This window comes from Culicoides brevitarsis, chromosome 3, assembly GCF_036172545.1.
Source record: "Culicoides brevitarsis isolate CSIRO-B50_1 chromosome 3, AGI_CSIRO_Cbre_v1, whole genome shotgun sequence".
In the NCBI taxonomy this organism is placed as follows: domain Eukaryota; kingdom Metazoa; phylum Arthropoda; class Insecta; order Diptera; family Ceratopogonidae; genus Culicoides; species Culicoides brevitarsis.
Window position 1 is genome coordinate 5,635,947 of NC_087087.1, and position 144,179 is coordinate 5,780,125.

The following is a 144,179-nucleotide window of genomic DNA, read 5'->3' on the forward strand; positions in this document are numbered from 1 at the left end:
ATTGTCGGGCGGAGGAGCTTTTACTGTTGTTCCTGTTTTTGTGAGCGAAATTGCTGATGATGAGTAATTTTTTTAATTTTTATTTTTTTAAATTTTATTTGAAAAATTTTTTTTTTAGTCGACGAGGAAATTTAGGAACAATTTTTTCCGTTTCTTGTAATTTTGGGATATTTCTCGGATTTGTCATCACAACGTTTTTTGAATATCATTTTGTGCCAAAAATTGTACTTGCGATGGCTTTGATGTACTCTGTGAATATAATGTTCGTGAAAGAATCTCCAAATTTTCATAAGTTAAGAGGAAATTATGCTCAAGCAGAAGAAAGTAACAAATATTATACGGGAAATAAAGTTCAAGAATTCGTAAAGGAGTCAAATAACAATTTTGTGAAGGAGAAATTACGACTTTCGGATTTCAGTAAGAAATTTTTTAAGATAAAAATTCATTAAAAAATTTTTTATAGCGTTTTAAAGCTTAACAATTGAAAAAAAAATTAAAAAATGTGCATTGGGTCTAAAATTTAACTTTTTTATGAAAACTAAAATAAAAAAAAACAGAAATTTTGAAATATGTATTGGGCAAAATTCAAATAATTTAAATTACGATAAATTAAAATGTGCTTTGGGAAAAAATGTCAAAATGTGCTTTGGGCAAATAATTAAAAATGTGTATTGGGGCAAAATGTGAAATCAAAAAATTTTGATATAAAAAAAAATTTTATACAAAAGCTACCTATTTAAAAAAAATAAAATGTGCATTGGGATATTAACTTTGAATGCATATTGGGATGAAAATTAAAAAATTCAGTATAAAATATTTAAAAATGTGCATCGGGATGAAAAATTGTGACATTTTTTGGGCAAATTTTTAAGAATTTTTTCTTAGTTGCAATTTTAAAATACCATTTGGGCCAAAAGTTCTATATTTTGTTAAATTCATTTTTTTTGACCCAATGTACATTTCAAAAGTTTTTTAATAAACTTTTCAAATTTTTTCCCATTGTGCATTTAAATTTTGTCTACCCAAAACATATTAAACAGTTTCTTTCGAAGATTGAAAAAAAAATTTCAAAATTTTTTCAAAATAAATAAATACAAATTTTAATTTTCAGAGCATATTAAAATTTGCATTGGGCCAAAAATTCAAAAAATGCATTGGGAAATTTTGGAATGTTTCATGGGATATTTTTAATCGGCTAAATATTTAAAAATGCCATTAGACAGTGAAATTTGAATGCAAAATATGCCGAAAATTTAATTTAAATTAATTCAAAATGTGCATTGGGGTAAATTCAAATTTTAAAAATTTCAATTTAATTTTTAATTTTATAGAAATTTTTAATTGGATAAAAATTCAAAATTTTTAATTGAATAAAAATTTAAAATTTGTCTTTGTAAAAAATTTTTAAAATGTGCATTGGGCTAAATTTAAAATATTTAAAATTTTAAAAATTTGCATTGGGATTTTTTTACAAGATTTTAATTCGTTTTTCGTTCTTTATCGAATAATTTAAATTTTTTTTAACCTTTTAGAAAACCCCGCATATTGGAAACCAACCATAATGAGTTTAATTGTAACAACATTTTGCACTGTAAGCGGCTCCTTTGTCATAATTTGCTTCACAAAACAAATTCTAGACGAAGCCGGATCCCCCTTTTCCTCTGAAATGGGTTCCATCATCATTGCTTTTATCCAATTTCTCGGCTCGTACGTGGCTTCTTTGGTAATCGAGCGTCTCGGCAGAAAACTTCTCCTTCTCACGTCGGCAATCGTTGCGACAATTTCCCTCTCCATTGCGGGCAGTTATTACTACCTCAAGTCATTGGAGCAAATTTCGCCGAGCTACAGTGCGACACCACTCGTTTGTGTCTCCGTGTTATTTTTTATCGTTGCCGCTGGACTTGCTACCGTCCCAATTGTGGTTGTCACTGAAATATTGCCGCACAAAATTCGTGGCTTGATTTTTACGCTGTGCATGGCGGAGTTGTGGACAATAATTATTTTGGGTGTCAGAGTGAGTTTTTTTTTCGCATCAAGGCTGATTTTTTTTTTATTTATTGTTTGTGATTTTTTTTTTCGTTTTATGTAGTATTTTATGGCGATGTCCGATGCGATGGGCATGCACGGATTTTTATGGTTCTTTGCAGGCACGTCGTTCGTAGCAGCAGCTTTTATTGGCTTGTGTCTGCCTGAGACGAAAGGCAAGAGTATCGACACGATTGCAGGATTTTTTAATAAATAAAACTTTTGACGAGAGGAAGGAAGAAGGGTTTAAAAGCTTTTTGTTTGCTCATGTAACAAACACATAAACACACTTCTTCTTATTTTTTTTCGTACGAAGAACAACTGAGACGTTCAAAATTACATTTCCTCCTCTTCTCTGCATTTTTATTAAATTTCCGCATAAATTTTTATTTATCCACTCACATTTCTCATACACTTCCCTCATGTGTTGTGTGTGATCCTTCCGTTTATTTATTTCAATTGCGGAGGATGAGATTGGATCAACTGGCATTTAAATAAGTAACTTACTACAATTTACACTTTTTTAAAGGAGAATTTCTCCTACTTCTATGAATTCCTGGATTTTTATCGTCCTATAAAAGGAAGATTTATGGAGCAATTGTTCCTGAAAAAAAAACTCGACATTTTATGTTAAGGGAGGAATCTTCAAAAAAAAAAAAGTATTCATAAAAAAAATTATTTTAATTTTTTATTCGTTGCATAAATAATATTTTGTACAAAGAGCAGCGTAATAAGCACTTTTTTCGTTCTTTAGTCGTTTCTTTGCTTTGTTGTTGTTCTTTGAATGCCATTTGAATGAACAAACACAAAATTGCACTTAAAACGAGGAATTTTCTTATTTAGCGCGTATAGCAAAATTAAATCAGGAAAATAAGCATTCAACGCAAACAAACGTAATAAAGTTCAAAGGAAAGGTTTTTTTTTTGTGTGAAATAAATTTTTATTTTAGCGCATTTTTTACTCAATTGTAATTTTTCTAAAAGATTTCTGTTGCTTTGTAGGTTTTTTGTAATTTTTATTTTATTTTTTTTTTTTTTAATTTTATTTAATTTTTTTTTTATTTTAATTAATTTATATTCATAAAAAATTTTAATTAAAATTCAAACTAAATTAAATTTTAGATAATTATATTTTTTTTTTAATTTTTAAATAAAATATTTTTTTTAAATTGATTTAAAAAATAATAAATAAAAAAATTTTAGTAATAATAATTTTTACTTTAAAAAAAAATAAGTTTTTTTTTCCAGAGTCTCAATAAATAAAATTTTAAATAATTTAAAAGTAATTATAAAAAAATTAAATTTTAATTTAATTAAATTTATTATTTTGAATTATTTTTTTAAAAATTTATTTGATTTTAAAAAGTTAATTTAATTAAAATTAAATTATTAAAAATTGAAATGATTAATATTTTTTTTATTAAAAATATTTTTTAAATTTTAAATTATTTGAAAATATTCAAAAATTTTAGATTTTTTTATTTTTACTATTATTAATTTTTTTTTGTTTTTTTTTTAATTAATTTTTTTTTTTATAAATTTAATTTATTTTTATTAAAAAAAATAATTTTTTTAAATTTTACTTTAAGTTTTTATTTAAATATTGATTTTAAAAAATAATTTATTTTTTTTTTTTAAATTTTTACGTTTTTTTAAATTAAAATTTAATAGAATTTAATAAAATTTTATTTACTTTTTTTTATATTTTCTTTTATTTTAAAAAATTATTTTTATTAATTTTTATTTAAAAAATAATTTATTTTAAATCGTTTTTATAAAAAAAATTTTTAAATAATTTATTTTTTAAATATTTATTTTTTATTTTTAATAATTATTTTTAATTAAATAAATAATAGAAATTTAATAATTATCTAAACTTTTAATTTAATTTTTTTTATATTTTCTTTTATTTTAAATTTTTTATATTTTTTTATATTTTAAAAAAATTATAATTTTTAAGTTTAATTTTTAAAAATGAAAAAAGGACATCAAAACGAAAATTTTTGCCAAAAATTTGATGAAATACGATAAAAAAAAAGAGTAATTCGAGTTAGTACGAGAATAAGAATAAATATGATAATTTTTATTATTGATTCAAAAAATCTACATAAATATGACGACGACGATGCTGATGTTGATGAGAAGGCAAACGAACAAGACGTAAACAACCTCGAGAAAGAAAGAAATAATTTATTCCATTTTTTTTCTCTTCATATTATTTTATATTCTGTTATAATAATAATAATTACCTGCCGTGTGCTGTTTGTTCTTGTGATATTGCCTCGCAACTTAGCTGTCGTCCTTTCACTCGCCGCCTTATGTAACTTAATTAATTTAATGGGTACGCTTTTTCACACGTGAACATACTTTTGATTAACCTTTGCTGCGCATTGAATTATAAATTATCATCTGAGGGAGTTTACTTTTGTGCGCGCAAAAAAAAAAGAAAACATGAATGAACAAGAACGTTGCCCTTGCAGAACGAAAAATTCTCATTTTTATAATTGTTTCCATCGATTTTCTGGTTTTGAGGATTTTTGTGAGCAAATTAAGAGATTTCCTCGAGTGAAAATCCAACTGTGTCTGTTTTCCTTTGATACTTGTGGCTTACCATTCATCGTTCGTTATGGTTCATTAACTTTACATATTCCAAAAGGAACTTTACGTTTCGTCTCCCTCGTTGCCAGATTTTCGTTTTTGTATACTCGACAAACAGGGCTTGCGGCGAGATTTTGTAACAAGTATCCTTTCTTGTAAGTTTTTGGATGCGTGTGTGAGACGAGACGTTACTTCCTTCGCAATGTTTGCTCTGCGAATGATGATGATGATGTTTTAAGAAGATTAACAATTATGATGCATGAAGAAGATGTTTTGTAATGAGACTTGTTTTCACATTTGGGGCGTTTACTCAACCTTTTAAAGAGTTTAAGCAGACAAACATTCATGCAAAAAGTTTCAATTACATGGAAAGTTTTTTTTTTGGGAGGAAATTGACATGTTAAACGTTAATTGAAAGGCATTCTTTATGGAAATTTGGATCTTGGAGGATTTTAATGGACTGTCCGTTAAAGAGTGAAATTTTGAAATTTTTATTTTAAGGTAATTTTTTATTTTTTGAAGATTTTTTTTTATTATTTTTTTAATTTTTATATTTTAGGTAAAGGTCGTGCTGGCGATAATTTGGGATAATTTTGGAAGAATAAAGCGATTGTTTAATTAATTGATTGAGTTTTCATAGTCATTGGGGTTACATTTGGTTTCAGTAGAGTTTCTGAAAAACTGAGATGAACTTAACAGGCAATGAAAGACAATTAAAAGGACAAAGGCATTAATTCATCATTTTTGTATAAAAATGCAAACAGATTTATAAAAAGCAAACCTTTCATTTGCGAATACTATTTCATACGTAGGTCTCTTTTGAATACTGCATCATATATCAAAAAGCAGCAAGCTTCATACATTTAATTGAACCTTAAGGCAAACAACTTATACCAAAAACGCTGGAATAATTATAACAATGAAGTTAACTTAAGAGAATATGAAAATCTGCTCAAAATGGTCAAAGAAGTATTAACAATGGATACATTTTGAAAAGGATCTGATACAAAGAAAAGTACAAGATCTAATAAAACAATAAGGGATTTCATGAGGAGGTTCGATATGAACTGCCATGTCGACAGAATGAAAGCTTATTCACCTTGCAATCAAACAAAGAACCGTACCAAGTATAAACCATGGGCCATTGAATAGTTAAAGTATGAAACAACTCCAACCGGTTTTTAAAAATTTTTATAAGTATTTACCATTTTGATGATCAACAAAGATCTTAATAGATGAAAAAAGTTTATAATTTATTTTTTCATAAGATCCGTCAAATTATCTTTATAAATTAATTTCATATTTTTTTTCGAAGAGTTAATTTTAAAATTTTAATTAATTTAAAATTTGATTAAAAAATAAAATTAATTATTTTTTTTAAATTTATTTAATAATAATTAATTTTTTTTTATAAAAATTAAAAAAATTAAAATTAAATAAAAAAATTAAATAAAATTTAAATTAAAAAAAATTTTTTTAATACCTAATTTTTAATTAATTTATTAAATTAAATTTAAAATAAACTAAATTAATTAAAATATAATTTTAATTCAATAATTTTTTTATTTATTTTTTTAAGCTTCTTAAATTATCAAGCCTTTAATAGTAAGGAACATTTTAAAAATTATAATTACAAAAAGCGCTCAAGTAATTTTTTTTTTTTGACAAATCCTTTCCAACTTTACAATCCGCAATAGAAAAATTATCACATAAATTACAATTTTTGCAGTTCACATTTTCCAATTCAATTAAAGTGTCGGCTCGTTTTCGACAAAAATAAATTTGTAGCATATGCTCTTGTTCTCTCTCTCTTCTGCCTGCCTGCCAACTAAAAGTACACAAAACACACGCCGTAATAAGGTCATAAAACGAAGAAACAAATAATTTTGTACCTACAACAACAGAAAAACAAACGAAAAAAAAAATAGCAGGTGTATTTTCCTATCGTTCTTTCATTTCATTGTTGTTCGTTCGTTGAATATATATTTTTATCTTTCCATCATAAATTTTCAATAAGATAGAAACGTAACGCGCGTTTTGTCCTGAAAATACTCGAGTTCAGTTGTAGTAATAACAACATCATAGAAGAAGAAAAATGTTTACAAAATATTTTGGCGCTAGAAAACAATTCGCCATTAACTACATTTCTCCGAGGCATTCATCGAAACAACAACAACAAGAAAAATCATCGTGATAAACAATGGACGACGATGAAGAAGCTTGAAGCTAAACAAATCGTAATAATGTATCAACAAAGCAATAAATTTTATTCATTCTCTTATCACATACTCAGGAAAAAAATTTTCCCGCGCGATCTTGATTTTGGTCGAAAATTATCCGTGGAGTGACACGAGACCCGAAAAACACGCAACAAATATTGTCCTTCATTAAGCTGGACAATTTTCGCGACGTTTTATTTTTGTACAACGAATTTTTTTTTTACATTTATGACACATTTTTATTATTTATCATGATAATTTTATTGTTGTTGATGCCTTAATTTAGCTCAGAATGTCGTAAAAAAATGTACTTGACAGTCACGTGCTCGCGACATACAACGTCATTTATAATTATATCGCAACATTTATATACATAATAATCATAAAAATTATTAATATAATGGCTTTTCTGGTTGTAATTTAATTTAAAGGGAGTGTACTTGTGAAACTTTTTTTTTTTTTTTGATTAAATGAAATGATCTCTTGTTGCGCTTTTGGATGATGGAAATTGTTGCGTGCGAATGAATCAATCGTAAACACGTACGTCAATAGTTTGATGATGTGACGATGGACAACTGTTGGTTCGAATTTTTTCACAAGGAAATAATTTTCAAGGTTTATAGGTCATGGAAAATTTTGTTAGATATTATAGAAATTAAAAAAAAAATTAAACAGAATTTTTTATGAAAATTTAACGAGTTAAAAAAAGTTATTAAATTAATCCTTTTAAGATTTTTTTTATTTAAAAATATCAATTTTGAATAAAAAATTTATAAATCTTTTTTAAGAAATTTCAAAAAAGATTTAAAATGCAAAATTATTTTTATAAAAACTCGTAAAAATCAAAAAAAAAAAAACTAAATAAAATTTGAGGTTAGATCTCGATAGAGATGTGAAAACTGAATACTCAAAAATTTCGAGATCAAGACGAGTATTTATAAATACATTTAAATAGTAATTAAAAAATATTAAAAATTATTTAAAAATATTTTTTTAAATTTATTTAAATTAATTTAATGAATTTAATTTTAATTATTTTAATTTAATTTAATTTTATTTATTTATTTATTTTTTTAAATTCTAATCTAATGAGGTAAATTTAAAATAAATTAATAAATTTAATTTAAAAATATATTTTTTAAAAATATAAAAAGAATCTTTTAAAAAAATTAAATTAAATTTAAAAAAATATTTTATATTATTTAAAAATATTATTTAAATTTAAAAAAAATAAATTTAATAATTTAACAATTTAATTAAAATTAATTGAAAAATATTTTTTTTTTTAATAAATAAAATAAGTTTTTTCTGTTTCGAAGAAAAAAAAAAAAAAATAAAAAAAAAAAAATTTTTTTAAAATAATAAAATAAATAATTAAATTAAAAATTAAAAAATTGAATTAAATTAATATAATTTAATAAAAAAAAAAATTAAAATTTTATCAAAATTTGTATCTTGCTCCTTCAAATATAAATTTCATCACATAAAATAATTTTATCTTTCCTTTTACAACTTCAAACTACTTGTCAAAGTTGCCATTCTCATAAAACGTGCTGAAAACTGAAACCAGGAAATTACCGATTAAAGCGATACTTTTCATGACATTCATCCTTTTTTTATATTTCAACAAGCGACAAGTGCCTTAATTTCTCGAAACTCGAACATTTTTATAGAGAGAGACTTTCGGAAATAAGAGACATACGGAAACAACTCCATTCACGAATAAATATTACTTTCCATTCAAAAAAATAGAAGAAAAACGTTTCCGTATTGCCTTTTCATTGATTGGGCTGATTGTATGAGCCATCTGGGAGTATAAATGACACACATGCAATAAAATTCGATTACGTGATCTTTCATTGAAATTTGATTTTTATTTTATTGTTCGTTCTATTTTTTTGATTTTCCCTCGTAAATCGATAAAAAGCTACCTGCCGTCTCCACGTGGCATGCAAATAACGGGAAAACATGCAATTTGAGCATTAAAATCCCCTTTTGGAGCTCGAACGGGTCAATCTAAATCACATTTTCACACCCACTGAACAAAACCTCATAAATACTTTCGCAAACACTCGATCGACAAATATTCCGTCAACGGCACGAAACGACACAAAAATAAAATAATTATTATTATATTTCAACTGTTTGTGCCAAAGCAATATTTTTGCGGATTGCAAACGGACGAACAAACCGAACAAACAATATAATTATTATTTTATTTTTTTTTATTATTGTCGCGTATTTTATTATTATATTATCGTATAGTTTGCTCGAACCAAATAATTTTCGCCCGCAACTCATTAAATTTTTATATACGCGCGTTGTGCAAAAATGACGCGACGGGCGAATTTTCGCCACATTCTAAAACATGCTCGAGTGAATGCATGCAACAATCCAGTAGTGACGCAATTAATATTGTTTATTTGCTGGAGATTTCATTTTGTTACGTGGCGGCAGCAGAAAAACAGAGAAATATGCTCGGAAATAAATATTGAATTGTTTAAACAGGATTTTGCGAGTATTTGCTTTTAATAACGGCGCAATAATGAGCTCGTTTCAAGTGCGAAGCGGTAATAAATTGAAAATGTTTGCGGGAAATTTGTAGAGATTTTTAGTGTAGGCAAGGGAAAAATTTTAGAGTTTGTTTGAATTGTGCAGGGTTTGAGTTGAAAATTATTTGTGATTTATTTTTTGCAGTAGATTTGTTTTTATTTTTTAGATCTTTGAATGAAAAATTGCACTAAAAAGTAAATTTTCATTAAAAATTATTTATTTTTTTGTATTTGCATTATTTTCATTAAAATTTATATTTTTTATAAAAAAAATAATTAAATTTATTTTAATTTTAAAAATTTATTATTCAAATACACTTTTACATCTCTAATGAAATATTATTAAAGATGTTAAAAACGAATATTCGATTATCTTAAGATCTCAAAATGGCGAATTTAAAAAAAAATATTAATAATTTATTTAAATGATTTTAAATGATTTATAATGATTTATTTTTTTTATATTTGTCATGTTTTATTTATTTTTTTTTAAATTTAAATTACCTAATTAATTAATTTTAATTTAAGTTTTATTAAGTATAATTTTTATATAAATTTGTAAAAAAAAAACAAAAATAATTAAACAAAATTCGAGGTTAGATTTCAATAGAGATGTAAAAACTGAATACTCAAATAATTCGAGATCAAAACGAGTATTTACTGTTAATAATTTACTGTTTAATAATTAAAAAATATTAAAACTTATTTAAAAATATTTTTTAAGTTTAAATTTAAAAAATTAAATTAATGTACCTAATTTTATTTTTTTTTTTATTTCTTAATTTTTTTAATTTTATATTTTTTTTCTTTTTTTTAATAAATTAAATAAATAAATATTGTAACTTAATTTTAATTTTTTTATTTAAATTAATTTAATGAATTGAATTTTAATTAAATTTTAATTAATTAATTTAATTTAATTTTTATTTTTTTTTTATATTTATTTAAAAATTAAAATCAAATAAAATTTATTAATCAAATATTCAAATACTCATTTTTTATGAAATTTTATTAGGGATGTAAAAATGAATATTTGAATACCTTAAGATCACAAAATGGCGATTTTTAAAAAAAATGTTTCAAAAATTAATTTAATTCATTATTTTTATGAAAATTTCTACAAAAAATAATAAAAATCCGAAATAAAAAGAATTCCCACGAATTTTAATAAATTAACATTAAACATTTATTGCAATTTCTACTTCATTAAATTCGCCCTAAAATATTTACCATCTGCACACATGTGTCTGACTAACTAATGACATCTACCTAAAATTACTAACTAACAAAATTATCACTCTTGGTTATTATAATTTCACACTTAATTAATATGCAACCTCCATACAATTACCAAAAAATACGAACAGAAAAAAAGTAAAATAAAGTCTACAGCACACAAAAAAGCCCATTTACGAGAACAAAAATAATTAATATGGAGGTTTTTTCTTTTTCACACACGTCGTTTTACTGTCGTTTCATGTCGCTCGAATGTCATTTCGACCTTAATTGAATAAATGAGAATGTCATTAAACGTAATTTTTCTGTATTTTTTGTCCTTTTTTTTCGTCTCTGTCTGAGCCACAATTCTCAATTCTCGAAGGTGTCTCGAAAAATTTTTTTTCTCATGTTTCAATTAATAAATTATTAATTAATTGTTGTGGTAATTTTGGGTTTTATTTTGTTGTCTGTGTTTGCCTTCGTCTTCAGACACGAGCGAGAAAAGGGCGTTTGGCGAAGGCGTTAATTAAACGCGTGTGTGTGAGCGGTTAAACGAGATATATTGAACAGTTAATGGCGGGCAAGGCAGATAATTTTCTCGGGGAGAAAAAAAAACGGAAAAACACATTCATTAAGTAATTAAAAGGTGAATTGAGGGTAATGACAAGCTAACAAAAACTAAATACTAACAACAATCGTTTATTTATGAGATTTGATTGCGAAATTGCGATACGTGTTGGTGTTAAATTACTTTTGGAGTTTCAGGCGCGATGCGAAAAGTCGAATTGAATAGATCTATCCTTCTTGGAAAAACAGAAGAAAAAAAGTTGGGAGATGCGTGCGCGTCTATTTTATTTTGTGTTATTTTTTATTTTATTTTATTTATGAGAGATGGAATGGAGTGATAGACGAGAAAAAAAGAACAAAAGACAAAGTTTGTATAAAACGCAAAATACCTGGCAAAATCTCTTTGATCTTTCGAGCTTTTGTTCGAGTAACGACCAATTACAACTTTTTCATCGTTTTTTTAAGGATTTTATAGAAAAAAATGTTTTTTTAGAAGTTTTAAAGTCTTTTTGTTCAGTGAATGAATTTATTTAAGTTTTCATGAATTTCGACAAGTAATTTTTTTTTCAAGTTTTAAATTTGAAAAAAAAAAATATATTTTGAAGAAAAAATATTGAGTGATAAATAAAAAATTCTTAAATATTGAATAAATTATTTATTTGAATATTGATTAAATATTTATTTTTATTAAAAATAAAAATTAAAAAAAAAATAAAAAAATAAATAAAAAAAAAATAAAAATAAATTAAAAATAAAATTTTTATGATATAAATATTGAACAGAAAAAATAGAAAAAAAAATTTAAAATTTTAGTAAATTTTGAAAATAAAATTAAAATGAAAATAAAAAAAAATCTCATAATTTTTTGACTAAAATTTTTTTTTATAATTTTATATTTTTTTATGAAAATTATTAAATTTTTTTTTAATTATAATTTTGTATTTACAAAAATATCTTTCAAAAAATATATATTTCATCGTCAAATTTGTCGAAATTTTCATTCAAAATAATTTATTCAATTTTTTAAATTTTCTTAATAATTTTTTTTAAATATTTAATTTTGTTTTTTTTAATTGATTTAATTTAATTTTAATAATTTTTTTATTTAATTTGAAAATAAATTTTATGTAATTTAAAAAAATTATTTAATTAAAATAATTAATTTTATATAATTAAACGTTTAAAATTAAAAAAATTAATTAAAAAATAATATCTAAAAAAATATTTATTTTTTAAGAGAGTTTTAATGGAAAATAATATACAAAATGTAGATTATTTTATTTATTTATTTTTTTTTTGTTTAAATTATTTGAATTTTTTTCTTGAAATTATTATTTTATTTTAATTTAATAAAAAAATAAAAATTAATAAGAAAAAGTATTTAAAAAAAAAATAAATTTTTAAAAAATTTAATTAAATTTTAAAATTATTTTTTTTAATTATTATTATATTATTTTTAAATTATATTTAAAAAAAATTGTTAAGATTATTATTTAATTTTTACAAAAAATTAAGAAATTAATAAAAATAAAAAAAATAAAATAAAAATACGCTTTAATATCAACTCAACCTCCCAATAAGAATCTTCAACTTTTTTTTCGCTATTTTTCCCTCTATTTTTTTTCACGCGTTGAATAATTTGGTCTAACAGGCAACATTAGTCGTAAAAGGACGATTTTATGTCTCTTTAGTCCTAACAAAAAATATTTCTTTTTTTTACCTTTTTTGTTGTTGTTGTTGGTTGTTTGCGTATATGAGAAACAAGCAACAGCAAACATAACGCACTGATCCACGATAATCCATTAGTGCTGTTTTTGCCTCGACATTTTTCTCTCTCTGCTCCCATCAGAATGCCAGATGTAAGCAATCTACCGAAAGAAGTAGGTTGGAACTATCTTTCGATCCATCTATCGTTTCGCCAAAGTGGATTGACAGATTAGCATTAATGTCCAAGAGAAAATCTCCAAAGACAGAGGAAATCTGTCGAACCCGAATAAACAATCAATATTGAACAAATATTTCATTTCAACTAAAAAAAAAGGTTTTTACAAAAAAAAATGACATAATCGAGGAATTTCATTGAACTCAGTTTGGTCTCAAATGTAAAAAAAAATTGTTACGTTGCTCGAGCATAAATTCAGAAGCACGTTCTTCTTTTAAAAATGAAACATTCACGAGTTACAAATTTTATTGCCGGCGTGGCATGCAGATGAATGAGAAACACACAGAGAGATGCCTTTTGAAAAATGTATGAATTTATTGTGTGAGTGTTGTTCAAAGGAAAAAAAAAGTCAAAGAACGACGAAAAAAAAATAAATGAAAGGGTTGGGTAACATTCATTCAACATCGAGGACATCGACTCAACACCACACGAAAAAAGATACGATTTATATAGATTTGACCCCCTTAACATATTACGAATTTAGTGTTATTGATTATTTTTGGCAGCAGCTCAACTCGAATCGAAACAAAAAAAAAATTTAACTTTTGATGTTTCTTCCTCGACGTTCAAGGTTCCCAAATTTGAAAAAAGGGTGAAATATGGGGCTATAAAAATGTTATTTAATGAGAAAAAGGCAGTTATGACGGTTTCAGCGGAATCCAGTGAAAGTGATTTAAAGGCAAAGTTATGGAGGTTAACCCAAAAGATTTATGAAATTTGGTACAAGACGTCTCCATTTTTATTAAGGATATCATCAATAAAAATGTTGCGCCATCGTTTTTCGGGGATGGTCGGTAATTTTGTCATGATTTATGAGGTTTTTTGTTGGATCATGGTCAATTATGGGAGATTAACGGAAAAGATGCGGAGAAAAGTTGATAAGAGATGATGAGGATGGAAGTATTGATTAAAAATGACGGTAGATGGCGCTGAGTTTTTTATAGTTTTTATGACAAAGTTTTGTGATTGTTTAAATTTTTTATGGGCATAAAATTAAAATCAAAACCAATAAAAAAAAATTAAGAAATTTTTGTAAAAAAAACTTACTTTAGTTTAATTAAATTAAAAAAATAATTTTTTTTTCAAATAAAATGAAAATAATATAAAATATTATTTTTTAAAAAATATAAAAATAAAATTAATTTAAAAAATAAAATAATTATAAAATTTAATATTCATAAATAATATTAATTTATTTTTTTAAATTTTTTTCTTATTGGTTATTTATTATGCATTAAATTAATATGAAAAAAAAACTAAATTAATTTTTTAAAAATTACAATAAATAAAAAAATATTAAATTAAAATTATTAAAAAAATAAAATAAATAAAAAATATCATCATTAAAAATAATAAAAAAAAAATTAATTAAAATTGAAAATAAACTATTTGTTAATTTATTAAAATGAATATTTTTATTTATTTAAATAAAAAAATAATATTAATTATTAAATTAATTAAAATTGTGACAATTTAATGAGCTTTGGTTTATTTGTTTCTAAAAATAAATATAAAAAAATCACAAACTCCTCCTCAGGTCAAGAAATCAATTAAAACTTTGGTTTTCCGAATGACACCGGATATTTTATCCATCATACGTCAAAAACTATCCTCTTCCACGAAATCCTTCTTTGGTCAACTTTAACCTTTTGTTAAAAACGAAAATTCCTCTGACATCATCTGATCTCATTTCATTTGAATTTTGTTCATTTTCTTGCTTGACAACAATTCGAACGCACAAAATAAACTTGATCTTACGATGGAAATTCGACAGAAATTCGAATCCCTTAATTGACTGTCCAAGTATTTTTTTTTCTTTTATTTTTATTGATTTGTGACGATAAATAAATAAAAAGAGCATTAATACGAGGAAAAAAAAGTACAAAAGACAAACAAAATAATAACAAGTTTGTCAATCATTCCTTTTCTTGGCAGTTTTTTCGGGCCGGTAGAAATGGGAATTATTGAGTCAATCGTAATAAAAATAAAAGAAAATCAAAATATTACCGAGTCTAGACTTATTTTGGGTCAAATCCGAAATTTTCCCGACTTTATTTTTATTTATTTGTTATTTTTGTCGGTGAGTTACACAAACAAACGCACGACAAGCACTCAGAGAAAATTATTATTCTGATTTATTTTGATTGCTTAACACATCAATGTTATATTTTCCCATTTATTGACGTATCTCCGACGAGTGAATTTCGGTTTTTGGAAATATAATGTGATTGCAAATGATATTATTATTATTATATTGTGTTATATTTCTTTTTTTTTCGTTCTTTTGTGCTACCTTTCTTTGCCTCTTTCGAGCTGCGAGTGTGTCTGAATAAATTTGATACTCAATCCAATTCGAATTATTATGTTATTTATTCATTTCTTTTCCGTTTTTTTTTCCTTCTTTCGTTCTTTCGGCACGCACCGTCGTCGTCGTCGCCGCCTCATTGTGTGTTGGTTAGGAGCTTCGCTATTTTGTAATTTATTTATAGCACGTCATTAATGACCAAAACAATAAATTTAATCTAAAAACGGTTTTCTTCATCAATATTGCGCGCCGCCGGCAAACCAAAAAGGAAATGAGTTTATTGTATTTATCATGATTTACCACCTCGTGACATTATAATTGAATTACATTTTAATTCCATCACGAGAGAGTGTGTGATTTTTCTCTTTTTTTGTGCTTTGACATGTAATTTTTTAATGAATTAATTTTTAAATTGCTTTTTAATGAATTTTGATTAATTAATTATTTATTAAAAAATTAAGAAATTTTTTTATATTTTTATTTATTAATTTTATTCAAAATTTTATTTTTTCTTTTAAATTTAAATATTAATATTATTTTTTATTTAATAAAAAAATTATAAATAAATATTTATAAAATTATTTTAAAATATATATTAATATTTTTTTTTAATTTTTTAAAAGTATAAAAAAATAAAATAAATTTGATTTTAAAAAAACCTAATTAAAAAATATTAAAAACTTAATTTTATATTATTTATTATTTTTTTGTTTATTAAAAATTAAATAACCTTAAAGAAAAATATGTTAAAAATTTAATTTTTTTAAAAAAATAATTAATTAAATATTTTCCAAATTTTAAAATGAATTTCGGTAAACAAGATAAAAATTGTATTCAAGAAATTCGAAAAATTACAATTTTTTAAACTCCTCATTAATTAACAAAAAAAAAAAATTATTAATAATAATTTGTAATAAATTTTGTTAAAAAAAATGTGAATAATAAAATAAATAAATAAAAATTTAAAAGAAATTAAAATTAAATATTTTTTTTAATTAAAATTTTTAAATAGTATAAATCCAAAAAATTAATATAAAATTAATTAAAAAAAAATAAATTATTTATTAAAAATAATTTTTCGAATTTAAAAAAAAAATTAAAAAAAATAAATTTTTTTCAATAAAAAGCAAATTGTTTAATTAATTATTTTTGACATATTGCACCGCTAAATAAATCACACCTTTGACACTTTTTTTCATGTGGCTTAACAATTGACACAGTAAACATCAAAAAATTTCAATTAAATTCACAAACATCAGCAGTAGGTATAAAATTTAAAATCTGCAAAGTTTAAAACTTTTTCCTGATCCTCTGTTTAAATTTTTCAACTACTCTGCTGTGTGATAACGTCGCGCGTTCTCGTTAAATTAAATGAAAAATTTAATAATAATTTTTGTGAGAAAATAAATACAAACAAAAAAAAATAAAGTTTCTCGTCCTTTTGCAGTTTTCTCGCATTATCATGATGATTTTTCGAGAGAAACTTTATCTGGATTTATTTTTCATATTTTATTCATTTCATGAGAATTGATGCACATTTTAATGTTGTGTAAAGTAAACGGAATGATAAAAGTCAACCTTAATCACTCTTGGTGTCACGTCGAGTCGTGACCGACATAAATACGGCGCGTCGAGCAAAAAAGTCAAAGCACATGTTTAAAATTTATTTTCAAACAAATTAATGAGCAATTATCTCTTATTGCTCCGTCTGTCGGTCCTACTTCACTTTTCTCGCCCTTCACGTTATTTTTTAATTATTTAAAAAAGCGGAAAAAAAATACTCCAAGAATTTTTATGTTAATCTCTTTAAAAATATGAAAAAGAGGAAAAACAGCAAATAAATAAATAAACTGAAAGCTTTTAAGACAATTGCTTCCGTGAAAGATTTATGCTGTGTAAATACTTTGTTTTCAATTTTATTGTTTAACGTGATTGGATTACGTCAATGAATTTCAAATTTTCCCTCGAAAAATTTCTCGTGAACTTTTCCGTTTGTTAATTAAACACAATGGAGAGGAGGAAGTGACCTTTGAATGGATTTTCTATTAAGGTGAAATTTATTTATGTTTCTTCTTCGAATGATTTTTGTTATTTTTATTTGAGAAAATTAGTTCAAGGTTGAATTTATTTATTTTAGGGGAGAGAATTTTTTTTTTTATTTTGAATGAAACAAATTTTTATGATATTAAAGCTTTTAAAAATTTTTATATTTATTTATTTTTTATAATTTAATTTTTTATAATTTAAAATATATATTTTTTTTTATTTTATAAAGAATAAATTAAAATAAAAATTTTATAATTAATTAAATTTTAATTTATTTATTTTTTTATTTTTTTTTTTTTATTTTTTTTAATTTAAAAATTTTATTAATTAATTATTTTTATTAATTTTTTTTATTATTATTTGTAATTTAAAAATTTCGATAATTTTTTTTTTCTTTTTTGAGCGAAAAATTAATATTTCGCAAATTACTGAAGTATTGTTATTTAATTTTTTTTTTCAACAAAAATCATCAATGCTAAATATTTGTTTAAAATTCAATGAATTTTTCATTATTCTTTTTATTTTATTTTTAATCCTTTATAAAAATCAAGAACTCATAAAAATATTCAACAATCCCATAAAAAGCTAAAAAAAATTATATAAAGCCACTAATCTCATTAAAATCCTTTGACAAATGTCAACCGAAGCAATTACCTCAGCATTTTACATTCGAAAAACGACTCAACATGTCATTACTTGCCATAAAATTCTCTCATAAAACCGCATTGACGACAAAAAAGAAATGAACAAGTCTTGTTTGTGTTGTTTTTAATTTTACCTGCGATAATTCGTAACTAGAGAAAACAAACAAAGAATTACGTTTCACCGCTTTTAATGTTATTGTCGTTCGACTCCTTGTAAAAAAATCCTCATTATAGCTGCCAAGTTTATTTGTAAATCATTATCATACGAAAATATGAAAAAAGTATTTACACGAAGGCACTCTATTTTAATTTTCATCGAGCAACAAAAAAAACAACAACTGACGTGATGTTAAACATTAAAAAAAAAGTTTTTTTTTGTTTGTTTGGTGAATGATACATACATTTATTTGCCATGTCTAGTTACTTTAGTTCAGTTTAGTTTACTTTACGCAGAATAATTTTGAAAAGTTTTGTGCGAACGAGTCGAGTCAACAATCCGCAATGACTTGACTTGACTCGGTAACGAAGAGCAGATAGTGAATGTGAATGATGCCACATTAACATTTGTTATTTTATTGAAAGGTTGAACTATTTTTTTTTATTTCAAGAAAAGTAGAACGAAATTATTTTAATGTTTCTTTCTTGAATAATTTTAAAATCAATTTCTTTAAAATTTGATTTTTTTTTCGAAAACAAATTTTCGAAAAATTTGTAAAGCTTCAAAAATTATTTACGAAAAATTTGTAAAGCTTCAAGAATCATTTTCGAAAAATTTATAAGGCTTCGAAAAAAAATTTCGAAAAATTTGTAAAGCTTCAAAAATTAATTTCGAAAAATTTGTAAAGCTTCAAGAAATAATTTCGAAAAATTTGTAAAGCTTCAAAAATAATTTTCGAAAAATTTGTAAAGCTCCAAGAATTAATTTCGAAAAATTTGTAAAGCTTCAAGAATTAATTTCGAAAAATTTGTAAAGCTTCAAGAATTAATTTCGAAAAATTTGTAAAGCTTCAAGAATCATTTTCGAAAAATTTGTAAAGCTTCAAGAATTAATTTCGAAAAATTTGTAAAGCTTCAAGAATTAATTTCGAAAAATTTGTAAAGCTTCAAAAACAATTTTCGAAAAATTTGTAAAGCTTCAAGAATTAATTTCGAAAAATTTGTAAAGATTCAAGAATCATTTTCGAAAAATTTGTAAAGCTTCAAGAATAATTTTCGAAAAAGATACAAACTGAAATTCAATAAAAAGCATTTGAAAAACTAACAAAAATATCAAACGTACGAAAAAGGAAATGGATCTACCACAAAAATATTTTCATTGCCTTTCACATACTTTTATTTTACGTGAATATTTACTTCTGCAAAACAGGCATGAATCAAGCATCGGAATGTCTCTCAACCTGATTAACATTCAGTGTTAATATTCCCAACACATGCAGTCTTCTGTCCTTTTTCTCTCTTCCTCCTTTGTCATGCGCAATGGAAATGCGGGGAAATTTCTCTCTCAAAAAAATTCTCCTGAAAATTTGAATTCTCTCGAGGGGCTGCGGAAACTTCTAAACTGATCTTACTTTTGCATCGCATAAATTTGTGGCAGTCTGATATCCTGTAGGAGGAAATCCCGAAAAGACGACGAAAGACAACACGTCGAACACTTTTCTCAAGATAGTTCGTAATTTATGACTGCCATCGGAGGAAAAGTAATTCACGAGTAAACAAGTCGATATGCGAAAAAAATTCCTGCTTTTTCCCTGCACACAAAAATTGAAAGGATTGCAATAATATTAAATGTTGTTGTTAGTGATACAACATTTATTTGCTGCCTACCTTCGTTCGTTGCTCGTTCATGTAAGTGAGAAAATTTGATGGCAAGCAAATTGATAAAATGTGTTTATGTTTACCGTGTGGGTAAATGCAATCTATATATGTGAAATGTCAGAGGTTGAAAAATAATGTGGGAGTACGAATTTGTCAAATGTGGAAGAAGAAAAATTATTTCAGGAAATTCGGCTTAGACTAATGATTCTGTGTGGGAAAAAGCGTTTTTAATGGCATTTGATCAAAAGACGTTACACAGTTGTTATTTATTGTAGACAAGTTCATTGCAATGATGGCAAGCTAAATTTATTTGAGTTTGGATTAAGAAGACATTTTCTAAATCCAATAAAGAAGAAAATTGGATTTGAAGATTATTTGCGATGAAATTTAAACGTTTTAATGATTTTTAACAAATTTTGACTTTTATTGAGATTTTAGGATTTTTTTAAATTTTAATATTTTCAAAATGATTGAAATTTAAAAAAAAATATATATTTAATAAATTAAATTAAAAAAAAAAATTAAATTATTCAATTTTAGAATATTTTATTTATTTTAATATTTTTTTTAAATTTTATTTTATTTTTTTTTTTAAATATTTATTTATCAAAAATTTATAATTTTATATAAAATAAAAAAATAAATTTATTAAAAATAAATTTTTTTACTTATAATTACTTAAAGGCAGTTCTTCATTTTAAAATTTTTTTTATGTAAATTAATTTTTAAATTAATATTTTTTTTTTTAAATTTAATTCATTATTTATTTAAATTTTAATTTTAATAAATTTTGATCTTCAATATTAATATTTTTTTTAAAAAAATTTTAAATTTATTTTTTCATTAAAAAATATTTAAAATTTTTAGAAAATTTTTTTTGAATAAATTTTATAATTTTTTTTAATAAATTATTTTAAATTAATTATTTTTTTATTTTAAAATTAATTTTTAACAATTTAATTAATTTTTAAAATTCAATTTTTTTATTAAATTAAATTTAATTTAATTTAATTTTTTTATCATTAAAATTAATTATTCTCAACTTTAAAATTTTTTATTTTTTTAAATAAATTAGGAAATTTTAATATATTTAAAATTCATAGGAAAATTATTCTGAATAAATTTTTTACATTTTTTTTAATAAATAAATTTTAAATTTATTATTTTGAAATTTATATTTTTTATTTAATAAACAATTTTTTATTTACAAAATTTAATATTTTTTTTATTTATTATTTTATTTTTTTTTCAATTTTTAATTTAATTTATTTAATTAATTTTTTCAAAATTTTAAGAATATTTAGATTTTTAGTTAATGATCTCGCCATCAGAGGGCGCTTTAGTAACTTTTATCATTTTGAGGTTAGTTTTTGTGATCTCAATTTAAAAAAGCTTATTTTGAGATATAAAAATTAAAGAAAATTACGAAATTAACTCCATATTTCAGAAGTAAAATTTTCTGAACTAAATTCAAATTAAAATTCATTTTCATTTAAAAATAATTTGTTTAACCAAAATTTTACCTTTTTTCCCAAAATTTTCGTATAAAAATAGAAACTCATTTAATTTTTCCACAAATTTCTCTAACCTCCTGACATTTCGCTTAACCATATCATCATTAAAACAAATTTTTAAAATGCACATTTCCTATCTACTAAACCTTTTATCTCATATTTGTTCAAAAAAAAAATCTACGTTTTTTCCACTTAAAAAAAATTCGCAGTATCAATTCATAACCATTTTTTCCTCTATTCTATGTACTCGTTTTTTTTTGTTGTAATTGCATCATATTCCTCGCATGTATTTTTTAAATGCAAAAAAATAAACACAACTTCGCAATTTTCGTCGACATACCTTCATGGGGTTTCGACACGAGAGAAATAGGGCAACGAGCGAGCAGCAGCGGAAACATTCCTCGCACACAGCAAAAAAAAATTATATCATACCTACCGTAAATTAAAAATTCCATTACTTGAACCTTGCTGAACGTTTATGTCCATAACTGTGTGCATTCCTTTTTTGACCATGAATGCCAGAAATGTTTCCATCTGCGTCTATTTAGAATTTTTTTCCTTTACTTTTTAGCTTAAAGTGCCCTCGTTTCCATGCATTTTAAAACATTCTTTGAAATTACTTTGTTACGAAACGTGCGCCCGGCTGCATTTTATAAAATAATAAATAAATGCATAGATATAGTTTTATTAGCTCATTTTACATCTTTTTGTGTGGCGCACATTCCAACCCCGATTTTAAGTAGATTCTCTTATAAAATGTCATCCTGTTTCATGTTACAAGAGTCCTTCGTCGTAGCTCCGAACGAACGACGAGGAACACGTATATCAGATATTTATGAGGCATGCATTTACTCGGAGCTGCGTGCTGCATCGTATGAGAGGAAATATCAGGACATAAAAGCGTTTATGTAGTTAGTTAAGCATAAAATAGAAGCATTTACATGTCGCTTTCTCTCGTGCTTCCCTTTAATGTTTAATACATTAAAATGTATTCATTTTCTGCTATAAATATCAAGTGCAGTAAGATGAACGTGGCACAGGAGGAAGATGATACTCTCTCCGGTGCGGTAGGCAAGAAGGTGTCTGAAAGTGATACGAAAGCTACAATGTATACACGAAGTTTGGAAGAATTTTTGTGTGTCAAAGGGAAATTTGTATTCATAACGAACGAGTTTTTGTCAAAAAATTGGGTTAGTGAGTCCATCAAGAGTTTAAAGTTTTTGTTTTGTTTCATTTTTGATGAAATTTTTGACAGCTGTCAAATTTTAAAAATTTAAAATTTATAAAAAGTCGACTTTTGACATTTAAAATAATTGTTTTTAAATAATTTTCAAGCTTCAATGGGATAAAATTGCTATAAAAATGATCAAAAATTAAGATTTTAACAAAATTTTGACATCTGTCAAATTTGACATTTATTCAACTGTCAAATAAATGTCAAATTATTGAAAAATTTCAATGAAATCTTAATTTTTGATTAATTTTTGTACATTTTATCCCATAATGTCTTAAAAATTTACGAAAGATTGACATTTAAATGAAGAAAATTTGACATCTGCCATATTGTTTACTGTCAAAATTTTGACAGATGTCAAATTTTTTGCTAAAATGTCAATATTTTGAAATTTAAAGCGTAAAATATTATTGAAATTTGAATTAAAAACGAATAATTTAAATATTTTTTATATTTTCAAGTTTATTTTATTAATTTTTTAAATAAATTAAAAAATTAATTAAGAAATTAATTTTAAAAATTAATTAAAAATTATTTAATTAATAAAATAAAAAAAATAATTAAAAAAATTTAAATTAATAAAATTAAAAAATTAAAAAAATATTTTTTAATTTTTAAAATAATGACAAATATTTTTTTAAAAAAATAATCACTAAAAATTTATAAAAAAAATTTGAAAAAAATAATAAAAATTGAATAAAAAAAATAATTTAAATAATTAAATTGATAATTTAATTAATTATTTTAAATTAAAATTAATTAATTAAATTTTTAATTTAAAATTTAATTTTAAATTAATTTTTTTAATTTTTTATAATATAATTAATTTAAATTAAATTAATTAAATTTAGTTTAACTAATTAATTACAAAAATTAAATATTAATAAATTAATTTTAAAAATTTTAATTTTTGATAAAAAAAAATTTAAATAACAAAAAAATTCTTAAAAATTTAAATTGCATCAAAAAATCTCATGTCATTCTCCAAACCACACTTCAAACAGATTTCTTTCTATTTCAACCTGCAATAAAAATGGGTCAAATTTCACCTCTTTTATCGACGCTAAAAAATTTTATCTTCCAGAAAAATGTCACATATGCACATCAATATTGCTTAACCATGCAACGTTTTATATGAAAATCCTTTGAACATTCGCGTTTCATTTTTTTATATTTTTTTCCTCACATATCAAAGAACGATTACGCTAAAAATACTTTTGCAGCACAACATTCACATCAATGGCAACGCGAGTAAGGGAGAGAAAATGTCAAGCATGCATTCGAATCGTACTTCAGGCAAATAAAAGCACACGGCGTCAATAATCGTCATGAACATCTTCTTTAACAAATACCACATTAGAAATCAACGTGACACGAAAAAATCTGCTTTAAGGCATAATACTTTAAAAACCGAAATACGTGAAAACGCGTGGTTTCGTTTCGCAATTAGAGAAATACGAGTCATAAATCATTAGTTCTAATGACGGAAATACTCAAATGCCAAATAACGTTAAATTACTGCGCGAGCCATGGTTATGTGTTGAATGCTTCAAAACAATCAGTTAAGTGAAAGACTGACGATAATTATAATTAATTAAGCAAACCTTGACACGCGGAATGTTCAAATTTCATTTCCGATCATTTCTTTCCAACTAATTTGACTAATTTAAAAATTTATTTGATTCTTTGCAGACTTAATACAGTGGAAAATTTTTAAAATGTTGAAGATACATATCATTATCGCCTTCTTTTTTGGTGAGTATTTTATCAATGAATTTATTTAAATTTATATTGCGAAATTTTTCTTGTTCAAAAAGAAATTTAGAGGTTCAGGTAAAAATTGGTAGAGGGCGCTTCAGTCAAAATTTAATATCCTGAAAGCTTTTAAAGCTTTTAGAGAAAGGAAAATGAAGTAAAGCGAAGCTTTGAAAATTTTAATTTAAGGAAAATAATTTCCGTTGAACTTTTTATGAAAATGAATTAAGGGAAAATGATAAAAGTGAAAGCTTGAAAATGAGTGAAGTTCAAAGTATGAACACAGAGGGCGCTGCAATTTTTTTTTGTATTTAAAATGTGGTTAGTCGATAAATTTTAATCTTTGTCAGTTTTTGATGAGTTTAAATGCTTGGTTTGAATTAATTGAAATAGATTTTGGCAAATTTATGAGAGAAAAAACTTACATGAATCTATTTAATTAAATAAACTTATCTGAAAAACTAAAATTAAATTAAATTTAAAAGTAAAACATTTTATCTTCCAGAAAAATGTCACATATGCACATCAATATTGCTTAACCATGCAACGTTTTATATGAAAATCCTTTGAACATTCGCGTTTCATTTTTTTCATATTTTTTTTTCCTCACATATCAAAGAACGATTACGCTAAAAATACTTTTGCAGCACAACATTCACATCGATGGCAACGCGAGTTAGGGAGAGAAAATGTCAAGCATGCATTCGAATCGTACTTCAGGCAAATAAAAGCACATGGCGTCAATAATCGTCATGAACATCTTCTTTAATAAATACCACATTAGAAATCAACGTGACACGAAAAAAACTGCTTTAAGGCATTTTTCCTACTTTAAAAACCGAAATACGTGAAAACGCGTGCTTTCATTTCGCAATTAGAGAAATACGAGTCATAAATCATTAGTTCTAATGACGGAAATACTCAAATGCCAAATAACGTTAAATTACTGCGCGAGCCATGGTTATGTGTTGAATGCTTCAAAACAATCAGTTAAGTGAAAGACTGACGATAATTATAATTAATTAAGCAAACCTTGACGCGCGTATTGGAATGTTCAAATTTCATTTCCGATCATTTCTTTCCAATTAATTTGACTAATTTAAAATTTATTTGTTTCTTTGCAGACTTAATACAGTGGAAAATTTTTAAAATGTTGAAGATACATATCATTATCGCCTTCTTTTTTGGTGAGTATTTTATCAATGAACTTATTTAAATTTATATTGCGGAAATTTTCTTGTTTAAAAAGAAATTTAAAAGTTCAGGAAAAAATTTGTAGAGGGCGCTTCAGTCAATATTCATTATCCTAAAAGCTATCAAAGCTTTTTAAGAAAGGAAAATGAAGTAAAGCGAAGCTTTGAAAAAGTTTAATTTAAGAAAAATAATTTCCGTTGAACTTTTCATGAAAATGAATTAGAGGAAAATGATAAAAGTGAAACGAGTCAAGTTCAAAGTATGAACACAGAGGGCGCTGCAAAGTTTTTTTTGTGTTTAAAATGTGATTCGTCGTTAAATTTTAGTTGTCGTCAGTATCATCAAGAATATTAATGCTTGGTTTGAATTAATTGAAATAAATTTTAGCAAACTTGAGAGAGCAAAAACTTACCTGAATTTATTTAATTAAATTAAATAAACTTATCTAAAAAAATAAATAAATTAAAAATAAAATTAAATAAAAATTAAATAAATTTAAAAAAATACCTGAATTCAGTTATTCTACTATTATTTTTTTTATTAAGTTTTTAATCTTTTTTTTTTTGAAAGAAAAAATTATTTAGTTAATAAAAAAAATAATTTTAAAATAATATAAAAAAATTATTTAGGTATAAAATATTTTAAAATTTAATTAAATTAAATTAAAATAAATAAATATTAAAAATAAAATAAAATAACAAACTTTAAATTTCAACAAAAAATAAATTTTTTAAATAAAAAAAAATATTTTAAAATTAATTAAAATTTAATTAAATTAAAAATATAATTGAATTAAATTGAAATAAAAAAATATAAAAAAAAATCGAAAAAAAATACCTAAGCTTTAATTCGTTTGTAAATTAATTTTTCAAAAACTTTTTTAATTTTTTTTAAAGAAAATTTAATTAATAAATAAAAAAAAATTTTTTAATTTAAAAAAAAATTTAATTTAAAAAATAAAATTTTTTTTAATAATTAATAATAACTTACCATCTAAAAATAAATTTTATAAATCAACAAAGACATCAAACGAACTCAAAACAAAAAAAAAGATTAAAATATTTTTCCTGTTAACTCTCTTTGACTCCATTGTCTGTCATTTCTTCAACAATTTTTCATAATCTTCCTTTAGTCTCCTTCTTACTTTGAGTATAATTGGCACCTTCTTTGCTCATGTTGCTTGTCATTAATTGGCTTTTCTGTGATTAAAGAAAAAAAAAATTAAAAAGATTACTACAATTTAGTTAGCATTTAATGACTGAAGAAAAAATTTTTCATGAAAGAAAGAAAAAAAAGATGGATAGATAATTTTTACCGTGAAATTATTATGATAATAAATATCATAAGAGGATAAAAATTTCCGCCAACCGGACATATTGGATTATTATTTTTTGCTGCATTTTTTTCTATTTTTATAAAAAAAAAGCAGAAAATGTGAAAAAATATAATTGCATTAACCATCAAGCAACAACCGCTATTGGGTCAGCGGGTGAATGCGATTCAATTTGCTCGTCAAAACTTTTCTGACAAGCGGAAGTGATAATTATTTGTGTTGTTTTGCTTTTTTTTTTATCTGATCCTTGTTTTACTTTTTAGGTTCATAAAATCGACGAAAAATAGGTCATCAAAAAAAAATCTTCAAAGTAATAAAAATCGATTCGAATTTAAAGACATTTTACGGATTTTAATCAAAAAATCACGAGTTCTGTCAGCAATAATTTATTAATGTTCGACACGGAGCACGAGACAATAAAAAATCTCCAATTGAAACGTCCTCAGTGATTTTTTGCTCGGACCAAATTTCGGAATGTGACACGATTTTATTGTGCGAAAATCGTATAAATACGAAGTCTTGCTCTCTCAGTAAAATGGTAATAAAGACATCTTTATGGTTATTGCTACTTATTTATAGGTCGTTGTTGTCTTACGACGTTTGATTTCGACGACTTCTCGCACAGCTAATAAAATGGAAGGAGACACGTAACAAATAAGGGACTCGTTTAATCAATTATAGGTGCTGTAAATCGATGTGATATGATGACAAAATGTTGCTTTTTTCTCGTAAATTGTGTCACATGTTGATGACAAGTGTGCGGCGAAGAAGTATATTTTTCAATTATATTCGGAGGAAAATGTGTTGTCGTTAAAATGCGGAATGCGAGATAAGATTTTTTTTTTGTCGACAAATATTCAATTAGAAACGGGTTTTAAATGGAAAAGTGTTGCCCACAATTTAATGGATGGGAAAGAATTTTTAAATGGGAGAATTTGACAAAAGTGGTTTTTGGTAAAAAACAAATTTAATTTTAATAAATTTTTAAAATCGAAGATATTTTTTAAAAAATTAATACATCAAAAAATAATAATTATTTTTTAGATTTTTCAATAATTTTTTTATTAAAAAAATAATAATTTAAAAAAATAATTTTTTTTTTATTTTATTTTTTAACTATAATTTTTTTCAATTTTTTAAAATTATTAAATTTATCATTTTTATCACTCAAACATTTTGTTAAAAATCTAAAAAAATAATTATTATTTTTTGATTTATTAATTTTTAAAAATTATCTTTGATATATAAATTTTATTAAAATTAAATTATTTATTTTATTTTTAAAAAAATTATAATAAATTATTTCCAATTAAAAAAATTAAATAAAAATTAAAAATATATTTCACAAAAAATAATTAAAAAATATTTTAAAAGTTAAAGATGAATTTTAGAATAAAATTTAAAATTTTTAGATTTTTTGTTCAACTTTTACAATTTTTATCGAAATAAATTTAATTTTTTATTTTTAAAACGAATAATTATTTTTTTTATTAAAAAATTATTTTAATTAATTTAATTATAATTAATTTAAATATATTTTTAATTAAAAAAAAAAATATTTATTTTTTTTATTTTTTTCAAACAAAAACCATTATTTAAAATTAAATTAAAAATTAAGTTTTATATATTTTTTTATAATTAGAAAATCTACTGTAGAATAAAAAAATGATTAAATTATTAATTTTATTTTTAATAAAATTTAGTAATTTATTTTATTAAAATTTTAATTATTTTTAAATATTTAATTTTTTTGATTTAAAAATTTAATTAAAAAAAATTAAAAATATTTTATTTTTTTATTTTTATTAACCTTCATAATCTGGTATTTTAATAAATTAAAAAAAAAAAAATTTTAAATTAAATTGTTTAAAAAATTAATTTTTAATTTAATTAAATTATATATTTTAAATTAATTTTTTAAATTTATTAAATTAATTTTTTTTTATTTGTGGAAAAAAAAAGTAAAACGATTTTTTTTTTAAATCACAGACAGACAAAAATTCCATTTAAAATAATTTCTCCTTCCAAATAAATTAAAAAAATGCCATTTAAAAACGCGACCCGTCTTTTTTTTCCAAAAAGTGTCTTCATTCATGCATACCACAATATTGTCGCAATAATGATAATGAGGTTAATAAATGCTCCGAAACATTTTCTCTTCTTTTGACTTTTTCTTCCCTAACTTAACCTTATACTAAACTTCTGACAATACCGAGAACGAACAATAGCGAACATTCCTTCCTTCTTTTCGGACAACAAATTGAAAATATTAAAATTTTTGACATTGTAAGAATGTTTTTTTTGCTTCGCAGAGGGCCTTTATTGCCGCGTGTCTTTATGAGGCAAAAATTTTTTGTCCCATTTAGTCGGTGGCATCTTTTATGGAATTTGATAATAATACAAAATATATAATTACCCTCAGTCAAAGACTATTTAATACTGCCGCTGGGGTTGGAATGTAAATTAGAAGAAAAGTAATAAAGGCCAATGTGTAAAATTTTTCCCTTAATTTTTTTTTCGCTTTTTTTTTAAAGAAAGTCGAATTTTCCCCCGAAAATCATTACATTGAACGTAAAGTAATAATAAAGCAGTTGAAATAGTTGCGCGCGGGAGGAAAAATGTTGTTTTCGTGCTTAATGATGGGAAAGAATAATTGAAACAAATTTTCCATGCTTTTAATTCGTTCAACATTTTTCTTTTTCTGTTTTGTGGTAAATTTTATTTTTTTTTCCTTTTGTTGAAATAATTTGACTGTAAATGAATTTATCATTATGCGAGTTAATTTTTACTCTTTGGAATGCAAATTAGTGTTTAATTACTGTCAAAAAATTTTTTGTTCATGAATTTTATTTTAATTTTTTTTATTACTAAATATTTAGATTAGAATTAATTTACAAAAAAAAAAAAATATTTAAATTAATGACTTGTAAATTTTTTTTATTCATAAAAATACGAAAAATAATTAAAAAACCAACAAAAATATTTTTTATAATTTTTTTCTCTTTAATGATGAAAATGTAAAAAAAAGTGTTAAAAACAATACAAAAAAGCGGTAATGAACGTCCGGTTCAATGTTACGCCAAACAAAACAAGCAAAAAAATACAAATAAAAACCTTTCATAATCAGAATTTTTTTAATGCAATTTTTATTTTATTTTTTTTTTTGTTCCGAGGCGTTGAAATTCAGGATTAAAGAGAAACATGCAAATAAATGACGCAGTATGTCGACACAGAAAAAGCGAGAGAGAGAAAAAACAATAGAAGTGAGTTTGAATGTGCTCAAGTGGCTGTTTTTTTCTCGTTTCCATTATTATTACTATTTTTTTTTGCACTATTACTTTTTTTTTTGTCAGACGAGAGAATTTGAATGTTGAAACTTGGTGTGACAATGATGCGAGTGAATTCGCGTAAAAAAAAGTCAAAGGTGTGTGTAGGTGTTAAATTTATAAAAAATAAAAAAAAAGGAATGCACAATGACGAACAACTTGTTTTTTTGTGTGTGTGTGATGAAAAAAACCGAACAATGTGAAAAAGTCGTGAACTCTCAAGAGGTCGAGAGCGATGTATTGTATATTTATGAATGATTGTTATTTTTATGGAGATGGAGAAATTTTGAGGGTTTATTTGTGGGAATTTTTTTATTGAATTTTGGAAGTTTAGGACAGAATTTTGTGAATTGAAATTAAAAGTTAAATTAAAAAAATAATTTAAAAAAATATTATTTTTTTTTTGATAAATAAATTAAAATATTACAAAATAAAGAAGAAAAAAATATTTAAAAATTATAGATCTGTATTTTAATCAAAAAAATTATTTAAATTAATTTTAAATTAAAAAAATTAATTTTATTTATTTAAATTAAAATTTTTATTTAAAAAAAATTTTGAATTTTTTAAATTTTAGTTTTATTATTTTTAAAAAAAATGTTAATATTATTTTAAAATTAAAAAAATTTTAATAATTTTAAAATTAACATTTTTTAAATTGATTAAATTATATCTTAATAAAAAAATATTTTTATTGAATAATTTAATTTATATTTTTTTTAAAAATTTAAAAAAAAATAATTTTTTTTATAATTTTGCATTATTTTTTATTTTTAAATAATTTAAATTTATATTTTAATATTATTCAATTAATTTTTAATAAATAAAAAATAATTAATTTTGAATAAAAAATTAATTTATTTCGAGGTTTTACAATTTTAATTTAATTTTTTTAATACATGAAAAAAAATATTAATTTAAAAATATTAAATTAAATTTTTTAGAATAAATTTATTAATTTTTAATTATAAAAAATATCAATAATTAATTAAAATTAATAAGAATTTATTTTTTTATTATTAGTTAATTATTATTTTTATTAATTTTTTTTTATCATTTAGATCTCCGAACAATATTTTTCATATTAATACGATATTTTTTTTAATTAAAATAAAAATTTTAATAAAAATTTATTAAAAAATAAAATTAAAAATATTTTAATTTAAAATTTTTTTATTTAAATTAAATTGAAAATAATTTAATTTATTATTTTTAAATTAATTTTTATTTTAATAATTGAATTTTTATAACATTTTTATTTTTTTGTAAATTAAAAATAATTTTATTTTTAAAAAATTAAATTTTAATTAATTAAAAATATTTTTAAATTTTAAAAAATTAAATTTTTTAATTAAATTATTTTTTTTTTAATTTTTATTAATTTTCTAATTTTCAAAAAAAAATAATAATTCATAAATTTTTAATAAAATATTAATTATTAAAATATTCACAATAAAAACAAAAAAAATCGCGCCTTTTTTGTTTTCATCCCTTTAATTCTTTCAAAACAAAAAATAAACAAACGTTCATTCCCTCCGTCATAATTTCCATCAGAGTTCAATGTAATTCTCGCCGGTTCGAAAAATTTCCCCTCACTTTTCCTCACACATAAATTTTCCGTATACGACGCACAAGTACCATATAGTAAAAACCCAAACGTAAAAGCTCTTCTTCGTTCGTTAGCACCGAATGAACATTCCTCGTTGAATGACACAATTTTTGCTACAGCGGCGACACAACTTTTACTACACTTACTTGAACCGACACGAAGTTACTCTCGTCGTTATCGTCCTCGGTTCGTGTTCTGTACGTCGAAATTAGAGAAACATTATTTGAGGTTTGTGAGGTTTAGTACTACTTTACCGTTTATTAGTTGCTCGTTGAACCTGGACGCGATGTGTTGGATGGATTAGAACCAGCATCTAAGCCAATCGAGTTTTTATTACAAAAAAATAAAATAAAAATTTAAAAAAATGAAGAGAACTATTTTAAAAAATAGAAAAAAAAATTTTTAGTTAATTTCTGAAAAATTAAAAAAAAATAAAAAAAATTAAAAAATTATTAAAAGGTGAAAAATCGTGACAATGAAAAAAAATTAAAAAATAATTTAAAAAAAATAAAGAAGCCTTAAAAATTTAATTGTGCTTAAAAAATAAATCAATTCATTTCACACACATGGAAACCTAAATACCGACACATGAAATAAAAAAGATAATTTTTTCTTCGTTGTTTTTTTTTGTCGTCATCATTCTACAGACAAAATTAGCCTGTTTGTGTCTCTGGCACCTCGCAAGCAAAAAAACAAACAAACAAGTGAAGCAATGACGATACATTTTGCATTGTGAACTACTGGACATGAGCGACGAACGAAGAAGAGTAAAACGACACGAAAATAAAACACATGCCAAGTCTTTTTTTTTATTTCTCGTACTTTGTTGCTCATATGTTCGGTTATTCGTTCGTTCGTGGCTTGTCTTTTTTTCTATTTATTTATTCAACATTTTTTCCTTGCACGAAAAGCCGTAGATTGAAATAAGAGTCTTACGAGGAATTTATTTGTATTTATTATGTAATGTAATAAAAACAATAAAAATGATGTAATTTTTGGTTGTCGGGATTCGGGAAAAAAAAACGAAAAGACGATGAATAAATGAGACAAAAATGCCATAAAAGAATATGTTTATTTTCACGAGAATTGAGAGCGATTTGTTACCATGGTGTGCGGTTGGTTGAAATTGGATTTTATTTAATTTGTGGCAAATTCCGTGAAAATTCCTGATTATTTATTGTTTGACAATGGTTTAAGTTTTTTCGTGGAAATTAAAAAAAAATGTGAAAAAATTAAATTATTAAAAAAAATACTTTTTAAAATTATATTATTTTTATTAACAAAAGTTATGAAAATTAAATTTTTATTAAATTAAATTTAAATTAAAATTTAGTTTTTTAAAAAAAATTACATAAATTATAAAAATTAAATTTTATTTTTTTTAAAATCAATAGTATATTTTTATTGGAAAAAAATAATTATTTAAAATTTATTTAAAAAAAATAAAAAAAATATTTTTTTAAAATAAAAAAAATAAAAAAATTAATTTTTATATTTTTTATTTTAAATTTAAAAATAAAATATTTTTTATTTAAAAAAAAAAAAATTAAAATTAAAAAAATTAAATTTGAAAAATTTTTTAATTTTTTTTAATTAAATTTATTTAAATAAAGCTTATTTATTTCCAACAATTTTTTTAAATTTATTTTTTTAAAAAAAAAAATTTTTTTTAATTAAAAAAAAATTAAATTTTCTAATTAAAATTGAAAAAAATTTAAAAAATTTTTTTTATTAAAAAATATTTTTTTTAATTAAAAAAAATTAATATAAAAATAATTTTCAAATAAAAAAAAATTAAATTAAATTTTTAAAAATATATAAAAATAATTTCTAATGTAAAACAAAACCCCCATTTATTATTTAATAATCACAAACAAGCGTATTTATTTTTCCCTTTAATTTTTTTTTTGTTTTCTACAAACAACCAAATAAACCGAAAAACCTTTTCTTTCATGTGCTTTCCGTGTAAATAAGAAGCAGCATCATTATTATTATTTAAAACCCGTGTTTTCGTAGAAAAAAAATGAATTATTAAATGATGTAAGAATTTTCACACACACACACATTCTCGCTTTTTTATGCCATGTAACGTGAGCATTTTAATGGCATGTATTTTATTCAACACTTCTTTTGTGCTACTTTTCCATACGTTTTTCGGTGATGAGGAAAAACAAACAACGACGACGACGAAATTATTAAAAGGTTACATTTGTGCATAAATAAATGAAAAGCCAAGTGAAATGAATTGATGATTTTATGTTTACGCCTGTTTTTTGGTGAAAATCCTCTTAAATAATAGAGAAAATGGGAGCGCGGTAGTTAAAAAATGGATTAAATTTACTCAGTTTTTTTAAAAGAAAATTTTTATTATTTTTTTTTAAAAAAATTAACATTTTAAAAGTTTTATTAAACGTTAAAAGATTAAATTTTAAAAATAATAATTTAATAAAAATTTTATATTAAAAAATATTAAAATTTTTTTTTTCGATTTATTTCAAAAAGATCTAAAAATTAAAAATTTTATATGAAAAAAAAAATAAAAATATTTTAAAAATTTAATTAAAATTTTAAAAAATAATTTTACGTTCATCAAAAGTAAAATAATTTCCAAAAGAATTATTTTTATTCCCAAAAATTAAAATTGACAAAAAATCAAATTGAATCATTAAAAGATATTAATTAATTAAAAAATAAATTTAAATTTATAAGATCTTTGAAATTTGAAAAAAAATAGATTAAATATTTAATTTAAAATTTTATTAATTAAAAATTATTACTAAATTTATTTTATTTTTAAAATAAAACTTTTAAAAGTAAATGAAATATCTTAAAAAAATAATTTTTTAAAGGTTAAAATTAAAAAAAAAATAAATTAATTTATTAATTTAAAAAAAAATTAATTTTAAATTATTAAATAATTAAATAAATTAATTTTAAATTTTTTTTTAATTTTTGAAAATTAAAATTTCAATCCAAATATTTAATTTTAAAAATATTAATTTAAAAATAGAAGTGAAAAAATTAAATTATATCAAAAAATAAAAAAATTTAATTCTAAAAATATTAATTAAATACATAAAAATTAAAAAAAAATTAAAATTACCAAAATAATTTTTTAAAAATAATTTTATGAGTAAAATTAATCCATTTTCAACTCCTTGAGCTAAAAATAACGAGAAACAAGGGATGATAATTTTCATGCTAATTATGATTTTTATTACAGATCATAGATCTTTATTACATTATATTTTGTACTTCCTCCCTCCTTTTCTATTTTTTCCTTTAAAATTTTCAAAGATTAATTTTACTTTAATTTTTCAACTCAGAACTGTGTCAAAAGTTAATTAACATTTTTTTTTTGTTCGAAAATTAACAATGAACTTTTTTTCCGTGAATTTTTTGTATTGTTAATTATTTATTATTTTATGAAAAAAAAACTGATTCTCATGAAAAAGCAAATTTTGAATTAAAAAGCGACAAATTACGCGTAATGATGATTAAAACATTATTATGAGGAAAACAGGCGTAAACACGACGACGACGACAAATGAGATGAAAAAGTATTTAGTAGAATTACAACAACAACAACAACGCATCGTCACATAACACATAATAATTAAAATAATATGGTAATAAAAGGCTTAAAATTTGTGTGTTTTTGAAATTTTTCAAAAGGAGAAGAAAAGGCGGGATGATAAAATATGTGTAATAAAATGTTTGGCAGTAAAATAAAGACACATCATCGTCATCTGTTGTTAAGAAATTACCCAAAAGTGAGAGAAATGTGAAGATAATTGTTGTATAAAAATCACATAAAAATAAATAAATAAAATTTATGTCTCGGAAACTCGAGAAAAAAAATAATTAAATCGAAACAAAAATTTACAAAAAAAAAATGAAACACAAAAAATACATAAAATTTATCGGAGGCGATGCCACGCGTCAAACGAACGCGCGAAACACCAATTACGCGACATCAAACACAATAATTAGCTCAATTTGGCTCTTTATCCTGCTAATTATTCTCGTGGCAACGCAGTACGGCAATGTTCGTGGCAGCGAATTTCCGGATCGTGAGTGTTGCGATCCGCCGCCCAACATGAATGGCAACGGCATCAACGAGAACAACAACATTAACATTCACAACTCGGATGACGATGTCATTTTTAACAACAACATCAATCCCGAACTGATTGACGAGATTCCGACGATTACGACGTCGTTGCAGGGCGGCATTGGATCTACCAATATTCCGCAGATTGGGCGCTCAGGTAAGCCTGGAAATTAAATTTTTTCAAGTGTGATAATTGAAAAATTAAAAAAAAAAAAATTGGGTGTTAATAAAAAGTAAATTTATTTGAGAGAGACAGAAAAAATAAAATTAAATAACTCGAAAAAAAAAGTGAAGGGAAGTTTGTCACGCAATCGTATTTTTCAAATAATGATACTTTTTTTTAAGGATTTACTATTAATATTATTATGATGACTATAATAATAAACTTTATTGTCGTAGTACAAAAGTGCTGTTAATGTTGTAAACACAAAAGCAGAAAAAATAAAATAAAAGTGGAAAAGAGAGAAAAATAATAATTTGGAACGAAAATCAATAGTGTGGTTGTGTGTTTTTTATTGCTGTAGTTGTTGTTGAATTGGATGTTTGTTTAAGTTTAAGTGAACTCAAAAATTATGGTTTTTAAAGAATTTATTTAAAAATTTATAAGAGATTTTATAAATAATTTTATTGAAAAACTTATAAAAAAATTAAATTTAAATTTTAAGAAAAACTTTTAATTATTTATTTGAAGTTTAAACAGTTTTTTTTATTTAAAAACATAAAAGAAAAATAAAAAAAATTCAAAAATAAAATAAAAAATTTTTAAAAGTTTATTTAATTTTTATTTATTTATTTATTATGAAAAAAAGATTAATTTAACCAAATAATATTTTAATTATTTATTTAAAATTTAAATTGGTTTTTTATTTAAAATTATTTTATTTAATTTTATTTTAAAAAAATTTAAATTAATTTAAAAAAAAAAAATTTTATTTTAAAATTTTTTTTTTTATTATTTTATTTAAATTTTAAAATTATTTAATTTTATTTATTTTTAATTTTTTTTTAATTTTCGACTAAGATAACTTTAAAGTTTTTTCAAAAATTAGGAAATTAAATTAAAAAAAAATTGAAAAAATAAAAAAAAATTAGAAATACATTAATTTAATCGAAATAAATTTTCATAAAAATATAAGTTTTAAATTATAATTTTTTACTATGGCTTGAAAAAAATCTTTTAAAAATTTATTTTTCCAATTTTAAAATATATTTACAAAAGTTTCTTTTAATATTTTTATTTTTTTTTTTATTATTATTTATTTTTTTAATATTCATTAGAATTAAAATATTAAAATTTTTGAAACTTTAATGGAATAAAATTAAATAAATTTAAATAATTAATTTTTTTTGCGATAAATACCTATAAAAAAAAATAAAAAAAAAATAAAAAATAAACTATTTGATTAAATTTTTTATAAAAATTAAAATTAAATTAAATTAAAATAAATTAAAATTAAATAAAAATTTTAATTAAAAAAATATTTTTTTTACATTTAATGTCGTATAAAAAAAATTAAGAATTTTATAAATTCTAATTTTGTAATTAATTTTTTTAAAGATATCATAAAATGAGTTTTTTTAGTAAATTTTAAAGATATCAAAAAAAATTAAAATAATTTTAAATTTAAAATTATTTTGATTTGATATTCAAAAAAATTTTAAAAAATTGAAATTATTTTAATTTGATATTAAGAATAATTATTATTATATCAAATTTTCTATTTTAATACATTTTCCTCTGAAATAATTTAAATATTATTAAAACCTTCAAATTAAATTTCAATTAAATCCTAAAAAATAAAATTTTCAAGGCAGTCTACAAAAATTACCATTTTTTGACACTTTTTACACGAAACTCGTCTGGCAATTAATTCATGACCTCGAACTTTTACGTCAATAATAATAATAATTAAACATTTCTATTAAAAAATTACTTGAAATAAAAATAAAACTATTTTTTCTCAGAATTAAGTTAACAATAACTTTTCTTAACTTTTTAATTATACCTTCGATTTTTATCGGATCATAAAAAATGCAGATAACGAAAAAAATATTTAAATTTTTACCCCATTTTGGTTCATCTACCTTTTCTCTCTTGATGACCTACCTTCACTTTCGCCCATATATGGGGACGATAATAATCAAGCAGTGAATAATAAATAAAAAAAACACTCAAAATCCCTTGTTTGTATTTCTATTTTAAGCCTCTTTTGTCGGAAATATTGTTACCTTTTTCACAACACAAAAAAAAGTTCTTCTATGAAAAAAAAATCTCTGAAAGCAACAAAAAATTAGAATTATGAATATTCAAATTATATGCCTTCCATTCATTTCATTTCGAGTTTTCGTTTCATGCTTTTATATATTTTTTTTGAATTTATTCGTCGTTTCGTCATTTCGTCGTGTGCGAATGAAAATTTTGTACAGAAAACGAAAAAAGGAGAATACGAGAGTTTTTGATGGTTGATGCGAGTGGTGATGACGGGCGATGGAACGACGACGACGACGACGATGATGACTGAAATTGAATAAAATTAAATTAGCATAAACATTTGTTTCATTACCTTCTTGTTCTCTGATGATATTATTCCGGTGTATCATTTTAAAGAGCTTCAAGACGACGCGAAAAAATAAAATCTTTAAATTTTTTTTCCTCTTGAAAAATTTTTACGGGTCAAGGGCATTTTTCGTGCCCGAAGAAAGGACCAAGTTCATTCAAATTAAGCAAAACGTCAAAATTCATTTATTTTTCATTCGTTTTTTCCGACAGAGTCACAATTAACGAACTAACATGACACTGCAAACTACATTTTTGAGGTCGCTCATATTTGAACAGCCAAATGTTGTTTAAACAAGCACGTCACATTTCGTTTTTTCACGCGGGAGCTTATTAAGTACCTATCGTGTGTCCGCGATATGAATTAATTTTCGGTCTACACACGATCAAATACACGCCAAAAATTTATAAAAACGATTGTCGCGTCTCGTAAAAACGCATAACGCCGAAATAAAATCAAAGCCATGAAATTTTCCGTGGCAAGGCAGCTCATAATAAAATTATGAGCGGACTTTTTGTCAATTTAGCGTGTGTACAATGGGAAAAAGGTACTAACACGTAATATTTTTGTTTTGTGTGCGAAAATATGACGTGAAATAAAACAACAATAAGGAGGAAGGAGAATTTTGTTGGTAAAGTCAAATGTGAGGAGTTTGTGTTTCGCGAAGTTAAGAAAAATTGCGAGAAATTTTGTGAATTGCAAATTTTATGAAATTAGGTATAATTAAATATTTTTAGAGGTATGTATTATTTTTTTTTAAATTTATTTTTAATTTTTTAAAAATTTTATTTATTAAAATTTATTAACTAATTAATTTAATTTAATTAAAAAAATTAAATTAAATACATAAATTAATAAATAAAAAAAGTAATTAAATAAAATAAATTAAATTAAATTAATTTATTTATTTAGTTTAATTTAATATTAATTTAATTTTTATTTAATTTTTTTTTTTTTTTTTTATTAATTAAATTATTTATTTAATTTTTATAATTTTTTTTTTCAATTTAATTTTTTTATTTATTTTTAGGTAAATTTTAATTTTTAGAAGTTTCTGATCAATAAGTAATGGCAGAAAATGTTATAAAAACCATTGGAACTACGTTGAACTATTAAAAATGACATTGCCTTTCAAAAGTCTAAACTTAATAACCAAAGGTTGCGGATTTATAAATTGTTCGGACTATGACTTCAATGTTAACAAAATATTCTATAATACTCAAGAAATCTGAATTATCACGTTTTTGACCAAAAGGTTCTGAACTTAAAAGTTATTTCTTTAAGACCAACTTACAAAATCAAAAGATTGGACGAAAACATATACAAGTCTTGTATGAATCTTTCAAATGTTTGGCCATATGAGCCAAGTCAGCTAATTAAAATATAGAACACAAAGCGCTGTTCTCTATCGGAATGGCTCTTTTTCTTCTTTCACTAATGAGACAATGAGCAAATTGCGTTTTTACTCCTTCTGAAGTGAGAGTTATTTATTTTTTCATGATATATTTGCATATTTTGTTTGGCGAATATAAAAAAAAATAATTTTTGTAAAATCTTAAAAAAAATAATTTCGTAAAATTTTACTAATTTTAAAAAATTTAACTTTCATAAAATTTTATTTTTCAAAATGTAGTTTAATTTTTGAATCTAAACTAAATTTTATAAATTTTTAAATATTACTGATTTATATATTTTACATCATATTATTTTTTTCTAAAAAAAATATTATTAAATATTTTTTTTATTTTCTGATATTTAACCATTTAAAAATTTTAAATATTTTTTAAAAAATATACAAAACTTGATAATTTTATTATGAACAAAATTCTATATCTCGCAATTTTTTACCAAATGCGAAACCTAATTTTTTCACAATGCAATAATAACGCAATGATGAAGTAACTCAAAAACAAAAAAAAGAAAAGAAAAAATGAACAACATACGCTTTTTTCACGCATTTTTATCACACGTAAACGTAAAAAAGCGATTTGTTTGGATGATATGCCACATTTTATTGCGTGTGCTTTCTTCCTATTCTTTTCCAACTGTGTCGTTTTCGTTGTTTCCCGAAACTAAAACTGCCTTATGGGGTGTTACTACACTTGATTTTATTCAAAAAAAGAGAAAAAAAAGTATGTCTCAAGTATGCCTGCTGTGCGCTTTATTGCCCGCCGTAGCAGTTAAGTAGGAGTTGATGGAAAAAATTAAAAGTCATGAGTAGAGTTGCTATTTCTGGTTGAGTTGTCGTGATGGGCGAGAAAACGTTTTTACCTTTAACAAGATCTGACACGCAAACAGAGCGAAAAATTCCTTCTCATGAGGAAACCTTTAACTTCAAAAAAAACCCTTTTTGGCACCCAATTTTCTCCCGATGTTGAACGCCAATAATAATTGACCTAACAAAACCTAACACAAAAAAGTTTTTCTTCTACTTCTTTGTCGGTCTCATGATCATTAATAATAACGCCAGTTTGCCTTTGCCTGCTTGCCAATAAACTTTTGCAAACTACATACACACAAAAGAAGACATGACTGTCATTTTCTTGCCTCCCTTTTTCTTCGTGTTTATACACCTGATTTGACTTGTATCGTCTATAGGAAATCGATTGTGTCGGGTCTAATCGACAAAGAAAGAAAAAAAAAGATGTGAAAAGCACGTAGAAGAAAAAAATGTAACATAAAGACGATTTTTATGGGGCTTCGTACGATAAAGGAACATAAACATGCGGAAAATTGAGTGAGACGAACATGGGGAAGGTAAAAAATAGTACAAAAAATATTTTTAAGTGGTTTGATTTGCTTGAGGCTGTTGCCCTGTTTTCAGGTTTAAATTTACATTCGAAGGAGTTAAATTTGTCTACGAAGATATTGAAAGAGGATTTCAACTTTAAGAGTTTCAATTTCAACTTAAAGAGCTTCAAAGTTTTAATTGAAACTTTTTAAGTTGAAATTGAGACTTGAAATTGAGACTCTTTAATTGATTTTTTACCCTAAAAAGTCTCGATTTCCATTCTAAGAGTTTCAATTTCAACTTAAAGAGCTTCAAAGCTTAGATTGAAACTTTTTAAGTTGAAATTGAGACTCCTGAAGTTAAAATTGAGACTCTTTAATTGATTTTTTACCCTAAAAAGTCTCGATTTCCATTCTAAGAGTTTCAATTTCAATTTAAAGAGCTTCAAAGTTTTAATTGAAACTTTTTAAGTTGAAATTGAGACTCCTGAAGTTAAAACTGAGACTCTGAAGTTGAAATCGAGACTCTTTAATTGATTTTTTACCCTAAAAAGTCTCGAGATCCATTCTAAGAGTTTCAATTTCAACTTAAAGAGCTTCAAAGTTTTAATTGAAACTTTTTAAGTTGAAATTGAGACTCCTGAAGTTAAAATTGAGACTCTTTAATTGATTTTTTACCCTAAAAAGTCTCGATTTCCATTCTAAGAGTTTCAATTTCAACTTAAAGAGCTTCAAAGCTTAGATTGAAACTTTTTAAGTTGAAATTGAGACTCTTTAATTGATTTTTTACCCTAAAAAGTCTCGAGACTTCTGAAGTTAAAATTGAGACTTCTGAAGTTAAAATTGAGACTCTTTAATTGATTTTTTACCCTAAAAAGTCTCGATTTCCATTCTAAGAGTTTCAATTTCAACTTAAAGAGCTTCAAAGTTTTAATTGAAACTTTTTAAGTTGAAATTGAGACTCTTAAAGTTAAGAATGAAAATGAATCAAATTGAAACTCCTTCAAGGTAAAATTAAACTTATTTCTAATGATAGGGCTTTCTTCCTCTTGTCACAAGAAAATTTGAAGTCCTAATTACTACTTTTCTTTAACATTTTTTTTTCACATTTTACCAACAAAATAAAAAAGGAAGATCAATTAGAAGCAAAAATTGTTTCCGGCCTTAATGAAGTGAATGTACTTTTCATGTCAATTACATGACAAGCATTTACTTCATATCCAAGCCATACGCAAAAGAAGGTTGGTTCGACACATCCTGCCAATGTCATGTAAAGACATAACCAACACCAAAATTATTATCGATTACTTTTTTTTTTGTATTTTTCGTTGTTACCTTTTCTTACTCACCTTTCTCTCGGTCATGAGTCGAGTCGCTCGTTGTTCATTCATTTTATCGATACACGTCATCATCATCATGGCAAGAAGCGTGTGAATTTTGTTGAATGGGAAAATTAAATATTGTTTGACAAATTAGCGTGTCCCTCTTTATTTTTTGTTCGTTCGTTTCTTTCAGTGAGTCAGCTTCAGGATTCTGTTATTGTTGTTGACGTGCGTGTTGCTATTTTCGGTTGCGTTTTTATGACTTGCTCGCCATTTTAACCGATGTTAACGTAATAATAATGAGAATGGCGCGATCATCATGAGCATTAATAATACCAACAACAATAAAATAATAATAAAAAAAAAATAATTTTGTGGAATGGGCGCCGAAAAAAAAACGGACAAGTAAACAAAATTACAAATGTAAATCGAATCAACTGCTGAAAAAAAATTGTTACGAATGCGCGTCATTAAACTCAATATAATTGCTTATTTTTACGACTTTTGGATTGTAGCTATGGGCGGAATGTGAAAAAACAGAAAGTTTGTTACTTTTTAAATGAAAGTTAGTTTATGGAAGGTCATTGATTTTATCTATCGATGGAGACAGAAAATAAGGGAGAAGGGTGATAAACTGGAAATTTTATGGCATTTTTATCGTTTAACATTGAAAAGTACTTTATATTAATGGGTTTGAATGTCAAATTTCAGACCACGTGACCAAAGGTCATTCGTATCTTGATAAAAGTCGAATTTTTTTCGAGGGTAAAAGAAAAATTTTGTGATGTTTAGTCTTGAATTTATCAAATTTTCATATATTGTAAACTTTTATAACGCAAAAGAATGAATCCTAACATTTTTTGAAATTTTTTAACCACGTGACCTAAAATTTCGAAAAAAAATATTTTTTTTGAGGTCTTATAACTTATACTTTTAAAAAAAATAATTTAAGATACAATTTATTCAAAATCTGAAAAAGAAAATAATTTTTTTTTCGAAAAAAAATATTTTAGGTATAGATAAATTTGTTAAATAATAACCACGTGGGTTGATATTTTCAAAGAATTAATAAAAATCATTTTTTAAAATTTAAAAATAATTTAAAATATTTTTTTTATTAATGAATAAAGGTTATAAAACATAAATCTGAAGTAAAAATGATTTTGAGATAAAAAAAATATATAATTTTTTCTCTTAGAAAAAATTTTGAACCACGTGACCAAAAATTTAAAAACTTATTAAAATATGATTTAAATATTTTTTATTAATTTTTTTTAAATTTTTCTTGTCCTTAAATGTAAAAAATCTTTCTTGTCTCAATTTTTTAGCTTTCTAAAAAAACAAATTTAATGTTTTATGCATTTTTTATTACATTTACCTCTTTCATCGTTCTATTGACATTAAATCCATGTTTAAATCAATTGAAACGTGAATTAACATCAAATGGAGACGCCTGGCTCGACATTTCAACCAAACAAATCACGAACAAACAACCGTCATAGAAAACTTTTCCATGTTTCCAATTAAAAATTTATCCATTTAAATTCAATAAATGAAAAAAAACATCGAGCGAGAGATAACACGGAAAACGTACAACGATTTTTTTTTAGAATTTTCCTCGAAAGCCAAACAGGTCGTCCGTCTCTCTTTGTGTTCTCCGAGTGAATAGAAACTTGTAACGCATTCATTCGGAGAACATGTTCGTTACTTTATTAGAGAGAATAGTTTTAAAATTTAATCTGGAACGTGATAGTATCTCCTGATTTTACGGGACATTTTCCCTCCGACAAACAGGAAGATCAATAAAACACACGTTTTTACAGAGGAATTAATGGAAAAAAGTTCGGAAATTTTGTAGTTTGTTTAACTTTATAACTGAGCCTTGTTACAGCAACATTTTGTATTTATTTTCGAAAAAGCTCAAACCACACGCGCAACAAAATTCCTCACATTATCCAATAATGGTCGCTCGTTTGCTTGGAAATCAATCAAACTTGCTATTTTATTTAATATAATTTGCAAAATATTCGATCAAAAGTTTGAAAATGTATTTTTTTTCTGCTGCCGATACTTTGCGAAAAATTTAACTTTTCAATCGCCGGATAATGTTGTTGTTAATATTATCCGTGCAAGTACATGTATTAAAATGTTGTGAGTCGTCTTTCCTTTTTTTTACTCTTGACAGAGACTGAGTTCAAAAATGAGCAAATTCTCTTTTGAAATAAAATATAAATTTATATAAAAAAAATTAAATATTTTATAAAATATTTAAAAAAAAATAAAAAAATTAATTTTTTCAATTAAAAATTTTTTTTTCTCAATTTCTTATTTTTTATTTATTTTATATTTATATTATTAAAATTAATTTAAAAAATTAATTATTTTAAAATATTTTTATTTTTTTTTTAACTTCAAAAATTTTGGAATTTTCATATATTTTTAGTTGACAAAAATATTAGTTTAAAATTTAAAATATTTTAATTAATTTAAAAGTTTGTAATTTTATTTAAAAATTTAAAATTTTTTTATATTTATTAAAAATAATTAAATATAATTTATTGAATTAATTAAATAAAAAAAATAATTAATTTATTTTTTTATATTAAAAAAAAAATTATTTATAAATACCTAATTAAATTTAATTTATTGTATTTATTAAATTGAAAAATTAATTAATTAGATAAAAAAATATTTAATTTATTTTTTAATATTTAAAAAAATATTTTTAAACAAATTAAAGTAAAATAAATTAAATTTTATTAAATTTTAATTAAATAAAAAAATTAATTAAATTTTAAAAATTAAATAATTGGTAAAATTTAATATAATTTTTTAATTTTTAAAGTTTTTAAAATTTTTAAATAAAATTATTTTTATAATTTTAAAAAATTTAAAAAATTCATAAAATTATTTTTTTTTTAATTAGGTACTTAAATTTTTTTAATACTTAAATTTTTAATTCCATCCCTGACTTTAATTTTCTTGTACGCAACGCAATATAAATCAATAAACGACTCTATTTATAACTTTTTCCCTTTTTTAAACTTTTGTAAATTAATTTTCATTCGTGAGCGTTCGACAAAAAAAAAACATGTTGGTTAAAAACTTCATTCATTGATTAATTTTCTAATTTCCGGAAAAATTATAGTTGAAAGTGATCCGACGACTTTGCCATTTATTTCACACAAAAAGAAGCATTCATACAAAGCGACACGGGGAGAAAACGAGAGAAAAGACGTAATTTATTGCAAAGAATTTTATTTGCATATAAATTGAGCTTGTTCTCGCGTGTGTGTACGATTACCATCATCATCAACAACAGCAGTCAAAAAGGAAGCTAAAAAGTGAAGAATCACTTAAAAGCATAATAATAGTGCTTGGCTTGTTGTTGCTTGCAAGTTGATTTTTTTGCCGCCGCCGCTTTCTTGAGAACGGTCTACGACTCGACGATGCATGATGTACTTGAAGAAACATGAAGACGAGCGACTGGCGGTTGTGTGCTTTATCATAATATTTGGTGTTTAAGTGTTTTCCTTAGGATGTGCATTTAATGTTGGATGTTATTTTTCATTTATTTTTTTTTCTTTTTCTCTCCCTCTGTGAGTTCCGCAAAGTAACCATTCAAAGGGTGAAAAGGTAAAGAAGAGGAAGAAAATGCATAATTAAGTGGATGGAAGTAAATGTTTTTGCAAGGTGTTATGCTATTCCGTTTTAGAAATTCGAGTAGCAAACACGAGTGCAAAAGGGGTCTTTTGATGTTAAAGCAAAGGGAATTTCTTGATTTAAATTTTAAAATTTTCGTTGAATCAGAATATTGAGCAATAAAATTCTTATGGAATGAAAAATTTTATAGATTTTAATTCAGAATTATTTTAAAATAATTTTTTTAAAAATTATTTCTGTTTTTAAAAACTAAAAAAAAATATATATAAAAAATTAAAAGTTATAAATTTTTATAAATTAAAGATAAAAATAAATTTTATATTAAAAAAAATTTAAAAAAAAATTTTTTTTTGTTAATTTTGAAAAAAAACTTTTAAAATAATTATTTTTATTTATTTTGAAATTTATAGAATTGAAATAAGTTTAAAAATATTTTTTAAATTTATTTTTAATTATTTTTTAAAAAATATTTTTTTTCATAAAACTCATAAATTTATTAAAAAAAATAATTAAAGAAATTTTAATTAATTAACAATAAAAAAAATAATTTTAGAAAAAAAAACTAAAAAATACTTTTAAATAAATTTATTTATGAATTTTAAATTTAATAAACTTTTTTAAAAATATTTTTAGATATTTTTTAATAATTATTTTTGTTGTTTATTTAATTATTTTTTTTATTTTATGAAAAAAAATAATTAAAAATAAATTTAAAAAATATTTTTAAACTTATTTCAATTATTTAAATTTAAAAAAAATAAATACCTAGTTATATTTTTTTTTTCAATTTACAAAAAAAAATATTTTTTTTGCAATTTTTTTTTTATATTTTTTTAAATAAAAAATTTACTTTTATCGATTTTTATCTTTAATTTAGCTTTAAATTTTTTTTATATTTTTTTTATATTTTTTTTAATTTTAAAAAAAGAAAAATAATTTTTATTATCTTTTCTTTAAAAAAAAATTTCACAAAAAAATCAAATATCATCGTTTAATAAATTTCTCTTTGCCATTTACTACCAACATGTGCTTGACATAAGTTTTTTTTATTCACTACATTCAAATTCAAGAGTAATTTCCTTTCATTTCATCGCAGCGGCAACAGCAACGCCAACAAAGCAAAATAATAATAAAATATTTCTGTGCATGATTTATTGATTCACATTTCCATTCGTCACACATATATTTTATTTCATGTTATTGTTGTTTGTCATCATTTTATTATTTATTTTATTCTTCCTTGTCCCGTCTCTTGTTCTTCTTGATGTCAACAATGTTTTGCCGTTTTTTTTTTCGATTGTCAATCAATTTCCATGTCGCTTTCGTCGTTAAGTAATGCTTAATGCAAATACACGACAACAAAAAAAAACGAGTGACGACACGAGGAAGTAATTTTTATTTATTTAGAGAGAGAAAGAGAAAATTTCCGTTCTTGGAAGGAGAGAAAAGGAGACACGTACACGAAATTTATCGAATCCAATTTGGATAAACTCGCATATCGATTGTAAATAAAATAAAATTATGCAAGTTTTTTGCTTGTTACGAACTTTTTTTTTTGGCTTGAATGTGCATCGAAAGTAGTTCAGCACAAGGCGAGAACCGAACGCAGCAAAACCGATGATTTTGTGGATTTCAGTAGTAATTAAACAAATTTTTGGCAAAAAATGTTTTGTTTTCATCGTTTGGGGAGTTTTAGGATGAGAAAAGGAGTTAATTTAACAGTTTTGGGGCTTAAAATAATTTCTTGAAAAATGAAATTGACCTTTAAAGAATTATTTTAAAATTTTCAAAGTAATTATTTAATTTTGAAAAATTAAAAAAAATTATTTAAAGGAAATTTTCTTCAGTAGGAGTTAAATTAACATCTTTGGGTGTTATTTTAAGCTCTTAGTTGTTAAATAAAACAAATTTTCATGTAAAAATAATTTTATAAGCACTTAAATACAATCCTTAAGAAGCAAAATTAATCTCTAAAATGCTAAATTTCAACATCGAAGTTTTGAATTTTATCATTTAGATGTTAAATTAACACCCTTGGAGTAATTTTTACCTCTTTAGAATCTGAGTTTTGTCTTTTCAAAATTATTTCTAAGCTTTAAATTATAGTTTTGAGAATTAAAATCAAACTTTGAAGAAATAAATTTAAATTTTAAGGTATTAAATTCTTATCTTAAGGTGTTAAATTAATACCTTCGATGTAAACTTTACATCTTTATTTAATTTTTTTATTTCATAAAATATATTTAATTAAAAAATATTTAAAAATTAAAAAAAAATAAAATGCAAATAAATAAAAATAAATTAAATTAATTAATTAAAAAAATAAATTTTTAATAAAATTTAATTAATTAATTATTTAATTAAAAAATGTAAAAAAAATAAAATGATATAAATTTAATCAGTTTGGAGAAAAAAATTTTGTTTCAATAAATATATATTGAGATTTTAAATTTTACTCAATGAAATGGCAAAAAAAAATATTTAAATTTATTTTTTTTTATTTTATTTTTTCTTATTCCAATTTTTTAAATTTTTTTTCTCCAAAAGGATTAAATTTATATCAATTTAAATTTTTTAACATTTTTTAATTAAATAATTAAATTCTATTTAATTTATTTTTTAATTAATTAATTTTATTTATTTGTTTTTTTTTTTATTTTTTTTAAATTAATTTTTGTCATAAATTTCTATAAAAAAAAATAATAAAATAAATAAATAAAAATTCACCCAAAAAGTTGTTAATTTAACTCCATTTGATGTTAAAATACCCCTTTATTTTTAATTCAAAACCAAAACTAAAACCATTGCACGTTTCCGTACTTTTGTTTCGTATTCAATACCATTATACGTCCCGCCATATAAATATCCAACCAACTGCAATTCAATTCAATGTTTTTCCCATCGTAGCAAAAAAAAATAATTTTTGTTCGTTTTCAATTTTGCACAAAGGCAAAAGTAATGCGCGTTGCATACTTCGAGCTTAGGGAAAAATGAAACATATTGCAATTATATTGGATTTAGTTAAATTGCACCACATAATATTTACATTCTGTACGTGCGAGGAAAAAGTTCTTTCTTTTTCCGTACGACGAAACATGAATTGAAAAAAAATTTAAGAAAAATAACGGATGATCACGTCCCACATATAATTTGTTGTTTTCCGACAGAATTGTGCAATCAAAGCGACAATGTGATAAATATTAAATGAAAAATAAATACGAGGCGGAGAAATTAATTACAAGCAATTGATTCGATCAATGGAGAGCTTCATGAATTAATTTCGGGGCAGAAACAAATTGTTTTATGTTAATTTTGCCAATTTGTTAAAGTGATGCCCAGTCGACATAAATTTGTTATGGCATTCGGTGTCAGATTATTCCCCGAACTGGGACGACGAAACAATTCAAAAATTGAACTTTTGCCATACATCAAAAAATTTGTCGATTCTCCTCTTTAACTCGAACGACGAAACAGACACAGATGGATCAAATAATTTATCGCTGAACTTTCCTTCACGCGCGCCGCTCCTCCAAACCGATCGTGTGTATGTTCGAGATAGCTGTCAGCATGAATGAAATATACCTCTGGGTTGAAATGTGTGCTCAACGAGGAAGATGCGGAGGAAAGACAAGAAACATGCTTGTAAATATGTGTTAATGGTGTCGTATCGCATGGAAAAGTGGAAAATCAATATTACCTACTTTACATTCGTCGTCGTCGCTGCTTGAAACAAAAGGCATTCATTCGTGCTATTGAAAGGCGGAAGTTGATCGATTTTTGAATAACAGGCGTTCCGTTGTTGTTGAATTGACAGACAGACAAAAGCAAGTAAAGAGAGAATTGCGGGATTTCGGATGGATTTGATTTGAAGAGATTATCGGAAATTTGCATAAATTTTGTTCTATTGGTTTGGCTACAAGTGAATTTTATGCTGAAAATTGTATTTATTGAAGAGAAATTGTTTGTGGGAGTTGAATTTTCATGAAAAAAAAAATTTTTGGTTTAAAATCTATTAAATTTTGTATTAAAGTTATTTTGTGGAAATTATTTGGAACAAGATTTTTTGTTAAAAATGACAGAAATGAACTTTTTTTCCTTAAAATGTGTTTTTAGAGATAAATTTGATCAAATTTTATTGAAAAAATTAATCTTTTAAACAAAAAGAATTTGTAGAACTTATTGTGCAAAGAAATTTTGTTTCCAAATGGATCTTTTTTCCCCGAATTTAGTTAATATTTTAAGGCTATTACAAAATTTTATTGAACCTTAAGGTTATTAAATTAAAATAATGATCTTTATCAAGTATTCAGAGAGAAAAATGAGTTCCACAAATCAAAAATTAATTTTTTTTCTTCAAGTTTAGTATTCGAGTTCAGTCATTTCTTCGAATTTTTTGTAAAATTATTAAAAATTCTTTATATGGCATTAAACGTTTTTATTTTGAGTCAATTTAATTCAAAATTTATTAATTTTTGTATCAAAAATTACGTTCCACAAATCAATAATTAATAATTTTATTTAAATTTTAAATTCTAAAATAATTTTTTTTACATTTTTTTTTAAACAGCTTTAAAATTTTCTTAAAAAATATAAAAAGTTGGTTTTTAATTCTTTTTAAGGAAAAATTTATTAATTTATACAACAAAAAATAAGTTCCACAAATTAAAAAGTTAACATTTTATTGCAAATTTAATATCCAAAATTATCTATTTCTTTAAAGATTTATAAAATACTTCAAAGTAATTTTTAAAAGCATTAAAAATTCTTATTTTAACTCACACTAATTCAAAATTTATTCATTTTTTATACAGAAAAATACGTTCCACAAATAAAAATTATAATTAAGTGAAAATTTTTTATCCAAATTAATTTACATCTTAAAAATTTTTGTAAAATTATTAAAAATTCTTCTAAAAACCATTACAAAAATTTATTTTGATTTAAATTAATACAATTTATTAAAATTTTCAACTAAAAATGAGTTCCACAAATAAAAAATTCTCATTTTAACAAAAAAAAAAAAAATATTACCGTCAAAACAACATTTTAACTTTATTTCTCACTTCACAAATCTCTCTCCGCCTAAATGTTGTTTATCTACCCCGAAAATGAAAAGTTATCTCAACAAAAATCCATCTTTGCAAACTTTTCAAGCAGAAACACTCTCAACAGCTCTCCAAAATAAAACGACGCGTGAAAAATCTCAAAATCACGAGAGAACTTGTAACTTTTAACACTTTTTTTTGTAAATCTTTTCCGTACACAAACACGCCTTTTTATAATTTTCATTGAAGCTGCAAGGGGAGGCTGGCACAACATTTGAATATTTGTTGATTCAATAAATTTGCAGAAAGGATGTTCTCGTTAGCGCAACGAGACACCTTCTTGTACATATTTTTGCAGAGTCTCTTTGTGTCATGAAGAGATGACAAAAATTTTCATTTCAAAAAGTTCAGAAGAAAATTCTGCGAAACGAGAATGTGTGTCAATTGCGCAATGATAATAATAATAATAAGTACTTTGCTACATACAATTTTTTATCATATTATTATTTAAGCAAGCAAACAATATTAAAAAGCTTTTCAAATTTGTCATGTTGACATTTATTGCAAAATTTTAAACAAATAAAAATCTATCAAGTACCCATTTTTTTATCGCACGAAGCGAGCTCGTGTGTGTGAAAAAGCAATTCGTGTGCCAAGCAAACAAACAAGGCGTATAACAAATAAATGTAGAAGTTGCTCGAGACAGGAACAAAAAATTTGTACAAAAATTGAGTGTTTTTTTGTCTTCTTGTTATTTTATTATTATTGCTGTTCCTGCTGCTGCTGCTGTTTTTTCATAGTTGTTGTTGTTGTTGACACTGAATTTTGTCTCTTTTATGCTATTTTTTGCCTTTGTAGAAAACGTGATAATGCGAATTTTAATGATAAAAAGAAAATGCTTGCAGCTAAAAGATAAAAAAAATATTTAAAAAAAAATTTGATCAAAAATTGTTTAAAAAAAAATAAATAAAATTTATTTATCAAGAAAATATTTTAAAAAAAAAATTTAAATATTTATGCAAAACAAATAATTAAAATTAAATAAAAAAAAAAAAATAATAATTTAAAAATTTAAAAAATTTAAAAAAAAAATTAATAAAAAATTTTCAAATTAAAAAATTTTTTTTTATTTTTTTAAAATATTAAAAAAAATATTTATTTAAAAAAATTAAAAATTTTATCAAAATTTTTAAAAATTATAAAATTGATGTTTTATTTTAAAAATTTTAAAATTTAAAAAATTAATTAAATTTTTATAAAATTAATAAATTTAAAAAATTATTAAAAATTAATAAAATTAAAAAAAAATATTAAAATTTAAAAAAATATATTTGAAAAATATCTCAAAAATAAAAGAAATAAATTTCAAAAATTAACTTTTATTATTTATTTTTTTTTTTTGAAAAAAATTTTTTTCTTAAATATTTTTAAGCTTTTTTAAATTTTGAGAAAAAAATTTTTGAAAAAATATTTTCAAAAAAATTTTTTTTTATTTTTAAGAAATTTTTTAATTTAAATTTATTTTTAATTTATTAAAATTTAAAAATTTTTTAAACCTATTTTTTAAGATTTTCAATTATTTTTGTTTTTATTTCAAAATTTGATAGAAAATCAAAAACCATATTAAACAAAAATATTATTTAATTAAGCTAATTATTAAAAATTTCTTAGCTTAATTTGAATAAGCCACGTGCCATTCAACTCAAACCAAAAAACGCATGAATCTTTCAAATAAAAACTCATGAAAAAGAAAAAATAGAAAAGTTACTCAATCAAATTCATTTTCCATTCAAAAAAATTTCCTAAGGTCATGGATAAAAGGATGCACACAACACCGCACTGTTACGCACATAAATATCAAAATTTATGTTGTAAAACTCCAACGTTCGGAGATTAATATACTTCCATGCGTTCTTGGTCCTTTTACGATTCGGTTACTTTTTTAAAGGAGCACTAAATTTGATACGCTTGAACTAGTTTTGTGCACGTAGAAAATTTATATAATTCCGAGTTAGATAAACTCCGTGTGTACCTACGTTCCTCAATCATTCACTCACATGCCGAGTGTTCGTCTTATCTCCGCAATTCACCTGCCTTGGATATTGTTATTAGATTCGATTTTCAATGAATACGTAAACGTTCGTCTTCTTCTCCTCCTGCTGCTCCGACTTCGATGTCTCGTCGTCCTCGTTCAATTCTGGGGCAATAGAATAACAATATCGTTCTGGCTTAATAATAACATAAGAAGGTTATGTGAAATAACATCGTTCGTATCTCGTATCTGTCCCCCAGAGTTATTTGTGTGAAATGGGAAAATGTGTACAAAGTGAGTTTCTTTCCTTTATTCTTCCTATCTTTCAGCTTGAGCTTGTTATTGTTTGTCTGGTATGTACACTTTTTTTTAAACAGGTAGCAGTTACTCAAACAAACAAGAGAATTGCTCTACTTTGGGGAAAAAATGTGATAAAAAAAATAAGAAAAAAAAAGTTTCCATTGATACTCATTCGATTTTTCAATGCAGCTAAAAAAAGTATTGCGAAAAATCTTAAGAATTTACAAATTTTTAAAAATGGCGGGAAAAAAATTTAAGGTTATGTTTTCGGCGGAAAACGGTAGTTAGATCAGATTTTTTGAAAATTTGTCATTTTATGCCTCGTTTTTGATGATTTTGTCATTTTATTACTTCGACAGTTGGTAATTCTCGATAAGCATAAGTTCTTTCCCATAAAAACTAACAATTGTTGAACAATTGTCGAGTATATGATGATGACATTTGTTTTGTTTCGAAATCTGATGATTTGTATTCCAATCGATAAATAATGTAAATAATACTTCATGAGACGACTTATTTACTGACAATCAAGCAAAGTTTTGATGACGAAGTAGGTTTTGTTGATGGATTCCCCAATTACGGGTCTTAACTGATTAGGATCTACTATTACCATAAGGGTTATTTGCATCAAAGAATTTATTTGGGAAGAATATTTTTATCCTGATTTTTTTTTTAGTCTGGATTTCGAGATTTTTGCTTCCATCAACGTTTTTTGGATAATTTTTTCTGATGGATGGCACCCAAGTTAATTTAATGTGTTTTTTATTTCACGACAATAGTACATTTTTTTTACATTTCATCCAAAATGGTTTCAGTTCAGGTTGCTACATTGGCAAATGGATTTGACAAAGTTACTTCAGTATTTAATTTTATTTATTTAAAAAAAATATATTAAAAAATTAAAATAAAAAATAAAATATAAATTTAATTTGATTTTGAAAAATTGAAAAAAAAAATAAAAATTTAAATTAAATTATTAAAAATAAATTATTTTTCAAAAATACTTTTAAATTATTTAAATTTTATTTGAAAAAAAAAAATATTTAAAAAATTTAAAATAATAAATAATTTTAATTACACTTTTAATTTTTAAAAATTTTGAAGAAAAAAAATAGTTCAAAATAATTTTTATTTAAAAATTAACATTTTTAAGAAAAAATTAATTTAAAATTAAAAAAATAAAATAAATTAATTTTAATAATAGATTAAAATTATTTTTAAAAATTTAAAAAAAATATATTTTAAAAATTAAAATAAAAAAAATAAATAAATTAAAAATTTATTTTTAAATTAAAATTTTTGAAAATAAGTAAATTTAAAAATATTTTTAAAATATTAAAAATAAATTATTTTTTATTTAAATTATTTTTTTAATTAAAAAATGATTATTTAAATTAAAATTATTTTTTCAAAAAAAAAAATTAAAAATTTTGTAAATTCTTTCAAAAAATCGCATAAAATTATTCAACTTCATACGACACAAAAAAGTAACAATACATAGTTGAGTTCAGTTGAGAGAAATATTGATTAACTTACCATCACAAAAGTAAAGAGTATTCCATAAGGACACAAAAATATCCTGTTTCTCCTTCAGTTGCTGTCTTTTTCACAACCGGATGTGATTTGCCCTCGTTTCCCTTTTTACACATAAAAGTACAATTAAAATCTTTTTATTTTCACCTAAAAACATTAAAAGGAGGAAACTTTAGGTTCAAAGGCTCGAATCAGATTAAAATCATTACTTACTTAACGCAAGATGGAATCCAGAGTGAAGCAAAGGGAGAATATTCTTAACACTCTTGTCACTTATGACGACGTCATCTTAATAAAAAAAACTCGAGAAAGTCTTACCTAAAAAAGTAAAGAACAAGTAAAATAACAAGTATAAAAGCAAAGAAAAAGATAAAAGCAAACAAAAATTGTCATTAAATATTCATCAGATTCTTAACTACACTCCGGAAATGTTTTTTCTTCCTCTTTTTTTTTCTCGTTCCATGTGAAAATATCGGACAATGTACGAACGAAAAAGTTTTGACTATATGTACTTTTTATGCCATTATCTTCCTCTCAGTACGACGACGAGCATTTATGAGAATATAATGAAAAATAAATGAAGTTATACAGCTCGGCATGACGACGTATCAATTAGCATATCATCACCAACCAGGCTGATGTTTGCGTTTGTCGTTAAAACTACAGGAAAAAATAACAAAAATATTAAATGAGGATCTTGTATGTTTTTAAACCAATTAAATGTGATTATTATTTCATTTTCGTACCATTTTCCTCTCGTGCAAACACACAAAACTTTAATAATAATTGTTTGTTGTTTATCTATTAAAATCTATTTTAGTCGACGTGATGAAATTCTCGGGAACATGTACGTTATGTGCAACGATTTATTACTGAGAAAGACACAGACGCGTGTTTGGATAGTCGTACAATACTCATAATTAATGTAAATAAATGCATTTCTAATGCTAATCTTCATTTGAATAATTTCTCCGTAATAAATTTTCATGCCGAGTGAAAAGTGTGCGGAGTAACTTTTCTCATATTATTGTTGTGCCTATCTACGGCAATTCATTTTAAAATATGTAAAAGTTAAACTGAATTTGCTTAATCTATGTTTTGTTTTGTTCTCTGCTGTGTTTTTGTTACATTTTATGGCTGTTTGTTGTTTGTGAACATTTTAACAGTTTCTCAGATTTGCAATTATGAAAATAAAAATATTTATTTTTGCTGTGATTTTTTTTTTAATTTTTAATAAATATGAATGTACTAAAAAATTTCATAAATGGTTCAAAAAAAATTTTTTTTTGTTTTAAAGTTCATTTTTAATATTTTTTTTAAAATTAAATATTAATTTTTAAATTTTTTTCAATATAAATTAAAATTTTTAATTTAACTTGTTTTAATTTATTTTTAACAATAAATTTTAATTTTATTTTTTTAAATTTAATTTTAATTCATTAATTAATTAAATATAATTTTGAAATTTAAACTAAACTTCAATTTTTATTATTGCTTAAAATTATTTTTTTAATTTTCAAAAAAATAATATAAAAATAATCTAAAATTTTTTATATTTTAATTTGTTGATAATTAATTTATAAATTTTTTTTTCGTTTGAATTTATTATAGCTTAACTTTAAAAATTAATTTAAATTTTTTAAATTAGTTTTAATATTTTTAGTTTTATTTTAATTAATTTTATTTAATTAAATTAAAAAATTTATTTTTTTAATTAATTCTAAAAAAAACTTTTAATTTTCAAAAAATTCTTTAAAATTCATAATTTTTTATTTTATTCATAATTTTTTTTAATATTTTAATTTGTTGATTAATTATACTAATTTTTAAAATTTTTAGTTTAGTTTAATTTTAATTTTTTAATTTAGTTTTAAATTTTTCGTTTAATTTTTACTCATTTTTATTCAATTTTTAATTAAAATAATTAATTAAAAAAAAATAATTAAATTTTAAAATTCATAATTTTTTATTTAGTATTTTGCTATTTTTTTTAAATATTTTAATTTGTTAATAAATTATACTAAATTTTTAAATTTAACTATTAAAACTGAAAATATATTAAAAATTTTTTAAATTAAAAAAATCATTTGAATAAAAATTAAAATAAACATTTATATCTTATTATAAAAATTTCAATAATTGTACTAAAAAATAAAATTTAACTCAAACTCGTAAGATTACCTTTCAAAAACAAATAAAAAGTAAAAACAACAAACTTTTTAATAAAACCCCATAATAAAAATTAACCCGCATCTCTTCGTGATACAAAAATTTATGCCTTTGCACTTAAATTCGCACTAAAAAATTAACGCCCAGCGGATTTATTTGACATTTGTAGGACACTTTAATACGCTTTCTCTCTTCTCATTTGTAGCTTCGGTCAATTTTTATATCCCTTTTTTATATTATTACATTTACCAATATAGCGAAATTATTTTTACTTTTATTATTAATTTTCCCCAAATTGTATTTATTTTATGCGCAAAATAAAAAATACAAGCAAAAAAGGGATAAAAATCGTAATTCCTCTTGTAAAAAGGAGATTATCGTTTTTTGTATTATATATTAATAAAAATAATATTAACTTAATAAGAGCCGCATAACAAAGAAAAAAGAATTTGCAAGACAAAGGGCTTGAACCCTAATAATCATGAAAATTGATTCTCTATATCTACTTAAAATCTGTCGGGGATTTATTTAATAATAAAGTAATAAATATAATAAAAAAATGAAAAAAGGCGCGTAATAAATAAAAAAAAATAAAAAAAAGTTTTTTATGTTAAATAATGAAACCGCTAATTATTTGACGTTTGTCTTGTTTACTTTTTAGAAAATTGACCCATTTTTCCTTTTTTTTATCTGAATTTTAATAAAATGAAGAAAATTTAACGGTCTATTAGTAATAAAATAAATAAAAGGGAATTTTAAGGACTCTCGAAAAGAATGAAGTTAATTACCGAACACTCGAGGGATGAAGAAGAATGAGATTTTTGATAATTTTAATCTTTTTTGTTAATCCACGTTTTTTATTGTTTCAAATATCCAGGTATCCAGAATAAATTTGTAAGTTCTTCGTTCTATAAAACTTTTTTTTTACGTTAATTGTGAATACAAAATTAATGAGACTTTTAAAAAAAAGTGCGCTTATCATAATAATTTATATTGTCTGAGGCAAACTTTGTCTTCGCGTGTTGGAAGGTGTTTGGACCGTTCAAGTTACGGACAAAAGAGAAAATTTTTTTTTCTCAAACAACTAACAAAGAAAAACATCTTCAGACAAATTTCCATGAAATGCTTTCGTCGCACTTTTGTTCGTCGTCAACACCTCGTAATTGAATACAGCTTGATTTGAATTCAATTCCCACGAGTTGCACGAGTCTTCAAACGAAACTTCATTTTTGTACAATTTTTTCACACACACACACGAGCATTCAACTTTTTAAAGTATGCCTTGACCTTTGCTTCCAGAGAGGTAAATTTTTTTGGTCCATAATTTATGTATGAACTCAAAAATGAACCAAAACCCACATTGTTGTCAGACGCACTTTCATCTGACGCAAAGGTACAAAAAATTTGATACACGTGATGGAAGGAGATACGTTAAATTATTGATTAAAAGCCAGGATGAAAAAAAAAGTTTTTTTTTCGTGAATGGATTCAAACAAAAATTTAAATAAAATAATCTTTTTCTCTGAATACGCATGAAATACACGCAAAAAGCTTTAAAAATTGATTTTCGTACATTTGTGGGAGGTTTTTTTTTCTGTGGAATTTTGTAGAGATGATAGACCATAAAGATGTTCGGGAGCAATATCATGAATATAAAGTGCGATATTACCGTAAATGATATTCAATACAAGATTCAACAGAGCGTTGGCATCATTTTTTCAAATCATTTTCAACTGGTATTCATGACAAGCAAAAAAAATAACAGAAGTTTTTCGATGTAATTATCAGAAAAATAAACGACAATGAAGAGTATTAAGAGGGATTCTAAATTTAATTTATTCTCGATTGAAGCTCGAGCATTTTCAATTTTTTAAAAATAGAATTAAAATCGAATAGAAATTGAATTAAATTTGATCAGAAGATTGAACTTTTAACCATGTTCAACAATTTTTTTGAAATTGTTCATTAAAGCCGATAAATTTTTAAAACGATTGAAAAGTTAAGATGACAACTTGATAAGTGAGAAAAAAATCTTTTTTTCTCTTATAATAGTTTGGTTTCATGTCATATTTTCTCTCATGTCATAATTTCTATTTCGTATCAGATTTTTGATTCGGAAAGCGGAAAATCCGTCAATTTTTTTGCCCTTCGGATTTTCTATACTCTTGATTCTTTAAAAAGGTTCAGGAGCTTTTTAAAAGGTTTTCTGCTTCGGCATTTGAAAATAATTACAACTGCATTTAATTTGATTGCATTACTAAAAGGTATGATGAGCCTTAAGCTTATTTGTTGATCTGACAGCCTCAGCCTATCTTTTTTGTAAAATCGTCATTGCATAATTGAAAGACTCCATAAAGCAGTTCTTCATAATTGGATGAAGTTCATAAAAGGCAATGATTTCATTTTTCGGTAAAATAGTTAACAGTGATAAATTGGAATATAAGACTTATGCTTTCGACTTTCTTAGAATTCTTCGTCATTCTTTAACAAAGTCGTCTTCTGTAATAAAATAAAAAAAAAAACAAATTAAAAATTAAAAGTGATACAAAAATTAATAAGTGATACAAAATTTAAAAAAAAGCTTGAAATAATAAGTGAGATTTCTCAGAAAATTACCATTTCCTTAAAATTTCTCGGAAACTTTGAATTTTTGAAACAAAAAGCTTTAAATTACACTTTTTGAGGTTATGTACTCAATTTCATCCATCAGAACGAATCTCGAGATTCAAACTTCCCGTCATTTGCAATCCCCATGTACAATTCATATGAAACAGCTTTAGCAATATTTCCCCACGGAGGCACAAAATATTTTAAAATGATTGATAAAATTTGGGTTACCGGTAATTTAATTCATATCTATTCATCCGATTATGTGTTCAACGTCCTCTTTACTCTCAATTACATTTATGAGCTGCTGCAATTTCGCCGTGTGTGCGAACATTAAAATTTATACCGTGTGCTACGTTGCATTGGCATCATTAATATTTTGGATATTTATTTCGGCTTGCATCCTGCTGCATGTTTGTCTCTGCACTTGTATAATCTAAAATTTATCTGTTTAATAAACAAATCGTTTTATGTGCAATTTACACTTAAATGTTCGCATAACAAGGTTAATTAATTAAATCACTGAGAGCTTTGTTTAGTTTAATTTCGTTTTTGGAAATTTTAGGGAAATTTGTATGAAATTTAGTTTTTCACATGAGCAACCTTTCAAAATTTAATCTCATCAGTTATCCCAGAAGGCTCTTGTTTTATTGCTTCCTGCAAAACATAAAATGCATACACAAAAGAAACAAAACCTAAATATTGACGTAAGAAGACAAAAGAAATGCACTTTTCTTACCAACCGAACCGAATTGCTTTCCATCTCCGTTTACGGAGCTTTGCGTTTCCATTGTTCCTTTCACATTTTTGCAAAAATGTTTTTTAATGGAAGAAGAAATAATAACAACAATACTCAAGACAAATGAACTTTTATAGCCTATAGCACTCCAAATATTGCATTTGTCCTCCGTTTGAACTCCGGCTTTTAAATTTATGTAAAGATGCTTAACGAAGGATTAGAGGTTGAACATTTCTTCGACGACTTTTTTTTCTGCTTCCATTTTTCTCCTTTTCACAAAACTTTTTTTTTGTACCTTTTGCTTCTTTCTTTATCATTATTATTAAATTCAGTGCCTGCGAAAAACATGAAATTATATTTAAAAGCCGTGCAAAAGTGCAGCAAATAAGGAATTTACTTGAAAAATAAATGTAAGAAAAAATTTTACCTTTTTCGATGTCATTTTTGGTGTTTTTGTCGTTTTTCAGGAAGATTTTCTTGTAAAAGATAGAAAACATGGATTACAAGAAAAGAAGTTGTTATTCTGTAAAATTTTTAAATTTTGTATGGAACAAGGCGTCTCCATTCAATTTCTATAAATTTTTCTGTTTCAAGTAATTAATTAAAAATTTTTAAATCTTTTTAATAAAAAAAATTTATTAAAAAAAATTATTAAAGAAAAATAATTAAAAAAGTTATCCTAAAAAAAGTTTAAAATAATTTTTTTTTTAAATTAAAAATTTAATTTTTTTTTATTTACAAAAAAATATTTAAAAAAAATTCTTTATTAAAAAAAACATTAAATTTTTTAAACTTTAAAAAAAAATTATTTAAAAAAATTATAAAAAAAAATAATTAAAAAATTTTTCTTAATAAAAAAAAGTTTAAAATAATTTAAAAAAAAATAAAAACTTAATTTAAAAAAAAAAAATAAATAAATTTTTAAAAAATTCTTTATTACAAAAAACATTAAATTTAAATTCAGCCATTTAAGAAAAAGTTTCAAATTATATCCAAAAAATTTTAAATCCAATTCCTTGAAAGTTCGCAAAGTGATTTCTTCAATGAAAACAATCCAAACAAAAAAAAGAAGAAAAACGAACGAGAAAAATATTGAATATTTAAAATCAAATCGTTATGAATATTTGAGCGACTTTGCACAATAAAATATACGACGTCTTCCATTTTTCAAAAGGAAATAAAGTTTATCTGAACGATAAAAATATCTACGACGAATATTTTTTCCATTTTTTTTATAAATGTTTTTCTTCGAGAAAAGTAGATAAATAATATTTTTTCTCTCTCGTGCATTCTCTTGTTTATTGATTTATTCATTGATTTTTATTATTATTATTATTCGAGAAAGTATCATCATCACAATTGTGTTTAAATTTATCTTGTTTGTTTACGTTACATTTTTCCTTCTTATCTTGTTGACATTTTTTTTCTTCCTTTTTTATATCGGAATTTATCAGATGATGATGATGATGATTTTCCTCTGTACTTTTTTTCTTTAACGACTAACTTTATTTCTTGTTGAAAGAAAATGATAAGAAAACATTCGTTTGATAAAGGGAGAAAAATATTATGATGAAATATAGATTCTTATCAAGAACTGTCCAACGAGAACATTCATCATCATCGCAGTCCATGAAAAACAATAAAACTCAGTAGTAATCAATATTCATAATCTCGGGTATTCACCGATAAATTTTTTTTTTCTCACATTCATAAAAATCACACGACAACATTTTATTTGTTTTATTTTTTGACTTACTGACAGCAGCAGGAGCAGCGTTGTAGAGGAAAAAAACCATCAATAATAAAATAAAATCATAATAAATCTCAACTTGAACAAATGTTGACTTATTCTCGCTGACACAAACACGCACACACGACACACATGATGAACATTCATTCGAACGGCATGTCCGGAAAAGTTTGAGCAAATATTGTGGGAGAGTGTTTGTGTGTTTTCGTCAGTTCATCACAGCAACAGCAGGAGGATGAAATATACAAAAAAAAAATGCAAAAAAGTATTCGATCTTTTTTTTTTGGCTAGACACGATGTTGATGCTTTTGCATTTTGTGTGTTTTCATGGTTGATGATGAATGTTTGTGACGAGTACAAGGCTTTCCATCTGTCAATCAATCGTTCTGTTCAAATATTGGATTTTGATGCAAACTGGAGTGTCTTTGAAGGTTTGGAATGCATTTGAGGTTAACAAGTCAAAAGTATGTTGAAGGGTAAGTTTTGAACTATTGACTTTGAATCAACTGAACTGTTGGATGGATATGGGTCAAATACAGATTTGTGTACAAGCTACTAAAACGGTTAAAGGACAAAGCACATCTATAAAAAATCTCTGATCTAGCAAACTCATTTTCGCAATGCTTCAGCTCAAAGAAGCGCTCGTGTCTCAAGTTTCTTGTCGGTTGATGGCATATCATTTTGGCTCGGAGCTCCGGATACTTAATGTTGTCACGTAACAAGTTAAAAGCGAACATTACTTCAGCAAGTGTCCTACGATCTCCCAAAGAAGGCAAGTTTAGAAGAACCAATTTTGAATGGTTGTTGGACAAGCAGTATGAAGACCATCATAGTCCTCGAAGAGCGAATAGCAGAAATTGCTTTTGAATTGATTCGATCTTTTGTGCGTCTCGTTTTGTAGATGGGTTCCAGATAATGCTCGCATATTAGATAATCGGCTTTGTAACATATGAGTCGTTAAAAATTAATCTGGAAATAACTCCCAATGAGAAATTTGGTCCTTATTTAAGACCCTCAGGTTCTAAAAAAAAGTTTTAAACAGTTTTCCGAATTTTTGTGGTTTTTTCGAAAAATTTTTTTAAAAGAATGAAAATTTGAGTAAATTCAATATTTTCTTGCTTAAAAGTTCGATTTTACAATTCTTATAATTGAGAAAATTCTATTTTTGAGCTCAAATTCTAATTCAAATTGTTCATCAAAAATACAGAAATTTTTGACTGCAAATAATAAAATTTACTCAAATTTTCATTCTTCTAAAAAAAAAAATTTCGAAAAAATTACAAAAAGTTTAAAAACTGATAAGAAAACTTTAAAACGTTTGAACCTGAGGGTCTAAAATAGGAACTAAATTTTTCACTGGGCTTTAAAGCTTCATTAAAGTTCATTAAAATAAGAAAAATCTAAAATAAAATTAAAACTATAACTTTCTTACCTCAAAAAATCTCTCCAACAGCAAAATTTTTCACAACGCAAAACTTTTTTGTGCCTTGTTTGGACATTAACAACAGATATCTCATTACAAATCTCCGGAAAAACTTATCGAACAATCTTGTTTGTTGTTTACTCCGGGCAAATGCTGCGTTGTCCTACATTGTCATCAAGCCTATTTGTTCTGATATTAACTACCAATCCATCGTATACATTTAATCCGGAGAAGGAGGTACATTAAATGCCTTAAGTAAACACACACTTGGACAACATAAATTACTATTTCAACACCGTAATTTGTCTTTTGTACTCGAATTAGTACTCAACATAATAAGATACGGAAAATGTTCAAGAATAGAAATGTTTTTGACACTTACCCCAAGAATTCATTGACCTTCTTTGACAAATACTCAAAACCTGTGAAAAAAGAAGAAGAAGACATTATTAAATCAAAACAAAATTTATTCAATATTACCTCCGAGAATTGTCCTCCGAGGTAGTGTCAACAATCAATGTCTTCATCACTGTCATTACGTTAGAATTCAATTGACAAAAAATTACCTTTTTTTTTGTTCATTTTTTTCCACGTCATTGATTTTCGTTTATCGATTTTCGAGTCTGCCTTTTTCCAATTCACACAATGAAAATAATAACATAACATTAAATTAGACAAACAAAAGTTGTGCAGGCAGGCAAAGCAAGCGGGAGGTGTCTCTCGCTGTCAACAGCATCGTCATAAAAGCAGAAACGCGTCGCGCACGTACGAATGGAATTTATCAAATGTGAGATGTGTTTGTTGTGAAAAGTTATTTTTAGGATCAGAAAATTTTGTGTTGAGGATTTTTTTTAGTGAAATTTATTTTTTTTTATCAAAAAAAAAAAATATTTTTAAAAATAGAAGTAAATTAAAATAAAAATTTATTAATTTAAATTGATTTAAATATTTTTTTTCATTTATAAATTATTTTTAAAACTTTTAAAAAAAAATTTAAAAAAATGAATTTTATTTTTTCAATTCAAAAAATAACTTGAGGATTTTTTAAAGTAAAATTTAATTTTTTTATTAAAAATTTTTTGTTTTATTTTTAAAAATTGAAAAAAAAATATTTTATTTTTTTAATTTAAAAAATAATTTAAAAAAAATAACAATTATTAAATTTAAAAAAAATATTTAATATAATTTTTTAAAATTTTTATTTTAGATAAAATTAATAAAAATCTAAAACTAAAATATTTTTTTACTAAATTTATTTTTTTATATTAATTTAAAAAAATAATTTTAATATATTACTTTTTCACATAAACATAAATTTATATATAGATATCATTAATCCAATTAAAAAATTTATTCCCTTAAAAAACTAAAAATAATTTCTTTTAATAAGGAAACTTCACAACCTCATTTCATTCCGACCCAAAAATCGCTCGAAAGCAACTCAATTTTTTTTCATAAACTTACTCATGGTAACCAGTGTCACACAACATATTATTAATGTTCTCTTTGCTGCTCAACCACATGCAATGAATTACCATTCTACTCGTTCTCGCAGTTTTTTTTTATTTTTTTAATGAATAGCAAAAGTGCACACTTCTAATTTACATAATTTTTTTTTGCGTTTCTTTTGAAAAAAATACTTGATCATGCAATTATAAAGTGGTGCTCCTACTTTTTTTTATGAATTTTCATGCTTCAATGTAATATCGCGCGAACATTGAATAAAAAATGAAGTTAGTATTTTATGATTCATCACCAAGAATTTTTCCGAGAATTATTTTCTGCATGCAGCAAAGAGAAAAAAAGAAAGAAGAAAAAATGTAAACTGCATTATTTTATGAATGAATGGAGACGACCAACGACTAGACAAGTAAAAGTTTACTAAATATTTGTTGGTTGTTGAGGAGAAATTGTTTAAAAATGTTTCAAAAAGTTATGCAAACAATTAGTGTTGAGTTAACTACAGACTATGTACTTGTCAAAGTACTTGAGACACCAACAAGGAGTAGAAGGAACGAAGAATTGAAAGAGAAAATCCGTTCCGATTGAGTAAACCATGACATTTGGACATGGCACGTGCGTTAAATTGATTTCAAAACTGACAAATGGTTGTCAACTTTGGTTTTCTTTCGATTACTTTTGAATTGTTTCTTTGTAGGAGAGAAGTAAAGTTATTGTAGAGTAAATTTGAAATGAATAATAATTTGTTAAATTATATCAATAGAGTTTTCAAACTAGCTTTTAAATTTTTTTTTTGGAGTCAAAAGGTTTTAAAACCAAAACAATTTTTAGAAAAAAATTCTTTTAAAACTAACATTTAGAGCAGCTTTTAAAACTGATTTTTAGCTTCCAAAAAAATTTTTTAGCTTTTAAAACTAACTTTTAGCTTTCAAGAAATTTTTTTAGCTTTTAAAACTAACTTTTAGCTCTCAAGAAAAATTTTCAGGTTTTAAAACTAACTTTTAGCTCTCAAAAAAATTTTTCAGGTTTTAAAACTAACTTTTAGCTCTTAAAAAAAATTTCAGGTTTTAAAGCTAACTCTTAACTCTCAAAAAAAAAATTTCAGGTTTTAAAACAAATTTTAGCTCTCAAGAAAATTTTTTAGCTTTTAAAACAAACTTTTAGCTCTCAAAAAAAATTTTCAGGTTTTAAAACTAACTTTTAGCTCTCAAAAAAAAATTCAGGTTTTAAAACTAACTTTTAGCTTTCAAGAAAATTTTTTAGATTTTAAAACTAATTTTCAGCTCTCGATTAAAAACTAAAAAAAATTTCTCAATCGCTTCAATTCCATAACTTCATATAATCAATAATCTCATTCTTCCTTTTTTTAACGCCAACTAACATTTCCGTTCGTCATTTGTACACTTTTTGTCGTTTAATGAGTGAATGACAGGAAGGACGGCGAGATAAAAAGATCAAGGACAGAATAAAAGGTTTTATCTCGCTACCTCCCTTTCATTCAAAACATTTCAAGAAAAACACAAAAGAACGAAAAATGAGAGCCCAAATAGTATGGCAATAATAATAAGACGATAAACATTTATTATATCTCTTCGTCTTTTGTACCTTTTTTTTTGAGTTAGTAGACATCTAAAATGACTTTGGTTGTTCCTTGTACGTGTGGATTTCGTTCTTTGCTACAAAAATACCGGATTATTTATCTCTTTCTGTTATTTTTGTGAAATGAAGTCGGACTAATGGTACCTTTCTCCGAAAATTAAACGATGTTCCGTTCTTATCATGAGCATCACGTGGTTGTTTTCTTCTTCTTCATTAAAGCTTAAAGGACTTTCCTTTTCTCACGAAAAGCTACTTAATGGAAGATTTGGTGAAAATTTTAATCGATTCGTGAGCAATAAACACCTTTTTTGGGGAACAATAATTAAAGTTTACTCGCCATTAACTTTCGTTGGCGATCAATATCGCGCGCGCGGGAATCTCAGTTGCAGACACAAAAAAAAAACACGAAACAAAAAATGAAATACAGAAAAAAACGATAAATCACAACATTATGGCCTCAAATAAATTACCTTCATTAACCTATAAATATTGTTATTACACCTCCTACTATCTCGTCCCTTTTATTGATGCTTGTACGTGTGGGTACAAACACCTCCCCGAGATAGATAAAAGTAGAAAAATTAATAGACAGGAAAAAAAGGAAAACAATGAGACTTGTTTTTGATGCATGAGGAAACTTGAGAGTTATTTTATGGAAAAATTATAAGTTTTTTTGACAGTTTATTTTTTTTTTATTGACAAAAATTATTTTTTTTTTATTTTTTTTAAATTAAATAAAAAGATATTAAATAAAAAAAATATTTAATCATTAAAAACATTAAACTAAAAAAAAATTATTTTTAATTTAAAAAATAAAATAAAAAATTAAAATAATAAATAATAATTAATAATTTTTTTCCATTAATTTTTAATAATTATTATTTTTTTTTTTTTGAAAGTTTTATTTTTCCTTTATTTTTTAAATATTTTATTTTAAATGTTTCTTGAAACTTTTAGGTACTTTTAAAAAACCTTTAGTTTATTTAAAATAAAAAAAAATTGAATTAAACAGTTAATAAAAATAATAAAATTAAATAAATTTATTATTATTATTTTTTTTCCAATAAAAGACAAAAAAATAATGTTCTAAAAATTTAAAAAATATTTAATTTTTTATTTTTGTTTTATAAAAATATTAAAATTTATTTTGTTTTTAAATTTAATGAAATTTAAATTTTAAATTTTTTTATTATATTTTTTATTTTATTAACAATTGAAATTATTATTTAAATTTTATTTCAACTAAAATTTATTTAAAGTTTTTAAAATAAAAAATTTAAAAAAAAACCAATTTTTACTCAAAAATTTATAACCAAAAAATATCTTGTATTTTTTTTTACCTTCAAACAAAGAAAAATTACAATCCAGACGAATTTCATTACTTACTTGTACTTCAATTGGACTTGTTCACATTATCACTGTTCCACATCTTGATTGGTCATTTTCATTACTTTTACGTCTCCTAACCTGTCTTGCGGCACAATTGTGCTGTATCTGCCTTTTTCATGTTCTTTACTTCTAAAAAAATGAAAAAAATCTTGTTAAGTAAGTTGTAAGAAAATTTAACTGTTGTAATTTTTTTAAAAGAATTTTTTTACTTTTTTTTCGTAATTTCTTGAAAATAAATTTTAGTCGATAAAATTTTATAGAGCATGTCGAGTGAACTTTTGAACTTGAATGTGAATCAATAAATTTCTCACATGAAACGAAAAACTAAAAAAATAAAAAAAACAAAAAAAAAGTGTGAAAATGATAACAAAGATCTAATCCGTGTCCCATATTAATAAAGACATTATCGCAGCAGATTTATCTCTGAACAAAAACACAAAATATGTACAAATTAGGTTCGAGATAGGATGAAGAGATAAATGAACCGAAAATATGACGACAATGTGCTTCTATGGAATTCCAATCTATTCTCGCTTGTTGCTTTGTCTGTGCCAATCTGAGATTCAAGCCGCATGGAGAAGGTGAAAAATGCTAATGATTTTTTTTTTCGTTTTTTTTTTCGACGATGGGACGTCTGGCAATTTGTGCTGTTATTATCTGCACTCCTCCTCCCTTCGTCGTCGAAAACGAAAAAAAAATCTAAATGAATTGCCACTTTTTTCTCTCTTCTTCGCCGCTTAGACAGACAACGACGACAATATTTTAGTGTGATTATGATGATGGCATTAGCATAAAAAAAGCGAGGAAAAAATGAACAATCCTCCATTTGCCATCTTTTTGTCGTCGCTCCCGTGATCCAAAAGTGGATGTTAACATCGCTAAACGACAGTAGCTGACTATAAATATTCATGAGTTTGTTATGTGGATAAATATTATGGTTATTAAATTGTAATTGGAGTTAAAATATATGGGATGTTATTACAAGAAGAGCTTTCCGTCGCAATTATTAACTGTCAGGAAAAAAAAACACGGAAAACAGCCCGGAACACGATTTAAATGGAGTTAATCGTTTCTTTTGTTCTCGGCGTGAATTATTTTTTTTTTATTTTTCGCACCGAGGAGAAAGAAACAAAACAACCCTCATAAATGTTGCCGACCCTTATCAAAAAACAAGCAAGCGACAATCTAATTAACAGCGATTATACACTAATTTCCAACAAGGCAACGACGAGGCAGCAGATGTGTTGTCGACTCTCGACTCATGATGATGGTGCGATGATAATCTATTAGATCAACAATGTTGTGATGTTGTGTTGCGGTTGGTCTGTGACTTTGCTTTACGACGAGGATTTGTCGCTCCATTAATGATCAAGTTATTCAGTCGTTGTCGGTGTCAAGTTGAAAGGAGATTAATTTATTATTTTGTAAAATCAATATAAGGGGTAGGGAAGGTTTTTAAAATTGAGTTTTGATTGAAAAAATATTTTTTTTTAAAAATATGAAATTCTTAAAAATTTACTTGAAAATTTCAATTGGAAAAAAATTAATTTAGAAAGAAATTTTTTATTTTCATAATTTGTTTATTTTTTATTTAAAAAATTATTTCTTAATATAAATATTAAAAATTTCTCAAAAATAAATAAATTGATTTTTTTAAAAAAATTATTAAAAAAATTTGTGTATTATTTTTTACTAAAAATTATTTGAAAATTGCATTAATTTATTTATTTATTTTATTTATTTTTTTATTTTATTTTTATTTTTATTTTTATTTTTTTTTTTTTTTTTTGAATAAAATAAAATTCATAAAATATTTTTTTTTAATTAATTTTTTTATTAATTTTTTTTCTTTTAATGTAAGTTTTATTTTTTGATATTTTATAAAGAACTTAAAATTATTTTTAAAAAAATAATATTCATGAAAAAGAATTTTAAAAAATTAGAAAATTATTAAAATTTATTAAGTAAATATTTCAATCATTTTTTTTTTTAATTTATTTATTTAAATTTAAATATTTAAATATTCATTAAAATTAAAAATTATTTAATTCATTAAATTCGTATTTTAAAATTAAAATTTTTTGAAATAATTTTTATTTTTTATAATTTTAATTGAGAATTTTTTTTATAATTTTTAATTTTTTTATAATTTTTTTTATTATTTTAATTCTCTTATATTTAAAAAATTTTAAAATAATTCCTTGACTAATTTTTGCTTTAAATTGCATTTTTATATATTTTTTCTATTAATTTATTATTTTTTTAGTTAAATGAAATAAATTATGAATTTTTAATATCATTGTTTTGAATTTTCAATGTTTTGAATTATTAATTTTTTAAAATTAATTTTTTATATATTTTAATGATTTTTTTTAAATTTATTAAACACGTTTCTACAATAAAAAACTTCAAAATTGAACTTTAATTTTAATTCATTAAAATTTTTTAAATATTTTTTTTTAATTTATTTTTTTTTAAATTATTTTTTTTATTATTTTAATTTTTTTATTTAATGATTTAAGCAAATATTTTTCACAAAAATGTTTTTAATTTAAATTTTTAATAAATATTTCACTAAAAAAATTAATTTTTTTTTAAAAAAAAATAATTTTTTCTAAAATTCAAAAATAAATGAGCTACCCTTCCATTAAAATTTTTTCACTTAAAAGCGGCAAATCAAATATTTTTTTTTGCTTCATGAAAGGACGATGAATTGCAATCATTTACCTTGCCGTCACTTAAATCCATACCATTTATCAATTGATCGTCATTCACTGTGAAAAAAAGTACAAATTGACGAGGGAAAATTGAAAAGACCGCAAAAACGAACAAAAAATCGTCACCTCTTACTGCGGTCTGTCTTTTTTTCTTATAATTATATCGCATTAAAAATCAATTATTTCTGTATTAATAAAATTCTTCGATGTCACTCGAGACGACTTAACGACAGAAAAGGCAGAAATTTTTAATTACATCAATTCAAGTGCTCCATTGAATTATTGATCAGTGAAATATTCGATGAAATTTCATCGCTTCGGGGACTTTTCTAACAATAAACTTTCCATTCTGCCAACAATAGCAAAGCCAATGGCAAAATTCTCTGTCTAAACTTGTGACAATGTTGAATTTTTCCCAGCATTTACGACTCACTTCGTCTTCTGTTTACCATAATTTCTCTGTCGTTTTCCGTATCTTTCGTTTTTTGTTGTTACAAGCACGAGTAACAGGATATTATTAACTTACTTCTGTTGCAACGTTGTTCGGGAGCAAAACTTGTTAGAGAACTTGCAATCGAAGACAAACGCCAGGCAGAGAATTGAAAACAATCGACAAACAATTTATAAAGTCGATAAGTCTGCATATATTTTACGTGAGCGGCAAATGACATGGAATAAACTTTTTTTTTGAAAACAAGCTCAAATGTAAAAACAATAAAAGTTGAATTTCTTTTGCTTCTGTTTTGAGTTTTCTTCGGTTTGAGTAAATTTTTAACGCATTTTTCATAAAAAAATTGGAAATTCTTGGAAAATTTAAAAAAATTTGAGAAAATTTAGAAAATTTAAAATTAAATAAAAATTAAAAAAATTAGAAACAAAATTCGAAAAAATTTAGAAAATTTGGAAAAAATTTTAAAAAGTAAAAAAATATAAAAAAAAAATTAAGGAAAATTTAAAAAAATTTGAGGAAAATTTAAAAAAAATAAAAATTATAAAAAAAAAAAAAAAAAAAAAAAAAAAAAATTAGAAAATAAATTTTAAAAATTAAAAGAAAATTTAAGAAAATATGAGAAAAACTTAAAAAAATTCGAAAAAATTCGAAAAAATTTAAAAAAATAAAAATTTTATAAAATAAAAAAAATAAGGAAAATTTGAGAAAAATTTAAAAAAAAAATGATAAAAATTTAAGAAAGACTAAAGAAAAGTTAAAAAATTGTGAAAAATAAGTTTTAAAAGAACTTGTGGGAAATTCGAAAAATATTAAGAAAATTTAGGAAAATTATAAATAATTTAAAATTTAAGAAAATATGAGAAAATTTAAAAGAAGTTCGAAAAAATTTCAAAAATTTGATAAAATAAAAATTAATTGAGAATTAAAAAAAAATTTATAAAATAAAAAAATAAGGAAAATTTGAGAAAAATTTTTAAGGAAAATTAATAAAATTAAAATTTTAAAAAATTCGAGAAAAATAAAAAAATAGAAAAAATAAAATATTGAAATTGTAAAAAAAAATAAAATTAATTAAAATTAAAAAAAAAATAAAAATGCGCTAAATTTTTTTTAAATTTTTTTTCTTAACTTTTTAAATTCAATTTTTTTCTCTTCTCAACATCGCCACTATTTATACGTTTTCGTTTCGTTACCCAACAATTGTTATTCTATGACGACTTCGACAACATCGCCAGCCAGCAAGAAGGCACAGACTTGTAAAGCCTCTTTAAATATTATTATTTTCTTTTTTTCTGTTTTTTGTCTTTTTTTCATTTATTCTTCTCCTTCCAAGCAGAATTTTTGATTCCATTCAATTATTTGATGTCTCTCGATGCCAAGCCAGCTAAATGATGAAGTTGACAACAACAACAACAACAAACGAAGATATTTACATGCGGTTTTTTCAATTCAAATATTTTATTGTTGTTTGGTTTTATGTTTTGTCATAAAAGTGCACAAGAGTCGTTGGAAGTGATTCGTTCTCTCTTTGTGTGTGCGATATAAATAATAAATAAACAAGAAGATGTTTTTCAATTTGTGAGTTTCTCCGTGTTTTGGTTATTTTTATCTTTTGTAGCAATTTGTTTGTTATTTTTGGGGTTTGCTGCCTTGTTTGAATATTGCAGTGGAAATTTGAAAGTGAAATTTCGAGAGAAAATCGATACGTTCGACATGTTTGCCTATATGAAAGTGTGAAAAGCAATCCGATTTGAGGTCAATTTTGGGGCAATGTGAGTCAAGGAATTTAAATAAAAGTTTTATTTAATTAAAGTTTTGTAAGAATTTTTTCTAGAAAATGAGAAAATTTTTAATTAAATATAAAATTTATTATTAAAAAATTAAATAAAAAAATTCTGTAAAAAAAATTATTGTTTAATTCTTTGACAGAATTTTCACTAATTTTTAATATAAAATTAAATTTAAATTTTTTTTATTAAAAAAAATATTTATTCTAATTCTTGAAGTTAAAATTTTAATGCAATTTCAAAAAGATTTTTTCAAATTAAACTCAATTAATAAATAATTTTTTTAAAATTTTAATAAATTTTTTAATTTTTAGAATTTTTTTATTTCTTTTGAAATTAATTTAATTTTTATTAATTAATTAATTTAATAATTATAAAATTATTATTGATTTATTTTAATTATTATTATTTTTTATTAATTAATTTTTAATAAATTTAATAATATTTTTTTTTATTTTTCGTATTAATTCAATTTTATTTTTTTTTTTTATTTTATTTTATTTATTTATTTATTTTATTTTATTTTATTTTTTTGAAAAATTAACTAACCTGTATGGTCAAATATTTATGAATAAAATTAAAAAAATTTTTAATGAAATTTTTCATAAATTATTTGAAATTAATTTTTATTTAGTAGAAATTTTAAAAAAATTACAATTTAAAATTTCCACAATTTAAAAAAAATTAATAAATTATTTTAAAATTAATTAAATTTTGATTAAATTTAAATAAATTAATTAAATTTAAATTTTTAAATTTTAATTAATTTTATTCAATTAAAATTTAAAATAAATTTAACTAATTAATTAAAAATAAAAATAAATTCAAAAAAAAGGAAAATAAGTTAAAATTGAACATAAAAAAAATTTAAAATAAAAAAATTACCTTTTTTGTTAAAAAAAATAATTTTTTCCTGTTGATTTTTTTTCTTTAATTTCTCTTTTTAAAAAGCCAGTACGTCAAGTTGCCTCTTTTTTCCTGTTCCAAATAACTCCTCTCAACATTTTAATCCCAAATGAAACACATTACATAACTCAATTTGTAAGCTTACTCTGCTTTTGCCTCTTTACTTTCCTCATTACTTGCACGTTGCTGCTTTGCTTTTCAGCAAACAAACAAACAACACAGGAAAAAAATTGTAATTCTTACTTTTGTTCCTTAATTACATAACATCATCATATAAGTGCCTGCCTGCTTCGTGGCCTCATTTTCACTTTTAACATGAAAAGTTCCTCTTCTTCGTCTTCTTCTGAATTTCCACGCAAACGATACATGTGTCATAAATAATGTTTCTTGTGTATGAAATTATTATTATTATGAAAAGAAGTTCTTACCCTTTCGTCTGTCATGTGAAAGTAAATGCTTTTATCCGAATGTTCCTCGTTTTTTTTTTTTTTTGTGAAACGGAAACTTTTTAAGCTTAAAATATCTTTTGATCCCATTTAGAAAGCGACAAGAATTGTAGATAAAAGATGTCACACTCTCATAAAAGTGAATTATTACTCTGCTCACTTTCACGAGAAAAATTTGTAATTACAAAAATTTTCCATTTTTCTTCTCGTTTCAGGCCAGAACATTAAGACTGCTATTGCAATACTGAATTGCATTTTGGCGCGACAATTGTGCTTCGAAGATCCTTCGTGCTCAGCCATTTTGGAAATTATTCCGAGAGTTTGTGGGCCAGTGCCGGGTAAGTTAAGCAAAAAAATTATGTTGATTTATTCAGGCATCGATTTTTACGTCAGTCAGAGTCACGATATTTGCCAGTTGAGTGCAAAAATGCTCAAAGCAAGCGTTTCGTAAATAAAAATTCGAGTGTTTCGAATGACGGGGTGACCTTGTGAAATTGCGACTTGGCGGGAAAAAAGTAATAAAAATAATTATTTTTTTTTGTGAAAATATTTTTCAAAAATAAATTATCAAAAAATTTAAAATAAGTTTAAAAAAAAAAAATTAATTAAAAAAATATTTTTTATTTTTTTTTAAATATTAAAAATTAAAAAAAAAATTAATTTTTTTAATTTTAGAATTATTAAATAAAAAATTATTTTTTTTAATTATTATTTTTTATTATTAAAAATAAATATGAATTAATTTTTAATTAAAAAAAAATATAAATTCAAAATTTTTTATAAACTTTTTAAAAATTTTTTCAAAGTTGAAATCGTATAAATAAAAAAAAATAAAATTAATACAAAAATAATTAATTAATCCAATTTTATAATAAATTAGATATATTTTTTTAAATTTTATAAAAAAATTTAATTAATTTTTTTTTGAAAAATTTCAATTTCTTAATTTTTTATTAATTAATTACGTTTATTAATTTTAAAACAAATTTTAAAAAAATATTTTTAATAAATTGAAAAAATGATTATATTTAAAATAGAAATTTAATTTAAAAAGTTTTAAGAAAAATTTTAAACAAATACAAAAATATATTTTTAATTTAAATATATTAATTTTTAAAAATAATATAATTAAATTTAAAATTTATTTTAATAAATTAATATTTTTTTATATCGATAATTTTATTATTTAAATTATATAAATTATTTTAAATAAAATTAAAATAAAAAAAAGTTTGCAAAATATTTAAAAATATAAAATAATAAATAATTAAAAATTAATTTTCAAGAAAGAATTTTTAAAAATTTTAATCTAATAAATTTTAAATAAATTAATTTTACTTTTAATCTAATTTTGAACTAAAAATCGTGAAAATATGAAAAATTTTTAAAAATAATTTAATTTAATTAATTCCTTGAAATTTTTTTTATCAATTTAATAATTAATTTAAATTAATTTTGTTTTAGTTAATTTTTTTTCATTAATTTTTAAATTATTTTTACCATTTTTATTTTTTTTATTAAAATTAAATTTAATTAATTAATTAATAAAATTAATTGATTTAATTAATTAATTTAAATTAATAAAAAATTAAAAAAAAATTGAACAAAAATACGCTCAAGCCAAAATTTTTTATTTAAACCCAAACTTTTATTATTATTTTTTATCAAAATTTATTGCCATGTTGTTTCAAAAATCATAAACAGCCATGCATAAACGAACAACCGACATATTTTGGTCGTTCGCAACTTGACACGCTTTTATCGATTTTCGCCTGTCGTGATATCAGAAACAACTTTGACCTTCTTATACATTTTCTTACCAACTTGACATCTAAACAAAAAACTAAAAAAAAAACGATAAACTTGTAAATTTTCGCGTTATCTCGAGAACTTTTTTTGCGGCACGTTTCCCGTAATTTCCTTGATAAAATTCACGCTCGAGCAAAGAAACGCGAGAAGCAACTCAAGAAACGCCCATTAAGCGAACCATCAAGTTGATTCATGACGCGGATGCATGCGTGGCGTCGTCATCGCTCGCGTCGGAGGCAACAATGTGTGTAATAATAATATATGATAATTACTGAAAAAGCGGGAATGAGAGGTCTGTAAGTGTGGAAAAATGTTCTTGGAAACGGTTATTACCCCATTGTGAGAGCTTAAATGGCTTAAAATTGTAGTTTTTGCTGTACGCGCGGGTTCAATAATATAATTACAAATTTTATGAAAATATGGCAACTAAAGAGCACGCATGAAACACGATTACATGCCATAAAATTATCGAACATAACTTTTCATTAACTTTTTTTTAAATGTGGGCTTTAATGTCGTTCGTTGGCGGCAGGCGTGCAGAAATGTTTCGTGAGAGTGTTTTTGATTACCTTTCTTGTCGTTAGTTGTACTTTTTTTGAAAAATAAATAAACAACATGCTTTGGCGAGAAAAATGTCAAAGATATAAAAAAATTGACTTTGTTGATTTTTCTAATTTTTTTTCAAGAAATTTAAATAAAAATTTTATAAAAAAAATTTCTAATTTTTATAAGATTTTTTAAAATTAATAAAAATTGTATTAATTAACTAAAATTAAATTTTAATTTTTTTAAATTTAATTTTATACCTAATTATTTTATTCTTCGTTTTTTTTTATTTTCTGCATTTTTAATCAGAAATTTTATTTTTTATTTTTTCTTTTATTTTAAATTTTATTTATTTATTTTTCTCAAAAAAAAATTTTTTTTTAAATAAGTTTTTAAATTTAATTGAATTTATTAATATTAATAAAATAAAAAATATAAAATTAAAAATCAAAATAAATTATTAATTAATTTTTTAATAAAATTAAATTTAAAAATGAAAAATAATTTTAAAACATCAATCAAAATTCAATTAATAATTTTTTTTAATAATTCAAAATAATTTAGAAAAATAAAATTGAAATTAAAATTTTTTTTTAAATTTATTAAATATTTATTTAAAAAAAAAATAAAAAAAATAAAAAAATAGTTACATAATTAAATTAAATTAATTAAAGTAAATAAAATAATTATTTAATTAAAATGAATTTAAAAATTAAAAAAAATTTTTTATTTATTTATTTAATCATATTCGAAGAAAAATTAAATATTTTTCAAAAATTTATTTTATTTATTTTTAAAAATTAAATATTTTTAAAAAATTTATTTTATTTAACAAAAAATAATTTATTTATATTTTAAAATATAAATATATTTTTTTATATAAAAATTCAAATTTTCAGCTTAAGAACTTTAATTTTTCATAAAAACATAAAATTTAGGTCATCAAACCTTACCTTCTCACACATTTTTTTTCTAATTCTGAATGATAATTTCCCCAAACAACTTCTCTTCCTTTGAGACAACCCGCTGAAAAGGTTTAATTTTGTCGATGTGAATTAATAAACAACGCTGCTTTTTCTCTGTGTTTATTTTCCTGTCTACCTCGTTATATTTTTTTCGTGTCGTTAAAAACTTTCACGTCGTCATTCCATAATTTTACGAGACTTTGATGTGCAAAGTTCGAGCGAGACAAGGTGAAAGGTACAAAAAATCCATTAACACCTTTTTTTGCGTTGAGTTGCTGATGCAAAGGGGTTCGTTACAATTTGATATCAAATATATTCAAAGCCACATCATTATCATCATCGCAAAACCACGCAACAACAACAATGAGCGAGTCTCTTTGAATAATAACGACAAAATAATATAATAAACACACAATATAAATGGCAGTAAATCATCAAGATTAAATTATGATGTATATTAAAAAAAGAGCGCGTAATGCGTGTGAAAAGCGCGCGCAAAAAACGCATGTTATCAGCCAAACGAGGAAAAAACGAGAGAAAAACATGATAAATTGAAAGACACACATCAGATAAGAAAATCATCGTTTTTATTATTATTATTGTTATTATCTTCAATCTTTTTTGCGTTGAACGAGAGATCGACTCGACACGCATTTCACAGTTTATGTGTGCATAAACAACAAGAAAATGAGGTAGAAAGTTGTCATCAGAAAAAAAATTAACGATAGAAGTGTTTTTTTCATTTTAAATCAGGTTATCAATTTAAGCCCAGTGCACATAATAAAATTTCTGCTCAGGAAATATTTAAAAATTTTAATTAAATTTGCATTAAAAAATTTTCCTAATGCACATTTAGAAGTTTTTTTCTTGAGAAAACTTTGAAATTTTATCTAAATTTAATTTTTAAATAATGCCCAATGCACATTTTAAAACTTTTTTATTCAACATTTTTAATTTTTTTTACAAAAATTTAAATATCGATGTGTCTTAATGCAAAATTTGATCTTCTTCCTTTATACAAGTTTTTAATTTTTCCCAAAATAATAATTTAAATTTGAACCCAATGCATATTTTGAAATTTTTTCATATAAAAAAAATTAATTAAAATTAAATTTTTATCCAAATTTAAAATTTAAATAATATTTTAATGTTCAATATAAAATTAACTTAAAAATTATTTTAATTTTTTCTTAAATTGGAGCTTTGAGTTTTAAACCAATGCACAATTCGATATTTCAAAACTTTATAATTTAAATTAAAAAAATCATATTTTGGTTTATAAAAAAAAAATTAAATTTTCACATACCTAAATTAAATTTTTTAAAAAATTTTACTTAAAAATATTTTAAACTTCGCTCAATTTTAAACTTTGAATTTTGACCCAATGCACAATTTAAAATTTTTCCTTTAATATTATTTTAAATTTTTACTCAAATTAAGGTTTAAAATGAAGCTTAAATGCAAATTTTAACATTTTTGACCCAATTCACATTTTAAATTTTAATCCCAATGCATATTTAAAAAAAATGCCCAGTTAACATTTTAAAAATTTTAACCACGTGATAATTTTTTATATCAACAGACCGACATAAAACCATAATTTTCTTAAAAAATTAGGATAGGACAAAAACGAAAAAATTACGAATGCTAAAGAAGATGGAGAGGAGCTGAGACGACTTATAGATATAAATAAAATATGAACAAGAGTATCTGTTTTGCTCACGTAAATATTTCATATTATTATTATTTTACTCGTTCGGCAAAAGAAAAAAAATAAAAGTTGTTTTTGTTATGAATTTTGCCTTTCTGCCTTTACCTTGCTCAATTTTCTTTTAGCTTTTTTCGTTCATGCGATCGCACGAACAACAACAAAAAAGTAGGGTAAAGATGAGGTAAAGAAAGCCATACATCATTTATAATGTTTTATTTGTACGGACATCCATTCGCTTTCTCTCTCTCTCGACTCGACTCGACACGGTTACTATCCAGCGATGTGATAGATACGAGAACTACGTGTAATGGCATCGAGAATTTAGTATGTGTGCGAAGTCAGTCAGACAAAAACTGATGTAATATGCATTTGTACAACGCAGGGGAAGATATGGACACGTAAATGTATGATAAATCAGTCACATCACGTCGGGTAAAAAGGTGATTTTTTGCCATATAGGTCTTTGGGGGAGAAAGCATGGCACGAGGAGAGATGCCAAATCGCCGATGAAAGATTTATTTGACACGTTTGTGACAAGGGCAAAAGGTTCTTAAAGAGACCCAAAGGACGATTTTTGTGTGGTTTTGTGAGAATGTGAGGAATTTTCCCACAGGTTTTTGATTTTAGATTGGTTTTTTATTGATTTTCCATATTAAAAATATTTTAGTTAATTTTAGCTTTAAAAAATTATTAAAGCAAACAAAATAAAAAAGATTAAAAATAAATAAAAAATAATTTAAATTCATTAAATAATTCTGTTAATTAATTATTTAATTAAATAAAAAAAATTAATTAATAATTTAATTTACAAATTTGACAAATTATTTAAATTATTTTTATTTAAAATTTAATTTTATAAAATTTAATACCTAAATAAATTAATTTATTTAAAAAAAATATTGAAAATTAATTCAATTTTTTTTACCTTAATATTTTTTTTACAATTTTTCTTAATTATTTAAAAAATTTATTTTTTTAATAATTTTTAATAATTTAATTTTTTAAATTTTAAATTTTTTAATTTTTTAATTTTTCGTTAATTTTAATTTTAATACATTTTTAATAATTTTAAAAATATTTTTTTTCTTGTCTATAATTTTTTTTATAATTTAAAATTTAATCTTTTTTTTATTAAATAAATTAAATTAATAATAATTTTTTTTAAATTAAATTTTTATTCAAAATTAAATAATTGAAATTTTTAAATTATTTAGAAATGTTATAAAAAAATATTTAAATTAAAAAAAAAAATTAATTTTAAATATTTTTTAAAAAATTAAATTAATTTATTTATCATATTTAATAAAATTAAAACAAAAATTATTAAAATTTAATAATTTATCAATTTGTAAATTAAATTATTAATTAATTTTTTTTAAATTAATTAGTTAATAGAATTATTTAATGAATTTTAACTTTTTTTAAATTAATTTTTAAACTTTTTTTTTATTTTGTTTGCTTTAATAAATTTTTAAAATTAAATTAAAATGAAAAATTATTAAAAATAAAAAAAAACAAATTTAAATTTATTCGCGTGTAAATTCTCATTAAGAAAATTAAAAATCGCTTTTTGCTGCACTGTCAACCAGAATTTACGACCTAAAGAATAATTCCTGCAAACTCTTTTTATCGTATTTACTCCTCGTTTTTTTTGTATTTTCCATCAACCTATATTCCTCTGTATGCAGCAAAACTATACTTACTCAACAAAATACATTTTCACATCGTACACTAAATAATATTACTACTTCACTATATTTCGTAGGTATAGCGACGGATCAATAAAGTACCTTGAATAATTTATAAGGTTTTGCTTAAACCATTCCATATATCTACTTTTCTCTCTTCTGTGCCTTCTCTGTGATATTTTTACACGACGACGTTGTCTACACCTCTCTCTGTTCGAAATTGCAAGTTGCTTCTTTGAAATTCGTTTTTTTTTATTCGCTCTGTATTCAATGGAGAACTGTGAACATGAAATAACAAGCAACGTCGAACATCGTCGTCGACAAGTTATCGTTAATGCTCCGTATGTTGTATAATATTATGGATTATTATTATTCAACTTATCGAGTCTGTTAGTTTATACGATGCGATGGATCGAAAAGAGGCGAAACTTACCCATAAAAGGATTCAAGGTCAAATAAAGGACATGTGTTGAAATGAATTTTTATCTCATCTCAATGGGAGAATTTTGAACTTTTTAAGTTCGCAGGGCAGGAAAAAAGTCGTGCAAGCAAACCGTAAAAGGATATAAATAAAAATAGACATTATATGTCTAGTTCACATGCCGTCTTATTATTATTGCCATATACACTATAGAACAGGTATAAAAGATTTTGAAATGAACACCGAGAACTGTTGAAGCGCGAATGTAGGTTACTATAATTAAAGTAATTAAGAAGACAGTCAAGTGATAAACTACCAAAGAGAGAAATGAACTATGAGTTTAGGTCAAGGTTTAAACGTCGTCCTTTATGCGAGTCACGTTGATTTTGGACTCATCAAAGGTTGTTTCGATTTCTTTGTATCCATCAAAAGTTAGTCTAAGTTTGAAATCAAAGGCAACTTTTGTATCAGCAACTGCTTCGCCTTTTATTGCTCTGAAGAAAGTCAAAAATTTTCCATCAGTAGCATCGAATTGTAGAGCAATGTATAATTCGCTTTCAGGATCGAGATCTGTAGCTCCATTGTAGTTTTTGAAATTTTCCATGAACTCTGCATCAAATTTTCCTTCGCAATCCTTACGTTTCACTTTAACTTTAATCTTTACTTTTCCATCTTCCTTGTAAATTCTGCATTTGAATATACATTCACCGAAAAGCTCCTCCAGTTCAATAGGTAGTTTGAACAGTAGCTTCTCTAACATACCGCTGCTCAAATTGTCTGCTACTTTAAAAGTTGAAATTCTCGATAACAATTCAATGTTGAACCATTTCCAAGCCAATGAACTTGGAGTGTCAGTTTCGACGGCAAGAAGTTCTCCGGATTTCAAATCATGAGCTGATAAAAGAACAGGAAGCTTCGCAGCAACATAATCGGCTTCAGTTACGGCATTTTTGGCGACATCTGCAACGACATTATCCAAGTACATTATGAACTTATCTGAACTTGAAGATTTACGAGTTTTAATGGCGTAACTGAAGAACTCAGTTTTTGATTGTTTTCCGTGAGTGAAAATATTTGTACTTTCTAATTGGTAAACGGAATCGAAGCCATCTCTCAATGTATCGACAACAGTTGATCTTGCTTTGGTGTTTGATGCACAAGCCCCAAGGAAGAGTCTGGTATTGAGCGACTCGTCGAAGGGTACTTTAATTGTTTTGTAACCATCGAATCTTATTTCTTCTTTGAACTTAAAAGTCACTGGATTCTTACCCATGGTTTTACCCTTGAACTTAATGAAACTTTTCAGATGTTTTCCAGTTGCTTCGTCAAAATGATGCCCATATATGAATTTGGTGTTATCGTCAATTTCCGTTACTCCAAATTCCTTGAAGTTTTCCATGAACTCTGGATCTACATCGCCAGTGCAACTATGTCTTTTAACCCATGTAATTACCATGAATTTTCCTTCTTCGCGATCATATCTTAAATGAACATAGCAATTACCAAAAGGTGTAGTTTTATTATAACGTTCTTCAATGAAATATCCTTCCTCAAGGTCAGCAAATTCAGCTTCAATTTCTGTCATGTTGACAATGACATTCATAAGCACATAATGCTTCTTCTTCAACCTGTATGAAGCTTTAGTTTCTTCAAGTCTTTCTTTGCCATGATGGAGGTTCATATCGTCCATCAATGACAAAACCAAAGGAAGCTCAAGAGCAGTTCGATCAGCTTCCGTTAAGTCATCTTCAAAGCCTTGAACTTCTACGTTATGAACATGCATCACGAATTCATTTGGTTCGTTGCTTGAGGATTTTCGTAACAAAACATCTCGTTTTTTAAACTTTTTCTTTACTTGATCGTTCACTAAAAATGTTCTTGTATCCTCGAACTTGTAAACTGCATCAAAACCATCCCTGAGATTATCAAGGAATGTTGAGCCTTTTTTAAAATGTTTACTTGAGACATAGTTCAGTGAGAAACTGAGAAAGGCAATAAGAATAAAAGTCTTCATTGTTGCTTGAAGTTTAAACAGAAAATAAAGAAAAATAAAAATTGCAAGAGAATTTATACAGAACTTGCACAAATAAAAAAATTATTATGTTATGTTGAACATGTCATCAAAATTTTGTTAATTCAATTAAATTAAACAAGAATATATTGTACGTTGAGAATTGTTGAAGCGTAAATTTAGATTACTATAATTGAAGTAAATAAAGAGACAGACAAGTAATAAACAAGCAAAGCGAGAAATGAATCATGAGTTTAGGTCAAGGTTTCATCGTCGTCCTTTTTGCGAGTTACAGTATTTTTGGACTCATCAAAGGTTGTTTCGATTTCTTTGTATCCATCGAAAGTCAATCCAAGTTTGAAATCGAAAGCAACTTTTGTATCAGCAACAGCTTCGCCTTTCATTGCAATCCAGCAAGTCACAAACTTCCCGTCAGCTGCATCAAAATGTTGCCCAAACTCGAATTCACTCTCAGGATCGAGTTCTGTCGCTCCATTATAGTCCTTGAAACTTTCTATCAACTCTGCATCAACTTTACCCTCGCAATCCTTACGCTTCGCTTTAACTTCAATCTTGACTTTTCCATCTTCCTTGCCCATTCTGAAGTTGGCTTGACATTTTCCGAAAAGTCCTTCCATTTCATCTGTCATTTTTTGCATGTGTCCTTCGGGAAGTAACGCCATCGCAGCTACTTGTGTAGTCAAATTTTTCGATAAAAAGTCAATGTTCATCCATTTCCAACGCAGTGAATTGGGGGTGTCTGATTCGACGGCGAAAAGTTCTGTTGATGTCAAATCATGAGCTGATAACAGCACAGGAAGTTTCGCTGCATCATAATCAGCTTCAGTTACGGGATGCTTTAGTTTGGCGTTATCTACGACGACATTATCCAAGTACAAGACGAACTTGTCTGAACTTGAAGATTTACGAGTTTTTACATCGAAGTTGAAGAGTTCAGTTTTTGATACCTTTCCATGCGTGAAAAGTCTCGTAGATTCAAACTTGTAAACGGTATCGAAGCCATCTCTCAAGATATCGACAACAGTTGATCCTGCTTTGATGTTTGCTTCGCGTGTTGCCATGAAGACTTTGGTATTGAGCGATTCATCGAAAGATACTTCAACTTCTTTGTAACCATCGAATCGCATTTCTTTGTTAAAGTCAAAAGTCACAGGATTCTCGCCCAAAATTTTTCCTGTGATTTTGATGAAACTCTTCAAATGTTTGCCAGTTGCTTCATCATAATGATGCCCATAGCTGTACTCACTGTCAAAGTCAAGTTTCGTCGCTCCATACTCCTTGAAGTTATCCATGAACTTTGGATCTATATCGCTATAACATGCCGCTCGTTTAACTGTGGTAACTACCACAAGCTTTCCTTCTTTGCGACCCACGCTGAAACGAACATAGCAGTCTCCAAAAGGTGTCGTTTCCTCTTTAATTTCTTTAGTGAAATGTCCTTCTTCAAAGTCAGCAATTTCAGCTACAGCTTCTGTCATGTTGATGTTCATGAACTCGTGATGCTTCAACTTCAAGTCGAGCGAAGCCGCGGTTTCTTCAGGTCTTGCTTTGCCATGATGGAGGTTCATATCGTCAATCAATGACAAAACCAAAGGAAGTTCAAGACCCGTTCGATCAGCTTCCGTTAAGTCATCTTCAAAGCCTTGAACTTCTACGTTATGAACATGCATCACGAATTGGTAAGGCTTTTTGCTCGAGGATTTTCGTAACAGAACATCACGTTTCTTGAATTTTTCCGTTTTTTGATCGTTCACTGTAAAAGTTTTTGTATCCTCGAACTTGTAAACTGTATCAAAACCATCTTTAAGACTATCGAGGAACGTTGAACCTTTTTCGAAATGTTTAGCTGAGACAAAACTCAGTGAAATACTGAGAACAGCAAGAAGAATAAAACACTTCATTGTTGCTTGAAGTTTTAACAGAAACTGAACAAAAATTAGAATAACGAGAGAGTTTATACAAAAATTATACATTAAAAAAATTATTATGTAATACGTTATCAAAATTTTGTTAATCAATTTTTTTGTCCTAATTTTTTAGCCATTTTAAAATAGAACATAATACGCAATTTTAAAGGTTAATAACATTCAAAATGTAAACAAACGAGTTTTTGGAATGAATGGAAAAGTACAAGTTACAAAATATGAAGAACACGTGTAGAGCGATGTCAAATGTCAAGGTTGTGATAACAAAAAAAAAATTAACATTTTTTTATATATTGACTTAAAGACTTAAGCATACCTTAAGCTTCCATAAGTTCATATTAAAAAAAGTTTTTTTGTGAATTTGTCAAATTGCTTTCAAAATTTTTAAAAAATAATTTTTTTCTTTTATAAACTTTTCTGCTTTTGTGAAAAGTTCAGTTTTTAAAAAAAAAAATTATTTAAGAGTACCCTATGGTCGACAAACGGGTCAAATTGAACCCTTAACGGAACAAATTAATCCCTTAAGGGATCAAAAAAATTACTTAAGGGATCAATTTGACCCGTTTTTCGCCCATAGGGTTATTTTTCGTTTTTAGAGCTTTTAATTATCCGCCTTTATGATAATGTTAACATGTTTAGTCTCATCAAAAACTTTTTCAATTTCCTTATAACCTTCAAAATTAACCTCTAAATTGGTTTCAAATTTAAAAACTTTATCGCCAACTGTTTCTCCATTTGTCCTAAAGAAAACCTTTACAAGTTGCCCTGTATTTGCATCAAAATGTTGCCCAAAAAGCCATTCACTTTCGCCATTGACATCTGTAACTCCAACTTCGCCAAAACTAACAAAATTTTTCTGAACTTCTTCGCCGCAATCTTTTCGCTTCGATCCAAACTCGATTTTGATCTTTCCTTCTTCCTTTCCTGCTCTGATGTTGCATTGACATTTTCCAAAATCCATTTCGATTTCATCCTCCAACGTTTTGATAGTTCCTTCGGGATGTTGCGCAATTTTGTTCACTTGAGTTGTCAAATTGCCGCTGAGATAACGAATTGCCTGCCATTTCCATTTGAGCGAAGCAGGAGTTTCAGAATCAACTGAAAGGAACTCGTTGAATTTTAATTTTTCGTTTTGCGAATGGAGGATGACAGGCAATTTAGCTGCTGCGATGTCAGAGTCTAATACGGGAAGTTCAGTTCTTGTATCGACTTCGATGTTGTCTAAATGCAGAACGAACAATTTCTGATCTTCGCTGGTTGATTTTCGGAGCTTAATGTCGTACTTGGTGACTTTATTTTTGGTGTGTTTTCCATAAGTAAAAATTTTCTTAGACTCGAATTTGTAAACTGTGTCAAATCCATCTTTTAAGTAGTCGAGAATAGTTGAGCCTTTTTCGAAATCTTCACTTGAGACAAAGCTCAATGAAATACTGAGTAATGCGAAAGAGACTAAAAGCTTCATTTTTGATTAAAAGTTGAATAGAAACTGAAGTGAAATTAAAAATTAGCGACAATTTATACCATTTAAGAATATAAAAAAATTTCTTTATCAAAATTTTGTTACTTTTTTTTTTAATCTAAGTCAGTGGTTAAAAAATTTGACCTTTTCGTTTATTTCGATGAAATTTGGTCAAAACAAATTTTTGCAAAACATATTTAATAAATAAAAGCAGATAAGCCATTAGGTATTTTTCTTCGATTTTTTGATTATTTTTCATTTTAAAAATTTAAATAATAATAAAATTTTAATTTTTTTTTGAAATTATTGACAAAATTTTTTTTTTAATTTCTAATATGCATTTTTTTTAATTTTTAAATTTAATAAAAAAAAATAAATTTGTAAATTAAAGTTTAAAAAGTACATTTTATTTAAAATTAATTGAAATTAAATTTTAAAAAATAAAATTTAAATTAAAATTTTTCTTTATTTTTTTTTATTTAATTTCAATTAAATTTTTTTTTTAAATAAATTTTTGATAGTGAATTTAATTTACAAAAAAAATAATTTAATTGAAATTAAATTAAAAAAATAAAATTTTAGGTATTTAAATTTTTATTTTATTTTAATTTAGTTTTTTTCTTAATTTAAATATTTTAAGTTTAAAATTGTACTAAATTAAATAAAAAATTAAAGTCAAATTTTATTTTTTAATTTAATAAAAAAAAATAAATCAAAAAATTATATCAAATTGTGAAATTAATATTATTCATTAATTTTTTTTCATATATCTTTGTATTAAAATAAAATTTAAAAAAAAAAATAAAATTGTAAAAAATTTTTATATTAAAATTAATACAAAAAATTATTTAAATATATTTAAAAAGCGTTTAATTGTATTTTTTTGATTTTTAATTTTTCGGTATTAAATCGAACGAAAAAAGATAAAAAGGCAATTTTTTTAAATTTTAAGCGTTACGACATTTACTCTTCATCATGACTATGAATTTTTGTATTCAAACTTTCATCAAAAACTGTTTCAATTTCTTTAAACCCATCAAATTCAATTTTAAATTTGAAATCAATCTTAACCTTTTCATCGCTATCTGTCTCTCCATCTACTTCCATAACAACCTTTTCAATTTGTCCATTAGTTGCATCAAAAACTTGCTTAAAATAAAATTCACTATCGCCATCAATATCAATCGCTCCAAATTCTTCCAAGCCAAGAAAATCTCTATTAACTTTTCCCGTACAAAGATTTCGCTTTGTTTCGTATCCAATTTTGACTTTTCCATCTCCCTTGCTTATTACGACGTTACATTGACATTTTCCGAAAGGCATGTTCAATTCATTAGTTTTCGTGATACTTTTCCCCTCAGCAAGTTCAGCCATGGAATTTACTTGGTTCGTCATATTTCCTCCCAAAAAGCGACCTGCAGCCCATTTCCATTTGATCGAAGCGGGAGTTTCTCCTTCAACGGCATGGAATTTGTTAAATTTTAATTTTTCATCAGGCGCTTCGAGGATAATTGGTAATTTAGCTGCATTGTAGTCTGCTTCAGTTGCGACAATTTTGGAATCGTCGTCAAAGAAGAAGGTTTTGTCTAAATGAAGTACAACTTTGTGAGGATCGTTGCTTGTAGATTTGCGAAATTTGACATAATGTTTGAGGATTTGTTCGTTTTTTAAGCCGTCTTTTGTGAATTTTTTGGTTCCTTGAAGTTTGTAGACAGTGTCGAATCCATCTTTTAAGTGATCGATGATATTAGCGCCATTTTCAGAATGTTCGCTTGAAACGAAACTCAAGGAAAGGATACCGAGAAGAATAAAAATTTTCATTTTTCGGTTGACAGTTGAAGAGAAACTGAAGAGAAACAAAAATTTGCATGGATTTATATTGAAAGATTTTAGCAAATTATCAAAAAAATGCTTTCTATCACAGATTTTGGTGTCAAATGTCAAGTTATATTGAGGAAGTATTTTCATGAAAACAAAACATTATTTAGATGATTTGTATAAAATAACAATTTACAACAAACTCTTTAAAAAAAATTAAAAAAAAAATAATTAATATAAAAAAATAAATTTAATTAAAAACTTGATAAATAATTTAATTAAATTCATTTTTTTAAATTTCAAAGTTTTAAATAAATTTTTAATTAATATTTTTTTTTAAATATTATAAAATTAATTTTAAAATTAAATATAATAAAATGAAAATTAATTTAAATAATTCATTTAAAAAAATATATTTATTAAAAATTAAAAAAAAAATAAATAATTTTAAAAAAAATTAAAAATTATTTTTTTTAATATTGTTTATTTTATTAAATTAAATTAATTTATTTAATTATTAATTCATTTTATTTCAGTTTTAAATAAATTTATATATTTTTTAAATCTTAAAAAATTAATTTTAAACTGAAATTTAATTTTCAATTTATTTTTAACTTATTTTTTTTATTTTATTTTATTTATTGAATTAATTTAATTTTTGAAATTTATAAATTTTTAATTAAATGATTTTCCGCTTATATATTTTTTTATTTAATATTTAATTGTTTTATTTCATTTTTTATTTTTTTAATAAAATGAAGTAATTTTTTAAATTTAAATAATTTTATTTATTTTTAAAATTAATTTAATTTAATAAATTTTTAAATAATTATTTTTTTTATATTTTTTTATTTAATTTTTTTTTAATTATAAATCAAGGCATATCAACATTTTTAACATTTAATGTCTCATCGAAGACTTTGTGAATTTTCTCATCATGCATCATGTCCAAATTCATTTGAATTTTAAAAGTTTTATCATTGTTCATTTTTCCTTTTTGTTCAATGGAAAAGCTCGAAAACTTCCCATTTGACGACTTAAAGTGATACTTATAGCTCATTTCTCCTTCTCGAATAGTATCTTCCAAAGCGAAATCTTTAAAATGTTTATTAAAGAAATTCTTATCAGCATCCGTGAGTTTACACTCAGCAGTTTTCGTTGAATGTTCCATTGTAAAAGATGCTTCTCTTTGTAATAAATAAGTCACACAATTTTCATAGTCGATTTGTTCTGATCCAAAAGAATTAATTTCTTTTTTAATCTCTTTTAATTTTGCATCTTTTTCACCAAATCGAGTTACGTCATGATTTAACATTGTAACTACCATTTTTTTCCATTCCAAAGATTTTTCAGTATCATTTTCTCGGGCCTTCAAGTGATCAATGTTATAAGCTGAGTTCAAGTAAACAATCAAAGGTAGAGCAAAGGCATTCTTGTCGCCATCCGTTAAGTCAGTTGTACGATTCGATGAGCCTCCAAAATCATTCAAGTTACCGCGACTCACATTTTCCAAATGAACTGCAAAAGCAGGTCCTTTTGACTTTCGAAAGAAATTCAGGAATGACCAAACTCCGCTGTACTTTGATTTACTTTCAGCTTTTCGAATTAAAACATCAAATTCAACGAATTCCAGTTGGCTTTGAAATTTATTTCCGATGAACTTGAAGACTTTATCGTAGCCATCCGTTAAATGAGCAACTAACTTCTGCTCTTTCTCGAATGGAATACTCGAAACGGAACATAAGAACAGAGCGATTAAAAAGAACTTCATTTTCGGAAGAGACTTTGAATGATACTGAACAATGAATTGTATTTTATGAGAGAATTTATATTTTTGATATGGACCAAGTCTTATCAAAATAATTTTGAAAATATGTATGGAAGGTCAACAAAAAGATTAGAACGTAAATATGTTTATTCTTGGAATTGTTTTTGACAAATTACAATTAATTTTTGTGATTATTTCAGTTAAATTTTAGTTTGTTGATGCTCAAGGTCATTCAAGGTCATGAGTTCAAATAAGAGCTTGTTGCTCAAAAAAATCATTTTTGGATTAAAGACTTATCAAGAATTCTAAAAAAAACTTTTATAAGGTTCTTATAGTTTAAAAACGAGTTAAGAATCATCAAACTTTTAAAATTGGCAAAAAAAATACTTCTTTGCCAAGGTAAATTTTTATGCCTCCTCGTTTTTAAGAGTTTTTGATAAGTTTGGAAACAAAAATGATTCATTTGAGGATTAAGCTCTTATTTGAACTCATGACCTTGAATGACCTTGAACATCGTTGAACTAAATGACAGCTTTATTTTAACCTAAAATCATCACAAAATTAAAATTTTACTCACAACTCGAAGTTGAAACTACATTTCAAGTTAAACATAAACTTTTTTGATATTCAAGGACTCATCAAAGTCCGAAGTGATCTCCTTAAAGCCATCAAAGTTTAATTCAGTGTCAACCGTGAAATCTACTTTGCCATCTTTACCAATAGCCTCTCCATTGTATTTCTTAAATGCTTTCACAAACTGTCCCGTTGTCCGCTCAAAATGATATCCCAACTTTCCTTGCGAATTTTTAGTAAATTCCGTTGCTTCAAACTCCTTCAAATAAAACAAGAAACTTCTATCAAGTTGACCAGTACAATGCTCATATTTTGTCGACATTTCCATTTTTAACTTTTCATTGTGATTCCTTAACTTTGCTTCCGTCAAACAAGTTCCAAAACCCCATTCTATGGAAGCTACATCGACTTTGGATTCCCATGGTGACATTTTAGCTACATACTCAACTTGTTTCGTCCAATTGTGAAAGATCATATTTTTGGGATAATTTTTCCATAACATTGAGATTCTAGTTTCGCCATTAGTGAGATTTTTATAAAGGAGGTTACTGTGGTCATCTGTTACACAAACAATTGGTAAGAGAGCTGCTTTAAGATCTTCGTCAGAAATTGAACCTTCGAATTGTTCTCCTTCGAAGGTAACATTCTCCAAATGCATCACAAGCTTATTTTCGTCACTTGCGACGTTAGATTTTCGCAATAAAACATCGTAGCTTAACGAGTGAACTTTTGAAAGGGTTTCAGATGAAAAAGTTTTTATAGCTTTATATTTGTAGACAGAATCGAAGCCATCTTTCAAGTAGTCGAAAACTGTGGATCCTTTTTCGAACTTGACGCTTGAAGCGAAGTTTAAAGCGAATAAAAATACTAAAGCGAAAAGACACTTCATCTTTGGTTGATGTTTCAAACTGAACTGAATTAAAAAATTTTTAAAACGTAAAATGGAGACGTCTGGTTAATTACTTTAAAAAATGAGGTTAAAAATGTTATCAATTTTTTTCGTAACATTTTTTGTAACATTTTTTAAAGCATTTAATCAAAAAAGGGTTGAAACTTAAAAAAAATTCTCGATCTCTGGGTTAAAATGTCAAAAGTCGAATAACCTTGAAATTCAAGTATCAAAAAAATTACTCTTTATAAACACTGAAAGCTTTCCCGTGAGAAAACAAGTACTTTTTTCAATCACCTCATTCAATTCCGCATCAAATGCCAATCAATATCAATTTGTATCAATTGAATAGACGTCAATCCGCCGTCAACGATGTCGTCGTTATTGTCTATTCCGTCACTTATTTCCTCGTCGACGAACGATTTGTCGATGCAAAGCTTTATTTCAAAGAAAAAAAAATAAACGATAAACAAATTTTCTGGCGCCATCCACGATTAACATCGACCGTTCGCCAGCCTCGTTGTAAATTCTTTTTAATTATTTATACGCGAACATAAAACGAAGTACGAACGACGCAGCAAAACGAGGTACTTACTTGTTGGATGTGAATTAACGGAAATATAGGTCAGGTTAAGTAAGGTTAATTTATATGGCATGAGAAAGGTAACAGCAACATATGTCATGTACACACAAAAAAAAACCCTTTTTATTATATTTTGATACAATTTTGCCGGAAAAGTCGTCGCACACACGGGAGCAAAAAGTGTATAATTTAGTCATGAACTCGTCTTTTTTTTTTGCTCGGGTACATGATCCGAAAATGACATGAAAAGTGTGAAGAGTTGGTGTTTTTAATGGGAGTTATTTTGCGATTTTTTTAAAAATAATTTTAATTTTTAATTATTTTATAAAAAATAATTTTTTTATGATTAATTATTTTAAAATTTAACTTTTTATTTTTTTTTATTTTAAAATAAATTTTTTTAATAAATTATATTATTTTAATTTTTATTTTTTTTTTAATAAAAATAATTTTTTTTATTTGTTTTTTTTATTTTTATTTTTATTTTTTTTTTATTTTTTTTTAGATATATTTTATTATTAATTAAATTAAAAATAAAATATTTTTTTTTATAATTCTTGAATTCAGAATTAAAAATCTAAATTATTAAAATTTTAATTTAATTTAGGTTAAAGATCCTAAAAAATTTTACAAAATTAAAAAAAAAAAAAAATAAAAAAAAAAAAAATCTAAAAAAATAAATAAAAAAATATTAAATAAATAATAAAAAATTAAATAAAAAATTAAAAAAAATAACTATTTTTTAATGAAAAAATTATTTAAAAAAACCTGAAGAATTTTTAATTTAAAATTATTAATAATTTATTTTTATTTTATTTTTTTTTTTTTGTAAATTTAATTTTTAATATTTAAAAAAAAAATCTCTTGAGTAAATTTTTGAAAAAAAAAAAAAAAATTTCTAAAAAATTATTGAAAATAAATTTTATTTAAATTACTTTAAAGAATAAAAATTTTATAGAATTTCTTTAAAAAAAATTTATCAAGAAACTTTTGAAAAAATTGTTAAAGAAATTCATTGAAAATTTTTTTTAAATTTAATTAGAAATTTTTGAATTTTTCCAAAAATTTTAAAATATTTTCTTAAGAATCTTTTATAAAAAATAAATTTTTAAAACTCATAAAATTCTTCGAGTTTCGAAACTTCAACTTTTCACAATTCTCATAAGCAAAAAGCAACTGCTAACTGAAGTTACTAAATTGCGGAGTATGATAAGTAAATTACATACCGTTTTTCGCCTCTCCTTTATGCGCTCATATTCACGTATTTGGATGAATTTTAACTAAACACGGAAAATGGATAATTTTTAAAACCACATCACGTTCCTCTTTATCTTCCGCATTTTGCCTCGTATGTGAATCCTTTCATATACTCACCAATCTGTCCCGTTATCCGTACTTAAAATCATCGTTACAAAGAATGTGCTGAAGAATGTCATACGACCAAAGCTAAAAAGTGTAAAGCATTTTTATTGCCTCGCATCGTACGACGACGACGACGACGCCGAGAGTCTCTAAATGGTCGTGTAGTGTGCATTTTCACTAAAATATCATTATTATTATACACTCCAAACGATGTGTTTACTTATCATGGAATGATGACGACGACGACAGAACGATGACGGAAGAGAAAAGTACTTTACTTCACAAAAGGGGCTTAGACTACACTTCATGCGGAGCACATTTTCATAATAATAACGTATTTAGTATCATGTCAGCTCATCATGTCGTTGCTTCTTCGCCATTATAGGTTTCATCATTTTTTATGAGAATGTTTAAAGTTCGTGGAAGAATTTTAAGTACTCTCATTGAAATAATGATGAACTTTTGTTTGGTTTTTGGACTGCAATTTTGCATTTTTTTTAGCTTGGAATTAAAAAATTTTTGTAACAAAAATCGATAGGTCTAAATATAAACAAGACCTTGACCAAATCGGTTGATTTTCTGTCTGACCTGATTAAACGCCAACGCCTTCTTTTATCGTTCGTCGCAGAAGCCGGAAATACCTAACAACCACTTAACACGATTCACGACGATTCAGCAAAACAAGATTTCGTTACACGTGAAAAGTACGTGCAAATGTCTTTGTTACCTGCCTTACCTCTCATTTTTCCACATTTGCCTTAACCTATGGATTGAAATGAGATTTAATTAACTCTTAAAAATGCTAATTTGAAACCTTAAGAGGTTAATTTAATACCTTGAGATGTTAATTTGAAACCTTAAGAGGTTAATTTAATACCTTGAGATGTTAATTTGAAACCTTAAGAGGTTAATTTAATACCTTAAGATGTTAATTTAATACCTTGAGATGTTAATTTAATACCTTGAGATGTTAATTTGAAACCTTAAGAGGTTAATTTAATACCTTGAGATGTTAATTTGAAACCTTAAGAGGTTAATTTAATACCTTGAGATGTTAATTTAGTACCTTGAGAGGTTAATTTGAAACCTTAAGAGATTAATTTAATACCTTGAGATGTTAATTTGAAACCTTAAGAGGTTAATTTAATACCTTGAGATGTTAATTTAAAACCTTAAGAGGTTAATTTAATACCTTGAGATGTTAATTTGAAACCTTAAGAGGTTAATTTAATACCTTGAGATGTTAATTTGAAACCTTAAGAGGTTAATTTAATACCTTGAGATGTTAATTTAATACCTTGAGAGGTTAATTTAATACCTTGAGATGTTAATTTAAAACCTTAAGAGGTTAATTTAATACCTTGAGATGTTAATTTTACTCCTTTTAAATCCATAAAGCAAAACCAGCATCAAAGTAAACAACCTGCCGAACAACGACGACGTCTCGACACACACACATCGGAAGTCAAATGTTTGCGTAACCGTACTCCGAGTCAAAGTGAGTGTTGTTGTGCTTTTTCGATTCGGGGTATTTAAAAGGCAAACACCGTACTCCGAGTCAAAGTGAGTGTTGTTGTGCTTTTTCGATTCGGGGTATTTAAAAGGCAAACATGCTTCGTTAATTTTACTTTATTTTCGGGGTTGCCGGTTTTTCGTAGATCAATGAACAGCGTCGTCATGCTTTGAACAATTATTCAGATCAAAATTTATGGGGATTTGAAAACATTTGAAGGAGGCGACTTGGAATGATATATTTTTGGTTCGTTCGTTAAGGAAATTTCGCAAAAATGATAGAAGAAGTGTGAGTAATAAATTTCTTGCCTATTTTCCCCAAGGGTGCGATGAAATATGTTTTCATGTGTGATTAGGTCAAGAAAGTTATCTGTTCGTGTTCGTCTTTTATTTTTTTGTTTGAGCGAAAAGGATCGGTGAGGAGGATGTTTTTGCTTTTATCGTTATGGATTTGTTTTGATTGGTTTCTATGTGATGATGATCTCTCTTGAGACTTGCTAGACGACAATTTTTTGTTTGGAACGATTGTTTTTGTTCGAGAATTGATTCGAAACGATCTGAAATATAAGGAAAGGATTTTGTTAAAAAATTTATTTTCTTTGAATTTTTTTTCAAAATCTTAAAAAAATACTAATAAATAAAATAAATTAAAATAATTAAAAAAATAAATAAATAAATTTAAAAAAAAAATTAAAATAATAAAAAAATAATATTAATATAAAAAAAAATAAAATATAAATTAAATCAAATTTAATTAAAATTAATTAAAAAGTTTTTAATTAATTAAATAATTTATAAATTTAAAATTAAAATATTAAAAATTAAAAAAATTTAAATAAAAAATATTTAAAAAAAAAAAAAATATTTAAAAAAAAAAAAAAAAAAAATTTAAAAAAAATAATTAAAAAAAAAAAAATTAAAATAAATAAAATTTTTATTATTTCAAAAAATTAAAATTAAATAAAAAATTAAATTTTTTTTAATAGAAAATTAAAATAAAAATATTTTTTTTATAATTTAAAAAATAAAAAAAATAAGACGCAAAAATTCTTTTAAATCCATCTCGTATAAAAAAAAACATTTTTTACGACTCATAATTAATATTTTTATTGCATGGCGCCTATTTTAATTACATCAACAAACCCTCTTTGCACTTATTTACTCTCCAACATAACAGTAAATAAAGCAATTGAGAATTATCGTGACTCTGACATAATTTCCAAGTACTTCAACTCAATATAATTTTTTTTTGTATTTCAAAGAATTGATAAATGAATATACATTTCAAACATAAAAAAGTACTAATTCGGTTCGTTTCGCGCAATACAAACCTAAATAACGAAGAGAAATTCATCATTAGTACTTCTTTGTAAATTCATTACTTCGCGAACGAACGACCTGTTTTTTTTAAATAAAAAGAATAAAATTTTATTTTAAAAGGTTTCTCGAAACATGCGATTCTTAGTTCACTCATTTATTTGCATTTCACTCACCTTTTAACATTTTTTTATTTTTTTTCTCTTTGCAGTTGCGTGCAGCACGGTCACTGTAACAAAATGTCAAGCAGCATTGAGGACCCTTCAGGCATTTCCATTCTTTCGTCCTACGTGCTTGTGCAAAGAGCCTGGAGCGGATCCAGACTGCAACTACTTTAGAGACTTTTTATTTGATCATCCATGCGGATTTGTGTTAAAAAAAGGTTTGTAAAGAATTTCTTTTTTGTTTCAACTTTTTTCTTTCATTCAAGTTTTTTATGAAAGAAAAATGAAAGAGATAAAAAGTACTAATTAATTTTTTTTTTTTTGTAATTATTTTTTTTTAGAAAAAGATCCATATCCAATTGATGCCTTACCGACATGCAATCACGCATTATCTGTATGCCAACAAGAGCGCAAATGCATCAAATTATTCGAAGACTTTAAACTGCATTGTAAAGTTAGGGATAATAAATGTAAAATGGAAGACAAGTAAGTTTTATTAATTTTCTCATTTTTAAAATAAATTATTTTTTTAAATTATTTTTTTAAATTTATTTATTTATTACTTAAAAATTATGTATTTAATTTTTTTTAAATTAATTATTAATTATTTTAAAATAATTATTTTAAAAAATTTTTTTTAATAAATTTTAAATTATTTTATTTTATTTAATTTTAATTTTTTTTATTTTATTTAAATTTTTTTTAATTTGAAAAATTTATTTATTTTTTTTTAATTTTTTTTTTTTAATTTAAAAAAATTAAAATTTACAATTAAAATTATTAATTTAATTTAAAATTTTAAAATTTTTTTTTTATTTTTTAAATTTTAATAAAATTATTTTAATAAATTAATGAAAATTATTTATTTTATTTTTAAACATAAAATTTAATTATTTAAAAATTTTTAAATTTAAATTCAATAAAATTCTTAAATATTTTTTATATTTCAAAAAAAATTAATTCTTTAAAATTTAATTTAAATTATTAAATAATATTTAAATTTTTTTTATTTAAAAAAATTAATTCAAAATTTAAAATAAATTTAAATTAAATTTAATTTAATTTTAAAAATTTAATTAATTTTTTTAATTTTTTAAATTATTTATTAAAAATATTTTCAAAAAATATTTAATTAAATTCTTTATTTATTTTTATTTAATAATTATTTTAAAAAAAAAATTAAAATTTATTTTTAAAAAATAAATTAAAAAATAATAATTTATAACTCACCTAATAATTTTTTTTTTATATTTTTTTTCAGAAATTTGTGCCATGAAGCATGGACAAATTTACGTATGTCGCCAATGTTCGGATGTATTTGTCCGAACAATCATATGAAAAAGAGATGTGATAAAATATTTAGTGTTGTTAATCATAATCCGTGTGTTGGTAAGTTTTTCCTTTATATTATTTTTTGTAAAGAAAAAAAAATAATATAAAAAATTACAAAATTTTCCCTTTTTTACGTTTTAAAAAGTTTTTTACATAAAAAAAAATTAATTAATTAATTAACTTTTCCAAATTTTTCTAATTTTTTTATCATAATAATTGCGTTGAAAGTTTTTATTAATAATATATAAAAAAAATTATCACCAAAAAAATATTTAAAAGAAAAATATAAAAAAATGCTCTCCTCTTCTTCTTGTTATTTTTCGTTCATTTATAATTTTTTTTTCTCGTACACCAAAAGTTGATGTTTTTTGATGCAATTTTTCAGGCACAAGCACCTCTTTCATTTATTTAGAGCACAACTTTTGAGCGCACCGAAAGTTTTTCTCTTCTTTTTCCTCCCAAAAGAAAAAAGTTTGTTCGATTGCAAACTTAATTTTTCTTGTAGTCAGATAAAAAGTCAAAAAATAAAGTTTAAAAAAAATGTTTAAAAAAAGGAGAAAAGAAGATAAAAACGCTAAACAAAATAAATGTCAGTCCCTTTCTCGATGCAAACAAAGCTCTCGTTTGTAGCTTCTTGCACCTTAGTTCCCTCTCGAACAATTAAATGGCACATTGCACTGCTCATTTCTCTCGCTCTCGTTCTGGCGTTCCCTTTTTTTTTATTTCGCAGCAGAATTCAACAACTTTATCCATTATTTATCTCGCCATTTGTTGTGTGCAACACGGTGAGCGCGTTACTTTTCAATTTTACACCTTTAGCATTCTGCGGAACACGGTACAAATTTATGATGCGCGACTTGGAGCGGAAAATTTTTTCAACAAGCAATTGCTCTGTGGAGGGAAAATGAGGGAATTTTAACAATTTTTTTTTTAGATTGAATAATTTCAGTAAAATTTGACCGAAAAAAATATTTTTTTCACATTTTTAGATCTAATGAGACAAATTTTAATTCAAAAGACTCAAATTTAAATTTTTAATTAATTTAAATAATTTTAATATTAATAATTATTTAATTTTCATTAAAACTAAATTTAATATTAATTAATTTTAATTTGAAAGGTAAATTAAAATAAAAAATTTTAAAAAATAAATAAATAAAGAATATAAAAAATTAAATAAAAAAAAATTAAAAAAACAAAATAAATTAAAAAATAAAAAAGTGAATTTTTAAGTGAATTAAAAAAAAATTCTAAAAGGATTTAGATTTAAAAAAAAATTAAAAAAAAATATAAAATTAAATTAATAAAATAAATATTAAAAGAAATTATTTTAATGCAATTTTAATTTAAAAAAAACAATTAATTATTTTAATAAATTTAAAAACTCCTAATTGATCCTTCAAGGTGTTAAATTAGCCCCCTTAATGTCTTTGTAAATATAACTTTTATCTTTTTATGAGTAAATTTAATAATTTTTAATACTCAAAAATCAAAATTTATTAAAAATTTCACATTTGAGGATTTAAATTAATTAATTTAGGATTAAAACAGAACAAATAGGTGTTAATTTACGACTTTTTGAAGTTATTTTAAGCTTTCAAGAGTTAAATTTAGCACAGAAGATGCATTTTTAATACCTAAAAATGTAATATAATTATTTACTTTGAAAAAATATTTCATTAAGTGTTAAAATAATTCATAAAAAAATTAATTTTATACCTTGAGGTTGTAATTTAGCAACTAAAGTAATTTTTTAAAACCCAAAAGCTGAAATAATTTTTTTCAGAATTATTTTAAATTAATTTTTGCATTAAATGAATTTTTATAAGATATTAATTTTAATCCTTCAGATGTTAAATTTGCACCTCAAGAGCAATTTTTAAAATTAAATTAATAAAAAATGATTTAATTAATTTTTAAAAATTAAAGCCTCAAAATAAAATTAAATTAAAAAATAAAAAAAAAAGTTAAAAATAATTTAAACAAAATTTTTTTTAAATTTTAAAATAAATCTCTTATGCTGAAATTCATTATCATAATTTTTTTTCTTAACCCGGAAAACAAAAAAAAAATTTTTTTTTCTTAAAAAAACCAAAATTACCTCATTTTCACATCACAGAGCAATAATGTCGCCCCATGAACTACATGAACGACACGCGGAAGGAATTGCAATTCTTTCTCTTCAGCTGGAAAATGCACAAAGAATATTTCTCTTTTTATTACTGCACACCTCTTTTCATTCACAAAAAGAAAAAAAAAGTTGAAAGAAATGAAAAGAACGATAATTTTGTGTAACTAACGGTTGTTACAGCAGCAGAAAAAGTAAGAAAAAAACGTGAAAAATTATGCGATTTCTTTGTGATTTTTTCAACTTGAATTCTCAAAAAAGAAAAAAAAATAAAATTCAAAAGGAGGAAGTTTGCAATGTCTTTTTTGTCAAATTGTTGATAAAAAAAATTGTTAAAAATATTTTCCGAGCGATTAAATTTTATTACGAAAAAAAATTTGCTTTGCAGATATTCTTCCAACGACTCTTGACGAGACTTCGGGCACAGCAACTAACTCGGTTTATCCTCTCTTTCCCTCCGACATTGAAGAACCTCCTCCAAAAAAGTATCCTTACACGTTCCCCTATTTCCTGTATCCGCCCAAAAAGATCCCTTATGCACTGGCATCGCATCGTCCCTCGTATGATGCTGCCATCTATGCGTACAATATCTCGTCGCATTACGCCGAATTCGAGGAAATGAGCACAATTCACAATCACAATGAGCACGAGCACTTGCACAAACATAATTTGCACCCTGACCATAAAGAGCACCATAATTTGCACCATCACAGTAGTAGTAGTAGGCACGACAATGACTCCTCTGTCGCACCCGGCACCGCTAATTACTATCCGTACGATCACGAATGGAGACGAGAGCAGTACAAGATTCAACGAGCGAAAGTTGGTGAGGTCTTCGACACAAAAGCACAAAAAATCTAGAGCATGAATTTTTTTCGTCGCACGAATTTTGCATGAAATTAGAATTTAGCTTTGCTTTTTTTTCCTCAATTTTTAATTTTTTAATATTTTTTTAAAAATTAATTTTTCCTTTTAAAAAAATAAAATTTAAATTTTTTTTCATTAAAAATTCGAAGCTTTATAAAAAAAATTGGCTAAAAATAATTTTTTAAAATCAATTTATTTCCAAAATCTAAGCTTTTCAATCGACAATCAATCTCTGTGTCTTAATTTCTAATCTCTCGCTCTCTTTCTCATGTTTGAGTTTGATTTCTCAACAATCATATATCATTCGATATTTCATCTCATTTCTCGCATCGTTTGCTTTCGTTATAAATTGTTTTGTTGTACACTTGTGACTTGATTACTCAAATTCGCTCAAATTTGACGAAAAATATATTTATTTACTGTTGTTCAATAAATTAATGATAAAATTGTATAAAAATGGAGACGCCTTGTTATTTACTTGTTAAAAGTTTTTACTTTATAAAGAGTTTTAATTGAATTATTTTTTTACAGAAATTTAAAAAAAATAACAAATAATTTTTTTTTTCAATTTTTCAAGATTTAACAAAAGTTAAATCATTTTTTTCTGTTAAAAATTTTAATTTAATGAAATTTTTTAAATATTCTTTTACAAAAAAAAAAAAAAAATTAAAATTTTGCCGCAAGAAAAATAATTTATTAATTTTATTTTTTTTTTAATTTAATTCAATTTATTTTTACAAAATATTTTATTAATTTTTTTCAAATTTTATTTAATTTTTTTAAATTAAAAAAAAATAAATTTTATTTCAATTATTTTTTTAAAATGTTTTATTTAAACTTTTGAAATTAATTTCTTTTAAATTTATTTATTTATTTTTTTTTTATATATAATTTAATTTTTTTCCAAAATTTTTTTTAATTTAAATTAAAATTGTTTTTTTTTTTTGCAATAAATAATAAAATTTAAAAAATTAAATTCATTTTTTTTTTTAAATTTAAATTTGAATTAATAATTTAACTTTAATTTAATTTGAATTTTTAATTTATTATTTTTATTTTAATATTTTTATTTTTAATTAATTATTTTATTTTTATTATTTAATTTTAAAATAAATTAAAAAAAAATAAATGAATTACCTAAATTATTTATTTAATTATCAAATTATTTTTTTTATTTTTTTGGCAATTAATTAAATTATTAAATTTGAAAAAAAAAATAAAATTTAATTATTTATTTAATTATTTATGAAATCTTTATTTTGGCAATTTTTTTTTATTCGAAATCTAAAATTTTAATTTAAAATAAAAATAAATAAAAAATTGTTAAAAAATCTTATCAATTTAAAAAAATTAAAAATAGTATTATTTTATTTATTTATTTTTTTTTTTTTTGATTCATTATAGAATAACTTCACATAAGTATAAAATAACTCCATTCATTATCTTATTACCCTCATTTACATTTTATTTCATAATTATTATTATTAACATAGGTACTTTTTGAATTAAAAACTTGAAGAAAACAAATCCTTCATTTGTAAATAAAATCCTTTCTCATGTAAATAATTATACTCTCCAACAAAAAATAAAAAAAGCTTCAAACAAAGAAAATAGTTTTAATTCTATTTTTTTTCTGCTAAAAGTAACAAAACAAAAGTTAAACAATTTTTTATCATTATTCTTCAATCCTCTTTTTATTATTTATTTAATACTCGCCTTTCATTTCCGTCGAGTTCAATTCTCCTTTGTTTTGAGATTTTCCATCTTAATTATAAATAACCGAGTTTTCTTCTTTAATTACAACTTTTTATTGTAATTTTTCTTTCTTTGTCTTTTTTTTTTGTTTATTATTATCTTTAGTTGCTATAAACTATAAATTTATACAAAAAATGTACAGATCGTATATAAATAATTGAGTCACAAGTTGAAAAGCGGAAAATATCAAGAAAATATAAAAAAAAATGTAAAAGTTCAGTTTGTATAGTGGATAAAAAATATAAGTGTCAAGTACTTTTTCTCTTTTTTTTATTTTTTTTTTGCCTAGAAGCGTGTCTAGAGCATGATTTGTTTTTTGTTTCACTTTTTGTTGTAACAAATTTTTTCCTTTAATTTTATGGTTTAAAATATAAATATTAAATTACGAAAAAATTAAAAAAAAACTTGAAAAATGAGAAAAATCCTTGGAAAAAAAATATTATTTATTTTTGAAGAAGAAGATGAATTTTTATAAGACTTGCAAATAATTAACGACAATTTTTTTAAAAAAAATATTTTTTTGTCAGTTAATTATTTGCTTAAAATTAATAATAAAAAATATATAATAATTAATTATAATAATAATATATATGATAAAATAAGGATAAAACGCTGATTCTCTCTATTTTTCTATTTTTGCCTCTGTCCGTGTACCGTTAATTCTCGTTTTTTCAATAAAAATTGTTCCGACGTCATGCCGCCACAAACAATAAAAAAACATAAAAAATACAAAAAAAAAATATTTTAAAAAAATGCAGTCAGAACAATGGGTATGGATGATAATTACCATAGAATTTTGGACGCAAATACGGCACTGATTGATACACCTCTGATCGCACCATCGCATTCATACTATCCGCATCACTTTAAAAATATCCTCTATCCATACAATTTTACATCGTCAACATATAACCATAACTATAATAATTATCCGGTCCTGGACAACATTACTACAGGCTTAATAAATTATGGCTCGTCGGAACAAAATCCGCCGCCGCGACAAACAATAAGTATGTACTAAATAAAATATAAAATACTCTCTCTACTACTCTCTAAAATATATATAATAAAAATATTAAACATGTAATAATAATATAATAATAATAATTAATAATAATAATAATAAATCTTTTTATAAAAAACCTACTTTTTCGACATATTCCTTATACTCTTTTTTAAAATAATATTTCAAATAATACCAAAAATTGTATTTTTGCCTACACACATTCACTTTTCCCCCATAACAACCTCAATAAATATACAAATAAATATTATTATTATTAAAATTGATACAATTAAATGTATTATTAACATAATATAATGAAACTGTATGGAAATATTATTTTTTATTTTATGTTTTTTAAATATACATTATTGAACAATGTGTCAATTTAATAATATACACACACAAAAAATTAAAAATAAATAATATCAAAATATTTATTATAATAAAATAATGTTTAATGTGCATTTTATTCTTTTTTATGTTGATTAGACTAACATATTTGTCAGCTTTTTTCATTATTATCATTTTAAACAGTTTTCTATGATATTTATTATTATTATTTTTATTTGAAAAATTGTTGATAGTTTTGAAATATTTTTAATCTTTTGACGCTCTCGCCACAAAACAAATCCGTTTATCATCATCATCATTTTTTCATGTCATGAGTCATTTTATACGAGAAAATCGATTTTAACCTAAATTTTATTTTTTGATAATTTTAAATTTTATTTTTTCAAGATAAATGTTTATCTTATTTTAATAAATATCTTACGAAAAATAAATAAAAATAAAGGTAAATATTAAAATCACAGCAAAATATATTATTTTGAATTATACATTCATTCAAAAGATATACAGAATGTTATTATGCAAATTTGAATTACATTGCATCGATTTGACAGAAATTCAGTTGAAAAATGTAACATGCATCTGAATGTTGTATTTTATTTATGAAGACATGTATGACGAAAAATCCATATTTTTAAAGAGTTCAGTTTTTTTTTTGTTAAAAAAAATAATATTTATTCAAATTTTTATTTATTTTTTAATAGTTGAATATTTTTCATTTTTTTTAAATTAAAAAAAAAAATAATTTAATAATTTTTTAATTATAATTAATTTTTGTTATTTTAATTATTTTTTTTTAAATTAAAATTCTATATTTTTATTCAATTTTCTTTTAATTAAAAAAAATAATATTGAAAATTAGTTTTTATGGAATATTATATTATTTAATATTTTTTTTTTTAAATATTAATTAAATTAATTATTTTCAAATTAGAAAAATTATTTATTTAAATTTAATAAATAAAAAAATAAAATTTTTTAAAATATTTTTATTTACATTTAAAAATATTTGAAAAAATCGAATAAAAAAAATTAGGTACCATAAAATTTATCTTTTTAAAATTAATTCTATATTTTTATTCAATAAATTAAAAAAAACAAATTTATTTAAAATTTATTAATATTTTTTTATTTCATAAAATTATTTATAATTAAAAAAATTAAATTTCTTGTAAATTCGTAAAAAATTATTTAATTTTAAATTATTTAATTAAATTATCGATTTTTTATTTAATTTTATTTATTTACCTTTTTCAAGAAATTTTCATGGTTTACAAAATTCCAAGAACTGCATATTTCTCGCGATTTTTTTTTTCAAATACAATCAAATGTAAAAATACATAAAAAATGCAAAATCCATGGACAAACGTAAAAAAAATTATATTTATTTACATCATCATCATGCCTTGCATCGCTTGCTTTTGCATTAATACAATTTTCGTTCTCTTCGTGTACTTTGTTGTTGTTTTTTCGGAATGCAAACAATAATAATAAATAAAACATAAAAAAATACATCCACGACAAAAAAAAATTGTACAGGAATGAAATGCTACTTCAAATAAATTAAGGGAAAAATCAAATAATACAAAAATAAAATATTTGTAAAAAAAAATGGCAATGGACAACTGTGTTGCTCGAGGGCGGGAAATTCATGTCATGTGATGAAAAATGTCAGTCAGTGTATGTTTGAAATGTGGGTTTGCGTTATTAAAAATGAAATTTTCGAATATTTTTAAAGATGATGATTAAAGTGAAATTAAAAATTATTTTATTTAAAAATTAAAAATATATTTAAAAAAAACATTTTTACAAATAATTTTAAATTTTTTTAAATAAAAAATAATAAAGAAATATTTTTACTATATTTTTTTTCAATTTTTAAAATAATTTTTTAAATTAAAAAAATAAATTTTAATTTTTTTAAAATAATAATGATTTTTTAAAATAATTTTAAATTTATTCAAAAATTTTTATTATTTAAAAATAAAAAAAAATATTTAATAAAATTATTCAAGAAAATTAATAAATAAAAAAAAAAATATAAAAAAAAATAAATAATTTAAAATTTTTTTATTTAATTTTTATTTATTTAATTAAAAAAAAATAATTGTTCAATAGTTGATCAGAAAAAATTAAAAAAAAATGCAAAATATGCAAAATAATAATTATTTATTAATAAACACGAAAAATGCATGTTAATTATAAAATAATTATTCAAACACAATTCCACATGATTTAAGCTTATTTAATGATTATTGACTTTTAAAACAAAAAAAAAAATCTATTTTTACTACTGAACACAATTTTCACATTTTCCGCCATAAATTTTCCATTGAAAATCAGTCAATTTAATAAATTTTATTGACTTGTGCTTCCATCAAACATCAATGAGTGGTCATTCAATCATGTGATCAATAAATATGATTATACATTATGAAACATACAGGTTGATATGGTTAATTAAAAAACATGCCGTTCGGCTTGAAAATTCAATTGTTACGGTAATTAATCAAAAAACAAAAAAAAAATCCGGATGTTGTTTTTCTACTTTTAGAGTAAATGATGGATTCAAGGCATATCAATTTGCATTTTCAACTTTTTTTTCTTGCTTGCTCGTTATTCAGAATTGAGTATAGTTTACCTTTCACGCAAGTTATAAATCATAATTGTAATCATAATAAATTCTTTCTTGCTTTGTTACTACTTTTTCCGTTTGTTATCGAACTTCCTGTTAATTTATCATGAGCTTAAAGACATTTTTATGCTAAAAGAAAATTTTCATACAAAGTAAGTTTTTTTTATGCCTCTTGACCTGAACTTTGTTCGAAAGTGCTTTGTAAATCATCTTTAAGGAATGTTGTTAGAGGTTATGTTCATAGTTTTATCGCGTGAATTTTATATGAGATATGGGCAAGTCTACTTGAAACATTGTGATAAGTTGTAAAAATGTACGAAAGTGTGATGTAAAATTTGTCGTAAAATGTTAAAAGTTGACCTTGAAGATTTTTTTTTATTTTTATTAAATATTTTACATTTTAAAATAAATAAAAAGTTCAAACTAATAGATCAAATACTCAAATCTAGAATAGGGATGTCAAATGTGATATTTTCACAGTTTTGTACTCCTCAATTTTTTTTTTATTTTTAAATAAAGTTAAAATTTTACAATTCAAAAAAAAAATTAAAGATTTTTATCAAATAATAATTTTCTATTAATTAAAGGTTCCAAAGTTATTTTAAATTATTTTAGAATTAAATTAAAATTAAAATAACAATATTCAAATAAAATCTTAATATCCAATAATTCGATAAAAATCCTCCAGAGGGCGCTAAATTCATTAAAAATAATTTAACGAATTTTAATTCAGGATCTTTTAAAAATCAATTACACAAAAAAAACTATTTTTTAATTTTTTTTACGAATAAAAACACAAAAATTATTTATTTTTAATTTTTATTTCGCGAAATTTAAAAAAAAATGTATTTTTATTCGCCAAAAAAATTTGAGGAATTAAAAAATAAAGAATTTTTTGTGTAATTCAAAAATATTTCTTGCACTCGAAATATAAAATTTTAGTTAAAAATTAATGTTAATGAAAATTTTTAATAAATTTTGTTGATTTTTATCTAAAAATGTTAAAAATAAAAATTTCACAATTTAGTACTCCTCAACATATTTTTATCAATTTAAAATTATAATAATAATGATTTCTTTATTGAGCTAATGAAAACATTATTATTATTATTATTAATTTTAAATTGATAAAAATATGTTGAGGAGTACTTAATTGTGAAATTTTTATTTTTAACATTTTTAGATAAAAATCAATTTATAATTATTTTTTCAGCTTTTCATGAATTTTTTAAAAAAAAATTAAATTTTTACTTATAAAAAAAATTACTTTAAAAAAAAGTATAAAATGACTCTTACACAAAATGCACTTTAACAACTTTTCATACACATATCAAATCGCATTAAAAATTTAAAATTGAAAAATTTTTCCAATAAAATAATATTTCCTTACTACTATTATTATAAATTTAACTCATATTACCGCCATTATCAATTGTCGTCATTTCAAATTATTTTCACATTATTCACTGAAGCCATTCATCCATCCGCCATCCACTCATCACGATCATCATATCACACATTTGATATGCCCGCCAATTATATTGCCTTTTGTTTGATTTTCCTTTTAAATTTAATAGAAATTCAATTATTTTTCCTCTTTTATTCTTCTATTTTATTAAAATTAAAAAAAAAATAAAATTACAAAAAAATCGCATTGCAGCGAAATTTTCATACAAATTGCAAAAAAATAATTATAAAAAACTAACACGAACGGAAAATTATATAAAATAATATTTAATAATAAAAAAATGTAGATTATAGATTATTACTCCTTTTTTCCTCTTCTTCTTGAATTTTTCATATACTTATTTGTAGATAGTGTTCAGTTCACGTTCGTTCGTGTATTTAGCTGTAAAATATAATTATATTATTAAATTTATATTATAACTTAGTTAAGAAATGAAAAGAAATTTTTTGGGTTAATTACTAATCAATTTTCCCTTTTTTCCCTTCTTTCGTCGTTTTTTTGTCAAAAATGAACAATGCAAAAAAATAAAGTAGGGGGATATGATGATATTGATGATCCAGACAAGGATATTATTGATATTATTAACTTTCAAGTGAGTATAAAAGCTTTGGATATCTCGAATTCCATTATGGTTATTCTTCGTTCCATGCAGAGTACCTGCCAGATAGCATTAGATGCCTGTAGACGAGATTCAACGTGCTACTCGACATTGCAGCCGATGCTTATGCATTGCGATGTGAATAACTGCAATCGCCCTGTTTGCATGGAAACAATTCAAACATTTTACAGCCAAGCTCATGTTAACCTAACATCTGACGTGGCATTTTGTCTATGCAGGTAAATATTGTTTGGGGTTTAGGGATGGTAAAGGAGAGTTTTTGCACATTTTTGAACTCCTCAATAATTATTTTTTACTTTTTCATGTCTTTATAAGTTTAAAAATATAACTTTTCACAATTTTGTACTCCTCAAATAATTTTCTTTTATATTTTCCTCTTTGTTAATATATTTTTATAAAAGATCTTTCAAAGTAGGTTAAAAACTTCACATTGAGTTCAAGTTAAAATTCAAAATTTCATTAAAAAATTCTAAATTAATTTTTTTTATATTTTTATACTCCTCAATGACTTTTTTTTTACTTTTTCATGTCTTTATAAGTTTAAAAATGTAATTTTTCACAATTTTGTACTCCTCAATTGGATTTTTTCAATTTTCTCATCTTTAAAGGGATTATAAATGTTAATTTTCACATATTTGTACTCCTCAAGACAAATTAACGAATTTACTTTAAAATTTTTAACACATTTAACAAATTTTTTTTCTCATACTTCTGAAAAGTAAAAGATCTTTCAAAATACAATGAAAAATTTTACGTTGACTTAAAGTCTTATAATATTTTTCTAAAAAAAAAATTATGAAAAAAAATATTTTCACATTTTAATACTCCTCAGCGATATTTAGTAGTTATGCATATTACAAAAATTTTTTAAAGTTCAAAAATTTGTTTTAAAATTTCATTGTAAATTTTTACAATTCCTTACTCCTCTAAAATATTTTAGATTTAAGAGGCAGAAAAAGTAATGAATTTTGTCAAAAATAATTTTTTTTTTCAATATTTACGAATATCCAAAATTAAAAATTTTACATTTTCGAACACCTCAATGAGGTTTTTCAATTTTATATTAAATTTTTGACACATTTTATAAAATTATTTTTCTTTAATGAAATTTATTTTTTTGACGAAACATGAAATTTTTTAAAATTATGTTGAAAATTTTTATATGAAATCTAATTTCGTCAAAAATTTTTCCGAATTTTCACATTTTCGTACTCCTCAATAAAATTTATGAGAAAAAAATAATTTCCAAATTCGACAAATAATAATCGAGTATTCATATTCAATTTTTTTAAGTAGGGATGTCAAAAATGCAAAATTTCACAATTTCATACTCCTCAATTACTTTTAAACATTAAACGGACAGAAAATGAAACAAATTTTGTGAAAAATCTCAAACAGAATGTCTTTTGACACAAAAACTACTTCCTTATTCCAATCCCTAATGCACTTTCCTGTCTATTCACATCAAATTTTATGCCAAATACGTAATAATACATTCTTCTTTGCCTCTCATCTTTTCATACAAATATCGGAAAAATATGCAGAAAGACTGATAATCGACATGATACATGTAAACTTGCTCAAGAAAAATTACATCCAAATTGTGCCGAACGCCCCGACGAGGATATGAGTAAGCCAGCAGCTGCAAATGGAATTGGTTATTCGCAACCGCAAGCGTGCCATATCGTAGCTGAAGCGTGCAGAGACGATCCGAGTTGCAGGTACGTCGCGTCAATTTGACACATGAATAAATTCAATTCTTTCATTTTCTTCTCGCTTCTTTCGTTTTCACAGGGATAAACTAGAGCACTATGAGCAATCATGTGCGGTAGATAGCGTAACTAAAAAATGTGCGGGCAAGACGTCGCATTGTCGCAAAGCACTGATCGGCATACTTGGGACTCCGTTGCGCACGTCATGCGCTTGTCAGGGCACGGATTTGTCACAGTTGTACGATTGTCTTGGATGGCAGCGACTTCTTTGGTTGAATCCGTGTGTTGGTGAGTTTTATTTTTTCTTCCTCTTTTAAAAGAAAATTGAATTTTTAATGAAATTTCAAAAAATAGTCGAAGCTCAAAAGGAATATCACGTGCAACGATTGACGGAAATGGGACTTTTGATCACAACTACGACGCCACGTTTCACGACGACGACTACTACGACAACTACTACTACACGAGCGCCCCCTATCCGAAAAACGACGCCAAAAACGACAACTACAACTACTACGATGGCGCCTCGAACGTACATTCAACACAAACCGTCGTCGTCGTCGCAGCAGCCATCTTCAACGACAACAGTAAGAAAAAATTCTAACCTCAAAATTCAAATTTTTCTAACCTAAAAACTTTTTTTTTCAGCACAAACATTCACCAACTTACCCAATCGACTCAAATTCCATCGATTTCACGAAAGAACATCCCGATGACGGATCAATTCTCGATTACGGTACGGCAGTTGATCCGCCCGCCATTTTCGCCTCAGAAACCCCAATGCCTGTGCTCGGAGGCGAGGAAAATGGCGAATTGCACGTGCTGACATCCACATTCCTGCCAACGACGACAACTGTCGAGACAACAACAAAACCACCAAGTAATTAATATTTTTTATTTTAGCTGTTGAAAATTTCTGCAAGCGAAAAAAAATAATATTTTTTTATGTTTTTTTGTGTTACCTTTAGAGTATTGTATGGTGCAGCGCCCTCATCAGCCAGACCAAAAAATAGAGGAAGGAAAAAGTCGCAGGGTAAGTGACACCTTTTTTTATATTTTTTTATTTTATTTTCCTCGTTGTTATTCTATGGAGAGATTATCTGGCGGACAATTAATTTGACAGCAATTTTCACTTGGGTGCCGCGTTAAAGAACAAAAGGCATCAAAATTTGTTTTTTATTATTATTTTGTTTTTGGCAATTAGGGTTGTCAAAAAATTTAAATTATTTTTTTTAGTTACGGTACGAAATACGAGTTACGGTATTCAAATTTTTTGATACCATTATACTCTTAAGACCTATTTTTAGTAATTTTTTTCCGTAAAGAAGATTAAGTCGGTAAAATATATTTTGAATTAAAAAAAAAAATATTTTTATCGAAAATAATAATTTTTAATTATTTTAATTCATTACGGTATGCATATGGTACATATTGTTTGCGGTATGGCTTACGGTTCAAAAATTTTAAAAAAATACTTTCAAGATATTTTTTACATACCGTAATTTAGTAAAATTTTCAAATATGTTAAAATATCTTTTTTTGATAATTATTTAAAATTAATTAAGAAAATACGTTAAAATTAAGATTTTTTTTAAATTTTGAAAAAATACGTTAAAATTTTAAATTTTTTTTAAAAATTTTTGAAAAATTTTTTTTTAATTTTATAAAAAATTATTTTTAAAAAAAAAATTTTTTTAAAAATGTAATTTTTCGGATTTTTTTTTTTTATTCATTTTTATATTTAATTAAAAATTTAAAGAAATTTAATTTTAAAAAATTTTTTAAAAAATTTTCTTTAAAAAATTATTTAAAAAAAATAAATTTTACGGTACATGACAATAACGAATTAAATAAATCTGGTAAAAAAAATAATTTAATTTTTTTTTTTAATTTTAAAAATTATTTTTAAAAAATTAAAAAAAAAAAAAATAAAATTATAAAAAAAAAATTAAAAATTATTTTAGAAATTTTAAATTATTTTTTTTAATTTAAATATTTATTATTTAAAAAAATTTTTGAACTTCTATATAAAAAATTTTAAAAAATCAAAAATTTCTAAAATTACGGTACACGAATTTAAATTTTGTTCATGTTACGGTACAAATTATAAAAAAATTATAAAAAGTGACAAAAAAATTTCTTGTCCAGCCTCTTGTTTTGATATCTCCCACACAATAAAACGAGGAAAAAAAATGTTGAAAAACAAATGACAAAGCAACAAAATTAACCTCTTCTCTCTTTTAATTTTCTTCCTTCTCCATATTTTTTTTTTGCTCCGTGTTTATTTCGAAACAATGAAACAACCAACAGCTCTACCTCGCCGAAGATCCCGAATGCAGCGAATTATGTACATGTAGTGAATCATTAACTGTCTCGTGTCACGCTTTATGTGTACCATTAGCACCCTGTCGTACCGCACTCGCTTATTACAGTCATGCAGCGCCCGCATATCAAGCGTATCGGGGCCGTTGTTTATGCTATTCAGGACGGTTTATTTGTATGAGACCGCCTCCGGGGGAATATGCGCTTCCAAGTAAGTGTCCCTTTTCTCATCATCATCACGAAAAAAAAGAAGAAAAATAACAATAAAAAAAAGTCAGTCCAGGAAGACAATAAAATATCTTTTTTTTTCTAAAAGCTCAAGGCTATCTTTAAAAAAATGTCGAGTTTTAACTTTTTTTTCTCTTTTCTTCTTTTCTTCTTAACCGCTTGAAATTCGTCTTTGTCATCGCGACAGATGGAGTATTTTTACTATTGGGCTATAGTTCAACTGACGAGCAACTGTTAAGACCGCACACAAACTTAGGTGTTCAAGATGCTGTTAGAGCATTGCAACAATACGTAATTAAACATGTGGATAATCAGACGTCGTGCACTCTCACGTTGTACAACATGACAGATGAGAATATCATTTTGTCGGTGAGACTGCCGCACGATTCCAAAGCCAATGCATTGAGTTTGCTGAAACAAGAAAAGGTAAGAGAAATTCATTTATTTCTTGAATTTTTTATTAAATTTAAAATTTTATTCGAAAAATAAATTAAAATTTGACAGCTACAATTTTTTAACAAGAATTTTTAATTTAAAAATTCAAAAGAATTAATTTTGAATTAGAAAAATTGAAAAAAAAATTTTTTAAATAAATTTTTTACAAAAATTTTGACAGATGTCATAATTTTGACAGCTGTCATAATTTTGACAGATGTCAAAATTTCAACTAAATAATTCAATTTAATTTTTTAAGTTTATTTTCCTTCGCATTTAAAAAAAATGATAAATAATATACAAAGTACAATTTTTTAAAATAAAAAAAATTAACTGTCAAAATGACAGATGTCAAAATTTTTACAAAATTCTGAATTAAGGGATTAACTTTAAATGAAATTTAAAAATCTTTTATACATTTTTTTAATTTTTTTATTAATTAAAATTAAAAATTTGATTTAATTGAAAATTTTCAAATGTCTAAAATTTGACAGATGTCAAAATTCTCAATTTTCAAAAAAAAACTCAATTTTTAAAATAATAATTTGAGTCAAAATTTGAAAAAAAAATAAAAATGTTAAAAGCAGCTGTCAAAAATTTTGACATTTGTCATATTTTTGACAGTTATTTGACAGACGTCAAAATTTCATCTAAAATCTAAATTTTATTTAATTTTAGAATTTTTAAATTATTTTTCTTTAATATTTTGAAAAATTTTACAAGATTCGGAAAAAATCTATTTTTTTATAATAAAAAAATTTTTCAACTGTCAAAATGACAGATGTCAAAATTTTTACTAAATGCTAGATTAAGGAAAAAACTTTCAATAAAATTAAAAAATTTTTATACATGTTGAATTTTTTTATTAAAAAAAAATTTAATAATTTTGAAATTAAAGTTTATTAAAAATTTGAAACGTCAAAAATTTGACAGATGTCAAAAATTTCATTAAAAGCAATTTTTATTTAAAATAAAATTTTAACTCAAATTTTTAAAATTATGAAAATTTAAAAAATGACTTAAAGTAACTGTCAAAAATTCTTCTATAAAAATAAAATTTCACTTAAAAAGTAAAATTAACGAATGTTCTTGACACTAAAAGTAAAATCCGTCAATCAATCAAAACGACAAAAAAAAAACTTAAATTCTCCCTCTTTTTTTTACCTAAAAAACGACGACATTTCAGACCCAATGTAAGCCAATCATGGAAACCGTTAGTCATCACATAAACTCACAATTTATCGAACTGTCCGCCCACCGTTTACTAAGCATATTTAAAATGGCCGAGGTTCAGGTAATTATGCAGACACTAAATACCGCAGCAAGTAGCATACACCAAAGTAGCACGTCAATCATGATCATGTTATTTTTATCAATATGTCCGATTGTGAGATGGTTAACGGGCAGCAGGGGCGTTTCATTGGCGTGACACTTTACAAATTTCCATTAAAATGTTAAATTAAAAGGTTTTTGAGTTAGACAAAAAAAAAATAGTTATTTTTAAAACATCAACCAACAACAACAAAAAAAACGAAGAGTTTCTAAAACATACATTTATTAATTAATAAATAATATTTTTACTTATTTTTAAACAACAAAAATAATTGTAAATTAATGCGAGTGTCTCCGAAAGTTGCGCGTGTGTGTATTTTTGTGTGTGTTCCTGTTATTTATTAATAAAAAAAATATTAATATTAAATGTGTTGTGTAAATGCTATAACTAGCTAGCAGAAAAATTATTTAGGAAATGATATTTATAACGTCATAGATTTTTAAAAGAAATGATGAAACAGTACCAGACAAATAATTAGTTGATAGGATATCATTATATATGAAAAAAACAACAACTAGATAAATGTTATTAAAAAATTCAACTAAATTTTCTTTTTAAAAATATTTATTTATTTTTTAATTTTTTATTATTTTAATTAAAAATAATTTCAAAATTTTTTATTTAATATTTAAAAATATTTTTAAATTATATTAATTTAATTTAAAATTATTTTTTTAATTAAAAAATTTAAAAATCATTTTTTTAAATTAATTAAAATTTTTATTTTAATAAAATTTTTTATAACTAAAATTAATTTTCTAAAACTTTAAAATATTTTTATTTTAAAAGTTTAGAAAATTAATTTAAATTTATTTTTTTTAATTAAAGAAAGAAAAAATATTTTTCAAATTTTATTAATTTAATTAAAAATTATTTTTTTTTAAATTTAATTAAATTAATAAAAAAAAATTTTAAATTATTATATTTATTATTTAATAATTTTTTTTCAATGCAAATTATGATTTTCTTAAAAAATAAAATTATTTTTTTAATTATTAAATAAATATTTTAAAAATTCAAAAAATTAATTAAATTTATTTATTTTTTATTTAATTTAATTTTTATAATTTTTAACAATATTTGATATTTTTTTAAAAATTATAATTTCTTAAAATTTAAATTAAATAATTTTTAAAAAAATATTTTTAAATTTTAGAAAATTAATAATTGTTTAAAAATAAATAATTAAAAATATTTTTTTTAATTTAATAATTAATATAAATATTATTACTATTTTTTTTTAATTTTTTTTATTTTATAAAAAAATAAAAATTAACATCTTCTAAAAAAAACTAAAACATGTAACATATTAAACTATTTAAGATATCACTCTCAGCAATTGTGAAGTGACGAAAAAAATCATGAAATTATGTCTTCCTTGAAACAAAAAAATAAATGGATAAGTAATACGTTAAATAATAATAATAAATAAAATCTATGTCATTAAATATAAATAAATATATATATAAAATATATAAATTAATATTATTATCAAAAAAATGGTCAAACCATTAAAAAATCTGTATTATTATTATTAATTAGTTAATTATTTTTAATTAATTATGTTTATTAAAAATTATATTAGAAATCTCTATTAAACTATTTATTATAAAAAAAAACAAAAAAAAATATATAAAAAAATTAAAGCATATAAAAATTAATGAACTACTAAAACTATTACGCTATAAATAAATAACATATATAATAAATATAAAATATTAATAATAATTGAGTTGTTACGTTATATTATTTATAAAATTGACAAAAAGAGACGTCACGCGTTAAATAATGTATTATAATTATTGTTATTATGAATTTTATCTTTTCTGTACATATAACATAAAAATATATGATACGTTTACATAACAAACACTCTTCATATAAATTATACAGGATAAACACGAGGGGAAAAGTATAGATAAATATTTATACAGAAATGTGCGCTTTTCATATTTATTATCTTATTATAAAGTTTAGGTCAATGTTTAATATTCTGAAAACCCATTTTATATATGATTAATTAACATTTGTTTGTTAACTAAATGGACAATTTTCGGGCAAAAATGTTTCTGTCTAGACAGTTTATCGCCTTAAAATATATCATTGTTATAAAATTTGCAGTAATTTTAAAATATTGGAATTTTTGGGGTTTTATTGAAATAATGATATTGTCACAAAAATATTTTTTTTATATAGAATCAAATAACGATGAAATTTAATATTTTTTAAAAAAATTATAAAAGTGAAAATTTACCTGAGTATTTTTTTCTGATATTTAAACTTGAGTGAAATTTTATATTTTTTTTAATTTTTCAATTTTTAATCAAAAAATCACATTATTAAATTTTATTATTATTTTCCCGTGAACCGAATACCGCAAAAATTTCCCTAATATTTTTGACACACATGTGTGCATGATATGTGCGAACGAGTGTGATAATGACATTATAAAAATTATTTTTCGCTTATACATTAATATTAAACAATTCACCGCCAAAAATTGATATCGAATAATTATATTCAGTTATTTTTAATTATTATTATCTCAGTAACTTTTTTCGTGCATTTTATTGATTTTTCATATTTAAAAAAAAATGTTAAAATATTATTTTTGACAACACATCCATCATCAGCACAAAAAAAATCTGTTCCTGTGTCGACGTCAATTTGCGGACAAAAAAGTATATTTATTAATAATAATTATTGAAAAAACATATTTTTTCGAAAATATTATTAATTTTTTTTTCACAGAAAAAAAACAATGTAATAAAATTTGTATTTATAATTTTTGTGCGCCAATTAAAACCTACAACTTTAACAACAACAACAAAAAAATAAAGCAATAAGCGCACATCTACAGTGTATCATACAAACAAGCTTAAACATTATATGCAGAAAAACAAAAAAAAAATGAATACTGATGAAAATTGAAAAAGAAAACACAGATATACACATAATAATTGTCCAGATAAAAAAAAACATATAAAAAAAATAAATAAATATAATATCACAAAAAAAGATAGCATAACAATTGAGAATAAAAATAATAATAATAATAATACACTAATGAATATAATAAAAAAGAAGCGTATCATAAATATAATAAATAAATAAATAAAAATAAATTAAAAAGCAACAACAATAAATTAAAGTAAATAATAAAAAAATTATTATTATTAATATATATAAAATTTAGAGTAATTAATCTAGATTTAACAAAAAAAAATATAATTAAAAAAATTACGTATATAAAAAAAAATTGATTGAAGAAAAAAAACAGATATAAAATAAATAATTAAAAGGACTGTGAATATTAAAACAAAAAAAGTGTTTTTATTTACAAAGTGATTTTTTTTTATTAAATAAAAAATTAATAATTGGTAAGTAATTATAAAATTTATTTATTTTTATTTTTTTATAAAATTTATATTGCTTTTGCCTTACAAGATTTGTTGTGACCTTATAACTCGAGAACGATGAGTCTCCGAGTATATGTTTCATGGAGAAAAATTATCTACTCGAGTCAGCGCATAATTTTAGCGAAAAAAAAAATTTTCAAAAAAATTTCAACTTAAATCCCCTTTATTAAAACATTTATATTGTTTTCGAAAAAAAAAATATTTCCATATTATATTACATACTTTTATTCATTTTACATTAATTAATTTTTCAATAAAGTGTTTTTTATAAAGTTTGAAATAAAAAATACATATAAAAAAATTTTTTACTTTTTTTTTTGAATAAAAATTTGTTTTAGAAGTTGAAAACTTCATTAAATACATTTTTTTAATTTTATTTTTTTTTCAAAATTTATTTTAATATTGTTTTTTAATATTTTTTAATTTTTATATATTTATTTAAAATTTAAATTAGTTAAAAATTTAAATAAAATTTAAATTGAAATTAAGTTTAAAATTAATTTAATTAAAAAAATATTTTTTTTCAAAATTTTTATCTGTCCCATGAGGATTTTTAAAAGTATTTTTAACATTTTCTTACTTTTAAAAATATTATATATTTTTTTAAATTTTTTTTATAACTCTATTAAAAAAAAAAATTATCTACAAAGAATTTTTTTTCAAACAATGCATTTCATCGCAAAAAAACCTGATTTGATTTCACCCGAGAAACTTTTCAAACACAAAACAAATGAAAATGCTCCCGTCGTGAGGCGGTTTTTGTTTGTCCTTACTTATTTATTATGTTTGCTCGTCCAACCCTATTTGTTCTCTGATAATGAATTGAAAATAAATCCCTTTTTTCCTTCATTTTCTCTGTATATATTGCCGCATCCAGACAACCACCGAGCAACAACATGACAAAACACATTCCTATGGCGACGCCAAATGATGCAACAATTCGAGAGGAGAACCAGCATAAAAAAACAGTTGCATTCAGATTTTTGTTTTGTTATTTGTCGTTTTGAATGAATGGGTAATTTACTGGGAGGTAAGACACAAAAAAAAAAGTTGACTGCCAAAAAATATAAAACTTTATTTATTACTCGAATGTGAAAAAGCGGGCCTATTTTTGTGAAAAGTTAAAAAAAAAAGTTGAAAGAGGAGTACAAAAGCTATTTTTAGTTACGTTTTTCGATCAACTTTTAACAAATGACGCACACAAAAAGTTCTTATCGACATACAAGACCGAACAAACAAACAACACAACAAAAAAATCCCATTTTGTTTTACATTTCAACCGAACTATCAACAAAAATGTCACAATGAATGCCCGAAAATACACATGTTTCTCTGTGTTTGCAGTGGAATTGGAAACAAATGTTTTAACAGCATGTAGCCAAATTATTGGGATGTTCAATCAATGTGATTATTATTTGGCTTTTCAATGGTTCGCTGAACAAAAGGTAGTTCTCGGGCATTGTTGATAGTTGTTGGAATGGAGTGCAGGAGGTAATTTGACACAATTTTGAACTTTTTTTGTTTTAGTTTTGTTGTTTTATTATTATTTTATTTTTTTTTTCAGCTAAAAAATTGGAATGAAAGTTTGATGCAATTTTATGGATAGTTTCATATTATTCAAAGAGCTTTGGGATTTTTAAGTATTTTATTTTTATTTTTTTATTACTTTAATTTAATTTAATTTTGTAATAGTTTCATTATTATTTTTTTTCAAAATTTGGCTTTGAAAATTTTTTATTATTTTAATTTTTTTCTTATTTTAATTTTTTCCTTATTTTATTTAAAATTTAACAATTTATTTATTTGAAAAATTATTTTTATTTTTTTTTTTAGATAATTTGAAAGAGCTTTAAAATATGTGAGTAATTTTTATTTTATTTTTTTAATTTAAATTAATTATTTTATTTTATTTTATTTAATTTAGTTTTATTTTATTTACTTTAATTTAATTTATTTATTTATTTATATTAATATTTTTTCATTTTTTTCTTTTTAAAAATTATTTTATTTTTTTATAAAATTTTTTATTCAAAAATTTTTTAATTATATTTTATTAATACTTATTATTATAGAATTTATTATTTTACTTAAATAATTTGAAAGAATTTTAAAAATTTTTGAGTAATTTTTATTTTCTTTTAATTTAATTAATTATTTTATTTATTTTTATTATTTATTTTTTTTGTTCCCCTTAATTTATTTATTTATATTTATTATTATTTCTTTATTTTTTTTTTAGAAAATTTGAGAACTACAAAATCTGGAATGAAAATACTCAAGATGCCACACATTCTATAGGAAGACTTTAAAAATAATTTTTCATAATAAAAAAAATTAATGAACAAGGAGTTCAAAGCTTAAGCCTGATGTGTCGCAGATAAGGCCAAGTCGTAATTATGTCTTGAATGTCAATTTACCTATACAAGCGAAGGATCGTGCTTTTTCTCGCTCTCTTTGGTTTGATATCTTGAACAAAACGAACGTGTTAACTTTTCGCTCCGCATAAGTATATTTAAGAGCCTCTCCAAAACGACATCATTTCCGATAAAAACATTACTAACTCTTCAACTGAAGAAGCCTAAAAAGAATCTTGACTTCTTTGGAAAGAAATCCTAATTTTTAAAATATTTTTTCCAAATCATCAAAAAACCTTCAAACGAATCTTTTCAGAGTTGTATCATCCTAAACACATTTTACGTTTCTACTACATTTATTTCTTACTATTATTTGACTTTAAAATGCCTTAAAGTTCTACTTCATTAACTCAACCATTTCGCTTTACTGCGAAAAATATTTTTGTTTTTCCCACAACTTTTACCGCGCAGACTTTTGCGGAAAAACCTCTTGAATGTGCACTTAAATTTTCAACAATATTCATCAATTAAAGTCAATTTGCCTTAATTTTATCGATCTTCAACACTTTTTTGTCTCGCAAAAAATGCTTGTAAAATATTCATGAAGTAGATTTGCAACCCTTGTCGACACTCAAAAGCAACCACAGGCAAAAAATAAAAGCAAAAAGCAAATAAAAACCCATCAATACATATTAAAAAGTTGACACAATCCTACCGACATGTGTCATAAGATTGTAAATATGCGTAAAAAATACTTTGTTTTGCATGATAAATAGCTTTCTTTTCTTGTTTCGGTTCGGATTTAATTTTAACCCAGAGAGAAAAATTTATAAGGAAAAACTTTTTCTTTGCTCGTTTTTTGTTGCTTATGCACAATTGTCAAGGCGCAACGGAAGATTTTCTGTCAGAGTCTGTTTGCTTGTTCTTTTGCGGTTTACTTTACACACATGGCTGTGAAAAAGGAGACAAGACAAGCAAAAGTAACACAATGTTGTTTCAAGCTTCTTAGCAAGTGGTTGTAAATCTTCTGTATTCTACAAAAAAAAAACATTTCCTTTGATTTCTTTTAAAGAATTTGGAAAGATACAGAAAATTAGAGCGACATATTAATATTTATTACGTTAATAAGTTTCAAGGATAAAAGTCTTGGAAAGGTATGAGAAAAAAACCTTCGATGCGCAACTAATTGATTTGTGAAGGTATAAAAAGTGGGTCGCTTACTTTTTTTTTACTTTTATTTTTTCAAAGAAAAAAGTGACTTTTTTCGAGTAAAAAAAAAATAAAAATTCAATAAGCGACCAAAAAATTCACGTGACAGCCCCTCTTTACTCGTGATGCTCTTTTGTACCAATTTTCTTTGAACGAAAGGAAAAAAACTCTTCAAGAAAAAAAAAGTTAAACAAGCATAAAAAAATTTGAATGTTTGACTGCTTAAAAGTGTGATGGAGGGTATTATAAATGAGATTTATGTGTATGCCTTTTTTCTTCTCTCGTGAATGTGTCGTCGTCGTTTGTTCTTCCGCAAAAGCCACTTAAAGATGCCTTGACTATGGCTTCTTATTTGTGGCGAACGAAGAAAAAAAGACGAAAAATACGAAGATACAAACACTTGACTTGACTTTTTTTTCCTTTCTTTGTGGTCTGTCATTTTTTATGGGTTGAAATTTTTTTGTGTGTCGCTTCGCATCAATGAACGTTCAAAAGATGAAACGTTTAAGGGCGGCAAAAGCATTTGACAAGATAAATAATATTATTTTGATGCTTTTTATCGTTTTTGTTAGTTTTGAGAATGAATTTTTTATTAAAGTTTTTTTTTTCAAGGAAAAATCTTTAAAAAAATTCTCAATAAAATTTTTTTGATAAGGACCAATAAATTAATTCGAGTATCAATGAATGATGAATTTAATAAAATTAAATGAAAACGCAGATCCCCGTGAAAAAAACAAATGAAATTTTATTACCACACAGATTTGAAATATATCTCAAGTGATGTCTCTTTTTGTCTTTCCGAATCGTATATATTGTTTTTATTATTATCATTTCACCTATCGATATCATCTTGTTTTAACAACGTGCCATGCCATGCATGGGATTCCAGTTATTTTGTATCAGAGACGAAATAAAATATCAAAACGTGGGAGAAGAAAAGATTGAAAAAGTCGTCATTGTTAGAAATTTAAGAAATTTTAGCGGGTTTTGCGAGACTTGAAGAGTAATATGCTTTAGCTGGATTTAATTAAAAAAAAAAAATTTATAAAATAAAATTAATTTTTAAAAAATTAAAATTACCTGAAAATTTTAAAATTTTTTATCTAAAAAGAAAAAAAATAATTATTTTTTTTATTTTAAATTAAATTTAATTTTATTGAATAATTTTTTTAAATTATTTTTTTTTAATTAAAAATTTTAATTAAAATTAATATTCAAAAATTATTTTGATTCGAATAATTTTTTTTTAAATTAATTTTTTTTACAAAAAATTTTCAAAAAAAAAAATTTTTAATTTAATTTAATTTTTTTTAAATTTATTTTTTTATAAATAATTTTTAAATTATTTTTTTTAATTAATTTTTTAAATTATTTTTTTTTTTAATTAATTTTTTTTTTTTAATTTTTAATTTTTTTTTTTTAAAATTAAATTTTTTTTTAATTAATTTTTTTTATTTTTTTTTTATTTAACAAACAAAAAATATTAAAAATTATTTTTTAAATTAAAAAAAAAATTTTTTTTTTTTTTTATTTTTTTTTTAATTAATTTTTTAATTATTATTTTTAAATTTTTAACTTTTAATTTAAATTTTTTTTTAAATTTAAATTTAAATTTTTAAATTTAAATTTTTTTTTAATTAATTTTTTTAATTATAATTTTGTTAAAAATTAATTTTTTTAATTTAATTTTTTAACTTACCAATTTCCAAAAAAAAATCGTCAATTTTTTGAACGAAACGCCTTCACGAAAAAAAAACATGGATATTGAATTGGATTTAGTGTTTAGTCCCATGTGAGTTGTCCTGATACATACACGTGCTTCTCTCTACCAATTGAGACCTAACCAAGGCAACGTTGTCGAAGAAAGCGGAGACACAATGCCAAAGATATCCGTTTTCAAAAAAGTATTAACTGGCATTCAATTTCGATTGGCAATTACATTTTCATTCTCATCCATCGATCGGTTTAATGTCTTTTTTTTGTGTGTGCTTTTCCAATACCTTCAAGTGTTGGCGTGCGGTGCTCTCGAAAAAAACAGAAAGATAACGCAACGAAACATGATGAGCAGTGAAAAAATATAAATTCTGTTTGGCTTAAGAGGAAATCCGTTTTTATCTCTTTCTGCTCGTTCGTTCGTTTTTTTCTTCCTCCTCTCGTCCTCGAAACGGAATAATATTAACATTGCGATCTCTCGGATCATTATCATTATTACGAAAAGCATCAGGCGCTATTTATTTACATATCATCATAAAAAAATCTAACGCGAAACGTAAATAAATAACGCGACTGATTATCAATTTTATTTAGAAATAACGAGAAAATGAAACTGATTACTTTTAAAATTTGCTCTTTTTCTCTCAAAAAAAAAAAATATGTTACCACAACTCTTTATCTCAGCGAAGCGATGTTGGAGATACGAAACAAATTACATTTCTGCAAACAAAATTTATTGAAAAAAAGACCTTCACGACAGCGCAGCTCCAATTATCTTCATTTCATTCGCGGTGACATGGAAACACTCGTCGTAATATTTTCTCTAATATGAAACGTGTGGGAGTGTAATGCGGATTTGATTTCCTTGATTTCACTCTGACTCCAACTGTTGTCGTTACATTATGACGTTACTTACATCTGTTTCACAAAAGGCAGCAAATTAAAGACACATCTAGGAAACCACAAAGTTAAATATTGTGTCGCAACGAACGAAAACAAAGGTTATTTCTGAGAAAAGTAAAAAAAAAATAAAAAACGAGCTAATTTTGCCATCGGCTGTCGGCTATTGTGTCGTTTTTGTCGTCGTTTAGAAAGTTGATTCTGTATTGGTTGAAGCTCGAGACTTGTTAAAATAAAATTTTTGAGTTTGTCTTTGAGCGAAGTTTGTTCAAGTTGGGAATAAATGTTAAAGTAACTTTTGTCTTAAATTTAAATTTGAACATTTTATGAAATTTTTAAATTATTTAAATTAAATGATAAAAAAATACCTAAAATTAAAAAAAATATTATTGCTTAAGTTTTACTTTTGAAAAATTGAATTTCAGGTTATAAATAAAAGTTAAAAAAATAAGCCAAGAATAAATTTTCAATATGAAAATTAATAGAAATTTATTTTTTATTTAAAAAAAAAGTTAATAAATTAAAAAATTAAAAAAAAAAATATTTTTTTAAAAATTATTTAAAAATATTTTCTTATTGAGAGTTTTGAAGATATTATGTTTTTAATGAAATAAGTATTTTTTTATTTTTATTGCAGATCAGATTTTTTTAAAAATCTTTTTAATTTTTCAAATATACATTTAATTTAAAATTAACTTTATTTTTTATATAAACAGAAAAAATCAAAAAAATAATTTAAAATTTATTTAAAAAAAAAAATAAAATTAGAAAAAAAATTTCAATAATATTTTTTTTAATAGAATGAGAATTTTTTTTATCAAACAAGAAATTTTTATTTTTTTATATATTTTTATAAAGATAAAACTTCAGATCATACAAAATAATTCAAACCAAACAAATTTTTAAATTCAATTTAATTTAAATTCAATCGAGCAGAGTAATAAAGGTTTTTAATGTTAACAAAAACTGTTAAAAAGAGTTACCATAAAAGTTATTAACATCTAAATACGAAGGAGGAAAATCAGTTGAATACTGTAATATTCCAAAAAGATGCACAACAGGGTTTTTATAAAGCAATATTTAAATTTAACAATATCGAAAATGGTAAAAGAATCTTTGAATTAACAAATCAACGAAAAGAAATCTTTAAAGATCGTTAAAATTTAAAAAGAAGAAAAAAAATAGTTTTATATTTCGAAAAGAATCATAAATAATAAACAAAACTTCAATGATAACTTTTGAAGATTGTAAAAAGTAGTTAATTCAGAACAAAATAAATTCACTAAATTCTTCAATTCACACAAAAACCAAACAAGTTCAAAGTCTTCATCAAATAAACCCTCAAATTACTCCAAAGTACCCCCGAGTCTGTCGCACATCAAAAACACATAAAATCCCACAAAGATAACAAAAAACCAAGTATTTCCATAAACAATCTTCAACATGCCACGAGACATCACTCCATTCACTCTTTCTTCGCCCGAAAGAACGAGCGAGAGCGGCAAGTGTGTGTTTACAAAAGCAAACAACAAACAACCACTTGAAATATTTATTACACACATGTCTTTTGTTGATGTAAAATTCTCTTATGAAAATGTCACGACACATGATCCCATTTGTCATTGGAGATTATAAAATATATTCCCCATATAAAAGGTCTATTCATAATAATAATAATAATACAGCGCCAGGCACTATTAGAAGCGGCGGCGTACGAGACAGAGAAAAAAGTTTCTATTAAACAAGTAGCTCGCTCGAACATGAAAAAAAAATTGTCGTCTCTCTCTCGAATAAAAGTGAAGTAACAACAACATGACAAGAACATGATTGTAAACACAGGGAATAACTTGTCATTATACATGGGCTTCATGTCGCTCGGTTACTTACCACGAAAAAAAAAGTCCATACAAAAAAATGTCGCAAAAAGGAAGGAAAAACAACTCGTTTAGTTCCCAGAGAAAAAAAAAGTCTTCTTAAAATGTGCAACGAACGACGATTAAAAGCGTTTTACGGAATTGTTTTTACAATAAAATGCACTGAAGGCATCAAAATATTGTCAGAGTATTAAAAAAAGCGTTCGTCAAGTGTGGACCGCACACTTTTGTAACTCACAGGACAACGGCTTACCATGAAAAGCGCATTAAATGACAACCTACCAAGACCATGTTGCCAGTGTATTATTGCATCACTTTTGTCATTTAAATGGATTTCGCACAGAGGGAGAGTCTTCAAGCGAAAAAATGTATACAGCGCGCGACGAAGGATCGCAAGTCGGATGACGATGATAAAACTGTTAGCTTAGTACTCTCCATCTCCATCCGTTTCTCGTTTTATCCGGCGAAACATTGTGTTTCAAGTACTTTGCAATATAAATAAACAGATTATAAAAGTCGGGGCGGTAGATGTTGTTTGTCTTGCGTTTAAAAGAGCATTTAATTTTAGATTATCCGTATTTTCATTTTCAGTGCTTCGCTTTATTTCTGCGTTTCTCATTATTTGCGAGATAATGTCTAACCTGACACTTTAAATTGAATAATTTGATATACTCTGAGGAAAATGTGAGTTCAGGGGAAAATTTTAATGCTTTCTTTATTGAGAGGTGAGTTTAAGATCTTAAATTTAAAAGATTTTTTAAAAAAATATTCTTAATTTTTTTACGAGAATGATAAATTTTATAAATTATTTATAAAATTATTTTTCAAATAATTAATTAATTTCTTTTTAAAATGAGAAATTTTTAAATGAAAAGTTTTAAATTTTTTTTAACGAAAAATTGATATATAAAAAAAAATCTAAAATTTTTGAAATTTTTTTTTACAAAATTTTCTTTATTTAAAAAATTTTGAAATATTGTTCAATAAATAGAAAATTTTAAAAATTTTATTTTTGACCAAATCGTTTTAAATGAACTTTTAAAAATTAAATATTTAATAGAGCTTAATTTTTTTTTAAATTAAAATGAAATAGAATAAAAAATCGTTTTAAATAAAATAAATTTTAAATGAATTAATTTTAAAACTTAAAACTTAAAAAATATTAAAAAAAAATTATTTAATTTTTTTTTAAATTTTTTTACAAAAAAAACAATTTTTAATTACAAAATTTATTTTTAAAATATTAGTTAAATAAATAAAATTTCAATACTTTTAAATTACTTTTAAGTTTAATTAATAAATTTTTTTCATTAATTTTTAATATTTTTAAAATTAAATTTGAAAAATTTATTTTTAATAAATTTTTTGCATTTTTTAAAATGTGCATTGGGGCGAAATTTATAATGCATTAAAAAAAAAAAAATAATTTTTAAATAATAATTTTAATTTTAATTTCTGTAAAATTAAAATTTATTTTTCTACAAAAATAAATTTTTTAAATATACATAATATTTTTTATTTTTAATACTTTTTGAAAGTTTTAATTTTAAATAAATTAAAAAACTCATAAAAAACAATAGGCTTTTTCAAAAGTCCCATTTTGTAATATTTTTTAATGAATTTAAAAAATTTTTAAGATACAATAATTTTAATTTTGATTTTTCATAAATTATGCTGATCTCATTTGTGAAAAATCCTCAAAGGAAAATTGGGCCAAAAAAAAATTAAAAAGAAAAATTTTTTAAAAAATTTTAACTAAAATTTTTTAAAATAATATTTTATTTAGGTTCATCATATTTTTATTCCGGAAAAAAAGTGTTCTTTAAAAAAAAAATTTCTGTAAAATTCAAGAACTTTATTAATTTTTCTTAATTAATTCGATAAATTTTTGCTTGGTTTGGATTAATTTATAACACATGAAGATTAATTTTTTAAAAGTAAAACTTACCTGATACTCCTTGAACTGTTTGATAAAAAAAAACTGTAAAAAATAAAACGAAAACTCATAAAAAACAATTAATTTCGAATATTTACTCACTTAACCTCTAATTGACCTTGTCACATAAAAGTCCTCAAAACTCCAAACCAACTAAAAGCCTCCCGTACAATTAACCGCACATCATACACTTGAAAAAGCCCATTATTCCTCAACAATTGTACTCGTCGCATTATCATTTAGTCATAATCTACCGCGGCGTAAGCATGTCAGTTAATTGCAATGAAAATGAACAAAACAATATAATTAAATAACTATTATTTAATCACACACCGCGACTGTTATCCATACCAGAAAACACTTCTTTTGCGTTAATAACTTGCCCATTATATGAATATCACGCTTTTTTCCATCGCCACAGAGAAAAAAAAATATTGTAATAAATGTTATGGGTGTTATAAGCTAGACTTTTTGTTCGCATTTCATAAATGTGTTCCACACAAAAATAAAATGGAATAAATAAAATCAAAGCGAATGTTATTACGTAAAATGATAAATAAAGCAAGAAGCAGTATATTTGTGATTGTTGGAAAAAAAACTGCTCCGACAGTCAGTTACAACCCCGAAACGATCATTAATCAACTTGAGTGAATGAATGAGTGAGTGTTATTCGATTACGTTCATGCAACAACGAAAAAAAAGTGTGGCAATTTATCCTAGATGATTTTTTTCACGTTTTTATCGCAGCCCGATTTGATTTGATGCGAAAGGCTTTTCTTTTGTTTGGTTTCACTCGCATCCGCTGAACAAACGGTAGACCGTTATAAATTGATTAACTGCGTAATCTCCTCGCTCGTTCTCCTGCTGGGCGGATCTCACAGAAATTGAAGTAAGTTAAAAAGCAATTAGGTATGGATGAACTTGTTATTTAATTACACGTTAAATTTCCAGACTGTTGGAAGAAGGATAAGAAGATAAGAAAGAGATAGATTGAGGGAAAGACAAAAACATTGAAAATCATGTTCATCATAACTTCATTAAATTTCAATTAACACCTAACTTGCTGGATTTTGTGTACTTTCTTCGACAATTTGGTGATGATGATGAGTCGTCGTGTGTGTTTGTGCATGTGTGTGACAAACAATCATAATAAAATTAAATAATGTTTAGTAAATAGTTTAACATGCACTTTATACAGAGTGTCCCATTTATTTATTTTTTTATGTTTTTTTTTTTTCAAACAATTTTATCAATTTTTTTTTATTTTTTTACTAATTTCATAAATTTTAAAATTAATAATTAATTTTTTTTTTTTTTTTTTTATTCATTTTTTTCTTCTAATTAATTTTCATAAATTTTCTTTTTATTTTTTATTAATTTTTATTTTATTTAAAATAACTTTTCTCACTTTTTATCATTTTTATTTTTGCACTTTTATTATTTTCATTTTATTATAATTTAAAATTTCAATTTATTTTATTTTTTTTAATAATTTTAATCAAATTATAAATAAATTTAATTTATTTTTTTTGATTTAAAATATTTTTATTCTATAATTAAATTTTATCACTGTCCTTAATCAATTTTATTTAATATCTAATTTTAAAGTTTGTTAAAAATTTAATTAATTATTAATTTTTTATTTTCATTTTTATTAACTTCTTTAATTTTTTAATTTTTTTTTTTTTTTTTTTTTTTTTAAAATTAAAAAAAAATTTTTTTTTTAAATTTTTTAAAAATAAAAAATTTTTTTTTTTTTTTTTAATTTTTTTTTTTTTTTTTTTTTTTAATTAAAAATTTGGTTTATTTTTTATTAAATTTATTTTATTTTTTTTTTATTTTTTTTTTTTGTAATTTTTTTTTTTATTTTATTTTTATTTTTAAAATTTATTTATTAATTTTTCAAAAATTTGTTTTTTTTTATTTTTTTAATATTAATTATTTTTAATTTATTAGCTTTAATTATTTTTTTTATTAAATAAAATTTATTCATTACTATAATTTAAATTTTTACCATTTAATTAGGTACTTATTTTTTTTTATAAATTTCAATTGAATGAAAAAAAAAATATTAAAAAGCAATAATAATAAATTTTCACATAAAACCAACTCAAATCCCCTGTATATCGTGACAAGTGTCAAACAAATCACAGTTTTGTGCAAACATGTCTAATCTAATATTAATGAGTATCACATATACGCGAGCGACAGTCCGGAGGATATTGAGTTTCATCAACAACTTCGCTAATTTAACTACTGCATCAACGACAAACTTTTTCACACACGCCGCCTTGAAGTAATTATTGCAATTTATGATTTACCCCAAAGCCAAAGAAAAGACACGAGAGGTGAGAAGAAGACAGTTTATTTATTTAGATTTATTATCAATATCAACACACTGACATGAAGGTATGTAGATGAAAAATGAGACGTGACGTCAGGTCTCAAGTCTATACGGATAATTATTGAGTAACTGGAGAGAATGTTGTAATGTAATACGAGACAAGCAAATTAATAAGCAGTTAACTTGCTGTAATAGAGTAATATTAGATTTTGAGGAAATTAGTTACACGCGCGCTTCTGATAGTTTCGAGACATTGAAGGAAAAATCATTCAAATAATTTTTAGGAATGAATTTTTCATTTTATTTAATATTTTGTCAATAATTTTCTATTTACCAAGAGCAAAGGTCTGTTTAGTAAGCAATACGTAATGCGCATAATAAATAATGCCGAATATTATGGGGTCAAGAAAAAACTAATATGAAACTTATAAATAATACAAAATGATATTCGATCAGATATGTGGTCGTTTGTCGTTATGTTGGAATATTTTTTTTTTTTTGGAACATATTTTCCGACCAGATTATGGGTTAAAAGTGTTATGATAGGATGATGATAGTGTCATCAAAATTTTGTTGTTTGAGTTCGTGTTTGTATAAATGGCACGGAATGTTACTGAGCTGAGAATACGGTGACTAGCTGTTTCTTTTTTTTAATTACAAATTTTTGTCAAGGAGTCTTTTTTATGGTTACTTAATTAAGACTTCAAAATTAAAAACGTAAATCAAAAATTAGAAAACTTTTTTTCAAAATCTAATTTTTTTCTTTGAATATTCAATGTAAAGTTTTTAATTATTTCTGAATATATATTTATGAGTTTAAAAAATCTTCTGTCAAATATTTTAATTAAATAAAAATAAAAACAAGATTATGTAAAAACCTGCAGTAATGATTTCTTCCAAAAATTTATTATGTACTAGATAAACATTTGCAGTTCTAAAATGACCAAAAATATTTTTTTGACAAAAATATAAATATTGACTTAAGCGTTTCACTTTTCTGCTTTAACTACTTTCGATAGCATCCTAAACATGATCATTTAATATTTTTTTTCAATATTCGATAAGTTTCGAAGATAAAATCTAAAAAGTCTCCGTTTCTTCCTAATGTTTCATAAAAATAGTTCATTTTTAGTTCGTTAAAAAATGTTCATTGCCTCAGGATAGAAATTTTTTTTCTCCAAATTGATGACCGAGACAATCAGCTTTTGGCAAGCTCTTATATTCAGTTTGTAGTTTTCAAAATTTCTTAAAAAATGCTCGGCAAGCTCTTATATTCACTTTGTAGCTTTGAGTTGACATATTACAATATTGATAGCATTTGTTCGAAAGGTATCCATGATTCTCCATCGTTTCGCTGAGAAACTTAAAGATATTATTTGAATTTGGTAGAAGATACTCGAGTTACTATCGAGGTATCGAAGATCCTATTAGTTCTTCATTTCCGTGATCTTTAACATCAGGCTCATTGTTTTTCATTGAATTTCAGCCTCTTTGACTTTAAAACTATTTAAAGTTGTTAACTTACTTCTACAAGCTGCAGGTATATATTGTTCATTTAACTGATATTTTTCATCTTCGTTCAAGAAGTTTACAGGTCCTTAAAATTTCATCATTAAATGATAACTTCTTAAAATATTTTTTTGAAAAAAAAAAATTCAAATTATCGAAAGGCTCTAAAAAGTTAAAAAAATGTTAAAATTTAATAATTTCATTCAAATTTATAGAAAAAAAACTTACCAAGTACAAGTCGTCTCCATTTTCAAAACTCTCCCATATGGTCAGCGTATAAAATTTGTGACAGTGCCTTAACAGAGATATAAAAAGGGATCATGTATAAAATAAAACGTTAACATATTATTATTATTATTATGAAATCGTATAGATATTTATGCGTGCACGTATGGATTTGAAATGGTTTTTCGGTTGCATAATATTAAGTTATAAAAAAATAAAAGAAACTACGACAAAAAAAAATCTGTAAATAAAAAGGGATGGCAAAAATGGATTTTATGTTGAATAAGGATATTTACATTTTACGACAGCTGAATATTAATTTTTGATGGTTGTTTGAATAATTCAACACATGCCAAAGTATATAATATTGTGATAAACGGACCGCAGAGCGGCAATGAAAAAACGCAGAGAGAGCTCTGTGTGATAATCTGGTAATTTGTCATGGATTTGTACGAGAATTTGTGTGTAAAAGGGATCTAAATCAAATTTACAGAACTCGTCGTCGTCATCATCACACAAAAAAAATTTTTTTTGCTCAAACGACAAATAATAAAATGATAATTTTGCGAGAAAACGAATTCAAAAGCGAATCGCTCAACTGAATAATAACTAATTCCAGATCATCTCTCGTCATGCTTTTCTTTCCACGCCAGAGAGAGACAAATAAAGAAAGATGCAATTCGTTTGTAATTCTGTGTCGCATATAAATGTGTCAGTTTATGCATTTTGGTTTGCGATTGCCGATGAAAAATTTCCAATTCAGTTAAAATCCGCACGTAATGCTTTTTATAACCAGCCAGACAGAATCATAATAATCATCGTAAATGTACGACTGTTGGTTCGAAATGGATACGGGAAAGAGTTACAATAACATACCAAGAACTGAAAAAAAAAAAAAGAACAGATAATATAATGATAGGTGCAATCAAAAGAAAAACGAAGAAATTTCATAACGATAAATTTTACTCAAGTTTTTAAGAGCAAAACTGAAAAATAAAAAAAAAAGTTTTCGTTTTAAAGATTTTCTTCTTTGATGCATTTTTTTAAAATTTTTTTGAGAAAATTCTTGTTACTGGCTTGAAAAGTCGTCTTTAAAAAATTTAAAAATTTTTATTTATTTTGAAATTTAATTTTAATTCATTTTTTATTACTTTAATTTTTTTTATTTAAAAATAAAAAAAAATATTATCAAAATATCTCTATTAACAAAATATTTTAACAGCAATAAAAAAAATTATTCAATAAAATTTTAATTTATTAAAAATAAAATTTTAATTTATTTTAATAAAAATTAAAATTAATTAATTTTTAAAGAAATAATAGTTAAAATTATTTTAACAAAACCTTAAATAAATTTCAAAGATAAAATTTTTTTAATGAATTTAAAATTTTTTATTTAATCTGAAATTAATAAAATAGCTATAAAAATTCATCAAATTCGTATATAAAATAAAAAATTGTCAAAAATTATTTTTATTGAAAAAATATTTTTTTGTATTTATTCAATTAGAAATTAATTCAATAGAAATAAAATAAATTAATTTTAATTTAAAATTTAATTAAATAATTTAATTAATTTGACAAAAATTTAAAAAATTTAAAAAAAATAATAAAAATTTTTTAAGTAATTTTTGGTAAAAAAAAAATATTTTAAAAATTTTATTAATTTTAAAAAAAATTAGGAAAAAAAAAAATCAAGAGTTTATTAAAAAAATTAAATTTTGAAAATTTGATTTTAAAATTAAAAAAAATTTTAAAAATTAAATTTTCAACTATATTTTTAAAATAATACCTCAAAAGAAAAAAAAATTAAAAAAAAAAAAAAAAATAATTTTTTTAAAATTAAAAAAAAAAATAAAAAAAAATAAAAATTATTTAAAAAAAAAATAAATTTTCAAAAATTAAAAACTTTTATAATCAAAAATATGTTTTTTTTAAATTTTAACAAAATGCACTTACCCAATTTACTTCACAAAAACTTTTTTTCACAAATTTTCTTTCTTTCCACAGTTTCATTCTTTTTTCTTCATTTCAATGATGATGATGATGATGATTGCAATGGAACATGCAATTGCAAATAGTATGCAATGCTCAAAGGAAAAAGGATAAAATTAAGAATTCATAACGTGAGGCAAACAGTTATCTTTAATACATCGTGCGATGATAAAGATAAAATGTTTATTTGTTCTCTCGACACAAAAAAAAAAGTTGATTTTCACTCTTTGGAATCGCATTACAACTTTTTGAATCAATCAATGAGCGCAAATTAATATGAAAATCCGCGTTCAGCTGAAAATGCGGTTAAAATACCTTCAAATCAGCCATGGAGATGTAATCAACACGTGCTTTGACAGAATTCGGCTCACAAAAGAGATAAAAGGGAGAAAATTCATCGAAAATTGCTTTTTAACCGGAAACACGCATAAAATTCATTTACAAATCCAAAATTAAGTGGGAGATTTTACAATTGGCATCCCGGATTGGAATTACATCACTTTCGACGAGTATCCGAGAATTTTGCCCAAAACATGTGTGGATGCGACATCAGCTTGAGAGACAAGCAACAAAAGTATTAAAATGGATTAATTCGATGTGCAGCTCGGGAAAATATATTCATTTATTCAGACACACACATGCATATGGGGAGAATGCGACGGAATTTGATGAAAATGGGCATTTTAGACATTTTAACACATTTTAGAAGGGACGATTGTTGGTTTCTTCTCCCTTTGTGGATCACTTTCGGTGCGAAAAATAATTTTTGTGCAACATATGTTGAGATAATCATTGGATCTAAATGCGTAGAGAATATGGCCAATGAACGAACATGTATTTATAAAATAATATCATGAAACATGTCAAAGTTGTGTGTGAACGGACAAGCATAACGGACGAGCATCAGAGCACAGCTTGTTAATTTTATCGTTATTATTATTTGATTATTGTTAGATTATTATGATGTATATCTACGAATTATATTTATTATTATTGCTCTTGTTGCTATTGATGTTGTTGTCGTGTGTCCTGGTATTAGCGTGAAAATGTGTTAAATTTGATCGTTTAATTATTATTCGGATTAGGATGAATTTCAAATCAATATGGAATGATCAATTTAACATGAAATTGACACGAAAATCATTATTTTAATCATTATTTTAATTAATTTTTATTAAGATGTTTTTAACATAAAGTTGACAAAAACCAAAAATTACATTAATTTAATTTTTTATAAATTTTTTGAATGATTTTTTTAAGATATTTAATTAATTTTTTAAAATTTTATTTATTATTATTATTTAAACATTAATTTTAATTTTTAATTGGCTTAACTTTTCAAATTTTATTTATTTTATTTTATTTTAAAATTAAAAAATAATTTAATTTAATTAATTAATAAATAATAAAAAATGAATTTAAAAAAAATTTAATTAATAAATTTAAATTAATTTTTTAAAACATTTTTTAATATTTTAATAAACCAAAAAAAATATATCAAATTAGATTTTTTGCAAATTTTTTAATTATTTTGTTTATTTTTCAAAATTTTATTTAACTAATTGGCTTAACTTATAATTTTTTATTTATTTATTTTTTTTTTTAATGAAATAAAATAATTAAATAATTTAATTAATGATTTAAAAAAATAATAAATTAAATAAATTCAATATAATAAAATAAAATAAAACAAATTAAAAAAAAAAATAAAAATAAATAATTATAAGTTAAAATTATAAAATAAATTAAATAAAAAAATAAATTTTAATTTTTATTAATATTTAATTAAATATTAAATAAATAAATTATAAAATATTTTTTTTTATTTTAATTTTATTGATTAATTAAATTATAATTCATAAAGTAATATAATTACAATAATAAAAAAAAATAAATTTATTTACTTAAAAAAAATTAAATTAAATAAAAAAAAGTAAAAATAAAAAATTATATAAAATAAAATTAATAAAGTAAATATAATATTATATTAATTATATTAAAATTTTATTTATATATATTTTTTTAAATTTTTTAAAAAATTAAGAATTAAAAAAATTAAATAAATAAAAAAATAATTTTAAAAAAATAATTATTTAAATTAAATATTAAATTATTTTAAATTAAAATTAAAATATATAAATAAAATAATTAAATAATTAATAAAAATATTTTAAATTATTAATTAACATTTTTTTAATGCAAAATGTGTAAAAAATATTTCCTTTCATTTTAAAAATTTTTCTCCTCAAGCAAATTTCTATTTACACTTTAAAAAATTCCTTTTTCGAAAAGAATTTAATTTTCTCACCGAATTCTTGCAACTTAATTAATATTTTCCCCAGACAATTAAATTAAAATAAACTTGAAGAGAAGACAAGACAACCGCAAAAATTTATAAATTTTTCGGTCATGGCAGCAAAATTTTATTATTTTCAATTAAAACGCGTCACTTTATCACACAAAAAAGCAACAACAACAACAAGTCATCTCTCTCGATGGTTTAATGTTCGCCGAGACTTATTAAATTGAGCATTAATTCCTTAATTTATTGACAAAGTGTTAATGGAACCTGCTATTATTGAGCAAATTAATGATGTTTTCTCTCGTATGTCTTCGTTTATCCCCCCTCCTTTGATCCTTTGAACAAACTTTGCATAATAAAATGATAATATTTGAACTTGATTCCTTCACTTTATCGCAAACATCTCGCACTTGATGAACGACGAGAGAAAGAGAGAGAGAGACCAAAAAGTAATAAAATTTGGGTTAATGAAAATTTATTGTATGGACAACACGATATTTTATTTTATTTTATCGTTTTTTGATGGAGACTCGGGGAACTTCCTGCGTGGTGCGTGTTTTAAAAAAATCTTCGAGACACGTTTTGCTGCCAAACAAAGCGCGATAAGGAAGAGATTTCGTGGAATGATAAGACATTTACTTGAACGACTTCATCGATGATGAGACGACGACGACAAGCTTTGCATGGAAATCCGTCTTTCAAATCCGCAAGGAGGGAAGGCAAACAAAGTAATCGATGGCTTTACACTGGCTTTGTTTCGCAATTTAACACTGCTTTAGACTGGATTTACGGTTAAATTTTTTTTTTCGGGAGAAAATCTCTTGAAATAATTGAACGGCGGCGTCGTCGCTACCTTTTCAATCGAATTCGAAGTCGAATGATGCGAAAAGTGATATAAAATTTCAATGAACCGACAAATATTCCGTTTTTCGTACAATTTAACCCTATTATACCGCTTTTTGGGGGTGCAATAAAAAAATGTTTGTGTCTTCGCGCCAAGCCAAGGTACGACGACGCGACGTAAGGAAGGAATTTGAGAAATGTTGGTATGTGTTCAAACGATATATTTGGTTTAAATGGGACCCAATTGTGTATTTTATTTTTTTTTTCGTCGTCTCGGAGAAGGAGAAATATTGAGTTGTAAGTGTTTTATATGAAGTGAAATGTTGATGTGAAAATTGGTTTATGGATGAATGGTTAACGGGGACTATTAGTGGTTGATTTTATGTTGAATGGATTGTTTTTTCGATTAGCTTAATTGAAACGTTGACCTGAACAAAAGAAAATTGACTTGTAATGAAATTTCGAGATCGGAATTTTTTTCGTTTTTTCGAATATTTGAAAAAAAATGATTAAAAATGATAAATTAGAGCCCTCTGACAAATTTTTATCCATTTGGAGCAAGATTTGACAAAAATTGCTTTGACACAGTTTTTGACATAGTTTTTGACACAGTTTTTTTCTTGATTTAGTTTTCAAAACAAAACTATGTCAAAGAAAAAATTTTTTTTCAGTTTTGCAAAAATTTTTTTCAGTTTCAATTTTTTGGCAGTTTTGAGTTATAAAATGATTAAAAATGATAAATTAGAGCCCTCTGACAAATTTTTATCCATTTGGAGCAAGATTTGACAAAAATTGCTTTGACACAGTTTTTGACATAGTTTTTGACACAGTTTTTTTCTTGATTTAGTTTTCAAATCAAAACTGTGTCAAAAAAAAAATTTTTTTCAGTTTCAATTTTTTGGCAGTTTTGAGTTATAAAATGATTAAAAATGATAAATTAGAGCCCTCTGACAAATTTTTATCCATTTGGAGCAAGATTTGACAAAAATTGCTTTGACACAGTTTTTGACATAGTTTTTGACACAGTTTTTTTGCTCTTGATTTAGTTTTTAAAACAAAACTATGTCAAAGGAAAAATTTTTTTTCAGTTTCAATTTTTTGGCAGTTTTGAGTTATAAAATGATTAAAAATGATAAATTAGAGCCTCTCTGACAAATTTTTATCCATTTGGAGCAAGATTTGACAAAAATTGCTTTGACACAGTTTTTGACACAGTTTTTTTGCTCTTGATTTAGTTTTTAAAACAAAACTATGTCAAAGGAAAAATTTTTTTTCAGTTTCAATTTTTTTGGCAGTTTTGAGTTATAAAATGATTAAAAATGATAAATTAGAGCCCTCTGACAAATTTTTATCCATTTGGAGCAAAATTTGACAAAAATTGCTTTGACACAGTTTTTGACATAGTTTGACACAGTTTTTTCTTGATTTAGTTTTCAAATCAAAACTATGTCAAAGAAAAAATTTTTTTCAGTTTCAATTTTTTTGCAGTTTTGAGTTATAAAATGATTAAAAATGATAAATTAGAGCCCTCTGACAAATTTTTATCCATTTGGAGCAAGATTTGACAAAAATTGCTTTGACACAGTTTTTGACATAGTTTTTGACACAGTTTTTTTCTTGATTTAGTTTTCAAATCAAAACTGTGTCAAAGAAAAAATTTTTTTTCAGTTTCAATTTTTTGGCAGTTTTGAGTTATAAAATGATTAAAAATGATAAATTAGAGCCCTCTGACAAATTTTTATCCATTTGGAGCAAGATTTGACAAAAATTGCTTTGACACAGTGTTTTTGCTCTTGATTTAGTTTTTAAATCAAAACTATGTCAAAGAAAAAATTTTTTTTTCAGTTTCAATTTTTTTTGCAGTTTTGAGTTATAAAATGATTAAAAATGATAAATTAGAGCCCTCTGACAAATTTTTATCCATTTGGAGCAAGATTTGACAAAAATTGCTTTGACACAGTTTTTGACACAGTTTTTTTGCTCTTGATTTAGTTTTTAAAACAAAACAATGTCAAAGAAAAATTTTTTTTCAGTTTCAATTTTTTGGCAGTTTTGAGTTATAAAATGATTAAAAATGATAAATTAGAGCCCTCTGACAAATTTTTATCCATTTGGAGCAAGATTTGACAAAAATTGCTTTGACACAGTTTTTTTGCTCTTGATTTAGTTTTTAAATCAAAACTATGTCAAAGGAAAATTTTTTTTTCAGTTTCAATTTTTTGGCACTTTTGAGTTATAAAATGATTAAAAATGATAAATAGAGCCCTCTGACAAATTTTTATCCGTTTGGAGCAAGATTTGACAAAAATTGCTTTGACACAGTTTTTGACATAGTTTTTGACACAGTTTTTTTCTTGATTTAGTTTTCAAATCAAAACTGTGTCAAAGAAAAATTTTTTTTTCAGTTTCAATTTTTTGGCAGTTTTGAGTTATAAAATGATTAAAAATGATAAATTAGAGCCCTCTGACAAATTTTTATCCATTTGGAGCAAGATTTGACAAAAATTGCTTTGACACAGTTTTTGACATAGTTTTTGACACAGTTTTTTTTCTTGATTTAGTTTTCAAATCAAAACTGTGTCAAAAGAAAAATTTTTTTTCAGTTTCAATTTTTTGGCAGTTTTGAGTTATAAAATGATTAAAAATGATAAATTAGAGCCCTCTGACAAATTTTTATCCATTTGGAGCAAGATTTGACAAAAATTGCTTTGACACAGTTTTTGACACAGTTTTTTTGCTCTTGATTTAGTTTCAGTTTTTGACACAGTTTTTTTCTTGATTTAGTTTTCAAATCAAAACTATGTCAAAGAAAAAAATTTTTTTTTCAGTTTCAATTTTTTGGCAGTTTTGAGTTATAAAATGATTAAAAATGATAAATTAGAGCCCTCTGACAAATTTTTATCCATTTGGACCAAGATTTGACAAAAATTGCTTTGACACAGTTTTTGACACAGTTTTTTTTTCTTGATTTAGTTTTCAAAACAAAACTGTGTCAAAGAAAAAATTTTTTTCAGTTTCAATTTTTTTGGCAGTTTTGAGTTATAAAATGATTAAAAATGATAAATTAGAGCCCTCTGACAAATTTTTATCCATTTGGACCAAGATTTGACAAATATTGCTTTGACACAGTTTTTGACACAGTTTTTTTGCTCTTGATTTAGTTTTTAAAACAAAACTATGTCAAAGGAAAAATTTTTTTTCAGTTTCAATTTTTTGGCAGTTTTGAGTTATAAAATGATTAAAAATGATAACTTAAAGCCCTCTGACAAATTTTTATCCATTTGGAGCAAGATTTGACAAAAATTGCTTTGACACAGTTTTAAAGAAATAAGTCTTTAGCAATTTTTCCATAGAAAAATATATTTTTTGATTTAAAAATTTTAAGAAAAATTATTTCTCATAAAAAAAATAAATTCGAGATCGAAATTTAATTCCTTCTCGAACAATGAAAAAATTCGAATATCAAAAAGATTTTTGAACTAAATAATATTTTAACAAAATTAATTTAAAATGATATAAAAATTTATAAAAAAAAACATTTAAAAAAATTATTTGTATGAAAAATTTAAATTCGAGAACGGAATTTAACTCGTTCTCGAATAATTAAAAATTAACTATTTACATAAAATTTTCTAATGAATTTAAAAATTTTTTTAATATTTTTTTTTGTGTTACTTTTTAATTTAAAATTTTCCATCTATTTTTGATAAATTTATTTTTGTAAAAAAAAAATCCACAAAAACTTTTAAAACAAATCTCTTTTCGTGACCTTTCATTCTCCCTCTAAAATCCATCATCTGCCTCCATTTTCTGTGTCGTTTCAGTTCATCGCCAAATCTCACTTTAAAACCAAACATAACTTTAAATTGTTTAACAAACACTGAATCCGCTTTTAATCCATTCTAAACATTATCTTATCCGTCGTTTGTCGTTCATTCTCATTTCCATAGACTCCGCAACTCTCTCTAAATGGGTCGAGTGTTTTGTTCGTGTTTTATTAACTTTTATTTGTTGTCGCACAAATTTTATAGAGCAAGTAACAACAAGAAAAGCGACAAACTCTCACAAATTTCAGCTCAAATCCGTGTATGACAAAAAATAGATAAACAAACATATTCACTTGTCTCCTCTTTCATTTCTCTCTTTCGCATTTATTTTAATTCGTTTGTCGCACGAGAATTTTATTATCTTGCTAACAGCAGTCATGCCATGCAGATTTTCACAAAATCAAAACAACAATAAAATAATATGAGGGAAGACTTTTCAACTAATTCGAGCTCTTTATGGGAAAATTTCATTAATCCAGAACCGTTTATTAGCTCATTTAATTTTTTTTTGGGTTGACCAAATTTTTGATCGCAGATGGATTTTTGTGTCAGCAGGCAACAAGAGACAACAAAAGCGCAGCAGCTTCACTTTTTCGTTGGTTGTCGTCGCGATGACGACAGAGAGAGCGAAAAATAATTCTATCCTGGATTAAATTTGCATTTCCGTCGTAGATTTATTTTGCGCATATGCTTCGTTTCGTCTCATGGCATCTCATGGTTGTTGCGGTAATCCCTCCACGTGATGATAGGAAATGCATTTGGATGACATGCGAGAATTTTTTTAATGTGGTTTTAGATTTTTTTTTTTTTTTTGTTTATTTCGGACTTTGACAAAAAAAAAATAATAATAATCCGTGGATGAATTTCATGTCAAATAAAGGTAAAAATGTTAACAGAGGAAGTTCATAAAAAAATTTTAGTATTAAAAAAAATAAAATTTTATTTAAAATTAAATTAATATTAAATTCTGTATTAAATTAAAAAAAATAAATTAAAATTAAAATTTTATTAAAATTTAATTCTGAATAAAATAATTAATTAATTTAAATATTCATTTTATTAAATAAAAAATTAAATAAATAAATTTTTTTTCAAAATAAAATAAAATGAATTTAAATTAATTTTAATTATTTCTAATTTTAGAATTAAAAAATATTTAAATTTTAAATTTTAAATTTTTTAAAATTAAAATTTACTTTAAATTTTTAAATTTTGATAAAATTTCAAATAAAATAAAATTTAAATCCACTTTTTTAAATTTAAATAAACAAATTTAAAAAAATTTATTTTATTTAAAGAAAAAATTTTTATTTATTAATAAAATTTTAATTTAAAAAAAATTTAATTTAATTAATTTTAATTTATTTTTTTCTGATTTAAGAATGTCTTAATTTTGGCTTTAAAAAAATATTTAAAATTTAATTTTTTTTTTCAACGAAATTTTTTTTAGTTCATATAAATTTTCTTAATTTTTTTCATTTTATTAAAAAATTAATTTTATTAATTATTTAATTTTTTATACTTAGTATTTATTGCAATTTTTTAAAATATTTTTTTAAGCTTCAATTTTTTAATATAATTTTATTTAAATTATTTTTTTTTAAATTTATTTAAAAATTAAATTATAATTTTATTAAATTTTTAAAATTAAATTTATAAAATTATAATTTTTTATAAGTTAGAAAAAAATCTCATTGTAAAAATTTATTCAGGATTCGAAAAAAAGACTTAAAATTGATACAAAAAAATTTCAGGTCGAATTTTTGTTTAGAAAAAATCTAAATTTTTGAACATTTTCAAATTCTCATAGCTCTAAAGAACTTGAAAATGTTAAAAAAATTAGATTTTCTCAAACAAAACCTCAACTTGACAAATCTATTTAATTCTCTCTGCCCCCTTCAAGTCTAATTTTCGAATCCTAAATAAATCCTCAAACAATATAACAAAAACAAATTCAGTTCTCGTGGAAACAAAAGAGTCAATTTCGTCTTTCGGTTACCCCATCGCATTTACACAAAGCAAGCAAAAACATCCAACATTCAAAGAATCCGAACACAAAGCACATCATTTCACTTTACGTTGCCTCCATTGTCGATAAAATTAATTACCTGTGACAAATTCCTCCTGTACGCTCCTAAATGCGGCACGAAGAGAGAGATTGCTAATATACTTACGTTGCTTCTTCAACCGACTTTTTGGTACTACAACAGGACAAAATGACTGTAATTTGCTCGACTCTTGTTGTTTAGAGTCTCTTTTGCCAGTGAATGACTAAATGTATTTTAGAGAGAGAGGAGCCCCTTTTGTTTGTAAAATTGAATGGTTTATTGCCTTTGCTGTTCAAACACACACACGACGAGCTT

General features: G+C 23.6%; 2 protein-coding genes across 2 annotated transcripts in view; both read left to right on the top strand.

The window, feature by feature from the left end:
* Positions 1-2,946, top strand: part of LOC134834416 (facilitated trehalose transporter Tret1-like) — a 3,489-nt gene extending 543 nt beyond the window's left edge. The window contains exons 2-5 of the mRNA XM_063849065.1: positions 1-63; positions 119-417; positions 1,533-2,014; positions 2,090-2,946. The exon at positions 1-63 is cut by the window's left edge and continues 298 nt beyond it. Of these exons, the coding sequence (XP_063705135.1) occupies positions 1-63; positions 119-417; positions 1,533-2,014; positions 2,090-2,242 (997 nt within the window). The 3' untranslated portion in view covers positions 2,243-2,946. The remainder of the gene's footprint in view (positions 64-118; positions 418-1,532; positions 2,015-2,089) is intronic.
* Positions 2,947-35,763: 32,817 nt separating this feature from the next.
* Positions 35,764-115,462, top strand: LOC134833266 (uncharacterized). The gene is made up of 15 exons (XM_063847529.1): positions 35,764-36,166; positions 74,852-74,974; positions 97,226-97,396; positions 97,520-97,664; positions 98,440-98,567; positions 109,248-109,309; positions 109,370-109,554; positions 110,881-111,057; positions 111,131-111,336; positions 111,403-111,635; positions 111,697-111,928; positions 112,017-112,081; positions 113,359-113,581; positions 113,786-114,024; positions 115,220-115,462. Exons 1-15 carry the CDS (start codon positions 35,791-35,793, stop codon positions 115,460-115,462), a joined length of 2,808 nt encoding a protein of 935 aa, XP_063703599.1. The 5' UTR covers positions 35,764-35,790.
* Positions 115,463-144,179: the final 28,717 nt, after the last annotated feature.

Bases quoted from the DNA above. Each gene is read 5' to 3' on its own strand.
- LOC134833266 (XM_063847529.1), top strand. From the start codon at position 35,791: ATGAAACACAAAAAATACATAAAATTTATCGGAGGCGATGCCACGCGT. The intron at 36,167-74,851 runs GTAAGCCTGGAA...TTCTCGTTTCAG, and splicing joins TCCGCAGATTGGGCGCTCAG to GCCAGAACATTAAGACTGCT. The intron at 109,555-110,880 runs GTAAATATTGTT...AAAAATATGCAG, and splicing joins GTGGCATTTTGTCTATGCAG to AAAGACTGATAATCGACATG.